The 144,179-nt window shown below is 40.2% G+C and overlaps 1 protein-coding gene across 1 annotated transcript; it reads left to right on the forward strand.

The window, feature by feature from the left end:
• The first annotated feature begins 31,776 nt into the window (after positions 1 to 31,776).
• LOC141796931 (plasmanylethanolamine desaturase 1) lies at positions 31,777 to 84,452 on the forward strand. The gene is made up of 6 exons (XM_074678271.1): positions 31,777 to 32,141; positions 62,250 to 62,369; positions 62,627 to 62,718; positions 68,465 to 68,609; positions 76,836 to 77,048; positions 82,885 to 84,452. Exons 1-6 carry the CDS (start codon positions 31,982 to 31,984, stop codon positions 83,007 to 83,009), a joined length of 855 nt encoding a protein of 284 aa, XP_074534372.1. The 5' UTR covers positions 31,777 to 31,981; the 3' UTR covers positions 83,010 to 84,452.
• Positions 84,453 to 144,179: the final 59,727 nt, after the last annotated feature.

A 144,179-nucleotide genomic window follows, 5' to 3' on the forward strand; every position in this document is an offset into this window, starting at 1 on the left:
CCCTAACCCTAACTGTATTCACAACCCTAAATTAACCCTAACCCTAACCATCACTGTATGCACAACCTTAAATAAACCCTAACCCTAACCCTTACTGTATCCAAAACCCTAATTTAACCCTAACCCTTACTGTATCCACAACCCTAATTTAACCCTAACCCTAACCCTAACTGTATTCACAACCCTAATTTCACCATAACCCTAACTGTATCCACAACCCTAGTCTAACCCTAAACCTAACCCTAACCACAACCCTAACCCTATCCTTAACTGTATCCACAACCCTAAATTAACCCTAACCCTAACCCTACCTGTATCCACAACCCTGATTTAACCCTAACCCTAACTGTATCAACAACCCTAACAGTATCCACAACCCTAAATTAACCCTAACCCTAACCCTGACTGTATCCACAACCCTAATTTAACCCTAACCCAAACCCTAACCACAACCCTAACCCTAACCCTAACAGTATCCACAACCCTAAATTAACCCTAACCCTAACCCTGACTGTATCCACAACCCTAATTTAACCCTAACCCGAACCCTAACCACAACCTTTACCCTAACCCTAACTGTATCCACAACCCTAACCCTAACCCTAACCCTAACCCTTACTGTATCCACAACCCTAATTTAACCCTAACCCTAACCCCAACTGTATCCACAACCCTAATTTAACACTAACCCCAACTGTATCCACAACCCTAATTTTACCCTAACCCTAAATCTAACCACAACCCTAACCCTAACCCTTACTGTATCCACAACCCTAAATTAACCCTAACCCTAACTGTATCAACAACCCTAAATTAACCCTAACCCTAACCCTAACTGTATCCACAATCCTAAATTAACCCTAACCCTAACTGTATCCATAACCCTAAATTAACCCTTACCCTAACCCTGACTGTATCCACATCCCTAAATTAACCCTAGCCCTAACCCTAACTGTATCCACAACCCTAATTTTCCCCTAACCCTAACTGTATCCACAACCCTAATTAAACTGTAACCCTAACCCTAAGTGTATCGACAACCCTTAATTAACCCTTACCCTAACCCTAACTTCATCCACAACCCTAATTTTACCCTAACCCTTACTGTATCCACAACCCTTATCTAACCCTAACCCTGACCCTAAACACAACCCTAACCCTAACCCTCACTGTATCCACAACCCTAAATTAACACTAACCCTAACCCTAACTGTATCCACAACCCTAATTTAACCCTAACCCTAACCTAACTGTATCCACAATCCTAAATTAACCCTAACCCTAACTGTATCCATAACCCTAAATTAACCCTAACTGTATCCACATCCCTAAATTAACCATAACCCTAACCCTAACTGTATCCACAACCCTAATTTTCCCCTAACCCTAACTGTATCGACAACCCTAAATTAACCCTAACCCTTACCCTAACTGTATCCACAACCCTAATTTAACCCTAACCCTAACCCTAACTGTATCCACAACCCTAAATTAACCCTAACCCTAACCATCACTGTATGCACAACCTTAAATAAACCCTAACCCTAACCCTTACTGTATCCACAACCCTAATTTAACCCTAACCCTTACTGTATCCACAACCCTAATTTAACCCTAACCCTAACCCTAACTGTATTCACAACCCTAATTTCACCCTAACCCTATCTGTATCCACAACCCTAGTCTAACCCCAAACCTAACCCTAACCACAACCCTAACCCTAACCTTAACTGTATCCACAACCATAAATTAACCCTAACCCTAACCCTACCTGTATCCACAACCCTAATTTAACCCTAACCCTAACCCTAACTATATACACAACCCTAATTTAACCCTAACCCTAACAGTATCCACAATCCTTATTTAACCTAACCCTAACCCAACTGTATCCACAACCCTAAATTAACCCTTACCCTAACCCTAACTGTATCCACAACCCTATTTTAACCCTAACCCTAACCCTAACCGCAACCCTAACCCTAACCCTAACTGTATCCACAATCCTAAATTATCCCTAACCCTAACTGTATCCACAACCCTTATTTAACCCTAACCCTAACCCCAACTGTATCCACAACCCTAAATTAACCCTAACCATAACCCTAACTGTATCCACAACCCTAATTTAACCCTAACCCTAACCCTAACTGTATTCACATCCCTAAATTAACCCTAACCCTAACCACAACCCTAATTTTACGCTAACCCTAACCCAGCTGTATCCACAACCCTAAATTAACCCTAACCCTAACCCTAACTGTATCCACAACCCTAATTTAACCGTAACCCTTACTGTATCCACATACCTAAATTAAACCTAACCCTAACCCTAACTGTATCCACAACCCTTATTTAACACTAACACTAACCCTTACAACAACCCTAATTTATCCCTAACCCTCACTGTATCCACAACCCTAATTTAACCCTAACCCTAACAGTATCCACAACCCTAACAGTATCCACAACCCGAAATTAACCCTAACCCTAACCCTAACCACAACACTAATTTAACCCTAACCCTAACCCTAACTGTATCCACAACCCTAATTTAACCCTAACCCTAACCCTAACTGTATCCACAACCCTAATTTAACCCTATCCCTAACCCTAACTGTATCCACAATCCTAAATTAACCCTAACCCTAACTGTATCCACAACCCTAAATTAACCCTAACCCTAACCCTAACTGTATCCACAACCCTAAATTAACCCTAACCCTAACCCTAACTGTATCCACAACCCTAATTTAACCCTAACCCTAACCCTAACTGTATCCACAACCCTAAGTTAACCCTAACCCTAACCACAACCCTAACCCTAACCCTAACTGTATCCACAACCCTAAATTTACCCCAACCCTAACCCTAACCGTATCCACATCCCTGAATTAACCCTTACCCTAACTGTATCCACAACCCTAATTAAACTATAACCCTAACCCTAAGTGTATCCACAACACTAATTTAACCCTAACCCTAACCCTAACTGTATCCACAACCCTAATTTAACCCTAACCCTAACCACAACCCTAACCCTAACCCTAACTGTATCCACAACCCTAAATTAACCCCAACCCTAACCCTAACTGTATCCACATCCCTGAATTAACCCTAACCCTAACTGTATCCACAACCCTAATTAAACTATAACCCTAACCCTAAGTGTATCCACAACCCTAATTTAACCCTAACCCTAACCCTAACTGTATCCACAACCCTAATTTAACCCTAACCCTAACCCTAACTGTATCCACATCCCTAAATTAACCCTAACCCTAACCCTAACTGTATCCACAACCCTAAATTAACCCTAACCCTAACTGTATCCACAACCCTAATTTAACCCTAACCCTATCCCTAACTGTATCCACAACCCTAAATTAACCCTAACCCTAACCCTAACTGTATCCACAACCCTAATTTAAACCTAACCCTAACCCTTACTGTATCCACAAACCTAATTTAACCCTAACCCTAACCCTAACTGTATCCACAACCCTAAATGTACCCTAACCACAACCCTTATTTAACCCTAAACCTAACCCTAACTGTATCCACAACCCTAATTTAACCCTAACCCTAACCCTAACTGTATCCACAACCCTGAATTAACCCGAACCCTAACCACAACCCTGAATTAACCCTAACCCTAACCCTAACTGTATCCACATCCCTAAATTAACCCTAACCCAAACCCTAACTGTATCCACAACCCTAATTTAACCCTAACCCTATCCCTAATTGTATCCACAACCCTAATTTAACCCTAACCCTAACTGTATCCACAACCCTAAATTAACCCTAACCCTAACCCTAACTGTATCCACAACCCTAATTTAACCCTAACCCTAACCCTTCCTGTATCCACAAACCTAATTTAACCCTAACCCTAACCCTAACTGTATCCACAACCCTAAATTTACCCTAACCCTAACCCTAACCACAACCCTAATTTAACCCTAACCCTAACTGTATCCACAACCCTAATTCAACCCTAACCCTAACCCCAACTGTATCCACAACCCTAAATTAACCCGAACCCTAACAACAACCCTAATCTAACCCTAACCCTAACTGTATCCACAACCCTAAATTAACCCTAACCCTTACCCTAACTGTATCCACAACCCTAAATTAACCCTAACCCTAACCCTAACTGTATCCACTACCCTAACCCTAACTGTATCCACAACCCTAAATTAACCCGAACCCTAACAACAACCCTAATCTAACCCTAACCCTAACTGTATCCACAACCCTAAATTAACCCTAACCCTAACCCTAACTGTATCCACAACCCTAAATAAACCCTAACCTTAACCCTAACTGTATCCACAACCCTAACAGTATCCACAACCCTAAATTAACCCTAACCCTAACCCTGACTGTATCCACAACCCTAATTTAACCCTAACCACAACCCTAACCCTAACCCTAACTGTATCCACAACCCTAACCCTAACCCTAACCCTAACCCTTACTGTATCCACAACCCTAATTTAACCCTTACCCTAACCCTAACTGTATCCACAACCCTAATTTAACCCTAACCCTAACCCTAACCACAACCCTAACCCTGACCCTAACTGTATCCACAACCCTAATTTAACCCTAACCCTAACCCTGACTGTATCCACAACCCTAAATTTACCCTAACCCTAACTGTATCCACAACCCTAATTAAACTATAACCCTAACCCTAACAGTATCCACAACCCTAATTTAACCCTAACCCTAACTGTATCCACATCCCTGAATTAACCCTTACCCTAACTGTATCCACAACCCTAATTAAACTATAACCCTAACCCTAAGTGTATCCACAACACTAATTTAACCCTAACCCTAACCCTAACTGTATCCACAACCCTAATTTAACCCTAACCCTAACCACAACCCTAACCCTAACCCTAACTGTATCCACAACCCTAAATTAACCCCAACCCTAACCCTAACTGTATCCACATCCCTGAATTAACCCTAACCCTAACTGTATCCACAACCCTAATTAAACTATAACCCTAACCCTAAGTGTATCCACAACCCTAATTTAACCCTAACCCTAACCCTAACTGTATCCACAACCCTAATTTAACCCTAACCCTAACCCTAACTGTATCCACATCCCTAAATTAACCCTAACCCTAACCCTAACTGTATCCACAACCCTAAATTAACCCTGACCCTAACTGTATCCACAACCCTAATTTAACCCTAACCCTAACCCTAACTGTATCCACAACCCTAAATTAACCCTAACCCTAACTGTATCCACAACCCTAATTTAACCCTAACCCTAACCCTAACTGTATCCACAACCCTAATTTAAACCTAACCCTAACCCTTACTGTATCCACAAACCTAATTTAACCCTAACCCTAACCCTAACTGTATCCACAACCCTAAATGTACCCTAACCACAACCCTTATTTAACCCTAAACCTAACCCTAACTGTATCCACAACCCTAATTTAACCCTAACCCTAACCCTAACTGTATCCACAACCCTGAATTAACCCGAACCCTAACCACAACCCTGAATTAACCCTAACCCTAACCCTAACTGTATCCACATCCCTAAATTAACCCTAACCCAAACCCTAACTGTATCCACAACCCTAATTTAACCCTAACCCTATCCCTAACTGTATCCACAACCCTAATTTAACCCTAACCCTAACCCTAACTGTATCCACAACCCTAAATTAACCCTAACCCTAACCCTAACTGTATCCACAACCCTAATTTAAATCTAACCCTAACCCTTCCTGTATCCACAAACCTAATTTAACCCTAACCCTAACCCTAACTGTATCCACAACCCTAAATTTACCCTAACCCTAACCCTAACCACAACCCTAATTTAACCCTAACCCTAACTGTATACACAACCCTAATTCAACCCTAACCCTAACCCCAACTGTATCCACAACCCTAAATTAACCCAAACCCTAACCACAACCCTAATCTAACCCTAACCCTAACTGTATCCACAACCCTAAATTAACCCTAACCCTAACCCTAACTGTATCCACAACCCTAAATTAACCCTAACCCTAACCCTAACTGTATCCACTACCCTAACCCTAACTGTATCCACAACCCTTATTTAAACCTAACTCTAACCCTAACTGTATCCACAACCCTAAATTAACCCTAACCTTAACCCTAACTGTATCCACAACCCTAACAGTATCCACAACCCTAAATTAACCCTAACCCTAACCCTGACTGTATCCACAACCCTTATTTAACCCTAACCCGAACCCTAACCACAACCCTAACCCTAACCCTAACTGTATCCACAACCCTAACCCTAACCCTAACCCTAACCCTTACTGTATCCACAACCCTAATTTAACCCTAACCCTAACCCTAACTGTATCCACAACCCTAATTTAACCCTAACCCTAACCCTAACCACAACCCTAACCCTGACCCTAACTGTATCCACAACCCTAATTTAACCCTAACCCTAACCCTGACTGTATCCACAACCCTAAATTTACCCTAACCCTAACTGTATCCACAACCCTAATTAAACTATAACCCTAACCCTAACAGTATCCACAACCCTAATTTAACCCTAACCCTAACTGTATCCATAACCCTGAATTAACCCTAACCCTAACCCTAACTGTATCCACATCCCTGAATTAACCCTAACCCTAACCCTCACTGTATCCACAACCCTAATTTAACCCTAACCCTAACCACAACCCTAATTTAACCCTAACCCTTACCCTAACTGTATCCACAACCCTAATTTAACCCTAACCCTAACCCGAACTGTAACCACAACCCTAATTTAACCCTAACCCTAACCCTAACTGTATCCACAACCCTAAATTAACCCTAACCCTAACCCTAACTGTATCCACAACCCTGATTTAACCCTAACCCTAACCCTAACTGTATCCACAACCCGAAATTAACCCTAACCCTAACCCTAACCACAACACTAATTTAACCCTAACCCTAACCCTAACTGTATCCACAACCCTAATTTAACCCTAACCCTAACCCTAACTGTATCCACAACCCTAATTAACCCTATCCCTAACCCTAACTGTATCCACAATCCTAAATTAACCCTAACCCTAACTGTATCCACAACCCTAAATTAACCCTAACCCTAACCCTAACTGTATCCACAACCCTAAATTAACCCTAACCCTAACCCTAACTGTATCCACAACCCTAATTTAACCCTAACCCTAACCCTAACTGTATCCACAACCCTAATTTAACCCTAACCCTAACCACAACCCTAACCCTAACCCTAACTGTATCCACAACCCTAAATTAACCCCAATCCTAACCCTAACCGTATCCACATCCCTGAATTAACCCTAACCCTAACTGTATCCACAACCCTAATTAAACTATAACCCTAACCCTAAGTGTATCCACAACCCTAATTAAACTATAACCCTAACCCTAAGTGTATCCACAACACTAATTTAACCCTAACCCTAACCCTAACTGTATCCACAACCCTAATTTAACCCTAACCTTAACCCTAACTGTATCCACAACCCTAACAGTATCCACAACCCTAAATTAACCCTAACCCTAACCCTGACTGTATCCACAACCCTAATTTAACCCTAACCCAAACCCTAACCACAACCCTAACCCTAACCCTAACAGTATCCACAACCCTAAATTAACCCTAACCCTAACCCTGACTGTATCCACAACCCTAATTTAACCCTAACCCGAACCCTAACCACAACCCTAACCCTAACCCTAACTGTATCCACAACCCTAACCCTAACCCTAACCCTAACCCTTACTGTATCCACAACCCTAATTTAACCCTAACCCTAACCCTTACTGTATCCACAACCCTAATTTAACCCAAACCCTAACCCTAACCACAACCCTAACCCTAACCCTAACTGTATCCACAACCCTAATTTAACCCTAAACCTAACCCTGACTGTATCCACAACCCTAAATTTACCCTAACCCTAACTGTATCCAGAACCCTAATTAAACTATAACCCTAACCCTAACAGTATCCACAACCCTAATTTAACCCTAACCCTAACTGTATCCATAACCCTGAATTAACCCTAACCCTAACCCTAACTGTATCCACATCCCTAAATTAACCCTAACCCAAACCCTCACTGTATCCACAACCCTAATTTAACCCTAACCCTAACCACAACCCTAATTTAACCCTAACCCTTACCCTAACTGTATCCACAACCCTAATTTAACCCTAACCCTAACCCTAACTGTAACCACAACCCTAATTTAACCCTAACCCTAACCCTAACTGTATCCACAACCCTAAATTAACCCCACAACCCTAACCCTAACCCTAACTGTATCCACAACCCTGATTTAACCCTAACCCTAACCCTAACTGTATCCATAACCCTGAATTAACCCTAACCCTAACCCTAACTGTATCCACATCCCTAAATTAACCCTAACCCTAACCCTCACTGTATCAACAACCCTAATTTAACCCTAACCCTAACCCTAACTGTGTCCACAACCCTAATTTAACCCTAACCCTAACCCTACCTGTATCCACAACCCTAATTTAACCCTAACCTTAACCCTAACTGTATCCACAACCCTAACAGTATCCACAACCCTAAATTAACCCTAACCCTAACCCTGACTGTATCCACAACCCTAATTTAACCCTAACCCAAACCCTAACCACAACCCTAACCCTAACCCTAACAGTATCCACAACCCTAAATTAACCCTAACCCTAACCCTGACTGTATCCACAACCCTAATTTAACCCTAACCCGAACCCTAACCACAACCTTTACCCTAACCCTAACTGTATCCACAACCCTAACCCTAACCCTAACCCTAACCCTTACTGTATCCACAACCCTAATTTAACCCTAACCCTAACCCTAACTGTATCCACAACCCGAAATTAACCCTAACCCTAACCCTAACCACAACACTAATTTAACCCTAACCCTAACCCTAACTGTATCCACAACCCTAATTTAACCCTAACCCTAACCCTAACTGTATCCACAACCCTAATTTAACCCTATCCCTAACCCTGACTGTATCCACAACCCTAATTTTACCCTAACCCTAACCACAACCCTAACCCTAACCCTAACTGTATCCACAACCCTAAATTAACCCTAACCCTAACTGTATCCACAACCCTAATTAAATTATTACCCTAACCCTAAGTGTATCCACAACCCTAAATTAACCCTTACCCTAACCCGAACTGTATCAACAACCCTAATTTAACCCTAACCCTAACTGTTACCACAACCCTTATCTAATCCTAACCCTATCCCTAACCACAACCCTAACCCTAACCCTAACTGTATCCACAACCCTAAATTAACCCTAACCCTAACCCTAACTGTATCCACAACCCTAAATTAACCCTAACCCTAACCCTTACTGTATCCACAACCCTAATTTAACCCTAACCCTAACCCTAACTGTATCCACAACCCTAAATTAACCCTAACCCTAACCCTAACTGTATCCACAACCCTGATTTAACCCTAACCCTAACCCTAACTGTATCCACAACCCTAATTTAACCATAACCCTAACCCTGACTGTATCCACAACCCTAAATTTACCCTAACCCTAACCCTAACCACAACCCTAATTTAACCCTAACCCTAACTGTATCCACATCCCTAAATTAACCCTAACCCTAACTGTATCCACAACCCTAATTAAGCTATAACCCTAACCCTAAGTGTATCCACAACCCTAAATTAACCCTAACCCTAACCCTAACTGTATCCACAACCCTGAATTAACCCTAACCCTAACCCTAACTGTATCCACAACCCTAAATTAACCCTTACCCTAACCCTTACTGTATCCACAACCCTAAATTTACCCTAACCCTAACCCCAACCACAACCCTAATTTAACCCTAACCCTAACCCTAACTGTATCCACAACCCTAATTTAACCCTAACCCTAACCCTAACTGTATCCAAAACCCTAAATTAACCCGAACCCTAACCACAACCCTAATCTAACCCTAACCCTAACCCTAACTGTATCCACAACCCTAAATTAACCCTAACCCTAACCCTAACTGTATCCACAACCCTAAATTTACCCTAGCCCTAACTGTATCCACAACCCTAATTTAACCCTTACCCTAACCACAACCCTAATTTTACCCTAACCCTAACCCTAACTGTATCCACAACCCTAATTTAACCCTAACCCTAACCCTAACTGTATCCACAACCCTAATTTAACCCTAACCCTAACCCTAACTGTATCCACAACCCTAATTTAACCGTAAGCCTTACTGTATCCAAATCCCTAAATTAACCCTAACCCTACCCCTAACTGTATCCACAACCCTAATTTAACCCTAACCCTAACCACAACCCTAATTTTACCCTATCCCTGACCCTAACTGTATCCACAACCCTAATTTAACCCTAACCCTAACTGTATCCACAACCCTAATTTAACCCTAACCCTAACCCTACCTGTATCCACAACCCTGATTTAACCCTAACCCTAACCCTAACTGTATCCACAACCCTAATTTAACCCTAACCCTAACCCTAACTGTATCCACAACCCTAATTTAACACTTACCCTAACTGTATCCATAACCCTAATTTTACCCTAACCCTAACCCTAACCACAACCCTAACCCTAACCCTAACTGTATCCACAACCCTAATTTAACCCTTACCCTAACTGTATCCACAACCCTAATTAAATTATTACCCTAACCCTTAGTGTATCCACAACCCTAAATTAACCCTTACCCTTACCCGAACTGTATCAACAACCCTAATTTAACCCTAACCCTAACTGTTTCCACAACCCTAATCTAATCCTAACCCTATCCCTAACCACAATCCTAACCCTAACCCTAACTGTATCCACAACCCTAATTTAACCCTAACCCTAACCCTAACTATATACACAACCCTAATTTAACCCTTACCCTAACCCTAACAGAATCCACAACCCTTATTTAACCTAACCCTAACCCAACTGTATCCACAACCCTAAATTAACCCGAACCCTAACCACAACCCTAATCAAACCCGAACCCTAACCCTAACTGTATCGACAACCCTAAATTAACCCTAACCCTAACCCTAACTGTATCCACAACCCTAACCCTAACTGTATCCACAACCCTAACCCTAACTGTTTCCACAACCCTAATTTAAACCTAACCCTAACTGTATCCACAACCCTAATTTAACCCTAACCCTAACCCTAACTGTATCCACAATCCCAATTTAACCCTAACCCTAACTGTATCCACAACCCTAAATAAACCCTAACCCTAACCCTAACCCTAACCCTAAATTAACACTAACCCTAACCCTAACTGTATCCACAACCCTAATTTAACCCTAACCCTAACCTAACTGTATCCACAATCCTAAATTAACCCTAACCCTAACTGTATCCATAACCCTAAATTAACCCTAACTGTATCCACATCCCTAAATTAACCCTAACCCTAACCCTAACTGTATCCACAACCCTAATTTTCCCCTAACCCTAACTGTATCAACAACCCTAAATTAACCCTAACCCTTACCCTAACTGTATCCACAACCCTAATTTAACCCTAACCCTAACCCTAACTGTATTCACAACCCTAAATTAACCCTAACCCTAACCATCACTGTATGCACAACCTTAAATAAACCCTAACCCTAACCCTTACTGTATCCAAAACCCTAATTTAACCCTAACCCTTACTGTATCCACAACCCTAATTTAACCCTAACCCTAACCCTAACTGTATTCACAACCCTAATTTCACCATAACCCTAACTGTATCCACAACCCTAGTCTAACCCTAAACCTAACCCTAACCACAACCCTAACCCTATCCTTAACTGTATCCACAACCCTAAATTAACCCTAACCCTAACCCTACCTGTATCCACAACCCTGATTTAACCCTAACCCTAACTGTATCAACAACCCTAATTTAACCCTAACCCTAACCCCAACTGTATCCACAACCCTAATTTAACACTAACCCCAACTGTATCCACAACCCTAATTTTACCCTAACCCTAAATCTAACCACAACCCTAACCCTAACCCTTACTGTATCCACAACCCTAAATTAACCCTAACCCTAACTGTATCAACAACCCTAAATTAACCCTAACCCTAACCCTAACTGTATCCACAATCCTAAATTAACCCTAACCCTAACTGTATCCATAACCCTAAATTAACCCTTACCCTAACCCTGACTGTATCCACATCCCTAAATTAACCCTAGCCCTAACCCTAACTGTATCCACAACCCTAATTTTCCCCTAACCCTAACTGTATCCACAACCCTAATTAAACTGTAACCCTAACCCTAAGTGTATCGACAACCCTTAATTAACCCTTACCCTAACCCTAACTTCATCCACAACCCTAATTTTACCCTAACCCTTACTGTATCCACAACCCTTATCTAACCCTAACCCTGACCCTAAACACAACCCTAACCCTAACCCTCACTGTATCCACAACCCTAAATTAACACTAACCCTAACCCTAACTGTATCCACAACCCTAATTTAACCCTAACCCTAACCTAACTGTATCCACAATCCTAAATTAACCCTAACCCTAACTGTATCCATAACCCTAAATTAACCCTAACTGTATCCACATCCCTAAATTAACCATAACCCTAACCCTAACTGTATCCACAACCCTAATTTTCCCCTAACCCTAACTGTATCGACAACCCTAAATTAACCCTAACCCTTACCCTAACTGTATCCACAACCCTAATTTAACCCTAACCCTAACCCTAACTGTATCCACAACCCTAAATTAACCCTAACCCTAACCATCACTGTATGCACAACCTTAAATAAACCCTAACCCTAACCCTTACTGTATCCACAACCCTAATTTAACCCTAACCCTTACTGTATCCACAACCCTAATTTAACCCTAACCCTAACCCTAACTGTATTCACAACCCTAATTTCACCCTAACCCTATCTGTATCCACAACCCTAGTCTAACCCCAAACCTAACCCTAACCACAACCCTAACCCTAACCTTAACTGTATCCACAACCATAAATTAACCCTAACCCTAACCCTACCTGTATCCACAACCCTAATTTAACCCTAACCCTAACCCTAACTATATACACAACCCTAATTTAACCCTAACCCTAACAGTATCCACAATCCTTATTTAACCTAACCCTAACCCAACTGTATCCACAACCCTAAATTAACCCTTACCCTAACCCTAACTGTATCCACAACCCTATTTTAACCCTAACCCTAACCCTAACCGCAACCCTAACCCTAACCCTAACTGTATCCACAATCCTAAATTATCCCTAACCCTAACTGTATCCACAACCCTTATTTAACCCTAACCCTAACCCCAACTGTATCCACAACCCTAAATTAACCCTAACCATAACCCTAACTGTATCCACAACCCTAATTTAACCCTAACCCTAACCCTAACTGTATTCACATCCCTAAATTAACCCTAACCCTAACCACAACCCTAATTTTACGCTAACCCTAACCCAGCTGTATCCACAACCCTAAATTAACCCTAACCCTAACCCTAACTGTATCCACAACCCTAATTTAACCGTAACCCTTACTGTATCCACATACCTAAATTAAACCTAACCCTAACCCTAACTGTATCCACAACCCTTATTTAACACTAACACTAACCCTTACAACAACCCTAATTTATCCCTAACCCTCACTGTATCCACAACCCTAATTTAACCCTAACCCTAACAGTATCCACAACCCTAACAGTATCCACAACCCGAAATTAACCCTAACCCTAACCCTAACCACAACACTAATTTAACCCTAACCCTAACCCTAACTGTATCCACAACCCTAATTTAACCCTAACCCTAACCCTAACTGTATCCACAACCCTAATTTAACCCTATCCCTAACCCTAACTGTATCCACAATCCTAAATTAACCCTAACCCTAACTGTATCCACAACCCTAAATTAACCCTAACCCTAACCCTAACTGTATCCACAACCCTAAATTAACCCTAACCCTAACCCTAACTGTATCCACAACCCTAATTTAACCCTAACCCTAACCCTAACTGTATCCACAACCCTAATTTAACCCTAACCCTAACCACAACCCTAACCCTAACCCTAACTGTATCCACAACCCTAAATTTACCCCAACCCTAACCCTAACCGTATCCACATCCCTGAATTAACCCTTACCCTAACTGTATCCACAACCCTAATTAAACTATAACCCTAACCCTAAGTGTATCCACAACACTAATTTAACCCTAACCCTAACCCTAACTGTATCCACAACCCTAATTTAACCCTAACCCTAACCACAACCCTAACCCTAACCCTAACTGTATCCACAACCCTAAATTAACCCCAACCCTAACCCTAACTGTATCCACATCCCTGAATTAACCCTAACCCTAACTGTATCCACAACCCTAATTAAACTATAACCCTAACCCTAAGTGTATCCACAACCCTAATTTAACCCTAACCCTAACCCTAACTGTATCCACAACCCTAATTTAACCCTAACCCTAACCCTAACTGTATCCACATCCCTAAATTAACCCTAACCCTAACCCTAACTGTATCCACAACCCTAAATTAACCCTAACCCTAACTGTATCCACAACCCTAATTTAACCCTAACCCTATCCCTAACTGTATCCACAACCCTAAATTAACCCTAACCCTAACCCTAACTGTATCCACAACCCTAATTTAAACCTAACCCTAACCCTTACTGTATCCACAAACCTAATTTAACCCTAACCCTAACCCTAACTGTATCCACAACCCTAAATGTACCCTAACCACAACCCTTATTTAACCCTAAACCTAACCCTAACCGTATCCACAACCCTAATTTAACCCTAACCCTAACCCTAACTGTATCCACAACCCTGAATTAACCCGAACCCTAACCACAACCCTGAATTAACCCTAACCCTAACCCTAACTGTATCCACATCCCTAAATTAACCCTAACCCAAACCCTAACTGTATCCACAACCCTAATTTAACCCTAACCCTATCCCTAACTGTATCCACAACCCTAATTTAACCCTAACCCTAACTGTATCCACAACCCTAAATTAACCCTAACCCTAACCCTAACTGTATCCACAACCCTAATTTAACCCTAACCCTAACCCTTCCTGTATCCACAAACCTAATTTAACCCTAACCCTAACCCTAACTGTATCCACAACCCTAAATTTACCCTAACCCTAACCCTAACCACAACCCTAATTTAACCCTAACCCTAACTGTATCCACAACCCTAATTCAACCCTAACCCTAACCCCAACTGTATCCACAACCCTAAATTAACCCGAACCCTAACAACAACCCTAATCTAACCCTAACCCTAACTGTATCCACAACCCTAAATTAACCCTAACCCTTACCCTAACTGTATCCACAACCCTAAATTAACCCTAACCCTAACCCTAACTGTATCCACTACCCTAACCCTAACTGTATCCACAACCCTAAATTAACCCGAACCCTAACAACAACCCTAATCTAACCCTAACCCTAACTGTATCCACAACCCTAAATTAACCCTAACCCTAACCCTAACTGTATCCACAACCCTAAATAAACCCTAACCTTAACCCTAACTGTATCCACAACCCTAACAGTATCCACAACCCTAAATTAACCCTAACCCTAACCCTGACTGTATCCACAACCCTAATTTAACCCTAACCACAACCCTAACCCTAACCCTAACTGTATCCACAACCCTAACCCTAACCCTAACCCTAACCCTTACTGTATCCACAACCCTAATTTAACCCTTACCCTAACCCTAACTGTATCCACAACCCTAATTTAACCCTAACCCTAACCCTAACCACAACCCTAACCCTGACCCTAACTGTATCCACAACCCTAATTTAACCCTAACCCTAACCCTGACTGTATCCACAACCCTAAATTTACCCTAACCCTAACTGTATCCACAACCCTAATTAAACTATAACCCTAACCCTAACATTATCCACAACCCTAATTTAACCCTAACCCTAACTGTATCCACATCCCTGAATTAACCCTTACCCTAACTGTATCCACAACCCTAATTAAACTATAACCCTAACCCTAAGTGTATCCACAACACTAATTTAACCCTAACCCTAACCCTAACTGTATCCACAACCCTAACCCTAACCCTAAGTGTATCCACAACCCTAACCCTAACCCTAACTGTATCCACAACCCTAAATTAACCCCAACCCTAACCCTAACTGTATCCACATCCCTGAATTAACCCTAACCCTAACTGTATCCACAACCCTAATTAAACTATAACCCTAACCCTAAGTGTATCCACAACCCTAATTTAACCCTAACCCTAACCCTAACTGTATCCACAACCCTAATTTAACCCTAACCCTAACCCTAACTGTATCCACATCCCTAAATTAACCCTAACCCTAACCCTAACTGTATCCACAACCCTAAATTAACCCTAACCCTAACTGTATCCACAACCCTAATTTAACCCTAACCCTAACCCTAACCACAACCCTAACCCTGACCCTAACTGTATCCACAACCCTAATTTAACCCTAACCCTAACCCTGACTGTATCCACAACCCTAAATTTACCCTAACCCTAACTGTATCCACAACCCTAATTAAACTATAACCCTAACCCTAACATTATCCACAACCCTAATTTAACCCTAACCCTAACTGTATCCACATCCCTGAATTAACCCTTACCCTAACTGTATCCACAACCCTAATTAAACTATAACCCTAACCCTAAGTGTATCCACAACACTAATTTAACCCTAACCCTAACCCTAACTGTATCCACAACCCTAATTTAACCCTAACCCTAACCACAACCCTAACCCTAACCCTAACTGTATCCACAACCCTAAATTAACCCCAACCCTAACCCTAACTGTATCCACATCCCTGAATTAACCCTAACCCTAACTGTATCCACAACCCTAATTAAACTATAACCCTAACCCTAAGTGTATCCACAACCCTAATTTAACCCTAACCCTAACCCTAACTGTATCCACAACCCTAATTTAACCCTAACCCTAACCCTAACTGTATCCACATCCCTAAATTAACCCTAACCCTAACCCTAACTGTATCCACAACCCTAAATTAACCCTAACCCTAACTGTACCCACAACCCTAATTTAACCCTAACCCTAACCCTAACTGTATCCACAACCCTAAATTAACCCTAACCCTAACTGTATCCACAACCCTAATTTAACCCTAACCCTAACCCTAACTGTATCCACAACCCTAATTTAAACCTAACCCTAACCCTTACTGTATCCACAAACCTAATTTAACCCTAACCCTAACCCTAACTGTATCCACAACCCTAAATGTACCCTAACCACAACCCTTATTTAACCCTAAACCTAACCCTAACTGTATCCACAACCCTAATTTAACCCTAACCCTAACCCTAACTGTATCCACAACCCTGAATTAACCCGAACCCTAACCACAACCCTGAATTAACCCTAACCCTAACCCTAACTGTATCCACATCCCTAAATTAACCCTAACCCAAACCCTAACTGTATCCACAACCCTAATTTAACCCTAACCCTATCCCTAACTGTATCCACAACCCTAATTTAACCCTAACCCTAACCCTAACTGTATCCACAACCCTAAATTAACCCTAACCCTAACCCTAACTGTATCCACAACCCTAATTTAAATCTAACCCTAACCCTTCCTGTATCCACAAACCTAATTTAACCCTAACCCTAACCCTAACTGTATCCACAACCCTAAATTTACCCTAACCCTAACCCTAACCACAACCCTAATTTAACCCTAACCCTAACTGTATACACAACCCTAATTCAACCCTAACCCTAACCCCAACTGTATCCACAACCCTAAATTAACCCAAACCCTAACCACAACCCTAATCTAACCCTAACCCTAACTGTATCCACAACCCTAAATTAACCCTAACCCTAACCCTAACTGTATCCACAACCCTAAATTAACCCTAACCCTAACCCTAACTGTATCCACTACCCTAACCCTAACTGTATCCACAACCCTTATTTAAACCTAACTCTAACCCTAACTGTATCCACAACCCTAAATTAACCCTAACCTTAACCCTAACTGTATCCACAACCCTAACAGTATCCACAACCCTAAATTAACCCTAACCCTAACCCTGACTGTATCCACAACCCTAATTTAACCCTAACCCGAACCCTAACCACAACCCTAACCCTAACCCTAACTGTATCCACAACCCTAACCCTAACCCTAACCCTAACCCTTACTGTATCCACAACCCTAATTTAACCCTAACCCTAACCCTAACTGTATCCACAACCCTAATTTAACCCTAACCCTAACCCTAACCACAACCCTAACCCTGACCCTAACTGTATCCACAACCCTAATTTAACCCTAACCCTAACCCTGACTGTATCCACAACCCTAAATTTACCCTAACCCTAACTGTATCCACAACCCTAATTAAACTATAACCCTAACCCTAACAGTATCCACAACCCTAATTTAACCCTAACCCTAACTGTATCCATAACCCTGAATTAACCCTAACCCTAACCCTAACTGTATCCACATCCCTGAATTAACCCTAACCCTAACCCTCACTGTATCCACAACCCTAATTTAACCCTAACCCTAACCACAACCCTAATTTAACCCTAACCCTTACCCTAACTGTATCCACAACCCTAATTTAACCCTAACCCTAACCCTAACTGTAACCACAACCCTAATTTAACCCTAACCCTAACCCTAACTGTATCCACAACCCTAAATTAACCCTAACCCTAACCCTAACTGTATCCACAACCCTGATTTAACCCTAACCCTAACCCTAACTGTATCCACAACCCGAAATTAACCCTAACCCTAACCCTAACCACAACACTAATTTAACCCTAACCCTAACCCTAACTGTATCCACAACCCTAATTTAACCCTAACCCTAACCCTAACTGTATCCACAACCCTAATTAACCCTATCCCTAACCCTAACTGTATCCACAATCCTAAATTAACCCTAACCCTAACTGTATCCACAACCCTAAATTAACCCTAACCCTAACCCTAACTGTATCCACAACCCTAAATTAACCCTAACCCTAACCCTAACTGTATCCACAACCCTAATTTAACCCTAACCCTAACCCTAACTGTATCCACAACCCTAATTTAACCCTAACCCTAACCACAACCCTAACCCTAACCCTAACTGTATCCACAACCCTAAATTAACCCCAACCCTAACCCTAACCGTATCCACATCCCTGAATTAACCCTAACCCTAACTGTATCCACAACCCTAATTAAACTATAACCCTAACCCTAAGTGTATCCACAACACTAATTAAACTATAACCCTAACCCTAAGTGTATCCACAACACTAATTTAACCCTAACCCTAACCCTAACTGTATCCACAACCCTAATTTAACCCTAACCTTAACCCTAACTGTATCCACAACCCTAACAGTATCCACAACCCTAAATTAACCCTAACCCTAACCCTGACTGTATCCACAACCCTAATTTAACCCTAACCCAAACCCTAACCACAACCCTAACCCTAACCCTAACAGTATCCACAACCCTAAATTAACCCTAACCCTAACCCTGACTGTATCCACAACCCTAATTTAACCCTAACCCGAACCCTAACCACAACCCTAACCCTAACCCTAACTGTATCCACAACCCTAACCCTAACCCTAACCCTAACCCTTACTGTATCCACAACCCTAATTTAACCCTAACCCTAACCCTTACTGTATCCACAACCCTAATTTAACCCAAACCCTAACCCTAACCACAACCCTAACCCTAACCCTAACTGTATCCACAACCCTAATTTAACCCTAAACCTAACCCTGACTGTATCCACAACCCTAAATTTACCCTAACCCTAACTGTATCCAGAACCCTAATTAAACTATAACCCTAACCCTAACAGTATCCACAACCCTAATTTAACCCTAACCCTAACTGTATCCATAACCCTGAATTAACCCTAACCCTAACCCTAACTGTATCCACATCCCTAAATTAACCCTAACCCAAACCCTCACTGTATCCACAACCCTAATTTAACCCTAACCCTAACCACAACCCTAATTTAACCCTAACCCTTACCCTAACTGTATCCACAACCCTAATTTAACCCTAACCCTAACCCTAACTGTAACCACAACCCTAATTTAACCCTAACCCTAACCCTAACTGTATCCACAACCCTAAATTAACCCCACAACCCTAACCCTAACCCTAACTGTATCCACAACCCTGATTTAACCCTAACCCTAACCCTAACTGTATCCATAACCCTGAATTAACCCTAACCCTAACCCTAACTGTATCCACATCCCTAAATTAACCCTAACCCTAACCCTCACTGTATCCACAACCCTAATTTAACCCTAACCCTAACCACAACCCTAATTTAACCCTAACCCTTACCCTAACTGTATCCACAACCCTAATTTAACCCTAACCCTAACCCTAACTGTAACCACAACCCTAATTTAACCCTTACCCTAACCCTAACTGTATCCACAACCCTAAATTAACCCTAACCCTAACCCTAACTGTATCCACAACCCTGATTTAACCCTAACCCTAACCCTAACTGTATCCACAACCCGAAATTAACCCTAACCCTAACCCTAACCACAACACTAATTTAACCCTAACCCTAACCCTAACTGTATCCACAACCCTAATTAAACCCTAACCCTAACCCTAACTGTATCCACAACCCTAATTTAACCCTATCCCTAACCCTAACTGTATCCACAATCCTAAATTAACCCTAACCCTAACTGTATCCACAACCCTAAATTAACCCTAACCCTAACCCTAACTGTATCCACAACCCTAAATTAACCCTAACCCTAACCCTAACTGTATCCACAACCCTAATTTAACCCTAACCCTAACCCTAACTGTATCCACAACCCTAATTTAACCCTAACCCTAACCACAACCCTAACCCTAACCCTAACTGTATCCACAACCCTAAATTAACCCCAACCCTAACCCTAACCGTATCCACATCCCTGAATTAACCCTAACCCTAACTGTATCCACAACCCTAATTAAACTATAACCCTAACCCTAAGTGTATCCACAACACTAATTTAACCCTAACCCTAACCCTAACTGTATCCACAACCCTAATTTAACCCTAACCTTAACCCTAACTGTATCCACAACCCTAACAGTATCCACAACCCTAAATTAACCCTAACCCTAACCCTGACTGTATCCACAACCCTAATTTAACCCTAACCCAAACCCTAACCACAACCCTAACCCTAACCCTAACAGTATCCACAACCCTAAATTAACCCTAACCCTAACCCTGACTGTATCCACAACCCTAATTTAACCCTAACCCGAACCCTAACCACAACCCTAACCCTAACCCTAACTGTATCCACAACCCTAACCCTAACCCTAACCCTAACCCTTACTGTATCCACAACCCTAATTTAACCCTAACCCTAACCCTAACTGTATCCACAACCCTAATTTAACCCAAACCCTAACCCTAACCACAACCCTAACCCTAACCCTAACTGTATCCACAACCCTAATTTAACCCTAAACCTAACCCTGACTGTATCCACAACCCTAAATTTACCCTAACCCTAACTGTATCCAGAACCCTAATTAAACTATAACCCTAACCCTAACTGTATCCACAACCCTAAATTAACCCCACAACCCTAACCCTAACCCTAACTGTATCCACAACCCTGATTTAACCCTAACCCTAACCCTAACTGTATCCACAACCCGAAATTAACCCTAACCCTAACCCTAACCACAACACTAATTTAACCCTAACCCTAACCCTAACTGTATCCACAACCCTAATTTAACCCTAACCCTAACCCTAACTGTATCCACAACCCTAATTTAACCCTATCCCTAACCCTGACTGTATCCACAACCCTAATTTTACCCTAACCCTAACCACAACCCTAACCCTAACCCTAACTGTATCCACAACCCTAAATTAACCCTAACCCTAACTGTATCCACAACCCTAATTAAATTATTACCCTAACCCTAAGTGTATCCACAACCCTAAATTAACCCTTACCCTAACCCGAACTGTATCAACAACCCTAATTTAACCCTAACCCTAACTGTTACCACAACCCTTATCTAATCCTAACCCTATCCCTAACCACAACCCTAACCCTAACCCTAACTGTATCCACAACCCTAAATTAACCCTAACCCTAACCCTAACTGTATCCACAACCCTAAATTAACCCTAACCCTAACCCTTACTGTATCCACAACCCTAATTTAACCCTAACCCTAACCCTAACTGTATCCACAACCCTAAATTAACCCTAACCCTAACCCTAACTGTATCCACAACCCTGATTTAACCCTAACCCTAACCCTATCTGTATCCACAACCCTAATTTAACCATAACCCTAACCCTGACTGTATCCACAACCCCTTAATTTACCCTAACCCTAACCCTAACCACAACCCTAATTTAACCCTAACCCTAACTGTATCCACATCCCTAAATTAACCCTAACCCTAACTGTATCCACAACCCTAATTAAGCTATAACCCTAACCCTAAGTGTATCCACAACCCTAAATTAACCCTAACCCTAACCCTAACTGTATCCACAACCCTGAATTAACCCTAACCCTAACCCTAATTGTATCCACAACCCTAAATTAACCCTTACCCTAACCCTTACTGTATCCACAACCCTAAATTTACCCTAACCCTAACCCCAACCACAACCCTAATTTAACCCTAACCCTAACCCTAACTGTATCCACAACCCTAATTTAACCCTAACCCTAACCCTAACTGTATCCAAAACCCTAAATTAACCCGAACCCTAACCACAACCCTAATCTAACCCTAACCCTAACCCTAACTGTATCCACAACCCTAATTTAACCCTAACCCTAACCCTAACTGTATCCACAACCCTAAATTTACCCTAGCCCTAACTGTATCCACAACCCTAATTTAACCCTTACCCTAACCACAACCCTAATTTTACCCTAACCCTAACCCTAACTGTATCCACAACCCTAATTTAACCCTAACCCTAACCCTAACTGTATCCACAACCCTAATTTAACCCTAACCCTAACCCTAACTGTATCCACAACCCTAATTTAACCGTAAGCCTTACTGTATCCAAATCCCTAAATTAACCCTAACCCTACCCCTAACTGTATCCACAACCCTAATTTAACCCTAACCCTAACCACAACCCTAATTTTACCCTATCCCTGACCCTAACTGTATCCACAACCCTAATTTAACCCTAACCCTAACTGTATCCACAACCCTAATTTAACCCTAACCCTAACCCTACCTGTATCCACAACCCTAATTTAACCCTAACCCTAACCCTAACTGTATCCACAACCCTAATTTAACCCTAACCCTAACCCTAACTGTATCCACAACCCTAATTTAACACTAACCCTAACTGTATCCACAACCCTAATTTTACCCTAACCCTAACCCTAACCACAACCCTAACCCTAACCCTAACTGTATCCACAACCCTAATTTAACCCTTACCCTAACTGTATCCACAACCCTAATTAAATTATTACCCTAACCCTTAGTGTATCCACAACCCTAAATTAACCCTTACCCTTACCCGAACTGTATCAACAACCCTAATTTAACCCTAACCCTAACTGTTTCCACAACCCTAATCTAATCCTAACCCTATCCCTAACCACAATCCTAACCCTAACCCTAACTGTATCCACAACCCTAATTTAACCCTAACCCTAACCCTAACTATATACACAACCCTAATTTAACCCTTACCCTAACCCTAACAGAATCCACAACCCTTATTTAACCTAACCCTAACCCAACTGTATCCACAACCCTAAATTAACCCGAACCCTAACCACAACCCTAATCAAACCCAAACCCTAACCCTAACTGTATCGACAACCCTAAATTAACCCTTACCCTAACCCTAACTGTATCCACAACCCTAACCCTAACTGTATCCACAACCCTAACCCTAACTGTATCCACAACCCTAATTTAAACCTAACCCTAACTGTATCCACAACCCTAATTTAACCCTAACCCTAACCCTAACTGTATCCACAATCCCAATTTAACCCTAACCCTAACTGTATCCACAACCCTAAATAAACCCTAACCCTAACCCTAACCCTAACCCTAAATTAACACTAACCCTAACCCTAACTGTATCCACAACCCTAATTTAACCCTAACCCTAACCTAACTGTATCCACAATCCTAAATTAACCCTAACCCTAACTGTATCCATAACCCTAAATTAACCCTAACTGTATCCACATCCCTAAATTAACCCTAACCCTAACCCTAACTGTATCCACAACCCTAATTTTCCCCTAACCCTAACTGTATCAACAACCCTAAATTAACCCTAACCCTTACCCTAACTGTATCCACAACCCTAATTTAACCCTAACCCTAACCCTAACTGTATTCACAACCCTAAATTAACCCTAACCCTAACCATCACTGTATGCACAACCTTAAATAAACCCTAACCCTAACCCTTACTGTATCCAAAACCCTAATTTAACCCTAACCCTTACTGTATCCACAACCCTAATTTAACCCTAACCCTAACCCTAACTGTATTCACAACCCTAATTTCACCATAACCCTAACTGTATCCACAACCCTAGTCTAACCCTAAACCTAACCCTAACCACAACCCTAACCCTATCCTTAACTGTATCCACAACCCTAAATTAACCCTAACCCTAACCCTACCTGTATCCACAACCCTGATTTAACCCTAACCCTAACTGTATCCACAACCCTAATTTAACCCTAACCCTAACCCTAACTGTATCCACAACCCTAATTTAACACTAACCCCAACTGTATCCACAACCCTAATTTTACCCTAACCCTAAATCTAACCACAACCCTAACCCTAACCCTTACTGTATCCACAACCCTAAATTAACCCTAACCCTAACTGTATCAACAACCCTAAATTAACCCTAACCCTAACTGTATCCACAATCCTAAATTAACCCTAACCCTAACTGTATCCATAACCCTAAATTAACCCTTACCCTAACCCTGACTGTATCCACATCCCTAAATTAACCCTAGCCCTAACCCTAACTGTATCCACAACCCTAATTTTCCCCTAACCCTAACTGTATCCACAACCCTAATTAAACTGTAACCCTAACCCTAAGTGTATCGACAACCCTTAATTAACCCTTACCCTAACCCTAACTTCATCCACAACCCTAATTTTACCCTAACCCTTACTGTATCCACAACCCTTATCTAACCCTAACCCTGACCCTAAACACAACCCTAACCCTAACCCTCACTGTATCCACAACCCTAAATTAACACTAACCCTAACCCTAACTGTATCCACAACCCTAATTTAACCCTAACCCTAACCTAACTGTATCCACAATCCTAAATTAACCCTAACCCTAACTGTATCCATAACCCTAAATTAACCCTAACTGTATCCACATCCCTAAATTAACCATAACCCTAACCCTAACTGTATCCACAACCCTAATTTTCCCCTAACCCTAACTGTATCGACAACCCTAAATTAACCCTAACCCTTACCCTAACTGTATCCACAACCCTAATTTAACCCTAACCCTAACCCTAACTGTATCCACAACCCTAAATTAACCCTAACCCTAACCATCACTGTATGCACAACCTTAAATAAACCCAAACCCTAACCCTTACTGTATCCACAACCCTAATTTAACCCTAACCCTTACTGTATCCACAACCCTAATTTAACCCTAACCCTAACCCTAACTGTATTCACAACCCTAATTTCACCCTAACCCTATCTGTATCCACAACCCTAGTCTAACCCCAAACCTAACCCTAACCACAACCCTAACCCTAACCTTAACTGTATCCACAACCATAAATTAACCCTAACCCTAACCCTACCTGTATCCACAACCCTAATTTAACCCTAACCCTAACCCTAACTATATACACAACCCTAATTTAACCCTAACCCTAACAGTATCCACAATCCTTATTTAACCTCACCCTAACCCAACTGTATCCACAACCCTAAATTAACCCTGACCCTAACCCTAACTGTATCCACAACCCTATTTTAACCCTAACCCTAACCCTAACCCTAACCCTAACCCTAACCCTAACTGTATCCACAACCCTATTTAAACTGTAACCCTAACCTTAACTGTATCCACAACCCAAATTCAACCCTAACCCTAACCCTAACTGTATCCACAACCCTAACCCTAACTGTATCCCCAACCCTAAATTAACCCTAACCCTAACCCTAACTGTACCCACAACCCTAATTTAACCCTAACCACAACCCTAATTTAACCCTAACCCAAACCCTTACTGTATCCACAACCCTAATTTAACCATTACCCTAACCCTAACTGTATCCACAACCCTAATTTAACCCTAACCTTAACTGTATCCACAACCCTAATTTAACCCTAACCCTAACCCTAACTGTATCCACAACCCTAATTTAACCCTAACCCTAACTCTAACTGTATCCACAACCCTAATCTAACCCTAACCCTAACCCTAACCACAACCCTAACCCTAACCCTAACTGTAACCACAACCCTACATTAACCCTAACCCTTTCTGTATCCACATCCCTAAATTAACCCTAACCCTAACCCTAACTATATCCACAACACTAATTTAACCCTAACCCTAACCCTAACTGTATCCACAACCCTAAATTAACTCTAACCCTAACCCTTACTGTATCCACAACCCTAATCTAACCCTAACCCTAACCACATCCCTAACCGTATCCAAAACCCTAATCCAACCCTAACCCTAACCCTCACCCTAACCCATACCACAACCCAACCCTAACCCCAACTGTATCCACAACCCAAATCTAACCCTAACCCTATCCCTAACTGTATCCACAACCCTAATTTAACCCTAACCCTAACCCTAACTGTATCCGCAACCCTAATTTAACCCTAACCCTAACTGTATCCACAACCCGAATCTTACCCTAACCATAACCGTAACCACAACCCTAACTATATGCACAACCCTAAATTAACCCTAACCCTTACCCTAACTGTATCCAAAACCCTAATCCAACCCTAACCCTAACCCTAACCTTCACCCTAACACATACCACAACGCAACCCTAACCCTAACTGTATCCAGAACATCAATCTAACCCTAACCCTGTCCCTAACTGTATCCACAACCCTAAATTAACCCTCACCCTAACCCAAACTATATCCACAACCCTAATTAAACTGTAACCCTAACCTTAACTGTATCCACAACCCTAACCCTAACTGTATCCACAACCCTTATTTAACCCTAACCCTAACTGTATCCACAACCCTAATCTAACCCTAACCCTAACCCTTACTTTATCCACAACCCTAATTAAACCCTAACCCTAGCTGTATCCACATCCCTAAATTAACCCTAACCCTAACCCCACTGTATCCACAACCCTAATCTAGCCCTAACCCTAACCCTAACCACAACCCTAATTAAACCCTAACCCTTACTGTATCCACAACCCTAAATTAACCCTAACCCTAACCCTAACTGTATCCACAACCCTAAATTAACCCTAACTCTAACCCTAACTATATCCACAACACTAATTTAACCCTAACCCTAACCTAACCACAACTCTCACAACAAACCTTACCCTAACCCTAACCCTAACCCTAACACTAACCACAACCCTAACCCTAACCACAACCCTAACCACAACCCTAATTTAACCCTAACCCTAACCCTAACCCTAACCCTAACCACAACCCTAATGTAACCCTAACCCTAATAACAACACTTATTTAACCCTAACCATGACCCTAATTTAACCCTAACCCTAACCCTAACCACAACCCTAATTTAACCCTAACCCCAACCACAACCCTAAATAAACCCTCACCCTAACTCTAACCACAACCCTAATTTAACCCTCACCCTAACCACAACCCTAATTTAACCCTTACCCTAACCACAACCCTAATTTAACCCTAACCCTTACCCTAACCACAACCCTAATTAAACCCTAACCCCAACCTTTACCCCAACCATAACCCTAACCCTTACCCAAACCCTAACCCTAACCACAACCCTAATTTCACCCTTACCCTAACCCTAACCCTAACCCTTACCACAACCCTAATTGAACCCTTACCCTAACCACAACCCTAACCCTAACCCCAACCCTAACCACAACCCAAATCTAACCTTCACCTTAACCACAACCCTAACCACAACCCTAACCTTACATTAACCTTAACCACAATCCTAACCACAACCCTAAACTTTCCCTTACCCTTACTAGCAGACAGGTTTGTTTCTGGACGAGAATTACTGAGGCAATCCAAAACAAAAATACTGACCTCCAGGAACAGTTTTTTGGATTTCCCATAACCAATGTGTTAGCCAACAACTGTCCACAACTGCTGAGGTTGATATATCTGTAATTCATGAGCAAAGAGGCAAACAATCCTACAGAATTCATCAGAACGATAACAAAGAAACACAGAGGCTAAAAGCAGCACAGACAAACTCTGGGAACGATTGTCATTTATCCTGGGTGAAATTGTCTGTAGAGTAAGCTGCTCTGTGAGGTAGTAGACTTACTTTGTCACAAGGATTCTTGTTAAGAGTCATGTCAAGAGTAACTAAGTTAGAGTAAGCATATCCAGGAAGACGGCCAACCATGTTCATAACTTAAGCCACGTTTTAACCAAGCAGTCCAATTTAGATCAGTACGGTGTGGTACGCCACGGTTAAGCCTGGACCTGTTTTCTTTTCCACAGCTAATTGTGCCCCCTCATGGTAGGCAGCGTGTAAGCCGCATGTTGATGGCTGCATCTGTTGAATACTAGCGTGATGCCATAGCAGCGCGGCAGTGTACCCTGCTAATAAATCCAATAAAGAAGACTAACCCAACAAAGTAATCAAAGAGCACCTATGGGAGACATCCAGTACTTAGCCTTCTTTGCGAGGGGGTTGTACGGTAAGTGACGATTCTTGCAACCAATCAACGGTCTGCAGTGTTGTAGCTCCACCTTACGGGATCGGATCGGATTATTCTACAGTTGGATAAATCTGAATTGCTTTAGATTTTCTTTGTCCTGCTCCTCTTAAATGGATGCATGTGGTAGCCTACTGTGAAAGCGACCTTGGGTTCTTTGAAAGGCGCTATATAAACTTAAGTTATTATTAGTATTATTATTATTATTATTACATACCACTGGTCCAACTTCTCTGAGTGCAGCACATCCATCTGCACCTATATGAGACACTAAGAAGAACTGATCAGGAGTTAGGTGATTGTATGGACATGTGATGGAGAAAGGCCAAACACTCTTAGACACACCCTGTCTGTACACTTCTGAAAGCGATCTGCTGAAAAAATAGCTTGAGATCTTCACAAGATTTTCACCAGATATTCATGAGACTTGTTGAAATAATGAAGTCATCATCTCCTACTATAGCTTTGCCCCTGATAGGCCTCCAGAGGGCTGCCTGTTCAGAGGGCTGGCTGTTCAGGGGGATGACAGCTAAAACAGATGCTTCCTAAAGTCATTCAAGCCATCTCCAAAGTCAAAGGCAGACTTACCAGAGCTCAATCCAAGTCAAGTTTGAGCCTGACCCTGTCCTTGTTGGATATCGTTATTAATTTATAAAGAGACTCACTGTTTCACAACAAACTCAAACACGGACGGACCATGTGTGACCTTTTGGATGTTTTGAAGACATATTTGTCATCAGTATCAGATGAAACCGTGCATGGGCTCCTGGTTTGGTTCACCTCGTGAAGTGAGCTCTCAAGCAGGTAGGCAATGTTTAAATCTAACCTGTAGCCTCTTTCCCATCGATCAAAACAACACAAGTCCTTATTAATGAATTCATATGAGTACATCTCCCCAGCTTCTAAGTCCCAGTGCAGCCAAAACACAAGTCTGAGTAACAGTCCAAGTCGAGTCACAAGCCCAGAAAATTATGTCCAAATTCTGGACTTGAGTGATACAGCACTGCTGTGAAGTTGGTTTGTATATCCAGCTTACCTCTCACCTGCTTACGCTCTATACTTTGATAAAGTGAACATGTTACCCACACCACGGGATGCATGTTTTTGCATTGAAAAAACAATATCAGTAATGAGATACACACAGATACTGGCCACAGAGGTGATTTCTCTGGATGAAGCCATCATTTTAAATTTGACTGTACTTTCTCTCTTTTGACAACACAGATATGGGGCGGAGCCAAAGTTTTTTTTATTTTTGCAAGGGTGGAGTCATGTATGAGTGCATACAGATTCATAATTCTGTTACAAAGATGACATTATCCTATTAAAAGAAACAAAGCCAGGTGGCAACATTTAGGTCTTTTCTTTTTACATTCAACATGCTGCTAAATAAAATATGTTACATTGAAATACAAAGAAATCTACTAGCAGCCTCAAACCAGCCAACATAGTTTATCTTACTTAAGTACTGTGTTTGACAGGGCAAATTCCAAGTCATTATTTAGGATTTTGAGACAACCAATCAGATTTCAAGGGGGGACATGGCCACCCCTGGCCACCCTTGGAAATGCCCTTGCCATGGAACTCAACAGCTGATCAGTGTGATCAGGTGCACCTTGTGTTCTGATGGTGGAATAACGCGTTGACACATAAATAAAAAAAAAAAAGACTTTTGTGTTCAGTGAAAGCTTTTAAAGCTAGATAAATCAATATGGACCAACCACTGCTGTCTAGAGTGGTGTCACCTTAAAGTTTACCAAAAAAAAAACAAAAGGGGGGGGGGGGGGGACGGGACAGAAAAGCCTGAGGTCGCATTTGTGGCTGAGCTGTGCAGGAAATTCTGGACTAGTTTGGAGCAGCACAGTGTGAAAACCAAACAAAACCAATACATTTATTTGAGTTATCTCTTAGGATTCAAACTATTTTAGTGTTTAGTCCACTGGCTATAGATTTTATGACTTACAAACCAGCTGTCGAGCTTCTGCAGTTGGAGGCCATATCTCTGCAGGGAACTCTGGACCACTTAGATCCTCTCTGCCTGAAGGTTGTTACCTGGGTATTATTGGAGCAATAAAACTCTTTCCCTCCATCTCTTCCTTGTCTTTGAATAAATCCAGTTTTTCCAGGTTTCCTGCGGAGAATACTGCAGTGGGAAACATTCTGCATAACCAGTTCTACTGTAAGTCTTATGGGTCAAAATCTTGGATGTTTTCATGACATTACATGAATTTAATCAAATTTCCTTCATAAGATATTCAAAAATAACCTTTAAATCTGTTTTCCATGTTACACAAGTTTCACATATATTATTAATCCAAACTCACTGTTAAAAAAAAGGAAAAAAAAAATACGCACATTTAATTGTGTTACTTTTTACTACACACTTCTTACTCCACATGGCAAGAACTTTTTTCTACAAGCAGCACTTGAAGGCACCAGGCGGGATAATACCACAAAGTGCATTAAAGTCTCGTCATTGGATTGTTTAATTGAACGAAGTTAAAGTAAATCTGTTGGATAAAAGACATGTCAAAAGCAGCTCCGTGTGTAAACACAGATGCAGCCGTTTTGCCGTCAGAAAGCTAACAGATGTTCCTGACAGAAATAGGTCTGTGTGTCAGCGCAGCTCCGTCCGTGTATTTCCGGGTGTCGGAAGCCTGCTCCGGTTTCTCAGCTAGCATCACTTGGTCCAGCCTCCTTCCTCCATCCAGCCACAGCAACAGCTACCTGAGGCCGGGACACAAACCAAACCACCAGTTATCGACCGAGACAGATCAATAATTGATGTCTTATAGCTGAAAGCCAAAGCGGGGGGCAGCGGGCAGGAGTTATGGCGGCGTCGCTTCTCTCCGAGACCGACATCAGGCACCGGTCCATGGCGGAGGAGGATCCGAATGGAAATGAGCACGGGGCGGCTGCACGCAGCGCTTTGCCTCGCTGGGGACCACAGCATGCCGGGGCCCGACAGCTAGCACGGCTCTACTCTCCCGGTGAGGACGTGTTTGTGCTCCGAGTGTGTGTGTTTTCTGCTGTCACTAGATGTTTCGATAACGGGGCTCAGGATGAGACATGGCAAGAGCAGAGGCCTCAAAGCCACACGCAACATTGGTAGTGATGGGTACAGGGAGGAAGATAGTAAGGATGATGATGATGATGATGATGATGATGATGCTGGAGAGTCCACTGTTCAAGGTCTGCTACCACTGTGTCGATATGCTAATGTAGCATTAATATGTTGTTTATGAATTAATTGTATTCATAACTACTTTGTGGTTGCACTTAGAGCACTGACATCAGGCTACACTAAAAGTGAATGCATTGAACACTGTCCACAACTTTAAGCACCATGTGTTAGTGTACAGCTCACTAGTTCTTTAGCTGTCTTGTCTTTTACTGAACCAAGACATTACTTTTATAATGGTTCATTACAATATTAAAGGACAAATTAACTATCTGGTGAGAAATGTAGAACCTAAAGCAGGCCTGTGGACTAAATTACACACAATGACTTGTACAGTTTAAGTTTGTCTTGGAGTCTTAATTGAACATTACAGCGACTTAGTGTGTTGTGGTGTGTATTTTCTTCCCTCATGACACCTTGATAGATAGATAGATAGATAGATAGATAGATAGAAAGATAGATAGATACTTTATTGCCAGACTTGAAGTCCATAAACACAACAACAAATACAATGAAAAGACATTAATAGACACAAAATAGACATTAATTATAAAAGACATCTGTACCAGTGTCTCCACCAGGGAGACTGGTATCGAATGGAGCTAAACTGGGGATTAGTCAGCAGCCCCAATATAGAGTTCTGGGAGTCTGTCAATCTACACATAAATTTATACATCAGATTTCTCAACAGAGCATTAAAAGAGTAAAGCCCAGCATTACAAAAAAGTTCACTTGCACTAGTCCGCCTTGGCTTCTTCAATAAAATCCTAAGTGCATCATTGTAAGCTACGTTTAGCCTCTGAATGCTAGCCTTTTTATATCTCATCCACAGAGATTAATGTAGCTCATGTTTCTGCATCTCACTTACCTGCTCCTGTCACCTCTGCATTGTGTACTCTCTTACAAACACACAACACAAAACAGCTGATTTTGAAACTGTTTCAGTTAGCAAATACTTACCATGGTACAGAAACATGTCTTCTCATGTCTTGTGCATTAGTTAGGCTCATATATCAAGTTTAAATAAACCAGGCTTTTCCTGGTTTTGTTTTGGATTGTACTGTGAACAAACCTCATTCAGCTGCAGTGGATATTGGTAATTTATTATTAGTTATTGCATGCTGGTAGCGTCTATCAGGCTTCTATTAAGTGGACTACAGGAAATGTTGGTCTGTATTTTTGGAGCTTGATCCAAACAAAGGCCTAGGAGTCACGCTATCCCAGCCTTAGCTGAACCATTTTTGCTGTATCTATTCAAATTCATGCCACTATATGCAATTACAATAACAAAGTGCTCATCTATTTGTGATAGCTTAAGTGTCTGCAGTTAAAGCTCTTTAAAAAGGACTCCCACCTATATGATTTGTAGGTTATTGGTTGTTTTGATGCTCATAGAGTTTTAGCTTCAGCTTTTGAGACGTGCCACAAAATCAATGTCTGTGACAAGGTCCACTGCAGTAATCCTTAAATCTTAGGGTTGTTTGGTGTTTCTGGTTTTCTTTTTCCCTGCTGTTTCAAATTCACCTTGTCTTCAGGTTCAGAAACAAAAACACTGAAATAAAACAAGGAAATAAAGAAGCTCATAGAGATTAAAGTTCAGGTCAGCTGACATAATGTAAAGACTCAAACAAAAGCACCACGTTGGTTATTGATGGTGTAATCATCACGTTGACACGCTGCTTGTTGCTTTTTGCCTCATGACCCTGTGGCCTGTTGAAATGGCCAAAGAGGTTTTGAAGAACAAATTTTGCTACTTTGAATCATTTCTCAAGAAAAAAAATACACAGGAATCTCTTGGCCAGGCTCCCTCACTGATTCATGATAAGAAATGACTAAAAAGCTGACATATTCAGTGCTCATCACCATTGTTTTCAGCGTGATACAGGCTCAGATTTACATAGTTTAACATTTCTAATTCATATGTACACAGGGTTTTTTTTTTCACCTCTTCTTGCTACTCCACTTCATTTTTAACTCTGGCAGATTCGAAGAGTTGTTGGATTTTGAAAGCATGTTTAACCAAGACGGTAGATTGAGCCATTTTATCACTGTGGAAGCTTCGATGGAGGCGCATGTGCTTCAGACCTTAGCAGAGAAAACCTGTCTAACCAGTTGTGCATCAAGCTGGACTGTGCCACTTTTTGCCCGACCATCTGCCCTGCTTCTCACTTCACTGAGCATTTTAATTGCCTCTAGTCGGACCACGTTGGCCACTTGTTTGCACTTCCCAAAATAGGACAGATGATCAGATTAAAGGAAGGTTTGCACTGCTATAACCACTTTATTTTGGAGTTAACATGAGGGCACAAAATGCGTCACCCGGTTAGCACTTAAAACCAGAAGCCCACGCAGCCCTATGTGTTTATGTTCACTAAGTGCTGACCCAGGCTCTGCCCCTTGCCACTTTCTGAGCTGGAAAGGAACTTGACTCTGCTGACTAAAGACCTTTTTAAACCTATTTTGGTTGAACATCTGTGTGCGTGCAGACTGTCACAGCACAAAGCCTTCACTTCTATAAAGGATGGTGACACCAGTAGTCCAATTTTACTGAGTAATACCGTCACAGTGCCATTAATGGAATTGGATCTAGTCTATTGTTCAGTGCCATTAGATTAAAGAGATAACCAGCTCCACTCTGACATTTGCTCTGCTCTGCTGCCAGGCAACGTAAACATTAAACCTGCATGTAAACAGAGAAAAGACAGACCTGCATATTTGCAGGTAGATGCATGCACATGGATGATTATTTAGCTTCATTAAAGCTGGGTGTAGCATGTAAGAGGGACAGAGAAGGGTGTTGGACCAGGAGCAGAACAACTTTTTTTTTTCTTATAATAGAGATAGCCCTTTAGAGTCAATAAAACAGTATTAGTGTGCTATGTTTTCATTTGTAAGGCGGTGGCAGGAAAAAAGGATCAAACTTTTCCAGGAGTTGCATCTCTTGTTTTGTCTGTCGTGTTACCAGGAGAGCCTCCCTCTTTGAGATAAAGCCTTGCCAGGAGTACATGTGGCTGGGGTAGAAAGGGAAGTGAGGCTCCTTAGGCCCAATTTCCACCAAGCGGTTCAGTTTGGTTTGTCTTGGTGTGGCATGTATTTTGTGGCATTTTCACTGACTAATCCCAGGACAGATCCCTGAAAAACTGAGATGTACCTTCCCACTTTTTGGGACCCTTCTATAGGGGTGCTAGACTGAGCCGATCCAACCCAGGTAACGAACTTTACCTGATTGAGATTTTCCCCTTTTTGCATTAAAATTTTAAAAAATCCAACTAAAAGATCTGCTTGAATCATTCAACTGGTGTCATTTTATGCATCAAAGGGTTGGATATAACATTAATATAGTGATTTAGGGGAGAAATCAGAATATTGTGTATCAAGATATAGCCTACAAATATTGAGATATTGGTTTTTGGCCATATCGTGCAGCCATAATGGGAATCACAAAGAAGGGGAATTACTGGATTAGTGGGGTACACTGAGTTGCGCTGCTGTGTCGTCACAGTATTACGCAACTGACAAGGCTATCGAAATCCAACTTACACGCTGCCTACCATGAGGGGGCACAGTTGGCTGTTGAAATGCAAATGGGACCAGGCTTTACCAATCCAAGCTGAACTAAACTGTGCCGATCGTAACCGGACTGCTCGGTGGAAACGGGGCTTTAGTGTTGGAGTGATATTTCACAGACATAATGGGGTGCATGCTGTCAATGATTACCTCCACCAAGGAGGTTATGTTTTTGGGAGAGTTTGCCTGTTTGTTTGTCTGTGAACAACATAACTCAAAAGGTAACGAACAGATCTTGATGATATTTTAAGGGAATGTTCAAAATGGGATAAGGAAGAAGTGTTTAAATTTTGGAGGCGATCCAGATAACCGTCTGGATCCAGGAAGTTTTAAAAGGATAGGGTTGTTTTAACATATATCGCCACGACAAATGGTCGGATTGCTTTGCAAAAGTATACAAGACAAGGTCATGATGATTTTTGACGGATGTACGATCCAGATCCTGGCAATATTCTGGATACTAAGATCCAGAATATGAAATATTTACTGGGTCATCATAATTTTCAACACTGTCAGGTAACAAATTATCAGACAAACCTGCAACTTACACCAAATTGTAGCAGACAGTCTGCCGAAAGGGAGTATAACATTGCGTTGTGTTCCAATCAAAATATGCTTGGTGGAGGTCTCAGCTGTCTGAGTGCTTTTCTAGTTTATATATGTTTCCTTACAGATTAGCATGATGAGCAGCGATGAGAGGCAGCAGTATGAGGAAGTCTGTGGTGTGATAATCAGTACAAATAACCGACCATGCATTTGTTGTTTTACACGTGTTGTCTGACTTAGATGGAAATACTTCCAGCATGACAGCACATCTGTAGCCCTGTCACCGAGTGATATCAGTGTCTGTGAGCAGGAGAGCTGCACGGGCAACACTGTCATCCAAAAAGCAACAGTCTTTCCTGAAATCTTCCATCATACAGGGATCTCTCTGATTCAGAAAGGCACAGAAATAACAAGGGCACTGAGGGTCTTTGTTGCATTGCTGTTTTCAGTATTTGGAGGTATGTGCTTATAAAACGCTTGGCATGTGTTATAAACTGCCCTCTTGCACCTCTTTTAGCACTGAGGTAATTCCTGACCTCTGTGAAACAACACGCACAGGTATTGAAAACAAGCTAACTGAAGCACAGAGCGCGAGTCTTACTGCAGGTTGTTTGGCCTCACAGACAGTGGAGAGTTTCTGTGATGGTTCATCAGTGTTAAATGTTGCTTTTGTCCAGCTGTTTTCTGTCTTAAAATTTAGGGTGGAGGTTTGTCATGGCCTGCAGTAGATAAGCTCTTTGTCCCACCATGTTTGTTAAAGGACCAGCCTGTCATGGTGCCGGATCTTGTTGTCCCCCACCTAAGAGGGAATTAATTTAAAGGTCAGACATGGGATATCTTCAACCACTGAGTTGATGCTGTTTTCCTCAAGCTTAAAGCACATGAACACCCTCCTATGTCCTCAAGACCAAAGAGTGAATTTTTAGCTTTCTGATAACTTTGATTTAGTGTAGTTTCACAGTAGAATACAACATCGTAGCTTTAATGTCTTTAGAGCGTTTATTAAAAAGAATCATAATAAAAAATTTCCTTCCGTTAGATCAACTTGAATGGATGAGCAGGAATCATTCCTACGTTGTGTTCATGGCCAGCCTGTTGTTGAATGTAGCCCTGGTTGATGGTTAAGAGGATCACACACTCATTTGAGGTCCTGACACTTTATCCCCTCTCACTTAACAGCCACACAGCTCAGTAAGCAGACTGACTGTGGGTCAAAATAACCCAGACGAGGCTGTGATATGAGCAGCACTGTGACGTAACCCAGGCTCTGATGATTAACACTCTATTGATGTGTTGCACAATGATGATAAAAATACTACTCGATCATTATATCTGGGTTTTAGCAGAGCTGCAGTTTTTTTGTTGTTGTTGTTGTTTAATTTCTTCATGTTTCCTTCTAATCAGCTTCTGAGAGTTAGCCATGAACTCCTGCTTTTATATAAACAAAAAAGCAGGAGTTGTGCTGACAAGTGTAGAAGCCCATGCCCTTCGATCACAGGATCTTATTTTACTTTTTGTTCCCAGGGTCTGGACTGCAGCGCCCTCTAGCTGCAACAATCTACAGAAACACTTAAAACTTTGTGAGCTGTGCTCACTGGAGGCTTTTAAACAGACCCTTAAGGATTTGGAAACATATTCATCTGTCTGCAAGTGTCTTGTCTGACAGAAAATGTTTTTAATTCCTGGAGGTGTTTGCCAAATTTCTGTGCTGTGTAGTGTATAGTGTGTATTTGTGTCTGTGGTGGAAATTTAACTTTGTTGCTGCTGTCTTGACCAGGGCACCTTTGGAAAAGAGACTTTTAATCTCACTGAGTCTTTTTTTCCTGATTTAATAAATACATAGTTTTCATCTGTTGATGAGGTCATCCTTATGTTATTTGGGAAAAAACCCTATTCTTCTAATATGACCCATTTACTCTTCAGTATTGAAAGGATGAATGATGAATAATGAATGAATGACAACATTTATTTTGAAAATGTAAAAGAAATAAAAGAATCTTCAAACAGAAAGTCAGAACATAAAAAAACTTTGCAGTTTTGCAGACAATCCAAAAAGAAAACAAAAACAAACCAGTAAATCTAGCGTATACTTTTCCAGAACAATTTCAGTGAGGAACCTCTGACTGTCTGCATATTTTTGAAGATGGTGTATCTCTAGGTCATCAGGGCTTATCACAGTGACTTAGTTTTTGCCTGTAAACTACCAAATATTTAGCTCTTTTTGCTCTTCATGGACTGACTTAAGTGAAGGGAATGGATTCATGTAGCTTCATTAATTAGTGCTATTGTTTTATGTAAATAATGTAAAATTTATGAAGTGATGATAATATTACAGAGAAGAAACATTCAAGGTGTATGTAAGTAAAGGCACCTCACCTTGGTCCTTTGTGACTCATTTTGCCTGCATGGTGGACTTAAGGTCAACATTTAAAAAGCAACACTGATCTAACAAATAGGATTTAAACATGTAAGCTTATTGTGGTTAGATTATTGCTAATTAATGTTCCAGTCTTTGTTACGAGATTAAACTGTTAACTGTTTCAAATGTCAGCTTCATTGGAGAGGACAATTACAGAGACATGTCCTCTGTTGAGAGAGATTAGGCCGTAGTTCCTGGTCAGAGGGTTTGTTTTCCAGGTAAAGGTTTAATTACAGCCGCTTCAAGTGACTTTGGTTAAGGTAAGCTATGTTGTTGAAATAGGATGGTGGATCAGACGTTGAAACCATTAATTTAGGTTTAGGAAGGTCAATGGAATAAAACACATTGCATTGGGATCTCGTCAGTATTAAAGCCTTTCACTTTCTGTCCACTGGATTGATCTCTCAGCATTGCTGCCAATTCTGCTTATTATAAGCGACTTTGGGCTTGTTTTTCTGTGAAGTTGCTTACAAATTTTGTTAGTCGCTGTTTAGGGGTTTTGGACTTTGTTTTAGGTGTAGTGGCTTTTTTGGGCATGCTCTCACTCACTTCGCCCATCCCCTTGCTCCACTCAGGGTGTTGCTGCTCTATCACGTCACTCAGCAGCGCACTGTGAGCTCCATGATGGCAGGTAATGGCATCATTGGTGTTATTTTACAGCTACAAACCAAAACACTGCAAGCTGCGATGTTTTAAGAAAAACAGATAAGGTTCTGTGGCAGCACACCACAAACTTATACAAGCGTTGTACAAACACACCAAAAAGAGAACTTCAAACTACGAAGTAAACAGAGGGAGGAGGAGAATACCCAAGCTACAACTAGACCCTAGGCTCGGAGAAAGAAGTCACTAGCAGAGTCCCTTGAGCATGACCTAGAATATGTGCACCAGACTTGGCATGTTAGCACAAGCAAATCATAGGTATTGGACCCATACCTGCTCAGTAGAAAGCTAACTCGCATCACTCTTCTACCAAAAGAATCAAAACATCAACATACAGGTAGAGGAGAGAGTTCTGCACAGACACAGACACTCACACACATTTATGTGGGCCAGAAGTGACGATTGAGCAGGATTATTCCTTTAAAAGTAGACATTTTATTTTTAAGGAAAATCCTGCAGACTCTACCTTCAAGTCTGGTGCATATTGGACTAGTGTGACCACAGGCCGTACTGGCCAGTGGAGAAATGGCTCTGCAGGGGGATAGTTGTGTTTCACTTTGGCACGGTTCGGCTGGCCAGTGTGACTGGGCGTTTAGAGGTACATGTTGCCTGGATTGCAAGTCAGGACCTTGCTCCCTGTATTTCGGGGCCCAGTCACTCCACAGGCTCTTTTACATCTGTGCCCTGTAACCATCAATGTTCCCTGACACTAAAGAACAGCCTCAGATGGAAACCAAGATTTTAGTGCCAACAAGCGGAGAATAAATGACTACTGTGAGGAGTCAACTATTGTCAAACTTGGGTTTTGACCAATCAGAACCAAGTATTCAACGCAGTTGAGTAAGGATGCACCGAATATTCGGTGGCCGAATATTTTCGGACGAATATTGCAAAAAAAACACATTCGGTCTTCGGCGGAGCGAGGTTATATCTAAGCCAAATAGTACTGTGTGAAATCAAATACGTCAATGCGTGTGACGTAATGACGCAACGTGCAGTAACGCAGTGGCAGTGACCTCTAACCTTAGGAGAAAATGTCGGCGGTGTGGAAATATTTTAAAGTGTTGGAGAGCGAGAAAAGAAGTGCAGTTTGCAACGCGTGTTCAGCAAAAATATCTCGAGGGGGTTCCTCTGCAAAGACTTTCGACCATCTCTGAAGCATTCACCAGGATGTTTGATACTTGGCACATTGACCGGACTAAAGTGCATGCAGTAGTGAGTGATAATGCTCGAAACATGACTAAAGCGATGGAGGACAGTGAACTGAAAGGTACGGTGCATGGCCCACACTTTACAGATAGTGGTTAACGAGCGTGTGTTAAGTCAGCGCAGTATTGTGGATATCATAGCGACAGGGAGGAAAATTGTAGGTCACTTTAAGTATTCCCCTCTTGCTTATTCTCGCCCCCAATCTATTCAAGAACAGCTCGGAATGCCACCAAAACGGTTCCAGTAGGATGTAAGCACTAGGTGGAACAGTACTTATTATATGCTAGAGAGCCTTTTGGCGCAAAAACGAGTCCTGGCTGCCCACACAGCAGATTATGACCTGCCCGCTACATACACCTCATACCAGTGGGTGTTAATCGAGAACACACTCTCTCTTCTTGCCCCGTTTGAGCAGGTAACAAAGGAGATAAGTTCATGTAATGCATCTGCAGCAGATGTTATTCCGTTACTTGCAGCACTCACGCGTCTTCTCAAGAAAGAAGCTGAAACAGACCACAGAGTTAAAAGCACTTAAAGTGCACTGTTAGAAGCTGTCAACAGATGTTTTAGTCAGGCAGACTCTGAACCCCTGTTTTGCATCGCTACTTTGCTTGACCCTCGATATAAGGATCACTATATTGATGTGGAGAAAAACAGAGGGTACGGGATATGGTACAAGCTGAGGCTGAGCTCAGGTACCTGGCTGCTCCATGCACAAGCACAGATAGTGAGAGGCTGTTTAGTGCTGCACCCAATGTCCTTGATGAGAGGAGGAACAGACTGACATGTGACAGAGCAGAGATGCTACTGTTCATAAAGAAGAACCTGCCACTGTTTCTGAAGGAGTCGGCAAAGTAGACTTTTGCCAAAAGAACAATAGTTCATTTGTTATGTGCACAAAGGTTTTTTCAGGGCACTTTATTGGGCACTTTGTTGGACTGCCTACAGCAGGGGTCACCGTAGGTTCAGTCATGGGCCAGATTTCTTAACCCTCCTGTTGACCTCATATTCTGTATACACCCTGTGTCCTCCGGGTCACAATGACCCGTCTTCACTAAACTTCCAATGTAAACAGCTTAATTGAATTTTAAACACCAAATTTGATCTTGCTTGAAGAAACAACTTGTCATTCACCACAAAATGTGTGAAAACCTGAGGTTTCCCTCTTCACTTGTATGTCTATATTTAAAGAAAAGAAAAGAAATGTGCAAAAAGGAGTTTCGAACGCATTTCTATTCATCCCAAAGATCTTCTTTTTTCCAGTGAACAATTTAAGACAATATGTCAAAAATGTGAAAAATAACATGACCCATTCAACTAATTAGCACATGTAGGGCATTATGCAAGTGCACAGCCTTTGCAGATATATTTCTCACACCTGCAGCACACAGTATGTGTTTTACAGTCCTTTGGAGGGCAGAACTGACATCTCTTCCTCTTACTTGCCCTAGCTGGGGCAGCGGCTGTGGCAGCTGGATCCTCAGGTTGATCAGGAGTTCCTGCACTCTGAATAGCTTTCACAACTGCTGCAGATGCTTCTGTGCGGGGGACATGCTTCCTTCTTTCAATGAGTGGAGTTACAAGTGCCTGTCTAGCTGCTCCAGGAACACCCTCCTCTTGTTCTGCTTACGAGACATCCAGGTCGGGTTGATCTCTCTCCAAATCACAAAGGCATTGTAGGAGGAAACATCAATGATGTTGTGGAAGATGACCAGGGGCCAGCGGGCAGTCATCCTCCTGCAGCTGTATGTTCCAATCACCTTATCTAGGTTGTCCACACCTCCTTTGTTGCGGTTGTGGTCTAAGATGATGGCTGGCTCCCTGTCCTCACGAGCACTAATGTCACCATCTGTGTGCAGTGTGCTCAGAAGAACTACATTCTTCTTTTTCTTTGGGAGGTAAGAAACTAGAGTGGTGGTGGGTGTGAAGGCAAACTTTGATGAAGTGAAGTGAAGTGAAGTGAAGAAATTGTCACATGTCACTTTGTGACCCTTTAGTCCCTCTGTCACATCAAACCCTCCAGATTTGTTATCTCCAGGATTATTTTTTCTATTGCTGGTGTGATAAACAGGTAGAATGTAGAGACAATGTCATGGGCATGAGAAACAGCATACTTTGTGGGTCCTGGGGTCATCTTTATGATGTTTAGTTCTGCATGCTTGCCGTGTTGGTTATATGCTGCTGAAGACCATGCTATTTTGCCATTTTTTGAAAGTAAAGTCTCTCTTTCAGGTTCAGGGTTTTCTTCTTCTTCTGAAGATGATTCATCATGCTCTGGGTTGTATTCCTCCTCATCTTCTTCCTCTGATACATCCTCCACTTCCTCTTCTGAATCAGAGTTGTCTTGCTGGACATCTGAAAAAATCTGCTCTAGAGCCTCTTCAATGGTATAACTCACACTCGTGGCTTCAGCACAGAGATTTTGGGGTTCTGTCATCTGCAGCACCTTTATAACCTCTGGAGCTCTGCAGTCTGTGAGAATGCCACCTGTCTTTTTTACTTCTGCTACTGTCTTGTTCACATTTACAACTAATTCATCTGAGACTGATCAAAGGCACTGCAGTACACAAAAGACCACCTGTCTTGCCTTGTTTACTTGTGCTACTGATTGATCTGAGACACATCAAACACTTTGTTACATTTTGTTGTGTTTAAATGACCCTGTGACCTTGATTTAAACTTCGGGTCATTGTGACCCGAAGACAACCTTTGTACCTTTTTTGTTCAGCTTACATGGAAATGTGAATAAAAGTCACAGTTCACTTTTTGTACTGTTGGGCCAATTTAGGTAAAGTTAAAAAAATTCAAGTTGAAAGAATATTTTTTTCTGGTTTTTAACACAGTGGCGGGTCATTTTGACTCGAGGACAACAGGAGGGTTAAGCAGTTGGGGCTTGACATACAGGCACACAGTTGTTAAGGTGTTCCCGTCTGTATGCCCTGGGATATGTTGTGTATATGTTTTTGTAAGTGTATGAGGTTACAAGCACACACCTACTGAGATTTACTTGAGCTCTCTGTTAACATTATAAGCCTATCTACTTTGGCTAAACAGACTTTTATGAAAAGGACAATAATTCATTTGTTGCAGGTTTATTATTTTCAGTGCACTTTACCTTTTTGTTTGAATCCATGTTTTGCATGCAAATTGTTTTGTGTGTGTGTGTGTTTTTTTTTTTTTATCAAAGGCGACTGGAATATCTAAAAAATGTCAGAATATCAAATAAATAAGTACTTTATTTTAAAAACATGTCTTGAAATGTATTCTGGGCTATTTATGAAGTACTAAAAAATATAGTGAACTAATATAGTGAACTACTTAGCATCCACATTAGATATTCGGTATTTGGCCAAGCGTTTATATATTATTCGGCTTCGGCTTCGGCTTCGGCCACAAATTTTCATTTCAGTGCATCCCCACAATTGAGTAATGATAAAACTGAATGAATGGATGAAATAAGGGTTTCAGGTTTTTTGGTTAAAAAAAAACAATGCAGTAGTAGGGATGGAACAGTTTACGAAATCCACAGTTCGGTTCGTATCACAGCTTGATGTTCATTGTTTATGGTTCGGTTTGGTGTACCCTAATGATCCACCATTTACAGATTAGTTTTAATCCATTCTGTCATGTATAGTCATGAAAACCTGAAAGAATGAGGCTGTTTCCCATTTCAAACATCATCAAAGCCAATTGCTAGTTTCAACATGCCAGCTCCTCAGTAAGTAAAGTCACTATTGGCTGTCCCAGAAGATGCTAAAAGCCACCAATGGTGCTGTTGTCTAATTTGCATAATAAACCATTTGCATGTAATTGTCATGGACTCTGTAGGAGAGAGAAATGACATGGGAGAGACAGAACTACAAATGAACTTTCTTCTGTCCATTCTTGTTTTTTCATGTATCTAAATATCAACCCTCCTCCTTTATCTGGGCTGGGAACTGGCAGAAGTGACCATAATGAGACACATAATTGCTTGACTTTGTCTGCTGCAAGTGAGGACTGTCTGTGTTTTGGTTAGGGGAGGTGCTCATGACAGCACAGGCTGTCAGGCTACCCATTGAGGAGATCCAAACACATTTTTACGTCAGCTTCTCCAAAACTCCTGAAAAGTTGCAAGAGTTGTTGCCTTTGAATAAAACTCACCAGAGGGGTCTGAAAAATCATTAAATGTAGGGGCAAAGTCTCTAAGTTGGCAACACTCAGTCACAGATTTATCCTCCACTTTCTAACCGCCTTAATCAGAGCTCACATTGAATCTAAAGTGCTCCCAGACGGCAGAGTGACCCAACGCCACAGATACACCCCCCAACTCCGTCTTATCTGCTCATCATGTCAATAGCATACACGCCTCCCCACAACTGTTCAACTCCGCTGTACCCCTGCACCTAGTGTTGCACATACGTATGTCTGGGGCTACATACTCGCTTGACGTCAAACTGAGCTGTAAAACATAGAAAACAAACACTATTCGAACGACCCCCTCTATCTCTATGCAGCAAGGTAGACGCTGAGAGACGAAGTGAAAAAGTTCAGATTCAGTCTGCTGCTCACTTAAAGGTGGAAATATTGACAGAACTTTCTTCATCTCTGTAATAAATTTAGAAACAAGAATCATATCAAAGGATCAGCCAGGGTGACCAGATGGGGCTTTAACACTTGCAACTCAAAAATAGTAAATTCCATGGTATATTTTAAGTCAAAATAGATTAAATGTTTTAGTTTTAAGAGGGTTTAGAAAAGAAAAAAGAACACTCTTAAATCTTTCCTGAAAATGTGGTCTTAATCCAGCTTTTCACAGATTTGAAATAGAAAAACCAACACACATAAAGCTGAATTTGGTGAAGTGAGCTCTAAATGATGAGTGACTCTCAGTGCATCAGTTTGCCTGAGTTTCATGGCGCAAGTTCACTCTATAATTAGAGCCGTCACCTACAACACATGCGCTTGTCTCGTCAGATCAGCTGCTGAAACTCTGTGTGAGAAACGGGGCTTTCTGATTCAGGTTATTGCTCAGTGGTTCTGTATCTGTAATCATAAAGATGGACATTGTTCTGTGTGAATGTTTGTACTTCTACCAGGTAAACCACAGAATGACTTATAAGCTGTCTCTCATTTCAGCCAAAGTGCACAGCAGGCTGCAAGTGGAAGATATGCTCAGTGACGCTAACAATGTTGCAGAGCCATTTTATGAAAACTTAAAAGCAAAAATGTTTCCCACATGCTGACAAGTGTCTGTTAAAGAAAAATAAACAGCCAACATTCAAAATGTCAGAGTGTCCATTTAAGGGAGCACCATGCTGTTATGCGCTTAGTTGTTCGGGTCCGGTTCAGTGCTGGTAGGAGGTAAATCTAAATAGCCGCTCGGCTTGTTAGAGTTGGAGAAGTTAGATGAGGCGTCGGCGATGCTCCGTAGAGCCAAACATGGGCTCATTACAGCAAAGCTTGGATGGACAAACAGCTGGATGCATCTCCCTCTCCCCCTGTTTCTGCGTCTCTTCGTTTCTCTTACCGACTCTCTATTCATCCTCTCGTCTCTCTTCGGTCCTCCCATATGTCTGAAGTGTCACGGTCTGCTGACTTCCTCTCCTCTCCCCTCTTCTCTCTTCTCCTTCTGCTCCCTGTATTTTGCAAGTTGTGTGAATCTGATCATATGAGCTACATGTATGTTTGTTTCTGCCAGAGTTCTCTCGTATCATGCATGCTTTAGGGCTCTAGGGCATGTGTAGTGTGTGTTTGTATGATCTCAAGTTACCCTGAAGGATCTGTTGTTGGAGCTTGGAAGTGATCTAAAAAGTGAAACTGATCTTGAACTTTGTTCAGTTCATCTTGCTTTGATGTCTTGTGTGTAGACGTGCACTCATTAAAGACTCACAATGACACTGCAGCAGGTCCTCGAGAGAGCTCAGGTTTTTATTTCCTTTAAACATTTATACATACTGAACGCATACATTAAAATTTCTTGATCAAAATCACAGGAACTGGAAAACCCTGGAACATGTAGTGTTTAACACATTTATTTGACCGCCTGTCTCAAAAAATTAGAAAACCCTTCATGTTTAATTAAAAACCTTCTTCTCTCTGTAAGTGCCTCACGCTTTATGATTTTGAACAGGAGTGAGACATTTCCAACTGAATTAATGTTTTTACCCCAATTATAACTCAGCACACTGCAATTCTTTGAGAAGTTAGAAATTAATCATTATTAATATACAACCACAAAAACAAATAAAAAAAAAATTAGCCATTTTGACATTATACAGTCAAGACATTTGCGGGACAATGTGGGACATGTTGCTACAATGCTGAACCATGGGCTAAATTTCTAAATTATGTCCATCTAACCCTGAAACATTAATATTTTAATTGACACCAAGCTTATAATTATATGAATAAAACATTTTGATTAGGGCTGCAACTATCGAATATTTTAGTACTCCAGTACTCTACTGAAAATTACATCGAGTACCAAAAATAAAACGCATTTTCGCGTACTTGAACAGCAATTATTTTTTTAAATGGAAATTTGTTTCAAGCAAGTGTAAAATCAAGTCACTTTGGGTGATAAATTTTAAATTCTGACGGCATATGTGGCATTTTAACTAGGAATGAGACATTCATGAAAGATTTTGAGTCTTTACAGTGTTCAGACTAAAATGATTATCCCTGCTGTATTGGAGCACATATAGCTTCATTCCTACTTGATATTTGTACCCTTCTACCCTTGACACCTGCCCAGTTGGCTCTATTATGTTTTTGTTTTTTAATCTTCTTCACTCTTCAGTGCTGTGTTTTGTAGATCATCTACAGCACTAAATCAGTAATCAACTAATTTGCATAACAAGTCATTTGTGTGTAACGGTTGTGGACACTAAAGGAGAGAGGAATAACATCGTGTGAGGGACAGAAAGCGTATAATATCACAACAGTGTTTTTCCTGGGTTAACAGTTTGGGGGGGCAGCCACGTTACGGCAGCGGGTGGTGGGGGGTGCGAGCGCAGGAGAACGAGTGTGGCCTCTTCACGGAGAAAGCATTGGAGATGTTTCTTGTGGTGGTGTGGTTTATTTGTCCTTTATAGGGAATGAGCTTGTCTGTGTGTAAATGCGCGCATGTGTTCTGTCTGTGAACGCGTTGGAGCAGAACTTCACCGTGCGCTAAAGATCACGCGCTCTTTCGCGCACTGTGTAGTTCCGCGAGGAGAAATGTGAAATCAACGATGTAGAAACGACATCCCGTCATGAAAATTAGGTTAGTAACATAAATTTATTTTATCTGTTAGATTAAAAAACAAGGTATGGACCTGATTCATGAGAGAGGGAACTCTAAATCACTTCTGCTATGATCTGGCGCTGTATGGTAAATAAAATTAACTGCACATTCAGGGGGCGGAAAGTAGGGGAAACACTGCAACCTGTTAATGTGTTTACAGCTTCAAATGAACTTTGTTTGGTTGACTCTTTTAGAGATGTTAAAGTATCGATCCTCCTGCACTATTCATTCATACGCAGACTTCTGCGCAGTCACTCTGGCCATCTAAGTCGTGCTATACTCTACGCGCCTGCACAATGGGGCGCAGAGAACACTGCTACAACTTCAGTGACTTTTAGGCTCATATTAAGTCGTTTAGGTGCGACACAGCCCTCTGACACCCCCGCTATTGTTTAAAATGACTGTTGTGCAGTGATCGTATGTCATTGATCATATGGAATATCCGCGTTTGTGAGCGTGTATGAAGTGGACCGCGCTGAAGCTCACCTCTCCTGAGGTGCCAAAGTGAAGTGAGTCACACTGATCAAATAAAATGGACTGTGAAGAGTGTATGAAAACAGTTCAGAAAGCCAGTGTGACCGTGACGAGAGACTGCTGCGAGCGAGACGTACGTCTGTGACGTGTGAGTGATTTTGGGTAGGGGAAGGGCTCAGCGCGTGCGGCTCGTTGACAAGCAGCTGATGCAGCTCAATATATGCTTTCATATCAGTCTCCAAACTCCAGGAAAGAAGCTAGATTTGTTGTCAGTCACTATTTTGAAAAAGAGGTAACTTGAGGGGTATGAAAACTCTCTAATAATAGCATCAGCTTTATTTGAAATACCACCTCTTTTTTTAAAAAATTAATGATTCTTGGAGGCGGAGAAAATCCCTCGAGCATTTTTTGTACTCGAGTACCTCGAGTTATTCGAGGTATTGTTTCAGCTCTAATTTTGATTTGGTTGCACACAGTGTGCACATTTTTTTTTCTCCCTCTAATTGAAATTTTCCAATTCAAAAGACAAGCAAATGCATTTGTCACAGGAAAATAATACTCATAAGAATTATAAAATAATGTACTTGTGAAAAATCAAAAAAACCCCACAAATTTCTCAGGGCTCGTGAAATATTGTGATTGTTTACATTTTGAGTATCTGCTATTTTTTACGTTTATTGTAGGTTCTCAGCTCTAAAAGGTCGACTACTCCGTGCGCACTTAAACAAAAAAGGCACAACATACTAACTTTCTGCGTGAGTCGTTTTTTGAAGGTTTTATGTCGCTTCTCATCATACTCACTTCTATGTGCACAGTGGAGAAACACTGGATGAAGTTCCCAAAACACTGGCTGTGAGTTGCCCTACAAAATAAACACGTTCCCAGCTCCTTTTCCTCCTAAGAGGTGACAGGTTGATGAACTCCTGATGCCATATGCTCGTTTATATTGATTGACAGCGGACACATGTAAAGGTAATAGCCCTCTTTCAGCCATTGGATGAAAGTCATACTTTCAGAAAGGAGCACGTCTCAGTTTGCAGGACATAGGAAAAGTTATTAAAATGCTGTGCAGTCCCGCTCAAAGTGGGAAACCTGGTCACCCTACCCTATAGCTGTACGCATGGCCCTTGCCACTTCTAGTATGGCCACAATAGCTGATTTGCTTCATTTTCTGTTTCAAAAACAGACAAGTGACATCTGATGAGACTACGTCCAGTAATTAAACAGTCTATGGTCACAACCCCCAGCTGCCTCTTAAATCCCCTATCAGTCATTTTATATTATCAGGTCTTACATTCCACTGTTTGAAATGTGATCAAATTTTATAACATTTCCAGGATCAGATTACCAAAATCCCAGTGCATTGTAAAAAGTTGGTATTTTATTTGAGACTGACTCTGGTTAAATGATAAGGACGAGCTGCTATGAGAGCTGCTATGATACACTCACTTTTTACATGTGACAGCTGTCACACACACACACACACACACACACACACACACACACACACACACACACACACACACACACACACACACACACACACACACACACACACACACACACACACACGATCAGGCTCCCTGAACTGCTGAACTCAGAGTTATAAAGGTCAGGGATCAGAAATATGAAAGTGAGCATATGTGTTCAGCTCTGAGAGTTGCAAAGGCTGTTCTTACTTTGATATGTGTGCGTGTATGTGTGAGTGTGTGTGTGTGTTATTTCAAAAATCAGTGTTAGTTAATTTAAGCAGAGTCAGCATTAGCAGTAGATCATACACCCTCACAGAGATAGTTTTAAAACACTCTATTTTACTGTGTGTCTATGTGTACATCACTGTATATGAGCAGGCTGGTTTTGTATGAAGGCAATAAGAAAATAATGTTTGCCGTCTCCTCAGCTGTAAGCTTTGAAAGTTAATTTGATGAGCCTGTTTACAGGTTTACATTTGGTTGGAATTACTTTTGTAGCTCTTTGTAATCAAAAAAACACACATTAAAATGATATTTTTCTGTTTGCCCAAATTTCCTGGAGCCTCTGGTCCAAGAATATGAAGCCTGTGTAGAGGTGCCAAAAACTGCAGTTCACTGAGTGTCCACTAGAGGCTGGCTGCAGAAACACAGGAATTCATAGACACACCATTTCAACGGAGCTAATCTTCATTACAAAACAAAACATGTTTACTGCCTGGTTCAAAAAACAGGTCTGGTCTCAGTAACTCATTTATCTAAGGACACAGTGTACAGAGGACAGCATGGCTGAACTGACAGGTGGGCACACTTAAGCTGTTAGCAAAGAGAGAAAAGGTCTGCCTCTTAACCTCACCCAAACATGAACAAAACTAGGTTGAGCAAGAATTTCTGATTTGCCACCCATTGACGAAAGGCTGAAAAACTCTGTATTGGAAACAAAAAGGTAACATCATGCAGACTATTTCAATAGATTATACAGTCTCTGGTAGGAGACCAAACTGTTAAAAATGAAAATAGGAGTAAAAAGTAAATGTGATTTTATTCAAATAACTGTGAGGGATTATTTCGTTTTGAAAAAAGGATAAAAGGTGTTTGTCTTGTAGTTTTGGGGGAGATTTTTCAAACACCAGCTTGTGTGAGTTCATTGATTAACAGTTGCCTGATGAAAATGTAACGCAAAGCTGCTCAACCAACACACACACCTAAATAATGTGCAAGGACTGAAACAAAGTCGCACACAGGCAGAGCACACTGGCTATGCACACACTTTGCACACACTTTGCACACCTACACCGTGCTTCTATGGCTTTAGGCGAGCCTTCTAGGCAGGATTTTGCTTTTGACCTTGACCAACGCATGAGAGGAGCTGGGGATGCAGTGCTTTTTTAGAGATGAGCTCTGTGCGTTTGTGTGTGTGTGTGAGTGTGTGTTTATGTGTGTGTAATTATCCTTATGAGGGCCGCAGATGAATATGGTGGTAGCAGAAAGCCCAGGAGATGTGAGGATGGCGAACAGCACACACACTCGCACACAAAGGAACACACACATGATGGGATCTGTCCATCCTTTTTTGTCTCCGCAGGGGAGGCATACTGGAGCAGGGCCTACTTACACTGGCTCTCATGTGGGTTAAAATGTGTGTGTGTATTATTGTGTCTAGATATATGCATCTGTTTTTGTGTGTGTATCTGTGCGTGTGTGTTTGGGTGCCATTGTGTCGGTATGCAGTTATTGGATTTCATTTGCCACATTCCTCTCTTTGTTGCTGTTGAATCTACAGGGTAATGGATTTATTAAGTTTGTCTGGCAGGCCTCTGTGTGTGTGTGTGTGTGTGTGTGTGTGTGTGTGTGTGTGTGTGTGTGTGTGTGCACATCCACATAAGGACGTATATTGTGTTTGTGCTTGTGTGCGATAGTTTCTTCTTCTGTGCTATGTGTACTTTGTGGTGATGTTGGTTTTGTGTGTATTTGTGTACCCATTAGTGTGTGTTTGCTTGAGTCCCTGTGTTGTGTTCTGTTATTGTGTGTGTGTGTGTGTGTGTGTGTGTCCCAGGTTCTCTTGTCCACTGAGATCAGATGAAAGGAAAGAGGCCTGTGACTGATCCACTCCTTCTGAACAGGGGAATTCGACCTCCCCTCCCTCCCCCTCCCTCCCCCTCCCTCCCCCTCCCTCCTCCTCTTTGTGTCTCTCTCTGCCTCGCTCCCTCACCCCATCTTTCCCTCTTCCTGTCATTCTCTCTAAGTGTCTCTCTCCCTCATCTCTCTCCGTCTCCCCTTTTCATACTCTCTTTCTCTCTGAGCATGTGACCCACTTTTACCACCCACATCTCCCTCTCTCCCCCTTTCCCTCTCTCCCAAAGTCCCATCTGAAGACAGTCTGTGGAGAGTAAACCAGGGGACACAGAAAGAGAGACGGAGAACAAAAAGAGAAGCAGAGTTGTCTGTATTTTGCTCACACACATACACACTAACACCCTTTACAAACTGGAGTAAGCAGTCTACACATCAGTGTTTGTCGAGGCGGTTAGTCCTCAGCAGTAAACTCTGCGTGTCGGAAATGACTGTTTAAATACTGAAAGGTGTTGTCAGGGGGTTGGACTTAACCTTGAAGGTGCTCACTGACCTTCTGTCCACATGTTCAAACTTTTCTTCTAGGTCTTGTTGGTTGTTTTTTGGCGTGAGTGTTTTCTTGCTTTCACATTACATCCTGCAAAGTTTTTATCAGACAACAGCTGTTGGCTCCAGTGATCTCATTTTGGATGATGTTCTCATCTTTTGGCTCCCTTCACAGATAGTTTTCCTGCAAACAAGACAGCTTTAGTAAAAAAAATAAAAATAAAGAGATTCCAGCACTACTTTGACTTCATTGGTCTAAAAATAGGAAAGTGGTGTCTCTTAACCGCTTCCAGTACAAAAAATCATGATCATTCACAGAGAGTGCTGAAGTAGCTTCAATTTAGAAATCATGGGTAAAAAATGTCAACAAGGAAGACAAGAAAAGTGAGGTACCATTGACTTAAAAACTGTCCTTTAGTATAATGTGAAAATATTGTTTTGTATTATATGGGAGGGATGATAGATTTAAAATCATGTGCCCTTTTTTTTCTTAAGATTTAAAATGTAACCTTTAGAAACAGCTGACAATCACTACACATAAGGAAGGATTTAATTTAGTGGGATGAAAAAAATAATCTCAATGCCTTGTTACATTAGCAAATGATGAAGTCTTTCTTTCCTGGATTATGATAAAAAACAAACAAACAAACAAACAAACAAACAAAAAACGCTGTAGTTCCTTGAGTGTCCACTTAGGGGTTGCAACAGGCAAGGAGACCCTAAATGCTTTATTCTTTTTTATACCCTGGTGTTAAGTAACTTTTTTAACCCATCCATTTAGATCATTTTAAAGATGCTGTGAGTAGGATCTGTTTTTATTGGACTGCCTCACCTCTGGCCCAGAGTCTTTTACACACTGTCATAACAATGTGACTAATAACCAGGCGTGTGTTTGTTTTGGAACAAATTTTCTTTGTTCAAAACAACTTTTTACCAGATACAACGTGACAAGGTAAGGTATTTATCAGTACAGTTACGTAGTGCTGTTGTTTGAAACGTGACAACAATCAAACTGTCAGTTTGTACAGTAGGTTAGTAGCTGTCCATACATAGCACTACTGACAGCTCGATGCTGTAAGACTGTAATGTGTAACGTTAGTGAATCTTGGTCATGTTCTGCTAATAATCTACCAAGCAGAGCTAATGTAACCTCACTCTTCATTTTATTGATAGACTCTCAAGTTTGAACAGACCATTGCAGAATAACTGCTGACTGTGGGTTGGAATGAATGTTTGAATGAACATTATCACGAACAACTTAACTCCTTAATTTGCCTTTAGCTCGGGCTGTATCACTCTCCCGTTTAGCTTTCTTCTGCTCTCCAGTCCTATTTCTATCAACAGTTAGGCTCCTGTGTCCACCATCACTACAAAATTAATCACAGAAATCATCTTAAGCAGAAAAAACACTTCTAACACTTCTTCACTTCTCACTTTTAATCTTTGTCAGCTGGCGTTGTGTTGTCATAGAGAAGTGCTGTAAATCAATCTGGTCCTGCTCAGCCCAGTTAAGAAGCTAAGAAGTAGCATTTCGAAATTGGTGCTAATAATCTCATTTTTCAAATTAATCCACATTTTAGTGTGGATTATAACTAGAAGGGAAACTTTTTCAAGATCACTTAGAAACCCCTCACAACCTCTATAAGGGAGACACTTATAGTCTAACATGGAGCGCAGCTGTACTAAGGTATTGGTGGTTGCCATGCCCGTTTTACAGGATGCCAATAAATGTCTTTAACTTCACCTCTTTCTTGTTGTCTGGGTGGACTGAAGGCTGGGTCCAATCAGCATTTCGAGTAATATGACTGCCATTGAAAGACTACAAAGCATCTCTCAAGAGAATAAGTAGTGAAATCACAGACTTGGTGTTGATGTTCTTTAAAGTTTTAGGTTTAATAGAGATAAATAAAGATAGTGGCAGAGAATAAATCAAAAATGTACAGTTACTTAAAGTTACTCACATCTTCAAAACATTTCCCTGAATGAAGTACACTGTAATGACACGTGACGATTCATGTTTTCGTTAGATTAAAGCACAAAGATGACTGTCACCCCAGTCTCAACACTCTTTAAGGTGCGGAAGCTGCAGAAGAATATCTGCACACTTAGTCAGTTCACCTATCACTTTTTTTAAACCAAAGTGAAATTTTGTGCAGAAATCCTTCTTTCTACATTAGTTTCAAACATAAAAGATACTTTTGCAAATTTTGTTGTGACAAAAATCTCTCAAACTGACCCTCAAAAAATTTTTTTTCATAAAACCTTGCATCTTGTTTACGCATATGTTTTCTGCTTTAACACTAAAATGCCCAAATTGTAGTTCTTAATGTTTTTTTTTCTGACAGGTTTTTAGATAGAAGGAGGAGATAAAAGTAGAGAAGGAAACAGAGAGAATATTTTTTGTTTAAATAATTAGAGTTGAAGTCTGTCAGTTTTACTCATTTGCAGATTTTGTCCAGATATTTTTGTGAAGTCTTTAGAAATGGTATTGATAAAAACACTTAACTGTATCTCTGTCTCCATCTCACAGAGGTTGAGGGTTGATTTATGTGACTCATAAATTGGTCCCATAGTCATGTTGCTCATTTGCATCTATTTGCTCACATTCTGTCACATGAATTTGGGTTTTAATCATCTCTTTGCTCATTGGGTTAGCTCACACTGCTCACATTGTACATATTTGAACATGCTTCACTTCCTCGCCTGGTTTTCTTGTCCCTGAAAAACAGCGGTTTGATGTAAGGGGGTCTTCTTTCCATATCCCCTCTTCATTTGTCCATTAGTATTCAGGATGTGTTTCCTGCCTGCTTGCTGGCCGCCACTCATTCCCCAGACAGCGAATCAGCCGGCGTTGATTAATTTCAGCCTATTAGCACCCCTCGTTCCCCTCCCCCGGCTCCGCCCAGGTTAAATCCCCGTGCATACTGGCGTGCACGCTCGCAGGCGGGGGGTGCTGCTGGGTGAGCGATGGCAGAGAGGTTGCCAGGGAGCCAGTTGTTGTCAGAATGATATTAATGAGTGTGCTGCTCGGGCCCAAAGTGTGTGAAGACGTGTGTGTGTGTGTGTGTGTGTGTGTGTGTGTGTGTGTGTGTGTGTGTGTGTGTGTGTGTTTCTGTATCTAAACATACATTTCAAATTTTGGTCCGAGTGTGCCAACTGAATGTGTGTATGAGTGTGTTTGGATGTGTGTGTTTGTATGTTTGTGTGCAGGAAATGACAGTTCTGTGACGCTGTGAGTGTGTTCATGCATCCTGCTAACATATGTCCGTCCATACATCTGTGTTTGTAGAGGCTGTTTTTGTGTCTTTCTGTAGTTGTGTGTGATATCCAGCAATGCCATGGCCTGAGGGACAAAGGCTTGTGTGTGTGTGTGTGTGTGTGTGTGTAAAAGACAGGGAGAGAGAGAGTGTGTGTGTGCTCTGCGGAGGCCTGTCCTAGTTTCCTTCCCCTCACCAGGGAGCCAGAGGATCCAAGGACTGACGCACATCACCTGACAGCCGCCCCACTGCTCCACGGCCCTGCACCATGTGTGTATGAGTGTGTAAGCATAGGTGTGTGTGTGTGCGTGTGTGTATTTGTGACTGAGATTGAGTGTCTGATTTTGTGCATGTGTCAGAGGATGTGTGTACGTGTAATAGAGAGAGATGTGAGAATGTGTTAGGAAATCCATCAGTTGTATCAGCATTCTGTGTGTGGAGGAGTAGGAAAATGTTGATGTGTGTGACTATGAGTGTGTGTGTGTGTGTGTGTGTGTGTACACAGTGTTTATATTCTGAGTGTGTGTCAGTGCAGATGACATGAGAGTGCAAGAGTGAATTTTGTTGTACTTATCCCTTGTGGTGTGTGTGTGTGTGTGTGTGTGTGTGTGTGTGTGTGTGCGTGTGCGTGTGTGTGTTTGTGTGTGAGCGTGTGTGTGTGTGTGTGTGTGTGTGTACCTTGGGGCAGAGTGGAGGAAATGGTGTCACTTGAAGCTTGGAGACAACAGAGCCAACTGCGCTCTATTTAACCTGAGTGTGGACTGAGGCTGTGTGGACTGAAAACATATTACCTGAACTGTATTGTGTAAACACGTTGAGTTATTCCAGTGGATCTGAGCCTGTTTATAAACGAGCTGCCACAGGAAACACTGCGATGCCTCCTCCTTACCGTTTGTTACCTAAGGACTTGTGGTGTAAATAACGGCTAACTAGACCTGCACTTAAGAAACTTGTAAATTTGACTTAAATCGTTTCTACATGATGATGACAAAGGCAAAGCTTTGTTATAGTGTTTTTATTGTCAGACATTAAAAAATTAAAAAGTCAGAGTAGCTTACAGTAGTGGTTCCCAAAGGTGGGGGTGGGGAAACACTGTTAAGGGAACATGAAATGCCTTCCAAACTTAAACTTCTTGCGTTTACATATTTTGTCCATTATTGTAAAGAAATATAAATAAAACTGGGGTCGTGCAAATCAAAATAATTTGATCTGGGCGAGGAGACCAAGCCAGGGTAACAGTACAGTAGTACCAATGGTGGCAGATTCTTTTAGGAAACACAACTATATGAGCACATCAGTAGTCCAATTTTGAACTGATGAGCTAAATGAAACATTAGTTTTCAATTGGCCAATTAGTGTACCCCCACAGCAGGGGGTCCCTAATCTTCAGGACCTCTATTTTGGGGTCATTGGCTGAGATGCTCTGATGAAGGAGTTTTCAACATCTTTTCAAAGCAGTTTACACTTCATTTTGTAAAAATGCACAAGAGCCAGCATTCTTTACTTCAAACATAAAGATAACATATAAACGTTGGCTGTACTCAAAGAGGCTGTGAGGACTATCTGGAATACCTTTTTTTTAGGATAGAGACTCAGTTTCCCATGAGCACTTGCAACTACCATTGTAAAGACGTGAATCAGCACAACTTCTTACTGTATACAAAGCAGCGAGGTAAGATATTTATTAATAGTTACTGAGGGCTATTGTTTGAAACTTGACAAGGGGCAAACTTTGAAAAGTCACTTTGTACCGTAGCTTATTAAACAGCTATATTTAGCGCTATCAGCAGCTAAGCTTTTTTCTGCTCTTCTAACTTTTTTCTTCTCGACAGTCCAGCTCCAGTGTCCAACATTACAAAACTGAATTAAGAAATCAGCAGAGAAAAATACAGATCCCCCTTCTCTTTGCTAACTTTGCTGGGCTTGGGATATGCTGTAAATAAATCCAGTCTTATCTGACCCTAATAGGAAACTGGAAAATGACATTTAGAAGTAATTTATAGTTGGGCTGATAATCTCCTTCTCGCTCAGAAAGACCTCACAGTCTTTTGAAAATATTTTTATCTTCTCACTTATTTAATAAATGTCACCACTGGACATCTTCTCACCGATTTAGTTTTTGCTGATGTGATGTTGTTTTTTTATGATCTTTTATTGTTCTTTGATGATGGTGATATCTACTTTGAATAATTAGCCATGATTTATGGATTATTGTGCTCCTGCCATCAAAAACTCATCAGTTCCTGTTTCATGTCGATAATTTCTAAGGATCTCCTGATCAGATCATTTGATCAGAAATCATTGCTAATCACATGATCACAAACTGGAATGGAATCGAACACTACATCCCGACCAGGGATTAGATGTTAATATTTATATATCCATTCTCATTATTATTATTTTTTAAATCAGACCTAATATATTTCAAAACAAATGGGAAAAATAAGAGCTTAGTATTTACTACCTTATGTGGTGGTACAGTGTCAGTCTCACCTTTACACAGAAACAACGCAGGGCGTGATATCACTTGCTGCAGTGGCACTTTTGGTTAAATGCTGTGAAGTGGAGCAGAACATGGTAAGACTTCTTAAAAATATCAGCAACTAGGTAGTGTCGGGTATATTTGTACTTTCATCACAGGCTTGAGGAATCAAACCCCTTGTCTGTGATTGTCTCTTAATACTGATGATACAGTATGTTCTTGGTTCTCTGGGCTAAGGTGCTGTTTTATTGTTATTTGTGCTGTTGTATTTAGTATCCAGGTCAGAGCGGTGCACTGACACCAAGACAATCATTGTATACTTAGATTACTTCCTAGTTATCATTCAGTATCAGAAACTAAACTTGTGTCATTTGCAGGAATAACAAATGAAGTTGAGTATAAATAATGGATTATCACAATTTGTTAGCTTATGTTGTGTTAAGAAAAATAGTGAAATTTTCCCTCTTTGTGAAGTTATTAAGCAACCAATGAAAAGACTAAGACATCATCAGGCATGGAAAAAAGACAGGTCTCAACATATTAAGCTGTGCTATGCTTCCCTCTATGGTTTTGTTACAAACTCTTAGCAAAGGGTTAATGAGCAATATACAGTGGGGATACCAAGTGGATTTAAGTAACTTCATATCAAACAAAACAAAGCTTCTGTCACTGTAAGAGAAGAGAGCTGTTAAAATAAGTTATAGAATGATGATACTTGATCATTTCCTCCGGTGTTCACTGCAGAGATTTAAAGAACATCCTTGAGTTTCAAAGTCAAACTCATTCAGAGGCTGAACTTCCATCTCCACTTGAATTAGCCATCTGTCTCTCCATAACTTTGATAGCGTCTATTTTAAGAAGGTGAAGGGTCACATTTGATGATTCGTAAAATATCCATAATCACATATTTTAAATCTCCCGTGACAACTTCAGTCCATACCTTATGAGAGGCTGATAGCATATTCATTGTCACACAGGTCTATAGGCGCACACACTCACACGCCTGTGTGCTTTATTAAAAAAACTGTCATGAATATCTTATAGGCTGCTAATGCTGTGTGATATATCAGGATCTGAAGACATTAAAGTTTAAAAAGCACATTAGACTGGCAAAGAAAGGAGGATTAGGAGAAGAGGGGGAGACAAAGAACAAAAGAGAGGAACTTAAAACACTTCAGTGGTAGTTTATATTTGTACTTTTCAAGAGTTTATTTCTGTAAGTGGGTCAAATTTCCTGCTTTGGCTGACAGGTCAGACCAGGGCAATAAAGAAGAGATGCAAACAAAGTGATGAATTTGAAGGATTATACATTTAAGCCCACACAGTCTTCAGATATCTTGAAGGTATAAGAAAACCCTGCAGTAGAGGAGCTGCAGATCACAACGTGTGTTTTTAATAATTCAGCATCTCTAATCTTTGGGGCTGGGTGGATGAAGGCTTTTAGTTTGACCCTCCTGTTTCTCACCTAATACTGCTGATCTGCCACTTCAGAGGAGGAGGATTTTAAGTTAGCCCTCCTCTCGCTGTCCTTTACTTAATACTGCTGACCTATGAGTTTGGCCTCATCCCTGCAGAGAGCTACCTCCCACCTGAAACAGCCTCTGTGTGTGTGTGTGTGTGTGTGTGTGTGTGTGTGTGTGTGTGTGTGTGTGTGTGTGTGTGTGTGTGTGTGTGTGTGTGAGCAGGGCCTGGTGCTGCGTCAGCGCTGCTGTTTCACATATGAGAGGTCTTGACCCCTCAGCCTGGAGTACACTTGTCTTCATCTGACTGATTACATATTAACAACTTGGACACACACACACACACACACACACACACACACACACACACACACACACACACACACACACACACACACACACACACACACACACACACACACACACACACACACACACACACACACAAGGCCTCAGTGGTTGATGGTCCTTTGACCCTCAATAAGGAGTGAGCTGGTGTCATGGGCCTCACCCACTTCATTAACACAAAACATCACAGCAAAACAAAGTCAACAGCTTCTCTTTTTCACTCTTCAATCATCATCATCTTCACTCTGTAATAATCAATGCCTGCTGCAACACCACCATGTCTTTGTTTTGATGATGCTTAAGGCGGGTGTACTATACAGGATAATCAGGCAAATTTTATCCCGATTTTTGATCAAAGAAAGCACGGCTTGATTTTCGTAAGTTCGCAAATGACATTGTGTATGATTTCCCTGTGATGTGGGGTGTGTCAAGAGTGATTCTGTCAGGTAGGAGCTGCTCAGAAGGCCTCTGATTGAGAGATCGTAGATAATGAACAGAGATAGACCGATATGGATTTTTCCGGGCCGATACCAATACTGATTTTTTGAGGTCAAGGAGTCCGATAACCGATATTTGGAGCTGATATCAATTTGCAGTCAAATTGCAAATGTTGGTGTCAAAATTTTGAACAATACAAACTCCAATACTTAACTTCATTGAAATACTTTCAAGCATGAGTTTATTAAACAGCTCCCAGGCTCAGTGGCATGTTTTATTAAATTAAATGAAAACTTAAAAAAATAAATAGCTAAAGTTTTCTACAGTAAATAAAGTTTTCCAAAATTTCAATGAAACTGCAATAACTGTAAATAACTGCACTGCTGATTGGCTGTTTCCCAAGCCATGGCTCTGCTTGTAACCAATCAGATGGTACTGTAGGTGGGACAGGGCTGGGGACTGAGTAGTGACTGCAGACAGCGAAGCAGCTGCATCAGAGCCGCAACTACACAGTTTTAAATTTGTTTCATATCCGCCGTCGGATTTTAAAAAAAGGCTTATGCCAATATGCCTCAAAATGCCAAATATTGGCCCTGATAATCGGTCTATCCAAAAAAATGAACATGTTTAATGTTTGCGACTCGGGGGCCGTTTACATGGCAATGGTTTAAGGGTGAAAAGCAAAAGATTTGTTATGTCTTGGCTGACCTAAAACGCAAACTTTTAAAAAATGGCCTCCAGAGTGGGATTTTTCTGAAACGCTGCCTACACTTTCGCTGTGTAAACAGTAAGCCTTGTTTTCAGTGGAAACGCTGATGTCACTCTCCGTGCGAGCGCATACATGGGACAACAGTACCTTTGTTAGGATCGTCACGGACTACCATGTGGTGCTTGTGCTGCTGAATCTGCTTACTGTGTTTTAACAAAATGTGCATCCGTTGCTCCACTTTTGCACTTAGTATTCACCAATACACCAGATGATCGGCTCAACTCTACTTTGGTGGAGAGCTACCAAAAGTGGCCTCTGGACAAAACAGTTGTAGCATCGAGTACAGGCCTGGCATGCTTCTACAGCGTTTTCAGTCCCTCAGCGTTCCTGTGTGAATACAGATTTTTTCACCACGTTTTGGTGTTTTTGGATGAAACGTTGTCGTGTGAATGGGGCCTAAAACTCCTGTAGTGTCTAATGTCACGTGTACCACAGCAAAGCCAATCAAGACGCAAGCTTATTCAGCTGATTCACTAAAGAGGAAGTAAGAAATCTCTCTGTAATACTTGTGACAACTTTACTCACCACCAGCTAGCCCTGTTATGCATACAGCTCATATCCCCACCGTCTCCACGGCTTTTTCCATAATCATTCTACCTTTTTGTGTTTTTTTTTTTTTTTGATTAAAGAAGCCGTAAACAAACTTCATTGCTTTTCCACATTTGTCATGTTTGTTCTCACAAAGTCACGTTTTACTACAAGAGATCTGGGATATTGAGCGTGAAGAAGCGGATACTCTGCTGAAGATTCAGTTAGTGTGTGGTTTGCTCTGGAGTGCACAGCACACACTGTAAGATCAGAAGAGAGAGGTCTTGTGTGATCTGTCTTTTGTTATCATCAAATGTGTGAAGGTTTAAGGAATCCTGTAATGTGTGCCAGCGTTTTGATGACTGACACGTTTGTTTCTTGTCACCCTGTTTTTTTTTTCAGGTAAGCGGCTCCAGGAGTGGGTGTGCGTTATTCTGTGCCTCTTTCTTTTCATCATCAACTTCTCCTTCCTTCTTCTGCACTTCTCCACCGTTCACATCTATAAGATCATCCTTGGCATAGGTAAGCAGATAATGTGTATATAACAAAAACAGTGACAAAGCTTCTGCCTGTGAGGGTATCTCTGTAAAACTCCCTTTAACAGTAGACACAAAAGACCATCCTGTATGTAAATGAGTTTGAGTAAATGTCCTAAATAATTGTCCCATCCCACATGAGGCTTGTTATGTAGTGTTTTGGTGTTTGCTCGCACATCTATTTACAACACATGTTTTTCCTTTTTGTCTGCCTGTTTGTCTCTGTCTGTGTTTGTGTGCCAGTCCTGGGTATAGTGACGGCAGACTTTGCTTCGGGGATGGTACACTGGGGGGCAGATACCTGGGGATCTGTGGACATCCCTGTTATTGGCAAGGTGAGTATGTAAATGTATACTGTATATACATGAAGGCACACAGTCGGGCTACTCTAGACAACATATAGAAATAATGTGCTGTTAATTAGTTTCAAAGAGTAAAATAAAGCATCATTTTCCTCATGTTCAACTAAAACCACATTTTAGCTGCAGCCGAATAGGCCAACTGATAACAGCCCCAGAAGAAATGTACACTTAGTGTTGTGTAGGTACTACACTCAGGAGGATTTATTTACTACTGTATTAACTTGATTTATTTATTGTTGACTGTGTGATTTGAGAAAAACATGCTTCTTTATTTGATGTTGCCGTTTAGCCTGTTAGTGTTTAGACCCAAATATCAGGAAGTGGACTGACACTTTTTCACCACATACATCATAGTCTGTGCTTGATTAGACCAACTGTGGTACCTAGGTTAAGCTCCACTGGTACACCTGCACAATGTATTATGAGACATTTCTCCTTTGCAGCTGTAACTTGAAGGATTTACAGTGTAGCAATGGATTTCTGCTTGGTGTCTGAACTTTGATTTTGCCCTCATGAATCCTTCAGACGAGGCTCATTTGCTCCTGTACACTTCAGTAAATGTCTTACTTTATTATGTTAAAGAGTCGTGTTGACTGCCAACTAAATACAAGTATGTGCTGCTCCAGAACATCCAGCCCTAACGTGACAAGTAACACTAAATTAATCATTTATTTGACCCGCAGAATAAAGTGTACCCTGCTGACTGAAGCCCCGTTTCCACCAAGCAGTCCAATTTAGATCAGTACGGTTTGGTACGGTTAAGCTTGAGTTTCCACGGCCAACAGTACCCCCTAGTGGTAGGCAGCGTATAAGCCAGATGCTGATAGCTACATCAGTAACATAGTAGTGTGTCGCCATAGCAGCGCGACACAGTGTACCCTGCTAATAAATCCAATGAAGAAGAAAAAGGCAATACAGTAAACAAAGGGCAACGATGGAAGATATCTAGTAATTCGTTGTCTTTGTGATTTTCATGTGGCTCTTTGTTACAAATCACAATCAAGCTTTCTTTCAGAGAAGACTGTGTGCCGCAAGGAGAAATACAGCCGCAGTTGCGGGGTAGGTGACAATTCTTTCGACCAATCAACGGACTGCAAGGTTGTAGCTCCATCTTCCGGGTCCGGATCATTTTAGTCTGAGACCTCTTTGGAAGGGTCCCAAAAGTGGGACAGCTCGTCTCAGTTATTTGGGGATCTGTCCCGGGTTTAGCCAGTGGAAACACCACAAAATGCGTGCTGCACAGAGACGAACCGAACTGTACCGCTTGGTGGAAACGAGGCTTGTGTCCTGTCTCTCCTAAGGCCTTGTTACCATGACAGCATGGTGGTTGCACCTTTTCCCCCTGAGTCTCAGGACTGCCATAATGACCTGGAAACTAAATGTCACAGACTCACAGAGGGATACCCCTGTACACAGTTATGTCTGTGATCCCTAAAGCACATGCCCACACACACACACACACACACACACACAAAGCTCATGATTGGCCTCACCTTGAACTTACTCAAATTGTCTCACACATCTTTTACATATGTAAATATAATATGTTCTTTTTCACATAAATTTAATTTTGACATTAAACCAAGTTACAGTCATTATTACACACACACACACACACACACACACACACACACACACACACACACACACACACACACACACACACACACACACACACTGGATTGTGCACCATCCTCCACTGACAATTAGAGTTAAGGTTGTCCTCATTTTAGCCAATTAAAATCAGTGTGATCAGGTGCAGCTTGCTGATTGGTTTGTTGAGATGTAACTGTGATTAATGAGTGGAGCGTTCTGTGTATGTGTGTGTGTGTGTGTGTGTGTGAAAGACATAGGGTGTGTATATTTCATAGTTCTATTTTTTAATAAATAATTTATATAGATAATTATTTTGTGTAAATGTAAAGCAAATTTTTCCTTTTTTATTTTTTATTTTACAAATGACGCATTGGTGTTACAATAATTATTGTCCCACTGTTTTACTACTGATTTCTTTGGGGAAAAAAACTTGACACATTTTACCAACAATATAAAACCTCAATTCTTAAGACTTAATTGTAATTTTTTATTTTCTTATATTTTGTGGTTATCTTTTGTTGAAATTAACCTTGATGCTCAAATGATGATGATTTTTTGAATGAAGAAGCAACTTAACCTTTGAGAGCTACATTTCCGATGAGATAATACTTCCTTCCAGAGCCACATCAATGTCTGTTACATTAAAATGTTTACTGTGATGATCTGAAGCTCTGTCTGTCATTTTTCTCTTTTTTGTAAAGGTTTTCTCTCAGGATACCATTCAGTCACAGCCCTGCATTTGTAAACTTGATGTACTTTAAGAGAAGGATGTAGTGTCTGCATCGTGTTTTTCAGACAGTAACATTTTGTGAACATGCGTCGTACCATCAGCAGACTCTGAACAATGCTTTCTGTAGCCCTCTTGTCACTTTTTGTGTTGGCTGAAGGTACTTTGTGGTGTAATGTTTATTTATGATGCGACATTTGTGGGGTTCACAGTAGTTAAAGGCACCAAAGGCACGGCGGCAGCCACATATTTGCATGGTGTGTTGGACACTGTAGGAAACCTCTAATAAAGACTTCAGCTGGAAGAGAAGAATGGACCTTTGTGGAGAACAGAGAGTTGACAATAAGCGGCTTGAATATTTGTGTGTGTGTGCACGTGTGCTTGTGTGTGTGGAGACAAAAAAAAAAACATGGCACACACCTCAGTAGGGTTTTTAAGGCTGTGTGAGTTTTGAGGCTGAGAATAAAGAAGGCCTGTGCTCCCAGTTAGAGTTAGTTTGAATATCAAAGCCCAGCCCGATGGAGAACACCTAAGGCTAATAGCAGTTGCCGTTATGGAGGAATCATTTGAAGGCAGTGTACTTCTTTATTTGTTTGTTCTGTTGTTTGTTTATTGTACTGTCATTGTGGAAATTTGCATGTCCTTGCTTGGTCCCATGCTTCTTTTATTACGAGATTAAATTTAAAGCATGAAAACTACTAAAATTTCAGCACCATGAAGAACCTGCACACAGACCTGTGGTGTGTGCATGCAGACTTCACATCTATAGCTTCACAAAAAGGAGATCCCTCAGAGTCACAGGAGCCTGTTGCTGTAGTATCATAAGTAATATTTCTAGGAGTGAGGGCAACAGAGCGGAAGCAGCTCTCAAATTCATGGCTCAACACAGTCGATGTGATCTGCAGGATTAAAGTAAAATTCAACCGCAAAGGTCACAAAAATAGCTTACGTTTCTTTACGTCTTTAATTTGGTCATTCAAGAATAATCTGACTGGGAGCACATGTGATGAAAAAGTGAGTCAAATCATTTCCAGAAATAAAAAACCTGCAAATAAAAACACATTTTTTGTAAGTGCAACATTATGAAGTGTTGTTATTATTGCATCATTCACTTCTGCATGCAAATCTACCTTACATAACCTCATTGGACCAGAAAGACCAAAAATAAACCACCTCATCCATCCCTGCTTTATCTCCACAAGGTTTTTACTCTAATGTGTGATGACAACCTGCTCTCCATCAGCTCTTTTTGAAGCAGCAGCTAATGCTTCTCCTTTAAGTGTGTAAAACAAAATGCTTTAGGGTGATAAAGAAAATGTTATCTGTATTATTTGTTTTCTCAATAAAACCAGCATGTACTGCAGAGTGTGTTGCTCCACCTCAAAGTTTAAAGTTAAAACTCTCTTGCACCCTGCACTGCTAATGCTCTTTGTTAGAAATTATATAATGAAGCTTTTCTTTGATTTACATTTTTTTTTACTCCCCAGTACTTAACAGCTACACTATCTTTAAGTGCATTACATTCTCCCAGAAGTGTTTAGACGTATTCCTTAGCGAGGCTTTGGGCTGCGCTGCTTTTTGTCGTCATCATGTCGTTGAGCTTTAATTGACTCAACAAGGATTTAGCGGTCCCCTAATGGCACCACTTTGAGGACAAAGTCACGCTCATTAGTTCCCAATGATGCTGGATTCACAATGAAATTTGCCAGATGTGCTTTCAGTTATGGGGGATATTTTAAGATCTGATAGTTTCTCTTCTGCAGCTAATTTAGTACTCCACTCCTTCTGCCTTTCTTTAATTAGGATTATTTCACCTTTAGGTAAACATTACTCCTAATGCTGCTCTCAAAATGGCTCACATCAGGATTGTGACAGAAAATATGACAGAGTCTGGTTAGAAATATTTGGCTGAAAAGAAAGAAAAAAAGAGACAGAAAGTGAGATGAAAATACAGTAGAAAGGTCGGGGTGAGGGGGACAAGAAAAAGGAAAGGGGTGGAGGGGGCGTGTCTGTGCAACCAGTGGGGCAGCGCTGGTTGCTGGGGTGATGGGCGATGTGAGCTGGTGATTAATGGACTTTGTGCGAGGTGGGCCGTTAAACGGTGTGGGATTAGAGGACACACAGCGACCAGTGGCCCACCGTTAACTGGGAGCGCTGATGCCGCCCCGCTCGGCACGACTTCCACGGCTTAGCCGAGCTTTCATCTGGCTGAGGGCTGCGGCGAGGAGAGGGGGGTGACGGGAGGGTAGAGGTGGGAGAGAGGCAGACGAGAAAGGAGATGGGTACATAATTGTGCAGATATCGACAGATAGTTCCTCTGTTTGCTGTGGCACCTACCAACTCTGTTCACTGGCAGGCGTGCGCGTTTGGTTCGAACAGCTATCGCTGCAATAATGAGTTTTCATGCTGATGCCTCCAAAGATACACACACTCACACTCACACACACATACACACACACAGATGCATAGATGCACACCATGGAAATAGAGATGCAAACCTCCTTTTTTGCCTTTTCCACTGAGGGAAATAAATTACCTTTATCCTGTGTGTGCATGTGTGCGCATGCTTCTTTTTGTCCTCTTTTGTGCTTCTGAGATTCAGATTCAGTCTTTCATTTGAGACCCCCATCCTCTCACAGACAGGTGTCTGCCTCTGCACAGTGCAGGTGGGGTTTGTGGGCTAGTCTGTGTGTGTGTGTGTGTGTGTGTGTGTGTGTGTGTGTGTTAGTGTGTGTGTCTGAAGCTCACATTTTTCAGTTTTTGGGGGGCGTCCATGGGTCATTTATGCTTATGAGTGTGTTTGCGCGAGCCAACTGCTGTTCTGTGGTTTATTAGAATGCTGGATATGAGCTTTGGGGTTGCGCATGATGCTCAGCACCGCTGAGTCGTGATGTGTGTGTGTGCGCATTTGATCTGCATTTGTGTAAAAACTGTAAACAATGCTTTTCACTGTCTGTTTTGTGTTCTGATTTATGGTGACTGTGGCTCTCGGAGTATTATTTCCCTTTTTTTGTCGATAAAACTCTAAATTACATCATTTCCATTTATTGAAACACTTGATGTGTGTTACACTGAAGACACAAACAGGCAGGAGCTGTTTGAAAACTGATTTCCCGTCCATTTAACTCATTTCCTTTTGCTTTAACCAATGTATCAAATCTGATTTCAGAGGAATATATGTTTCCAACCAAAATCACTCCATATACAGGCTGTAAGATCAAGCTTATCTTTTCATCAATAAAACTTCAACTAAAAGCTAAAAAGTACAGCTCCATCTAATTTGCTATTTCCTGTAAATTTGAGTGCATTGATGGGCATATAACAGTTTTGTAGCATTTGGATTAAAATAAATTATTATTAATCCATTCTTTCTTTCTGTCTACCTTTTCTCTGCAGGCGTTTATCCGTCCTTTCAGGGAGCACCACATTGATCCAACCGCCATCACTCGCCATGATTTCATTGAAACAAATGGCGACAACTGTATGATCCCCATCCTACCACTGGCCTACATGGCCTACAAGTTCCTCACATACACACCAGGTAACATGCACACTGACATGCACACATACAGTTCAGATCTGTTCCCTGTACCATACAACACTTGAGCACATAGGGATGGGAATCAAAAAGAAATGTTTCAATTCATCCATATCGTTAGCCGTTGTGCTTAACGATTCCCTTATCAATTCTTTACATTGTGCTGGAGCTGCCGGGCCTTACGTTGACTAGTCTGCTGCAGCTATCTTAGCTTAGCAGTTAGATAACGTTTCCCAAGAAAACTCTGATTCAGAATTTTCAGCTTGAAGTTTTACTGAAGAACTGACTTTATAAAGAAATATACATTACTCTCTCTCAGGAGATTCATATTCAGTACATTCGACATGATATAAATCACCTTATTTACCAAAATAACAAAAGAGCGCAAGCTTGATGCTAACGTATATGGGAAACTGCATTGATATGCTAGCAGTTAGCATACATCAGCATAACTTCAGCTTCAGAACAGAATTTCAACTTTCATCACAGAAACATATCACATCAACTCTTTGTAAAAAATACTGAGAATTTCAAATGTCAAAAGCTAACAGGCAATTGAAAGGCTCATGGCTGACTTCATAACCACGGAAAGCTTCCAAACAACTTAAACCATTGCTATAACCACTTTGAGACACTAGATGGCCTACTTTAATTATCAATATATTACAACACAGTACATCAGCATCACACTGTGTGCAATTTTTACCTGTTTCTGTTTAATTATGCCCAGAAATATCCAGACTCAGGGACCAATTACATTTTATTCACTTACAGTATAAACTCTATTAAATGTTGTTGACACAGAAAACCCGTAAAGCTACTTTTTGTACCAAGAAATTCTCAATAGAAATTGATAAGAGAATCGATAAAGAGTCAAATCAATAAGCAGAATCGATAAGGGCATCGGTATTGACAAAATCTTATCAATCCTCATCCCTATGAACACATGCATGTTATTGAAAGACATGGGGCACATGAGGCTTCGGATTAGGAATTGAGTGATATTGGGGTTTTTTTGGCTGATGACTAATACAGATCAGTTCACGAGAATGGTAACCAATAACTGAACCTGATATTCATTTACAGCAAAAATGAAAAACTTTTGTCAAAATTATTTGTTTTTTTCACAAACTGCAACTTAGGACTTTATTTAAATGCCTTTGCAAAACTGAAACCGTTATCAACTTATACAGGAGTTAACACTTAACCAGTTACAGTGATGGTACAAGTATGCCACAAAGTCATGGATCCAACCAGATATTGTTGTGAGACAGAATAGTGACTGAGGGGACACCTGCAGCGGAGTTAAAGTAGCCCACTATGTAAATAATGGACTCAATCAGAGTCTGACCTGTGTAAAATAAAAAAGCTTACACAGATAATTTGCCAAATGTTATATAATTCACAATAAATCAAGGTAAGGAAAAAGAGGAATGATATTTGTTCTTGTGACTGTGTAAATGACAGTTTCAAAGCTCTGATGTTTGTGTTCTCTGTGAAAATTGTTCTCTGCACATTTTAACACCTGTGAGTGAGAGGCTTTGGGGTGTGACACCTGCAGATCTTCATGCTATCCCTTGAGATTCTTCCTCCTCTGCACAGACACCAACAAAGCAGTGGGGATTGATACAGCAGCAACACAAAAGTTTTTCTTCATTGGTTTCTTACGGACAAGCCTACCTCAGTGTTGCGTTTACAGCAGCTGCTGCAGGGAATGTCAGGACTCAAGGAGGTTAACCTCAGAGAGTCTTTCAAACTGTTGCAGTGACTTAGAGCTGAAAGGTATCAGAGGAAGCCCTGACTGGCAGAAGTGTTGTCCACTAGTGATGGAAAGTCATGGGGCAGTGTTGCTGGCAATGTGTGCTGACCTTATGAGTGTGGGGCAGGATGGGAGGGACAGGAGGAGGGGGATCAGCAGGAGAAACAGAGCAACCTGTTATTAAGGCGGTGACATCCCCACCTGTCATGTCTGCACTTTAACTTTAGCTGAGAGGTCACTGATCAGTAAGAAGGAGAGAGCAGGGGGTGTTTACAGCACTTAGACAGGTTAAAGGCTCTGTCAGCTGCACTTACACAGGGTTAGGTATCTTACAAGAATCTGTGTTGTGCTTTGTCAACCACCATGGATATAAAGACCTTACTATGGTGGCTGATAGGTGTCAGGGCAATTTGCAAAAGGAAAAAAAACACCATAAACAAAAAAACACTAAGGCAAACAAATGCGATTTGCGATTAGGTGGACAATATTGCGATTGTGCTTGCGATTTAATAAAAAAAGTTGTGTCATGATGAGTGTACAGACTTGCTTGGTTATTATGGAGAAAAATCTGAATTGCATGTGCTGACATTGCGATTGCGATTGCGATAATCGTGCAGCCCTACAAAAAACACAAATGCAAAAGCCACAACACGATGGAAGTACAGCTACAACGGAAGTTAAAAAAGGTCAACTTTAGCTGTTTTGTAACGGACGGTTTACTAAACTAAACACACAACACAAGCTGTATAAGTGAATAAAAAACTTTTTCTGATTTAACTCTAGCTACGATAGATATACTTCCTATAGGTCTTACTTTGTGATACCCTTTTTGGTACTTATAGAATAGGCCCAGACATATCACAAGGAATATCACAAGGTGAGACCCCTACAAAGCTTTATTTATCATAGCTGAAGTTAAAAAAGAGAACAATGTTTTACTTTCTTTCACAACTCTCCTGTGTCCGTAGGGATAATGGTCTGAAAAAAAAATGCTATAGCTGACCCCTTTTAACTTCTGCTATGGCTTTACATCATTTGTGTTTTGACATTGACCTGTGCTTTTTGTTCAACTGGTTGCTTTTGTTTTTCTTTCTTTTGTGCAAGCATTTTTAATTTGCAATTCATCTGACACTGCTGGACACTGTACCTTCCTTTATTTTTGATTCAAGATCATCATCACTAGTTAACCTTTATAATATATTTTATTCCTCATCCCTGTCTTAGTGTTTTCCTCCTACATTGCCTTCCCCCACATTCCACACTGCTGCACCTTTGTACTCTGCTCACACATCGAATTCTCCTGCCTTTTCCTTTTCAAACTTTTTATCCAAAGTGTGTTTTGTAAGCCTTCAAGAAATTGAAGCCACATTTTCTAAAGAGTGATTTAGCGTAACAGCAGGTGGGCTCACTGTGTTAGTAATGTAAAAGTGTATTAAAATGATCAAAACCAATGGGGAATGACTTTGTCCAAACTGGGTAAACTTTCAGAACTGAATGCATAAGAAGCCTATAGTATTAAATATTAAATCAGTCACTGCTGAGCAGAAACTTGAGCATTTTATCCACATTTATCTGTTAGATTTTAGAAAGTCTATTGACAGACATACCCAAAGACCATCAAAGGTAAAAATCATTAGGGATGCACTGATCACAGTTTTCTGACCGATCACCGTTCACCGATCTTTAAAAAGCCTGACCTGCCGATTCCCATTTGGGCCCATACCAATTTTTATTTATTTTTTTTATAACTGACAGCATATACACTCAGTGTTCCAATCTTAACGTATCATAATGCATCTAAAATCTTCGATATAAGCAGTTTCTGTTACCCATTGGTTAATGATAAATGGATCAGTTTTTCCTCGTACCTACTGTTGCTGACTACTGTTCTTTGTTTGAATAATATCACTTAATCAAGCCTTCTCTAACATGACAGACATACTACAAAATAAGTTATAAAAGTATGCATGTTAAATGCTGATATCGTATCGGATTAATATCGGTATCGGCCAATACTCAATGCTGCAGTATCGGTATCGAATCGGAAGTGAAAATGTAATATCGGGACATCCCTAGTCGGTACCTTTAAAAGTACCTGGTTCGGTACCCATCTGTAATCATGATTACATCAAAGCACCACTGAGCTGCATCATGTAGTCACCAGTATATCTGTGAACCTTTCTTTTAATTTTTTTGAACTTTTTTTATGTAGCTATGCCAAAATTTTGCCTTTTACTGGAGAAGTCAAGCGTTTGAAGATGATCCATTTGATCGAAAAGTGGGGATCCTATAACACTCTGAGGCATGAAAGATGAAAAAAGAACCCAGACTGGAAATTCTGATAGAAGTAAAAATGACTGAGGAGTTTTTACACCAAGAAACTGAGAAGCAAAGGGAAGACTTGCAAAGGTCAGCTGCTCGTCCACAGCAGGGAGCATTTAATGGGGGTGAAGGAGGGAAGATTAGAGGGGAGAGAGCAGGACTAAAGTTCACTCATAGGTGACATCCACACCTGTCATGTCACAAACCGCAGGGAGTCAAGAGGTCACCAGACAGAGACAGAGGGAGATGCAGTGACATCTACACCTGTCATGTCTGCACCATAAGAGGTCACCGCTAAGAGTTTGAGACAGAGGGTGAGAGTGCAAAGAGAAGGAAGGAGGGAGAGCGTGTGGGGGGTGGCGGTGGCTGAGGGGTCATGTAGTGGTAAGATGACATCTAAACCTGTCATGTCAAGCTCCTTGTGGTGTCAAGCGGTCACCAGACAAAGACACAGACAGAGATAGAGACGGAGGGGAGAGCTGAGAGCCGTGAGGTGACATCTCCAGCTGTCATGTCTGCACTTGAACAGGGGTCATGAGATCGCTGTTTTGAGCAAAGAGAAGGAAGGTGGTAGAAGAAGACAGAGAGAGAGGACAGCTGTAAGTCATACCAAGAGAAAGACCGCAGTGTGTAACAAGTCAGCCAATGTTAGACTGTTTTCATGCATGGTAGTGTCAGGAGACTCAACTGCCTGTTTGAATAAACTCTGTCAGAGCCCGATTTGTAACAACAAATGTAATTTTTTACAAAAAAGTAATTAAACTGACAAATGTTTATTACATTTTGGGCTCAGCAACTTGTGACAGATTTGTACAGATCTCTAAAGATGGGGTTTGGATTGAAGGGCTGTCCTCTGGTTGGCATGTTTGACCAAGGGGCAACATTCAGTTCAGAAAAATGAAGCCTATGTGGATGTGCTAAAAGCTGCAGTTCATGGAGTATCCACTTGAGGCTGACTGCAGAAAGACCTTAATCCACATACACACCAAGCCAAAAAACCCAAACTTTTAAGACAATTAAAAATATATATATTTACAGCTTGGTTCCAAGAAAAAAGGCTCAGTTTCTGAATTGCTTACTTTGCTAACAGCACACGCTGTATGGGGCGAGAATTTTTTTTCTACTTAGCCGTTTAAAAGATTTAAAGATCAAAAGTTTGTCTAGTCTAAGGCGCAGTTTATGTGACTTACGGATGCCAAACAGGTGTTACTTAGGAGGCTCAAACTCCACCTCTTGAGTCAGCATTTCCAGTAAGGCCCCTGCCAGTGATTGGCTTCATTACTGTGTATCAGGAACAGACAGGTATTGTAGACTAATCCTTTTTATTATACAGTCTGTGGTTTTGACCAGTCACGCCTTACAGCGGGTAACATTAGTCCCCCCACATACATCTGGAACTCCTGAAATACTTTCTAATTTATCAAAGATGTCATTTAGTGAGGATGACTACACAACTTATCGACTCTTTTTGGACATTTTATACTCACAATTCTGTTTATTTTAATGTGTAACAGAAAAAACAAAACAAAACAAAAACAAAAGAAAGCATGCTTCACTTTTTAAACATCTAAAAGCCAAGATTCCCACATCAAGGCTCTGTAAATGTGGGGCAATCTAGATTTGCATTAATCCTGATAAAACTGTAAAGACCTGCCTGAGAGTGTGCTACTGGTGTGTGCTCACCAGAATGCTGGAATAAAAATTATTTATGACATTGAAGAGAAACATCAAGGTATGTTTCAAGTGAACCAAAAGTACACAAAAGCTTTCAAGATTTTTCATTAAGTCAGAGACAGGGAAGAGAGAATGAGAAACCCAACAGGTCATGAGCTTGAAGACTGTAAAGTTCTAAAGATCGGATACACTATTAACCAATGAGTCAAAGACTATGTTCACACTGCAGTCAAAAGTGACCTGAATTGATTTTTTCGCTTGAAAGTGACCCATATCTGCTTTGTTTCTGACAGTCTGAACAGCAAAGGTCACAATGAATCTGACATTTTCAAATCAGATTCAGGCCACTTTCAAATATGATACCAAATCTGATGCAAATCATTTTTGAATATGACCACAGTCTGAACAGCCAGGTCGCATTTAATGCATCTTTGACGTCATTCTGGAGCAAAAGTATCGCTTAGTTAACACAAACATGGAAGAATGCCAAGCGGCAACCTCCAGTCTAAGAATATAAGACAATGCAGAAGTGCTAAATTCTGCTGTTTCTCGAGTGTTCGCTTGAGGAAAGTAGCAGAAGTCACATAGACACCAAGCCAAAAAAAGCCATTTCCAAAGCAGAAATTAACCTATTTACAGCCTGGTTCAAAAAAACGTCTCCTGTCTGAGTCGCTAGTTTTACTATTGGCACACACTGTACAGGAGTGAATTTTTTTCCAACTCGGTCGTTCAGAGGATATTTAGATCGCGAGCTCGCCCAATCAGAGGCACAGCTCAGGGTCATGTGACCGACAGGCGCCCTGTAGCTAGACATGAAGCCCTTGCCACTACCAATAGGGCCGCGATAGCCGGTGTGCTTCATTCTTCATTTCAAAAGCAAACAGGTGACGTCGTGAGACTACGTCTGTGTTTTATACAGTCTATGATAAAGACAGAGATGGAGATGGGAGGAACGGAGAGAAGTGAAAGTGAAACTTATAAATATGCGTTTGTGTTTCGCGTTGTGGAGAGCTGGAAGAGAAACAGGAGGGGATCAGACAAGCAGCAAAGCATGCCCAAAACAAGCTCCAAATACCTGGGGTCATGATTGTTTCCATTAACACAGTTCTGTGTGTGACGTTAATGTTTAACTGATCATGTGAATAACTTCAGGAACATGAGCAGTTCACATTGCAGTCCACAGACAGGCCACACAAAAAATGTACAAAAATGAACAACCAAACAAAAAGTTGGGTTTGAGCAATAAATCAGAATTTGAGCATTGAGGCCTGCAGTGTGAACACAGCCAAAGTGGCAGCCCTCTGGTCCTGTACCCTTCATTGCCCTCATTTTCCTTTTCCTTTCCCTCTTTTTGATTTCAAAAAAGAAAGTCATACAATGTGATTTACTGCATAAGGGTTGTTTTATAGACTGAAAATGGACTGACCAACTACTTTACTAAATCTGACTTTTCTTCAAAATAAGGTCAAAATTAAAGAGAGACAATTCAGCAGAAGAATTTCATATTTTGTGCTGGTCTTACCTCCAACTATGTTTTGTTTCAGTGTCCCTTTTCTTCCTCCATAGCTTTACAGCTTTTAATGGCCTTTCACGGTGTGAAGTTGTGGCCTGTATCTTTTTCGAAATCCATTACATTAAAATATGATGCTCTCCTGCTGCTGTTATAGTGTGACTTTCTCAGTAAGCCTAACCTTCATCTAAATATCACATCAATACACAGCACACTATATGTCCGCTCCCTGGATGAATTTGTAACAACGCTGCTTTGTTTTTTAAGGACATAACAATTCTTTAAACATTCAAAAGGGAATAGGAAGATGTTTTGGAGTTACTTTGATGATCACTTGTTCAACTAACAACAGAATTTGCAGAAGTCTTTTTCATTTGTGATGACACACAGGTGAAGAGTGTGTCACCCCTGACTGATGGACTTAAATGTTTCTCATGTTGCCTGCAGTGCTGGGGTGTCAGCGCTGTGATGAACAGTGTGAACAATGTGAGAAAAGTCAAATATACTGATGTCAGATTTCTGCTCTCTGCTTGGCCTCTCTTCCTGGTGAACAGTCGGTAATCTTTAAAAAACACTGTGATACATCGTGTCATTTTCACTTTGTGTCACACTGCAGATTATTTTTACCCTCTCTCCTCATCTTCCCACTTGTCTGTCTTTGTCTTCCCCTGCTGCCACTCTTCCCCATCTCTCTGTCTTCTTTCTCTTCTTTCCCCCGTTCCTCTTCCTCCCCCTCTGTCTCTTCATCTCTCCGAGGCTCCTGCCAGCATCCTCGCAGTGGGAGTACTACGCCTTCATGCTGGCCCTGTTCATTACATTAAACAGTTTGATCAATTATTCTATTAACTTTACTCGCTCCCTTTCTTTCTTTCTTTCTTTCTTTCTTTCTTTCTTTCTTTCTTTCTTTCTTTCTTTCTTTCTTTCTTTCTTTCTTTCTTTCTTTCTGTCTTCTGTCACCTTTCAGAGGCCTTGGCGGCGTCCTATCCCTGGGACTGCTACGTCTTTGCCCTGGCCGTTTTCGTAACGTTGACTAATCAGATACACAAGTGGAGCCATTCCTACTTCGGCCTGCCACGCTGGGTCACGCTGCTTCAGGACTGGCATCTGGTGTTGCCACGGAAACATCATCGAATCCACCATGTCTCGCCACATGAGACGTACTACTGTATTACCACAGGTGAGAATTAGAACCATGGCCTGTTGCTAGTGTACCTGCAGGGTTACCATGATCAGAAGGTCTGAGTCTTACACTCCTTTGTCATCAGTACGGTTATTTTAAATTCATCTTAACAACACAGAGGCTCACAAAATACATATATAGCTGAGCTGACCATTGCACCTGATGTGTTTCACAAATATTAAAACTCATTTTTGAGTTCACCCAAGATCTTATGTCACCTTTTATTTCCTTTCCAGTATTTTACTTTCAAATTACAAATCAATGTGCTATCTTGGTGTTGTATCAGTCTGAACAAAGTTGTGTTCTCATGTGATCTCTATTTCAGAGTAAGAGCTCAAAATGTACACTATACTGTAAATCACTCATCAAATGCATAGCATTTAAACTTAAACAGGGACAAAAGTAAGTGTAATAAGGTATAAATCTTTCATGACCAATGTAAGTCTTAGGGTTATTAAACTCTCAATCTGAGCAACACCCATTTTTTTCATGTAATAAAATGCACCTCCTTGGACTAAATCTGCCATTTCTTTTAAACAACCACCAAGATTTGTATTTCAGTGGATATGTGTTGCAATTACACATTAGTACATATTGCAGTGTCATAGCATGCTTTGTATTTTAGTGCAGAACACAGAGTATTTGGACAGTTTGCTTCCAGCTGGGACAACTTCTTCAAACATAAACAAGTTTAATGATTCACAGAAAATGTTTGAACTGGATAAGTTTAGAAAATAGCGATAACCTTTTGGTCAGGACTAATTTTTTGCTCCTGTGGGCAATTTCACAAAAATAACTTGCTTATTTTCACTAAGAATATGGAACTGAAATAAAGTCTGAGACCCAGAGCCACAAAAATTACCGTGGTACTACAAAGAGCCTCATCACACACGTGGTCTTACGAAGCACTTCCTCTTAAACATAAACAAAATGACATAAAAAGAAAATCAATACATTTCCATCTATCTATCTATCTATCTATCTATCTATCTATCTATCTATCTATCTATCTATCTATCTATCTATCTATCTATCTATCTATCTATCTATCTATCTATCTATCTATCTATCTATCTATTGAGATAGCTATGAGCAAATGTGATTGAGGAAAGCACATGTAGAGAAGAGAAACTGAAACTTAAGTATAAATCTCATCAGCCATGTATTGATCAGTACTGATCCCAACATAGGCATCAATATATCAATATTTTAGATTGATCATCACACCAATACTCACAACTATATATAGATCTATATATATTTTTTTAGGAATGGATCAAAGAGCTGCACACTGAAAGGCAAAGGGCCACAGGTTGGCCAAACTAGCATCATCTGACTTCTTTACTTGCGTGGCAGAAAAAGTTGTAAAGTAAAATCACCATCCTCTCCAAGAACTACTCCAGCGATGATGGCTTTTGTAGTCTTTGTCAATGATAAAGTGAACGTATTGAAGAAGACAGCTTCAGTCTCTCTGGCTCTGTTGCCTCTATCCACAGCGCTGAGGAACACACAGTTCAAAGCCTGTGCTGCACCCATCGGCTGCTGCTTTTTGACTTGTTCCTGACTGAATTGTTCGGCAAAATGCTCTGAAAGTGCTTCCATATGTACTCACATAATTATCTATTGATGTTTTCTTACCTCTAAGTCCAACATAATCAGCTTAGTGGAACAGAGGATTTGCAGAAGTACCTGTTGGGTGACCTTGGCTTTCCAGGTCAAGTCTACCAAAGTTTGTGTGCATGTTTGTCGTGTCATTTGGTGGGAGGTTGCGTACTGCCATCGCTGACCACATCAGAGAGCTAAGGTGAAGGCAAAGAAATGAAGTGTATTTGATCAGATAAAATCATTTAGGGACTGTCCCACCTGAAATGAACCTGTGTTTGGTTTTCGCTTTGTTCTATCACAGCATCAGGACACATAAGGACAGGTTGACTTCTGAGGTTTTTCATTGTGTATCAAGTGGGCGGCCATTTTAGATCTCCATAATTGCAGCTGATGACTCCAGAATAATTTCGCTTACAATCCTCAGTAGATTGGGACAAAATGGCGGTTGTGTCTGTCTTTCTGTTGGTTCCTTATAAATAACTAAAAGACAATGTTCTGTTTGCGTGCGTGTGTGTCTTCAGAGACTCGAGGCCTCCGTAACAGATACACATTCAGTATTCTGCATGCATCTGGGTGAGAGGGAGAGAGGGAGGGAGAGGAAAGAGGGAGGATACACAAGGGGGACAGGGTTTGTACGTCACCCTGCGCCCCTGCGGACGACAGATGTGTGTGAGTAAGTTGAAGGGGGGTGGCGCCGGGAAAGTGAGTGCTTATACACGCGCACCCTCACTTACATCTGCATACTGGAGCATCTGTGTGTTTACTAGTCTTTTTGACCTCCCCTTGGTCTCTAACCTGTGTGTGTGTGTGTGTGGCAGGAGGTGGGTTGGTGGCAGTAGGAGACCCACAGGGGACAGCGATGGCCCCCACTCCCCCAGCCTGCCTGCCTGGGCCAGGCTTGGATTCCACTGGGGCCCGCCTAGCTGCCTTTGTGTTCGCCACCGGCTGACAATCCCCATGTATATTTAATGCTAACCTGCTGTCTGTTCTAACAAATAGGACTTCACAGGCAGAGGGGTGGAGGACAGGGGGTGGGGGGGAGGCAACGAGAGGATGGAGAGGAAGCAGGGATTTCGAGTAAAAATGAGGAGAGTGTGGTAAAAGAAGGACAATCAGGAGAGAAAAAGGGAAAGAAAGTGAAATTAAACAAAACCTCGGGCTGCTTTACCAACTTTCACCTGGAAGAGGGTCACTGGAGGGACACACACACACATACACAACCCTGCAGGTAAAGCATGCACCCTAAGCAAACACATCATGGGTAGAAGCGTATGAGCATCAGACAGGAGTAGCCTAAGTCCACACGGCCCATGTGGATGTCGCTATTAGCTTCTCGTCAGTGTGTGTATGTGTGTGTGTGGTGTCATTGACCGTGTGGGCTTAAAAAGTTCAACAACGATTCAGAGAGTGCTCCTCTCTCCATACAATAGCACAGATGGTGTGTTTGTGTGTCTGGATAATAGTTAAAAGGATTTTCATCTCTAATGTCAGGGGACTGCTTGGCTGCATCTTGAACATGTGTGTGTAATGTGCTCAGCATAGGTGTGTGTATGTCAGAGCAGTGTGTGTGTGTGTGTACTGAGACTATTGTACAGTCATGCATGTATGCATCTGAACATGTAAATGTACTTTGGCCTGCAGCCATACATACATTTATGTATTTATCTTAAACATACAGTCGATGGAGTGCTGTAAGAGGTTTGGAGACCATAGAGAATGAAGACTGAGAAGTGTATGTGAGTGAGTGTGTTTCTGCAGTTGTGTGTTTCTTGGTGTTAGTTGAGGCTAAAAAGGTCCCTTGGGAGGATCCCACATCCCCTCACTCCTCTGAAATCCAGTCTGTCTATGATGACGAGAGTGAGACCCAGGGTTATATTTGTGGATAGTAGAAGAGAGGATGAGGATGCAGATGGGAATAACGTAAAGAAAGAAAGACAAGGATAAAGTGGAGAGAAAGTTAAGGACCCTGCGGGACACAGACATAAAATACTGTCATACAGCAACAAGCACAATATGGGGCCCATGATGGACTGGTCTGTCTCAAACACTCAGGTTTATACTTCAGTGTCAAATCCAGATCATTGCATACCTGCTGACTGAGCTGCTCATTGTTTGACGGCACAGCAAACAGCCTGGCAGGACAGGCCCTTGGGTGTTCAGTGAATTCAAATTCACAGCAGGACTATGACCAGGTAACACACCTTTACTTCACCTGACAGTGTTTAAAGATGACTAAAGATAAGAAAGACAAGTCATGACATTTGTAAAAGTAACAAAACTGGAGTGGGGCGTCCCTGTTAGCTTGCACGTTTCCCGGGCTAACAGGGAAGTTTGAATAATTTCACCCAGAGTAACATTTTTAAACCCTGGCTTTACATCAGTATTTTTAAAATGTATTTTTGTGGAATAAAAATAGTTTTCTTGGATGAATGAATGTCAGTTCAGAGCAGCTTTAATCAGACTAAAATCCAAAGATGTGAGTGTCCGTCCTGAAAAAAAATTAAATGTAACAAAACATTTATGAGTCATTTTTAGTAAAATTGATCTTACTAGAATTAATATGAGCTCACCTGAAAAGTCCAGAAAAACATCCAATACAAGATACTAAAATATGACAATGATGCGTGAATTGAAAAAAAAAAAAAAAAAAAAAATATATATATATATATATATATATATATATATATATGCAAATCCGTGTAGAATGAAAAAAGAATGCTTGTCATGTTTTATGAAACTAGAATAATGCCTTAGTAAAAGAAAATAAACTATATTTTTCCTACCACACTTGAAGATTTTTTTTTTACTCTTTACAAGAAACTCAGGTGTCTTTTTTCACTCAGTACCTTGAAATGAGACATTTTTTCTGTACTTGTCAGGTGAATGTGAGTCACATAGAATCTTTAAAAGCATTTAAAAAAAAAGACATAACTAATGGCTCAGATTTCAGTTCTTGCAATGCATCAAAAACTTAAGTCACACTTTTTATTTCAGTCTTTGAGACAAATATGAAGCATGTCACATTTATTGATGGGGACATAATCAGTATATTCCATACATCATCAAAGACATTTTATGAATTACTTGCCTTTAACTGGTGTAGATTCAAAACACTCATTTATGCTAAAAAAATGACAGTGACGGAAAAAAATTAAAGCAGAATGACAAATTGGACATGGGGGGAAGTGCTAACGATACTCGACAGCAGCCTGATGAGGCATCTAAAGACAGTTTGTTTATACTTCAGAATTTGCCTCTGGAGCCATCAGCCCATGTCAGTTATTTAAAAGTGATTTTAATCTGCACAATTAATCAGCCGATTAGTCGATCAGTTTATCTGTTCTCACACACTTTCAATTCTTCAACAGAAGAGATTTATATGAATGTGAGTGAAACACTCAGGTACACCAAGTTTATTTGGCAACAAGGCAGGTGCAAATATTTCATCTTAAAATCTAAAAGAAAGAAAAACAAACTACTTGTTCTTTACACCTGCAGTACTCAAGAGCCTACAGGGGGCTGCTGTCCTCAAAATTGCTGTTTTAAAAGCTTAATGATTCCCCAACTGTCGAGCGTTGCCACAACACAAAGTGAAAATATATTAACATGTCAGTTACTTGACTTTGTTACCAAACTGCAGCATCCTGTCAGCCTCAATCATTTTGTATTTAAGGTGTATTAGAAGATGTAAGGTTGTTGATGAAGTTGTTAAAGGAAAACAAAAAGGTGAACGTCACCAGCCGAGCATCGAGGTTTGAAAATGCAGCTGTCATAGCATCACTGACCCTGATATAGACATAAAGGTAGACCTGGTGCAGATTCAGAGCAGATCCATGTGGGATAACGTGAAAATAGTTTCATATTCATTGTGGAATGACATTAAATAACCCCTCAACTACTATCAAACAACAGCTAATGTAAGAATTCAAACTAAACTGGAATTCTCTCTGAACTTTCACACCTGACACATTATTACACGGCTCTATGTTATCCTAGCTGACAGTGCTTTCTTAGCTAACAGGGAGATTGTGAAACAGTTAAACTGAAATGATATCTGCCTGATCCCAGCTTTTGGGTCTTCAGATGTATAACCTGAAGTAGACAATTTTCCCCCTCATTGAGTTTTTCACAGCCCTGGTGACTGTTAAGACCATGTATTGACAGTTCATTCTACCACTTCCTGAATCTCTTCTGACTGACGTGTCCTTTTCTGTCCCTCCTTGTCCAGGCTGGTGTAACTATCCACTGGACCAGCTGGGCTTTTGGAGGCGGATGGAGCAGCTGATCCAACGACTCACAGGGCAGAAACCACGCTCAGATGACCTGGCGTGGGCCAAGAAGACTGACAGATAAACACACCTAAGGACAGAGGGGCACACCTGCTTGCGGATGCAAACTTAAAAAAAAGATTAATATTGAAAACACACATTCACCTACATGTTACCTACGTCTTTATGCTTCCTGCTTTTTGCTAGAGGGCGTACATTCAAAGAAACTGTTTTTGCAAAAAAAAAAAAGAAAAAATCAAATAAGGTTTAAGTGATTATTTTTTCGTGCTTCAGTCTGTTCTTTCACAAGCTTTGAAAGCAAAAAACAAAAACACTCTGCTGTAACAGCTGGTCAGCTTGTAGTCCTGTTAACCAATGATGTGTGGTGATGTGGTGGTGTGTAGGTGTAGGAGGTTTCTGGAGGTTGGGCTCTCCAGGAGTGACACCACGCTGCCTGCTGCAGGCAGCTTCTTACACCACACACAATACACACACACACACACACACACACACACACACACACACACACACACACACACACACATACACACACACACACACACACACACACACACACACACACACACACACACACACACACACACACACACACACACACAAAGTAGTCTGACAGTCAAATATTTACCTACGTCTGCTCTGATTTCATGGTGTCTTTTCTTTTTTGAATAGCATTCGATTTCAAGGCAGCATCTTGAAATGTTTTCACACAAAAAGGAGTCAGATGATTGTGTGCTTAGATTAAAGGATAGAGAAAGCTGTATCATTCCTCTTTTGTAACTGTGAAATTTATTTACAAGCTAAACCAGGCAACAAAAAGTAGGTACAATAAATAAAACTGGCTTCTTTAATCTTTACAAACAGCATTATTCTTCACTAACGTCAGCTTGTGAGCTGCAGATGCACTCGCTTACCTGCTGCTCTTTTCAAGTGAAATCATTCTTCATAAGAAAAACATTTTAAAACCATGTTATCCACTTTAAACTTAATGTGAAACTTTTTTTCATTAATGACTTTTCATCCATTTTGAGATTTTAGGTTTGCTGCTTCATTTCATTTAAACACAGGGGAGTTTGAATTAAAGCACTTATGATAAGTTATTTGAAGCATAGAAACATTTAATCTTTTGCACTCTGTGATTATAAGATAGGCAGCTAGACTTGTATGTTTCCAGACTACAGCTAGATTTAATGATGTAGACAGAAAATGGAAAGATAATTGTCGTCTGATTCCAATATTTCTTTTCCAGACAGCAGCTGAGTTTATGAATGCGGTATGAGAGGAAATGAAGACACCAACAATTCAGTGCTAACATCTTTGAAAGTGTTCACACCTCTTTGCTGAGTGTTAGTTAAAAGATCAATATCATCTCATATCAGGATGAATAATTGAAGGATCACACACTTTGTTTAGGCAGGAAACGGGCAGGGAGCCTGACTTGCAAACAAAGTCACACCACATCTTGACAGTTCACCATTTATCATATCTGTTTGTTCAATTTGTGCAAAAATATTTAACTTTAAATGGGCCAGTCTCGCTTTGTCTTCCTCTTTTCTGTTCAAAGTGTGAGATACTGATGTAGCTTCATACTTGGCACAAAGATATTAGCATATCAATCTTCTGACCCAGCTCTCAGCAGAAAGAGGAAAAGCATCTTTTAAAACATGCCTGGCAGGTTTTGTAGTTCAACATAAGTCATAAACGCAGAATTCAAGATGAAATGGAGAAAGTCTGGCATGAAGTTTGGATGGGAAGCGGATGTTTCTACATGAACCTGAGTCTTTTTTCTCTGTTAAACAAAGTGGCACAGACAGACAGCAGCTCAACCTTTTACCATGTGTGTTTCCTCCTCTCTGTACCTGTGCCATGCCTGCAGACAGAAATCTTTTCAGCTCTAGCTCTTTTTCTTGGAGGATGCTTTTGGCTGCCCCAAAGGCCAAAAAATAAGTACTACATGTTTTATCATTTGCTTTTCACTACCACACTGGAAACCTCGGGGCAGGATAACTTTGCTGGTTAATGCCTCCTAGTCCTGCCTTCTTTACACATTTTGCATCACAAGAAATCCAGCGTTCAGAACAGACAACCTGTAGCCCATCCAGATCACTAAAAGACTACTTCTGCCAATTTATGAAAAGTGGATCTTGTCTTTTACCCTTATAAAGTACTCTGTCATGAGCGGATGCAGTCATACCAGCTTTGATCTATCCCTCTGTTCAAAATCCTCCTGCTGAAAATACATAGAAGTCTCATCTCTTTATCCAGCTTGAAGACAAAGACCTGACAAACTCTAAAACTAAAACAAGAAAGAAAGAAAGATCTATTTCAAAAATCTTGCCTAGATTCACACATTATTTTCCCAGCTGACAAGAAAATGAAGATTCGTGGAGTGGCTTTAACAAAGAGAGATTTTTTCAGCAAAAAACTTGCCATCAAGTCGCACAGAGCAAAAATAAAAAGAAGTTAAATAAAAAATGTAAAAAAAATATGTGTCTAGCATCTGAATTAATTAGCTGTCTCTTCACATGCACTTTAGCTAGCTGTTACTAACTCTTTCTGAGTCTGGCTGCTTGAATACGTTTATTTCTAGGCTGTAAATCACTTCAGCCACAGGTAAATAACAATAACTGCACTTTATTATTTTACTGAGTGAATATCTTTAAATGTGTCCTGCAGGCACTCATGATCACACTCACTCACACAAACATACAGATTAAATCAAACATCTCAGTTGCATGCACACACACGCACAAACACACTGTCACACAAACAGCTTGAATGCAGTCATACACAAACACACATATGCTCTTTCTCACTTTGTGTTTTGTGTTCTCTGGCTTTATAATTTTCTAGTTTTTTATTAATGGATCAAGCCTTGTATAGTTAAATTTTGACGTTCCATTCTGCAGCTCAACGCTCGCTGCTCGTCTTGCCTTAATGTTTTTATCTGCTCTTTGATTTAAATAAAGGTTGATTAACTTCACCTCTTTGCATTCTGTTGTCATTGTTAACGTTGATCTCTTTATTTTTTTAATCATTTGCATTATTTGCAGGGTGTGATCTCCTTCACACAGCGTGAAAAGAGAGATCATTTCTATACTGCTTAAAGACTTCCATGGTTGTCTTTACCTTTAGTGGGAGGCCTCAGACTAAATGTAGACAAAATGAGATCACCAAATGAGGACACACTGATGAGGATGTGCACTTTTCATTAATCATAAAGCACGCTCTTGTGTCAGGGTTAATGTCATGCTCTGCTCAAAAGTTACACAGAAAGAAGCGCAACACACTCAAAGGCCACCAGCACCCTCTAGTGCAAAAGTTTATAACTACTGGATGGGATCTTTATGGATCTTTATGTTTCAGTCCAGGGGTGGCCAGCCAGTCACAGACCAAGAGCCACAAAAATAACCGTCTATCTATCTATCTATCTATCTATCTATCTATCTATCTATCTATCTATCTATCTATCTATCTATCTATCTATCTATCTATCTATCTATCTATCTATCTATCTATCTATCTATCTATCTATCTATCTATCTAGATAGCTATGAGCACATGTGATTGATGGGAGCACATGAAGAAAAGAAGAACTGACACTTAAGTACAAATCTTATCACCCAAGTATTGATCAATACTGCTTCCAACGTTGGCATCAATATTTCAATAACTTAGATTGATCAGTACACCACTACTTATAACAATATACACATGTATATTTATGAATGGATTGAAGAGCTGCATACCGAAAGGCAAAGAGCCACATGCTGCTCACAAGCCGAATGTTGGCCACCTCTGTTTTAGTCCTCAGCAGAGGTCAGACCGGCACTTTATTCTGCTTTACTCTTCTGAGTTCTTTTAATAAATTAATGTTTCTTTTAATGTGGTTGGAACAGGAAAAAAAAATAGAATTTAAGCTCACTCTACCAAAAGTGCAAAAATGTACATCTTAAAAAAAAACAATCCACCCCAGTTACTGTTAAAGTGATGCTTTGAGTTCTCCTTAAGCCTAATTACCATACTTAAACTGAGGATGCTGTAAGACGATATTACATGTGTAATATGTATTGCAATCATGTACCAAATTATATTATTCAGTGTTTGTGAACCAAGTATTATTAAACATCTTTTGACCTTGGTAACATTACTCATGTAATTTTTTTCATTAGCTAATTTTTGTCCCTTTTGATTCTATTGACATGTAAAAGCTGCACAAAATTGCATATTTTTATTATCTCTACTCTATTCTACCATCGACTCAGAAGGTGGACTACCCCCTCCAAGATATCTGCCACATAGATGAATCTCAGAAGCTCCAAAACTGCATCTACATGTATTTCTGTGGAAGTTATCAATGAAATAAACTAGCACAGTGTAGAGTCATTTTAATCATATGTGGCCATAACCAAATTATTGAGCCTAATTAAACAGTGACATGGGAATTTAATAGAAAACACCAAAGGGATTTCTTTAAGGGGTTATATATTTGTGAGTATGAACCTGAAAGAAAAAGTGTCACTCTGAGAAACACAGAAGTGAAGTTTAAATAAGTAAGTGTAAGTATCTAAGTGAGTAAGTGACATGTTTCCATCCTGTACAACTTTTAAAGTACATTCACTATTCAAACACAGTGGAACTTCTGATACATTGTTAGATCAAAATATGTTTTTGGTGCCCAAAGTGACACCTGATTGAAACCTGTCACTGCACCAAATTGTGCTAATTTTATTTGGCAGCAATCAGAACTTGCAATAATACTTATTTTTTTATTAGAAACACTTCTATCAGGCAGATATCAAAAGTGAGCTTTGGTAATACGACAAGTAATTTTGGAGTTTTGAAATTTTTGGTGTCTGAAAGTAACAGTAGATCAGGAGATCACACTTTCTTTGTACCTCGAGACAGCGTGCGTAGTACCTGAGTGTGAACATGGGCATACACACACACACTCACACACACCAGGGGATGTGACATGTTGCAGAACTCTTGCTGATCTCACACATCTTCATATAGCTCACAGTAAGAGCTCCTTTGTCATTCCCACATTACCGCCATCACTTCCACTGTTGCACCCAGCACTAACGAGACACACATGCAGCTAGCTTCCCTCTGTGTGTGTGTCTCTCTCTCTCTCTCTCTCACACACACACACACACACACACACACACACACACACACACACACACACACACACACACACACACACACACACACACACACACACACACCCTTACTCTCTGCATGGTGGTGACATATTGGATCTCACTATGCTGATGTGCTTGGCTGATCAGTGTCTCACGCTGGTAGCTATTAAAGTTTCTATCAGACACACTGAGAGAAAGGGCTTGATGGCAACACTTGAAACCGTTAGATGCAGGGACATGGATTTGCAGCTTCAAGTTAATACTTCTGAGTATTACAAAAGTTACACATTAAGCCAAGCAATGGTTTAATGTTGCAATACCATTATGCACTTTTAAAAACTATCTCACTGTTATTAATGTTTGTAATTTGAACTGAAATTACTTTTTAATACATTTATAAAGGCTCTTTACATTTGGTTTATACTGAACTAGATCTACACAGAAAAAAATGTTTAAAAATACATGAGGTGATATTGCTTTCAGTAAAAAATTTCAGAAAGCTTTTGAAGATAAATGATAATGATAAACTTCATACAACTGGAATCTGGCGTCAGTGTTCAGCATAATAGGCTTTTAAAGCTGTCATTAACCATTTCTATTATAGGTATGTTTACAACAAGCTCTAATGTTACAGACTGAAATGTTTTCTCAAGTCTGCTTTTTTAAAATGTATTTGATAGTTCAAAGTGTTTAAATTTGGAAAAAAGAATCACATCTTTTCAACTATTAGTATTTAACCCTATTGCCTAGTGTCAAAGACCTCCAGTCATCAACATGATAGTTTCCCTAAAAAATTTTAATTAAAAAAAAAAAAACTATATTTATTTATTTATTTTTAAGTACTTTACTCCCTTCAGGACTGTCATTCCACTTACAGGCAGCTAAAGTTGTATTTTTGCCTTTCTTTCTTTCTTTCTTATTTATTTATTTTTTTTAAACCGCTGCTCTCATGAAATCATCCACACACTTTTTTTTCCAGGACTTTAATGCTAACAGAGGTTCTTTTTAATAAGTTCTTTTTTTAAAAATTATTATTATTATTATTTTATTTTATTTTATTTTTATAAGTCTGGATTGAAAGAATGCATTTACTAAAAAACATACTCAAAAAGTTGCTAAAACCACCAAATGTATCTGATGTGATACCAAAAATTATATCATTAACAAAATGATATAGCAGTATTCTTGTTGATTTTGTGGAAAGGGTTAATAAACATCTCAGTTCAAAAACAAAAAACAAGGAAAAAATAATTTTCAGTCTAGATGTCTCTGTTTTGAGAGAGGCTTTACATGGTTAAAATAAGATTTTTTTTCCTTTTAGTCAAAATTATTCAAAACCTGTCGGGGCCTGATTTAAAAAAATCTAAATGCTGGTTGTGGAACACTGAATTTCTATGACTGTGCTATGTGTGTGCTATGTCAATTAGCATAAAGGCCCTGAATTGGTATAAAAGGCCCAGAGCCGGATATATATATTTTTCCTATACATGCAAAAATTTGCAGTACAAGACAAGACGGGGTAGGGATTAGTGAAGGTGGTTTTTGTGATTAATGCTTCTCAGTGGTTCAGTTTGGTATGCTTGGAGCAGTACTTTTGAGCAATGCTGTAGTCCTTAGTGCAGCAGCCAATGGTTTGACTCCCAGAGACAAAACTAGCTTAAAAAGAGGAAAGAAAACAAGACCATCATTTCCCACAAAGCTTTTGTTCCCAGAGGCCATAAGTATATTAGAAAGAACACACACAAACAGAACGTAAAACATACAACAAAAAAAAGATGTTGGTAAACACTTGGATTTGCAGATTTTCAGACATGATCATGGTTTTCCGTATATTCTCAGGCAGAAACCAACTACCTCAGACTCTCAGAATTCTGAGATTAAAGTCAGAAGTCTGACTTTTTTCTCAGAATATGCCTCATGCACAAGCAAGCCACGTAAAAAATCAGGTTGTCTGTGAACTTCTGTCAAAACATCCAAAAACACCAGTGTTGTGTGGTGTAGGAGAGATATAACACGTGGAATGGATTGAAAATTAATTGCTTGAGTGGAACTTGTGTACATTTGCTTGGGTGTTCAATGATGAAAGTTGGTATTCTGGGCAAACAAAGTTTTATTGGTGTATGCTAACCGCTAGTATATCAATGCAATTTCTAATGTCAGTTAGTGTTAAGCAAACCCCAAATGCTCTATGTTAAAGCTAAATAACATGTTGACTGGATAAAAAACTAATCTCTTGAGAGAAAATGTTGCACTTGTTTGTGTGTTCAGTGATTTGTACGCCAACCGCTACCATATCAGTGCCGCTCCCCTTTGTACATTAGCATTGCACTAGGTTTTTTATATCAGAGCTCCTTGTGTACCAAAAACGATATAAAACCTAGATCTAGACATATAAGATGTTGAATACATGGGCTCACAGGGAGCCCTCTTGTAGCTTTGTTTTTACTTTATGCTTTTATAAAATTACAAACACATGAAGTGAGAGGTATACACACATGACAAAACTTACTTTAAAGTATGATTGATGAAGCTCTTGACTTTAAACACGAAAGCAAGTCCTCCAGCTCAGACTAGCAAAATAACCTTTAAAGCTCCAATGAAATGAAGAAACGTACATTTTAAAGCCTTTGTATGATTTGCTACATGGTGTGGTACTAGATACCAGGAGGATTCTCTGTATATCATTGACAGACACTTTAGGCAACTCCAGCAGACACCTTATTTATTAAGTCTCTGCCATCATCGCATAATCTTTTGTCACTTTCTAGTGTTTCTTTGGGTAACTTGATATGCCCAAGCCACTTCACTCCAATGCGGGAGTGATCTGTGCATAGAGAAAAAAGTCAGAATTCTTATTTTAATCGCAGAATTCTGAGAAAAAAAGTCAGAATTCTGAGATCGCCTGGAAGACACGGCTTGGTTACTTCAATGGGACATGAGAATTTAAAGTGTGTGATGTTCAAAAGAGGACAGAGGGAAAGACGGGCGCTCAATGTGATCACAACAAAGAGCTGGCTAAAGCCTGCTTCAGTCTGAACTACAGGCTTCATGAAAAAAGGAAAGTTTAAAGAACTCTCCAAAAAGAGGAGAAAATAAAGTCCACTGATAAAAACAAAAAACAAAAAAAACTTCCTCTAAATTTAAGTTAACAACCAATATTTCTAGATCTGATTTCAAAGGTGCTCACAAAAAAAAATCTCCCTGTTCACAGTACATCCGTACAGTAAACATCAACACCCATCCAACAGCGCCTCCTCTCTGCTGCTAGCAGCTTTGCATCTCATGGACAAAGTTGTAAATTTTCTCAAGTGTACGTTAACTGTATGTTCATGACTTTTCTGTGAACTTAGTGAGGCTGTGTGAATCAGTGTTTTTTTTTTTTTGCTTGACTGATCCCAAAAAATCATTTCATGCCTGTGTGAACCAGAGGTGAGCTGTCAGGACTTTCTAGGCCCACAGGGAGGAACCAAGTATTTTAAGGAGTAGCCTATTATTGAAATGCCTCATCTTGTTTTATTGATTCATTTATTTATTTATTCATAATTTGAAAAAGTTAATTAAAAGTTCTATTAACACAAGAAACGCCAGTAAACCTGCCTTTTCATTTTGTTTTAAATCAAATTATCAACTTTCGATTGGGGGAGAAGTGACAAAAAAATAACATAAAAGGCTTGATCAAGGCACTGTGAACAGAAAGAGCTTATTTTGAATCCATGATGCAGTTTTTCTCAGTCTCTTTGGTACATTTCTCAAATTTCCATTGAAACAAGCCAGTCTCTTGCTCAGAATCCTTAGTTCATCCCACAAAAATAAACACCTGTGTGAGGGATTCACATGAGCTCATCAGTAATGAGCCTAAGATAACATACAAATAACTATTTAGTTCCTTCGGCTTTCACTCACGAAAAAAATTTGACTGCAATAATGATTATACATTCATCATGACTAGGGATATGAACTGATATCATTTTTTTGATAACTTCTTTTACAAAAAATCACCCAGCACTTCACGACTCATACCGACTTGATGCATTCATGTATCTATTATTTTCTGTTCTTCCAAAATCAAATTAAGTTATCCAAGTCTCTTTGTTTCCTCCAGCTCAACTTGAGAATCAGTGTTGAAGGTTTTAATGACTAAAGCAACAGGGAAACTTGACTCCTCTCTAATGACAACAGTGGTGTGACTGCAGGTGACATGTGTACCACAAGGTGAGAAAAAGCTGAGATGATTCTCATACCCATAGGTGTGTTCCCGACCCGGCAGTGGCTTGCTGCTTGTGTGTGCACACCTAAACAACCCGACAATGTTTTTGTCTTGTTGCAATTACACCATGATGTGAAAATGAAGACATGCATCTGGGTTTGTGAAGTATGTGTGCACGCCAAACCAGCAGGTGCAGGAAAAGTGAGGAAGCCAGACAGGAAACCTGACCTGACAGACTGACTGACTGATCAGGTTGGACAGACAGAGGGTTTGACATGTAGGGATAAACACAAACTGTGAGCGTTTACTGCACTGTCTGTAGCTCCTACCTTAGTTTCTCCTGAAGTTTTTCAACTTCAAGGCTCAGTCATTCAGATCATTGAGGGGATGTTTTGGCAGATTTTCAAGTTTTCAACTGTAAATAATAAAGTACTAATTTTTTGTGTTGTGTTATATTAATTCTCACAGTAGTTCTCAACATTTTGTAGCAAGAATAGAGATTCCTTAATCAAAGCCCTTACATGTGCACTTTTCTTTTATTAATTAATAATCACTATGATTGTAACAATGAGTCTTTGAAAGTCACAATAAGACAACAAAAATTGTTGTGTTAGTAGTCTGGACAGTAACACTATACTCCTGTCTCAACAAACAAAGACCAGACTCAGAGAAGAGGGTGCCGTGTGATTGGTTGTTTTTTGTAAACTAACCCAAACATATTGTGTTGTGATGCCACCTATTGGTTGTTCAAACAACAAACACCACAGAAGTTTTTCAGCTAACAGAAAATATGTAGAAGACACGGGAGCTTTATGAGCAAAGGCTGGGCTAGGTTTTTTTTTTTATTATTATTTTACCCCATGGCTTCAAGCTACATGCTGTGCTACACTAATGATATGCAGTTTGGATTTTATGTGGTGGATTTGAGTAGTTTTAATTTTCTCATCTTACCTCTAGCATAAAACAGGAATACATTCTATACACTGTAAAACTACATCCCAAGGCTTTCATTGTGTAAGTCTGTAAGTCCCCAGAAAGGTGGGCGGAGAACAGAGAGAAAGTCTTTCTTTCCTTCCTTCCTTCCTTCTTTCTTTCTTTCTTTCTTTCTTTCTTTCTTTCTTTCTTTCTTTCTTTCTTTCTTTCTTTCTTTCTTTCTTTCTTTCTTTCCTCACATTTTTTTCATGCTTCAACACCTTCATTTAGAGAGAATGAGACAGTGAAAAGAACAGGAAATTGTGAGGATGCAGGCAGCAGCTTGGTGCACCACGAAAGTCAGAACCACCATCATCACTGTTGTTTATGAAATGAACTAAAACTATCATTTCACAAGAATGTTGTGAGAAGTTTAAATTGCTCCCACAGTCTCACCACGTATCCATTAGTTCATATGTGAACAAGCAAACAGTCTCTTGTGGAGCTTAGCAGTGCAGAGAGTGAGTGTGACGGGGTGGGGGTGACAGGGCTGAGGTGATGGGTGAGGTAGGAGAGAGGAGAGGAGAGAGGAGGAGTGTGATTGTGTGGCGCGGGTGGGAAATAAGGCGTTGCTCATGTCATGGGACTTATGATGAATAGCTGACACAGGACTGCAGGGACCTGAGCACTGTCAAACTGTCATACCACTCACACACACACACACACACACACACACACACACACACACACACACACACACACACACACACACAGACACACACACACACACACACACACACACACACACACACACACACACACGTTGGGAATGCTAATTAGACATGTGCATTGTGTGTGATTTGTGTGTGTTTGGTGTGAGTGACTCTAGTGCACCCAAGAGTTCAAACTTTACAGGTGCATTAAGGAACAAGAAACATCACCAGGATGTAAATCCTTTCAAAAAATAAATAAATGAAAAAAGTAAAACAAACAAAAAAAAAACAAACCAACAAAATCTTGGAAAAACCTCTGGGCTATAAATGAACTGCTGGGGCTGAAAGAAATGCTTGGTTTACTGAAATCACACCCAATTATGAACTAAATGGTTTTTCATTCAAAAAAGACGACAACAAAAATAACATCAAAAAATAAAAAGACAACACATATTTTTTATATTTAGATCAACTTTATTATTGTCAGTGTAGTCTGTTCACTCTGATGCTCCAAAGGGACTTAAACTTGAACATTATGAGCCTTTAGGGCACAATAACTTATTTCTACCAAATCACATTTTACTTAAATAGTTTATTCAGAGCTTATCAGTGTGCACCTGCCTGAATTCATGATTTTTATTTTGAAAGTATTACTATGTTATGTGGTTATCACAGCACAATACCAAGTGAAATAATGCAAAATAAATTATATATATATATATATATATATATATATATATATATATATATATATATATATATATATATATATATATATATATATATATATATATATATATATATATATATATATATATATATATATATATGCTAACAATGGTTCCAGCCCATGCTGTATTATTTTTGGGCAATGGGCTACTCTTCATACATCACTATATTGTTTTTATTTTGTAGTTCTTTTATTTTGGCATTTCCTCTCACATTGATGGGGCAGCTGAAGAAAGACAGGAAATGTAGGGAACAGAGGGTTTGGTTTGTGACCAGGACTACAGTTTCTTAATATGAGGTGCATGCTTAGGCCAACAGTCTTTAAAAGAAGCCTTTTAGAAGTCATCTAACCTTTTAAACTTCAAATTATATATATATATATATATATATATATATATATATATATATATATATATATATATATATATATATATATATATATAAAACACAGTTTACTGATAGTAGTTTGGATTACAGAGAATAATTTCTGAAAAGAAATCAGGCTTGGCTATCACAGTTCACCCCTCATCTTATTTTCCCATTAAAAAAAAGCTGCAGAAATTGAGACAGAGCAGACCTGCGCTCAGTTTCCTGTTCTTAGCTAACAGGAGGGTCACCTGGTGTGGTCTTCTACTGCTGTAGCCAATCTGCCTCAAGGTTGGACGTGTTGTGCGTTCAGAGATGCTCTTCTGCAGACTTTGGTTGTAACAAGTGGTCAATTGAGTTACTGTTGCCTTTCTATCAGCTCCAACCAGTTTGTTCATTCTCCTCTGACCTCTGGCATCAACAAGGCATTTTGTCCCAGAGAGCTGCCGCTCACTGGATATTTTCTCTTTTTGGGACCATTCTCTGTAAACCTACAAGTTTGTCTAATACTCAGACCAACAACCATGCCACGTTCAAATCACCTTCTCCTTTCTTATGCTCAGTTTGAACTTCAGTAGACTGTCTCAATGCACCGAGTTGCTGCCATGTGATTGGCTGATTAGAAATTTGCCTTGAAGAACGTTTGAATGGGTGTACCCAAGAAAGTGGTGGTTCAGTGTGTATGAGTAGCTGGATAGAGAGGCAAAGTCTTCACCCATTTATGTTGTAGTTGATTAACAATATAAATGTCATCATTGTAAAAGTCAGTTTACATTTTTCTTTCTGGAGCTCATGCAGTTAAAAAACAAAGTGGTAGCATCAGAAAGCTGTTCTCTTTTTATTGTAATTAAATAAAACATTTTAAAAACTGTGGAAAAGTATCAGTGCCAGCTGCTGGTAAAATGGTCACAGCACAGTGACATTCAGAATGGGATGATTCATGGAGACCTCTGAGCAGCTAAAGAGTTCTGGGGGGACCTTCAACATAAACTAACAAGGTAACACTTTGCTGAGCAAAACTAGAATATATTTATTCATATCTTTATGTATATATTTTCTAACAAGCCATCCACTTCGTATGTTCAATAAGTGGATCTCTGTCTTCTTATGTCTGGCAATGCAGACAGGAGTCTTTCTGAATGGGACATAGTTGGCAGAGTCTATAATATTATTGCTTTGCCTAGATCCTAGTACAGATGGTTAATCTTAAATTATTCAAGGGTTGAATTCAGGTTTTGACCACCAGAATTTAGGAGAAGCAACATTTATAGATATTTTAGTGCAGTTACCCCCAACCACCAACAGATGGTGCAAATTTTACTCTTCACAACACCAAGATTTTATCCTCTCCATTTCAGTAGGGAAGGGCCTGTTTGGCTCCAAGTTAATGCATAATGGATCATTTAGATTTATGTTAAAAAAACAAAAACAAAAAAAAAAACACACTGACATACTGAGGTGTTTGCTCTGTAGAGCCATTTGTGGAGCAAATTACCCTTTGAGCAAGCTTTTGTGGAGGCGACAACCGGACAATAGCTACTCGTTTAGAATAGACCCCGAGGAGCATGGACACATGCTAATGTAGACTGTACCAAGATGTGTGAGGAAATTTACCACACACACACACACACACACACACACACACACACACACACACACACACACACACACACACACACACACACACACACACACACACACACGATGGTTTGAAAGAGATGGTCCATTCAACATGATATCATAAATATGCGCACACTCTAATTCCTAACTTTACACACTCATGCAGAAAGGACAGTGGGTGGGTGCTCACACCTAAAGTAACACCCACACCCTCTGCACAGAGAACTAATAACAAGACTGTAACAGCCATGTAGCTTTTCTACAGAGCTTAGCTCACTCTTCATCTTCTTTTCTTTCTCCAGCTTAGCTGATGATACTTTTGGGACTCACTAGGGAGCCCGTAAAAAAAGGACTGAGGCTTCACCAAACAGAAACTCAGAGTAAGGCTGAAGCTCCTCATAAATTCCTTAAAATTGATTTGTTGACAGACAACCATGGTTTTCATGAATGAATTGGGACCTTTGTAAAAGTCATATGCTAAAATATAGATGAGTGTTTACAGATATCTTCAAATAAAGAAAAACATCTGAGAAAAATAGGAGCTCTTTTTACTTTACATTTCTCTGCTTGTGGAACTCTTGACTGATAACTGATTTCTTAGGAGCACCTCAGTTCCCTCTGGTGAGTTCATTCCTGTTGGAGCCTTTCCTGGGCCAGTGAATGTTGTTTCATATACCTGCTGGGGCTCAAACTGGGGAAAGATCCAAGAGGGGCACCCTGATGACATATCTCCAGACAGCTTGGACACGGGAACCCATCAGGCAGAAGTGTGCCAGAAATTACTACACTCATGCCAGGATTTCTCTTTTGATGTTTCTAAAAACTTTTCACTATTTACCTGCAGCCAATTAAATTGCTTTACGTATTGTAAACTCAACAGTTGAATAGAGCATTTTGTATCTTTTGCCTTAAATGTGTCTCTTTGGTGTCTAAAATTCGCACAAAAAGTAAGGAAATTTGTGCTGAGTAGATTATTTCTAGTTATAACAATGCTTCTTGGTGCCAAATCATATACCATTGGACAGCCTGTTTGTTAAACTTTTTAATGGTGCTTCATTTGAAAGAAACATAAATTTATAGGGTGAGCGGCAGATGAGAGCTTCGGACTCAGGTGCTCATTGCTGTCACTTGTTTGCTGCAGTGCTAGTATAAAATCATTGAATATAACTTTCTCATGTATGGCTGCAAGATGTGAAAAAAAAACACAATCTTGGTATTTTTAAGCTATATCACAATACATGAAATACACTTCCATATTCTGATTCCTCCTCTAAACCATTATATAAATGTCAAATCAAGCCCTTTGATGCATAAAATTTCACCGGACCATAACAGACCCTTCATCTGGATTTTCAGAATTTGTGGATTAGGGCCACTGAAAAAATTAAAATTAAAAAAAAAAAAGTGCATTTTTTTAATTGATATTTTTTTCTGAGTTTAAAGTCAGAATTTTTACTCAGAATTCTGACTTTTGTCTCAGAAAAAAAACTGTTAAAAAAGACTTTATTCTTATTATTCTTATTCTTATTATTCTTATTATTCTTATTCTTATTATTATTATTCTTCTTATTATTAATTAATTTATATTTTATTTTATTTTATTTTTTGTGTGTGGCCCTTATCCTCTTTTAAATATGACTGACAAGACATTCAACTTTTTCTCTCCTCTCCAAACACTAAACACACATGCACAGGAGAGTTTTCTGGGTGGGCTGGGGAGTGAGCTTCTAGCAGTGACAGGAGCACCAGCAGAAAGTGAAGGAAGTGAATCTTGAAAGAAAATTTTGTCCTGACGTCTTAAAACATTTGTGTGACAATTTGTATTCAATGTTTACGATATGGTCATTTCATACACCTCGCATGTGACAACCCGCAATATATTGAATGTATTTGATATATCCTCCCCCTCTATTCTCGTGTAAATTTAACCACAACATTTCTGAAAAGGAGTGAGGTGTTTCATTAGAACAAAAAGACAACTGTTGTATTTGTACCTGGCTCACCTGCTGAATTGGTCTTCAGACTCGAAGAGAAAAAAAACACCAAAAAACAAAAAACACAATTAGTTTTAACTACGATTTTCTTTAAGTATCAGTGTTTCCATCCCACACATATGAAAATAAACTTTATTTATAAAAGGAGTTTCCATATGAGCTTGTTGACTCTGTGCCGGTTTTCATCTCAGTCAGTCAAAACAGAACTGATTCTCACTGCTGCAGAGTCTGTACAGTCACTGTTATTGATTTGCCTTTACACAATTGTGAGACAAACTGGAAAACCCTTTTTTTTTTTTTTTTTCATTTTTGGCCACAAACACTGAGCTTAAAGAAGAGTATAGAAGTGTTGATGGTGTTAGGTACCTGGATGCCACATATACAGAGGCTGTAGTCTCCTTCACAATGGTTGTTAGGTCAATTCCTGCAAATGATAAAATTTGATGTTAATAAAGGCAAAAAAGCCCCAAAATACATCTTTGGGAAAACAAACAAAAACAGTTTTTAGTTTAATCTATTTATGGATGCAGTGGAGGAAGCTCCTGCATCTTTAGATGTTTTACATAAATAATATTGGTTGTTTAATTGGATAAAATAGAAAAAAACAGTATAGAAATTGGAAAAATAAGGTTGTCAAATCCCTCGTTCTTAAAACTGTTATTGAACTTGCAGTGATCTGCTGGATCACACACCAGTTTGTGAGTAAATAAAAAGGTTGCAGTACTTTCTGAAGATCAGACTTTAACAGCTATTACTGTTCTGATCCTGATACATTCACACAGTCTTCCACAGTCTGATCAGTTTTTTTTTTTTTCACAAGACTAACAGGTTTATTTCAGATTGAACAGTTGGATGCAACACATTCATCTATATAAAGGGACAACATCCACAATGTGTCAGATCTACACCTTTGATTTCACCACCTGCTCAGTTCCTAAGAAGGAAATAATTATAAAAGGAATTAACCCTCCGTAAATACAATCGAACCTTTGCAAAGTAACTGAGTTTATCTCACAGTCATTTGTAACTGCTCCTGTTGTTCCTCGGTGATGAGCTCCGAGGATGTCATTTAGGACGACCAAATAAACAATTTGCTGAAAGCCCAGCAGATGGCAGCATTGTTCCTTAAACTGCTGAATCCAGGCTTCTCAGCAGCGGGACATGACTGAGATACTGGTACACAAACATCACAGCTGAGTGATTGAGTTGCTGTTTAATTCAGAAGCTCTTTGACCACTCTGAAGATTTAAAAAAAAACGTTTGCTACTCAGTTAAATCATAGTTTCTCTTGTTTCAACTACATCTGTTCAGCACCATTTCTGGCCTCGTCCATCCCTTCTTGTTGTCGTCCATCTGCCGTTGCTCGTCTTTTTTCATTCATCATTCATCAGGCCAGATATTCAGTTTCCTCCCCCTGGTGTTATAAAGCCATCATGCTCCACAGTTTCATGTCTGTGTAACCATGGGTCCTGCTTTCTGCTGGGAGTCCCTTTAAAAACATAGTGCTACACAACAGATTGAATAATCTTCAACCAGGGGGAGATGGACAAAAGGTTAAAAGACAGGGAACAAACATGCTCGATCATCAGCAACATCTAGTTTTATTTAAATCTAACAGTACAGTAATGTTATTGTGCTAATAGAATGAAAAACTACATGAAAGAATTATAAACGTAAACATTTCCAGATGATTACTGGATATGTTCAAAGGAGCTTAATTTAGTTTGACTTTTAAACACAAAGGCCGATTTTGAATTCTGTTTAAAGGTAGAGGTTTATGTTTTTATCATTACACACAGATTCAGATGTAAAATGAAATGTGTATAAGCGATAAGTAAAGGTAATGTATGTTTTTTTTTTTTTTTTAATTGTTTGTTGATTCTCTTTGTTTTGCCTCACATAATTTTGGTCACAAATGAAAAAAATAGCGTGACTGTTCAGGAGCAAAAAGGTATAAAGACTTGCTGAAAAGTAGAAAACGTGAAGCAAACAGAGAAATGGGAGAGAGTGAATACAAAATAAGGAATAACAAAGAGGAAACAAAAGGGGGAGAGAAGAGGAGAGGAGAGAAAAGGAAAGAGCTGTCTGTGGGTTGAAAAGACGTGGGTTGTTATTTTATTTCCTCTGTGGCTACACAACAACAGCGCTGTCTGTCTGCGGTGCTGACACAGCAGAAACACGGGGAGACGGTTTACACACACACCCAAATGAATACATGCACACACCCCAAACATATTCACACACACACACACAGCCAGGAGATCACATACAGTATGCATGCAAACATCAGTACACAAAGGAGAAATCCATGTTTCACACGTTCAACTTCGACGATTGAAGCTTCACATGTGAGGCTGTGGGATCGTGAGGCCGCAGTGCTGCTTTAAAGGTGTGTGTCGCAGAGGGTTGATGTCCGTTCAAGAGTCAGGGTCATCAGAAAACCTGTGCTTAGAATTTTCCAGTGACAGTGGTATGTGTGTGTGTGTGTGTGTGTGTGTGTGTGTGTGTGTGTGTGTGTGTGTGTGTGTGTGTGTGTCCCAGGAGCCTTGCAGTGATCTGGGTTTAATTTGACCAGTCAGCCGGTCGAAGCCAGGGCCTCAGCAAATATATGTGTGTGTGTGTGTGTGTGTGTGTGTGTGTGTGTGTGTGTGTGTGTGTGTGTGTGTGTGTGTGTGTGTGTGTGTGTGTGTGTGTGTGTGGGCTGACCTTATTGTCGAGGTGTGGCAGAGATCAATGCCGAAGCAAACAGAAAGGTTGAGACAAAACCCACCATCCTTCCTGCTTCTCACTCCATCGTTTCGCTATGGCTCTCCTCTTTATCGCTCTCCATCCTCCTTTCAAGCTCATGCCCAACAATCCTCTCCTTGTGCTGATATTAAGCGGGTGTTTGTGTGTGTGTGTGTGTGCGTGTGTGAAGAGGATCAGTAGAGAGGAGAGCTTGATTGATCGAAAGCTAATAACCACAGTTAAGTCTCTCCTCACCCTCCATCCCCCCCATGCTCTCTGGGACACACACACACACACACACACACACACACACACACACACACACACACACACACACACACACGAACACAGAACAACAGGCATCTCAATGAAAATAAAGTCAGGTTAGCCGTCCATCTCAAGCAACAGTCTCTTTCTTGATCCTATGTACCTCTTAACCGCAGTGGTTTGGGAAAGTAACGAAAACCTGTTGCAGTGTTTGTGTGTGTGTGTGAGTGCGTGTGTGAGTACACTTGTGTGCATGTTAATATGTGTGTGTAATAGATAGAAAGATAGAGAGAAAGTTAGATTTGTCTGGTTGCATCTTCTTTGATGGGCCCGGCATTACTAACGCGATCGGTATGGCTCGTTTTGTTCTCTCATCTGTGTGTGGATGTACAAGACTGCAGTGAATACGTAAGGTGTACGCACAGGAAAGTGTTTGTGTGTGTGTGAGACACAGCAGCGGTGATGTTTCTCAGTCTCTTTATGTGCGTAGGAACAGAACGTGGCAGTCCTTTGTGTTTGGTTCAAGGCTAAATGTCAGAGCTTCTGTCAATAGCAAATGATCTGCGCTCAACGCTGCTTTTGTGGACTTTCACTCAGAGCACTTTACACTTTTTTACCACAATCAGCCTCTCACACTGACGCTCTAATTTGCCCATTAGGATCTCATCTTAGCACACACATGTCACATCTTCAGGAGCACCTCTGGGTTCTGTGTTTCGCCCAAGGACATCGTGCCATGTGGGCTGCTGATGGCCTTGGGCTGAACCATTGGTCCTCTGATTGTTAGACACGGACTGCACAGCTGATCCACAAGCACCCCTGAAACATGTGTGTGTATGTGTGCTAGGAAACACACGCACACACACACACCCACAGACACCCACACCTACAGCACACCCTCTGATCATGTGTCTTTAGCTGTCATGGTTATTGTCAGGAAGAGCAGTGATTGATCAAAGGGTCTCATGGCAGAAGGGTGGAGAGGAAACACACTCTTTAATCTTTCACACACACACACACACACACACACACACACACACACACACACACACACACACACACACACACACACACACACACACACACACATACACACACACACACGCGCGCATTGAGAATAATAGAGGGTAACAAGGAAAGCTTCCAAAAACAGTCACATTGATTCACCTGTTTGTATTTAGCAGATGGATGTTTCTTTAGTCCTGTTGGTTTTTCAGTCATTGTGTCAGTGTGGCTCGGTGGGTGCTTTCCATCTGGATCCTTCTGCAGGTCAGCGATATCACTGTCTGAAATATCTCAGCATCTACCAGACACATGGACACCGTTTTTTGGGAGGAATTCATGGTACCATGACAAGAATCCCATGACAGCCATCTTTCCTGAAGTGATGTTAATTAGTGGAAGGTGAGAGTTTGAGGGCTTAAAAAGGACCAACCAAACTATAAATGTACTAAAAATTAAGGTTCCTGACTATTTCTTTGGAAAAAAAGTTTCTCAAAAAAAAAAAAACAAAAAAAAAAAAACTTGGTTATGTCCTTGTTCTCTAACATCTGGTAAAAACAAAACAAAACCTGGAGCAAAATTATCAAACTGTCAACGTGAGTATCACAATATATTTATAACAGCCCAGGATAAAACAATCCAACTTTTCAAGTCCTGATCCATTAACATTGGTATCAGTTTTTACAAATACTGATTTCATGCCAGTATTGATTTAATGGTCTTTAGTCCCTGACACAAGAATAAGACCTGAGTTGAATAAATTGCTGCGTTTCCACTAAGCAGTCCGGTTCGGTTCAGTACGGTTTGGCTAGGTTTTGTAGAGTTAAGCCTGATCCCGTTCGCATTTCCACAGCAAACTGTGCCCTCTTGTGGTAGGCATCATGTAAGCCAGATGCTGAAAGCCACATCTGTTGAATAGTTGATTGGTTGTAAGAATCGTCACTTAACAACAGCCCGTCCATCACTCTCCAGCCCAGCCAGTCTCCACCTCCACAGGGTCCAGGACTGAGCCTCCCCAGAAGTCTGTTCAGTCTCTGTCTCCTGGATCCTGTCTGCTCACAGCAGGCGAAGCTCCTCCAATGTGGCGCCGGCGTCCGATGTCAGCCATGTCCGGTAACATCACGATGCCACTCTGCCTTCTGGCAGCCCCTCTGCCGCGGGGCTTGCACAGCTAGCACAGCTAGCTCGTCCATTCCACCTTGGATAGATCCCACGTTCCCAACAATGATGGATGGAAGGACAGGTCCACGTCGTCACCTCCCAGCTCACACCCGAGAACCAGCACGTCATCCTCACCTCCTCCTCCTCACCTTGAGGGAAATCATCAAGCCCTACACTAGTTAGCACTGACATGCTACAAGCTGCTAACAGCTAATTTCACATGTTAACAATGCAGCCATGGTTACACGTAGGATCTCCAGACAAGCACAGGAGAAAAAGTAGTAAAAATATCGCTGAAGACAAAAAGTTTGGTGTCCGTGACCAACAATGAACCATACAAAGTGATGATCCACTCCAAATACAAAGATTATGAAAAAGAGACAAAAAAAAAATTACAAGAAACGGACAAAGAAGAGAGAGCTACTGCAACAGGCAGCTACTTGGGCAGCACCTAGCAATGGAAAAAAGAATGTCTGAACTGCTTCCTCCAACATTTCCTTAAGTCTTTTGCAAATTCTAGAGAAGAAAAAGTAATCTAAGCACAAAAAGGGGTTTTACTTTTGAAATCATGTTTTTGACAATAACCCAAAATTGTTTAAACAATTTCTGGTGGTTTGTGTAAAATAAATGATTTTCTTAAATGAGCCATGCTTACAAAGAAAATGAGCACAGAAATCAAACCTACAATATTTCTCCCTCAGACTAATTCATCCAGGATGAATATTATTCACGTTAATTTTTTTTGGATTAATTAAAGAAACTCTCCTGTCATATTAGAGAAATGATGAGACAGAGATGTGTTTCCTGCTGTCAGCCATCCCAGAGTCCTCTCTGAAAATGTTTTTCATACCTAGAAACAGATGACGAAACTCTGTAAAGAATTCAAAACAAAGAAAACTAAACCAGTTAAATAGCTGTCCTAATGGGTTCATCTTCATGACAAAGATAATGTTTCATCCATTCGACCAGCCTGCTGAATTGGATATGAGTCACAGCTGATTTGTGAATTACAGTTACATTTATTTCCTACAGTGTTTGAACACATAGAGTGGACACCTCTGCCCCACTCACGAATGACCTTTGATTCAGAGTTTTTGACAAGAAATTGGACATTCATGCGGCTGAAAGGCACTGATCAAAAGATGAAAGGTTGTGGGTATGTGTGTGTCATCGCTGTGTTTGAATACATCTTTATTCCAAAAGTGACTCAGTTTCATGTTTGTTGGCCGGTCTAATCATAGCATTCAAGGATGATAGGAAAGTAGAGAATGTGTATGTCCATGGACAGCCCATCGTCCACATCAATGTATTTATGTTCAAACATTAACTTTTCAAAGAGGTTTGAAAGGTTTTCATTAGCTCTCGAGTACGGAAAAAAAAGGGAAGTGACATCATGATTGGCATCTCTATTGTCTGGCTCTTACCCTGTTCAGATCAGCTGTGCAGAGAGGGAGAAACCAATAAAACATAATGAAACACTGACAAAAGAGTAATTTAATGCGTTTCAAGTGTCACCAGACTTTACATGGACAGAAGAATCTGTTCCGCTGTAAACAACACTGACATGAGGGGTTTTCCATGTGGATTGATAAGTTTGTTTTGAGGCAGTAATTTACTTCTCAATAAATGCCAAAAGTGGAAGAAGGCAGAAGTGCTTGTTGCTGCCAATAACAGTGTGATAGAATGGAATAGAAGAATAGAATATTCTTTATTGATCTCCCTTGGGAGAATTATTTTTGTCACAGCAGCTCACAAAAAAGTGCAACAATGCAATAACAATGAAAATAGAATAATGGTAATGGAATATAAACTTAGAAATTTAAAGAACTTTAAAGAAATGTAGAAAAGTAGAAAAGTATTACTATTTACATATTTATATAGGAGCAAGATATATACAAAGATTGGCTCTTGAAAATGAAAAGCACTTGACAATGAAAATATACAGTTAGTACTGGAATGATGTGCAAAAAGGCATGTATTCATCACAGTGAGAGTTCAGGTTTGTGATGACGTGTTGTGAAGTCTTATTGCAGTTAGGAGGAATGACCTGCGGTAGTGCTCCGTCTTGCATGGTGGGAGTCTGAGTCTGCTTCTGAAGGAGCTGCTCAAGTCCCGCACAGTCCCATGCAGTAGGTGAGAGGGATTGTCCATAATGGCTGCAAGCTTTGCCAGCATCCTCCTCTCACCCACCTCTTCCAGGGACAGAACTGGCCTTCCTGACCATTCTGTTCAGTCTTTTCCTGTCCCTTTCCGTGCTCCCCAGCAGACCGCTGCATAGAAAAGTGCAGAAGCCACCACAGACTCATAGAAAGTCCTGAGCAGAGTCCTGAACACTCCAAAGGATCTCATTCTCCTCAGCAGGTGGAGACGACTTTGGCCCTACTTGTACAGGACGTCTGTGTTGTTTGTCCAGTCCAGTTTATTGTTGAGGTGTAAACCCAGGAATCTGTAGGTCTCCACCATCTCAATGTCCACACCCTGGATGTTCACATGTGCAGTCTGGGGTAAACTCCTCCTGCAGAAATCCATGACCATCTCCTTCGTCTTATTGGCGTTAAGCTGGAGGTGATTTCCGGAGGTGATTTGCAAGCGTATAAAAAAAAAGAAAGTGATAACTTTGCCGTGTTAAACTTGCATCCACACTGTTCGGGAAAAATGTATCTCAATTTTTTCCCTAGGAGCGTAAAAAAAAGAGAAGTTTTTCTTGTGTACTTATTTTCTAATGAACAGAAGCCGTCATATTTATAGTAATCTGTAGAGCATTTTATATTCCTTTACTTGAACTTGCAAATATAATTATAGATGGGGACAGACATCTGTGATTTGACAATGGGTTGAAGTAGTGGTCATACAAATTTTGAGCCTCCTGGTTTAGATCCAGTTACGTTGGTAAAGTATTGACAGAGGACTGCTCTATGATTCCACACAGCAAATCATACAAATAAATACTTTCTCTTGGGGTTTCACTGAAATCATGATAATTTGAAGGCTAGTAGTCCAATACTGTTGAGTGCTTCTGTGCGATAATGGACATCTAGATAGTTCGTTGCAAGAAATGATGCAGTGTTTTCATCAGAAACTAAACATAACAGAGCACACCTGACATAAAATCCCACAACTGCTAGAGAGCAACAGCATGATGACATAGGTGTTACTTTTAGATAATATAATAAAATGTCTTTTCATTGCTCATTTAGGTCTCCACCGCTGACGGTGGCCACAGCAGACTCTTTCCTTGACTCGAGGCGTTACAACCTAAATTTTACTCTGATGTGGTCAAACTTGTTTACAGATGAAGTTGTGTGACCTGCTGTCTTGCTCGGTGGCAATGAGTGTGACGTTATAGTTAAATATGATTAAATCAAGCTGTCAGCCAAAAAGAGCAAAGTGACGATGTGGTCAGGTGCTTCTGCAGTCATGGTACTTTTTGGCACGTTCCTACATCACCATGTAGAAAGAATGAACACAAGTGAGAAACATCAACACAGGAAATGTGCCGACCTCTTCACATTGGTTTAGTTAACTGGAAGTATTTCAATCAGGAGAGACTTATACACCAGAAACAGTTATAAACAGACTTGATGAATACATGCAAAGAAAGTTTGGCAGTTAGACCCTATCAAGAGTTGAGCAAAATAATCAATGTAGGGGGTACAATGGCGTTATGAATTATGAATATCCCCCGATGGAGTCTAGACACTGGTGGTGGTGGTGAGAGTTTTGAGAAGGCTGGATCTGGAAGATTCGGTGAGGACTGCAGGGCTGAGAAGCAGAACTGACGAGAGCCTGAAAGACAGCTGACAAGCAGAAGAGATGGCATTTAAACTTTGACAGCTAAGAAATGATTGGCTCACAATTGAAGCAGAGTTACTGTGATTGGTTAGAGAGAAAAGTTTGCATGACTTGGTCAGCTGATAGAGGAGTGGGAAAGAGTGAGCGAGGGAACAGAAGAGTGTGAGCACCCAGTCTTCCTGACTGAACTTTTGCTAAGACTCATTAGAATAGACGTTCATGTGCCCCCAATGAGTGAAAAAGACTCCTATCAGAAGTGTTTTCACTTGGATGTGTTCAGCATTTGAACTTTTTTGGACATGCTCTTAGTTTAAGAACTGTTCATAGTAATATTAATATTTCCAACCAATGTGCTGTTATAATTAAACACTCTGTTTCGATACCTCTTTGTATCGAATGAAACATTCAGAAATACTTCCCAGATCCTGGTTTAAAATAAGATTTAGCTACATTCTGTGAAACCAGAGTGGCTAAAACTAGGTTGGCTATAAGATTCTGAGTATTATTAAAAGAGACATAATCAATGTGATGAAAATCAAATAAATCTGACTGGATCGTCATGAAGGAATAGGTCCCCTTTCCCTTTATGTCTTTATGTGCAGTGTGGGATTTGCTAACCACAGTATCTAGTGACTATCAATATTTTATTTTTGAAATTCCACAGTGGTTTAATGTTTTAACGCCAGAGCTTTGAAAATCTCATTCTGCTGCTGTCATTGAAAATTGATTTCATGGAAATATAAATGTGAGCACTTCCTGTCTATGTGCTGCTGCCTTTTTGGACATCATCTGGTGGCAGCCATAACAGGCAATTACAGACACTTATTGGAATGATTTGTCTCGTCTCCATTGGGTTTGTTTGTTTTTGCAGCTCATATAGTATTAATCTCAGTCTGTTTTATAAACGGCAAAAAGCTCCTCACAAGAGATTATAAAAGTGGGTCACAACTTTTAGAATCTGTCTTAAAACCACATCTAGCTGCCAGCATTTTTTATTTAAGAAAAATGAGTTTTTCTTGCTGTGATAAAGTGTGGTATTGATACAGGACTCTAAGAGATAACTTCATGACTGACTCTGAATAGAAGTGAAATAATCCCAAGTTATTTGAAGTAATTTCATACCTGATGTAGATTTTGCACTCAAGTTTCATGTGAATAAATGAAAAATTAACTGGAAGAGTACAACCTTATAGTGCTGCCCTTAAACAGTGGTAATTCTTACTGACGTGTGGTGAATGTAAGTGGTAAGTATCTCCCAAACCTTGAGCGGGACTGTAAAGTTTTCTAAACATGCTCAGGCATCAGTTCTTTCTAGCACTATTTTTTTGTCTCTGGTTTCCATTTACGGAGCGGCTGCCATGGGACCAGGACAAATGATAAATAACCTCTTAAGGATCTGTGATGTTGCTGTTGTACTCTTTTATGTGCTCTTGCTCCACCTACCTGCCTTGGGGAATGTGTTTTTATAGATTCTGCAAGGTGAGACTAAAATACCTGAGAGTTGTGAGACTCCATCCGTTGCTAGATCCATCATGATTTCCACTCACACTGCTCACACCTTTTTTTTTTTTTTATCAGCATCATGAGTCATTTAGGCATCCTTTTCACGTTGGCCATCAACGCTAAATGATTTAAGATATTTATCAGCAGAAACATGTCAGATTTAGAGTAATAAATACAAATAGATTGCAGATGAAAAAAAAGACAGAGCATGGCAGACAGCAGCAGATGGACTGCAAATTCTTAAGTAGACTAGAACAGAAAGACAAAATTAACAAAAGACATGCAAAATAAAAACGTTTCATATGGAGACATGACAAACAAAATATATAAAGGGGTTGTAAGCACTTTCTAAGTGATCTTGAAAAAGTCTCCCTTCTAGATTTATGCCTGATCGTCCACACTTTAAAATGAGATTATTGTCTCGTCTCCACTGAGTTTAAGATTAATTTTGTGGTGATGGTGGACACAGAAGCCAAACTGTCAGACAGAAAAAGGACAGGAAAGTAGAAGAAAGCTAAACAGGAGAGTGAAAGAGTACAGGCTAAAAGCTAAAACATGAGCTAATCTGTTTGTAATAATGTTCATACCAACCCACAGTCAGCAGTTATTCAGCAGTGGTCTGTTCAAACTAGAGAGTCTATCAATAAAATGAAGAGTGAGATTAAGTTAGCTCTGCTTATCAGATGACTGGCAGCACATAGCTAACCAGGATTTGCTAACATTACATGTTATGGGCTTAGAGCACCGGGCTACTAGTAGGGTTACAAATATTCAACTATAAGCTATGGTACAAACTTATATTTGCTTTTTACGTATCACACAACATTACGTAAATGTTCTGATAAATACCTTACCTCATTGTGTTGTATCCTGGGAAAAATCTGTCTTAAACAAAGAAAATTTGTTCCAAAACAAAAACACGCCTGGTTATAAGTCATGTCTTCAAGACAGTGTGCATGAGACTCCAGGCCAAAAGGTGGTACTGCAGTCCAATTAAAACAGATCCTCCTTGCAGCATCTTTAAGCTAATCATAGTCATTGAGCAAGAACCTTGTAAACGTACCAGATCTGTTATCCATCCTGTACGCTACTAGAAACACTACACTGAGGAGAACAGAATGGCTGACTCTTTGTCCTCTTAAATCTCTTTTAAAGACACATTTTTATTGATGTGTTTTTACTGGAGACTCTAGCTAAGTGTTTTTTAATCGTTGAAATACTGAGTTTATTCTACTTTATTTCACCTTTGACTTTTTTCTTTCACGGTACATGGGCAGAATCTAAAATTCTTATCATTTGTAGTTTTAATCTGTTTTAATGTATTTATTTATTTATTTATTTATTTATTTATTTATTTTCCTATCTTCCTTTCCTTTATTTGGTGGTGGCTTTGAGCCTTTTATATATAAGATATATATGTTTTCTTTAGTTCCTCACATTTCACTTTTACTCCTCTTTCATTTCTTCTCTTTTTTCCTTTTTATTGTTTGTTTCATTTTGTTCACCACTTTGTAACATTGCTTTTGAAAAGTGCTTTATAAATAAAGTGTTTTATTATTTTCACTATCACTATCAGAACACTGTCTAACTTGGCACACTTAGCAGTGTTGTAGTACTTGAGTTCAGGACTTGGGCTCGAGTCTGACTTGAGTCCGGATATGTCGGACTTGTGACTTGACTCGGACTCTTGGGACAATCAGATCAGCTGCATGATGTGATGCAGTGTAACTAAATGTTTCACCCTGATAATGTTCATGTCAGTTGTTTCTCCCTTCATTATTCCCTGTAGACCAACACGTTGCTTCTCTTGTTCTCTTCTCCTTTGTTTCTTTTTGCTGCTGTCTTGTTCTTGTTTTGCACTGAGTTTGTAGTTAATGTGTGTATCCTTGGTGTGTTTGCATGCCTGCGTGATACCTCTTGAGTCTTTGGGATGATGAGAGGAGGAATACAGTGTCACTTGAGTCAGTGCCTCTCATCTGTCTCCCACCTTTTGCAAGTGCATTCATCCTGAAAACACACACACACACACACACACACACACACACACACACACACACACACTCACACACACACACACACACACACACACACACACACACACACACATGCATGCTTTGACAAACACATACACACACCTGGGCTAGCAAGACCTCTGCGACATCCTCTTTTAATCGTTATTTCCCTTCCTCCCTGACATTTTTCCTCCTCTTTTCTACTCTCCTGAGCTTACTGGCCTTTCTTATTGTCTTTCTTTCTCTCTTTTATCTTTCTCATACTCTCCACAACAACCTTTTCTTCCTTGCTGCATCACTCCTCTCCTCATATTTCTTTGTTGCTCCTCCTCTTCATTCATACATCCTGGTTTAGCCTTCTCGTTCATATTTCCTGGTTTAAGACATGTCACCTTGTTCTCTGCTCTCTGGCTCCTGCGTGTCCCTGGGGAGCCATTTGTGGGACACAGCTCGCCTGTGTCCCTGCTAAAACATCCCTGGTAGTAAAAGAAATTAAGTTAAATGGAAGCAGTGAGAAGAGGGGGGCTCAGCGTGGAGCCTGCAGACAGGTGAAACCTCTGCTGTATCATACACACAGCTAGTATCAAGCCTATTTTGTAAGGGTTTTCTGGATGAAAGCTCCAAGTGCATCTCAGTAAAAATGCCACAAACACTGGTCCAGGTACAGGTTTTAAACCTCGGATCCTTTCGACCGGCTTTCAGGATCCTCCGTCTTGTAAGACTTAGACATTGACATTTTACCCTTCACAAGAGAAATGTAGGAGTAAGAGGCTTGTCAGGTTGAATTAGTCAGCTAATATAGTGATCAGTGAAATGATCTCTATCTCAAAGATCAAGTCATGTTGACCCAATGTCCTGATGGTTTCCTTTGGATTTTTAACATCTCTTAGCTCTCATGTGGTGAACTGTAGAACCAGGACCTTTCACACCTGACTTCTGATGTTCTCTCAGTAAAATGTAAAAGAGTTGTAATAAGAAGAGCAAAAAAAGAGAAGATATTTGCCATTTTTCTGTCTTGTAATCAGTAGCTGTGACTGAAGTGTGTGTTCAAATGATAAGCATACAACCAAATGTTGGCCATTTGAGCACAGTGAAGATATAAAATAAACTTTACCTTTCTTAGTTTTTTTTCCCTTCTTAAAATCTGAACATTTCTCTATGACAAAATTATACTTTTTTTTTCTCATCTCAGAACCACTTTATATTGCTATTCTTGAATAGCAAAAGACAAATATTTAATTAATACATAAAATAAAATAAAAAAATAGAATAAAATAAAGTAAAATAAAATAAAATAAAATAGAATAAATAACTGACCCCCAACAAATCTTTCCTTTTGAATAAAATCAATTTTGTTCGTCTGTGAAATCATAAAAAAATAAATAAATAATAAAGCTACACACATATCACTCTGGTTGTAAAACCAAGCGGATTTGCCTTCTCCTGCGGGTGGATGACTAGGTGATGTACCATAAGGAAACAAGCAATCAAGCAAGGGACAAAGGTGTGAAAAAAGGATTAAACTCTCTTCAAAGTTCAGTAAGTTAACACAAAATTACATAAACTAAATATAAGACAAAAAGTGCAAAAACATGGCCCAAATTCAAAACTACTGCTCTGAGTTAGCAGTAAAACAGTGGTAATTTCTTTGACAAAGACTAGGATGACAAATATTAGTCGAACGAAATCTAAATAAAGTCTAAATAAAAAGTCAGACATGATGACAGAGACTGTGGTGAATAATAACTGACACTTAAGTCAACGATAACGACAAATAAAAACGAGACTATGATGTTAAGGAGGGATGGGGTTGAAATATTTCATAGAAGCTGTCCCTGGGTCATCTGCACCCACAGCCGTTTTTTTTTTTTTTTTCTCACAGGCAGCTGGTTGTTACCATGACAGCATGTCCATGCAAGCACATGCGCAGCAGTACTTGTCAAAAGAACATGAGAACGAGTACAAGTCCTTAATATAACACAGGCAAAACACAGGAAAATGGACAGTAAAAACAGGGGTGGTGCTGAAAAGGTGAAAGGAAAGCATCAAAGTCCGGTGCAACCACATGTGCCAAACTTTTAAAATTTTTCATCAAGACAAGCTGCAGGATGGAAAAGAAACTTAGAATGAAAAGGATGAAATGGGTAAGGCAAGAAGTAAAAGAAAACACAACGCACATAACTTAATCGGTAAACATCTTTGTCTATAGCCCCTCAGCACACTGTAAACCTGGATAAGCTGAGTTTACTTGATAAAATGCTTGTAAACCGGTTACTTTAAAAAACAAAAAACAAAAAACGAAGGAATGAAATAAGTTAATTTAACTCAACATCTTAAGTAGTTATAATTATTATGGAAAATCATTCTACTGAATGTCTTTAATCAAATAAACCTGATGCTTATATGTTACAAATTGAAATACTAAATGATGATGATGATATGTTAAAAAATGTCATATATCACTGTAAAACATTAAAGGTGACCTTACTCAAAACTGAAAGATGTGATATCAATAAAGTTGCCTTATGAATCAAGTAAATGTAATAATAAAAAATTGAAGCAGATCTGAACAACTTAATTAAATAACATTTTAAAGTACGGCTAAGTCTCATATCCACAGTGTTCCCTCCTCACTCACGGTTACAAACACAACAAAAACCAGTGTGTAAGTGTAAAAAGATGTATTTATTTATTTTTTTGACACAGTCAGTCCACACCGCTTAGAGAATGGACAGCTGATCGATGCCACAAGGAGCACAGACAACTGGTCCATGCTGTGACACACAGACAAACAGTCTGTATAATGTGCAGCACAGACAGCCTGTGCTACAGCTGCATGCCCAGAAGTACAGCAGGGTCTCATATCGACTGCATCTCCTCCTCACTCATGGTGACAAAACACAGTCAAACTAATGATTTGATGTTGTGCTTACTTAAATAGTAACACCAGTTAAATCTACTCTAAAACCACAATTTTCTAAATACTAAAAACTCATAATTTGAGTAAACTGAATTTACCAACAAATTCTAAATTTTCATAGCTTAATCCAGTGAAGTAATTTGAACTTTGGGGTTTACAGTGCAGCAGCAGCAGCAGTTACACAGAAGAACCAAGAAAAGTTTGCAGAACTTCACACAGTTTGCAGGATTTTTTCACAACAGTTAGTTTGTTTACATTATATTTAACTAAAATTTACTCATAGTTGGTCAACTAAAACAAGACTAAGACTAAAAGAATTTCTAACAAGACTAGACTAAAACTAAAACTCTAATGGTATTCAGTCGCCCAAAACTAGACGAAAACTAAAAGGTTTTTAAAATATGACTTAAACGAAATGGTTTGTTATTCAGGAGACGAAGACTAAGTAAGAAATCCTGGCAAAATGAATACTGCAGTAAACCTTTAATTACACAGTCTTACAGTTTGTACATAGAAGTCATAGTGGGTGGTTTGGAAAACAGCTTTAGCTTCTCCTTCTATGACCCACATGTTGTCTCCTACTTTTTGTAGACAGGTCTTCAAAAGACACGTTTTACTGGTAGGCAGGCCTTTTATGGGGGTTGCTCGAATAATTGGAAAAGTGTATCACTGCTTTGTAATAATTATAATAAGAATAATTACTTTGAAATAAAACCACATGCATACAAACTAAACTATCAAACACTGAATAAGACGATGTGACCAACTCAACTGAAGTGTGCGCAATGAATCTGAGGTGGTTTTGTCAGATGATCATCACATGATTCAGCTGCCACAGAAAGTGATAATATACCAGTTTTGTGTTTGCAGCTTATTCTGCTACACATATCTGATTAAGACCTCTTTAGTTAATGTAATCACCCAAATTGTCTTGAGTGTATAGTTCTTCTGCAACTGTCTTGCTTTCTTTCCCTCCAGGGTCTAGGTGAGACATACCTGGACAGATAAAGATTAAAATGTCAGTCTGTCTGATTGTCCAGCCATCCAGCCATCCATCCAGGCAGCAAGCCCCTTCATCTTTCTCTTCCATTCATTCATCATCGAACTGTCCAGTTATTTAGCTAAACCCTCCTCATTCCTTCAACCCATCAGTCATCCATCTCCCTCATCCTTTATGTCTGTTTCTGCACACAATCCTCCCTCCATCGCCTGTCTGTCTCTGTGTTTTCCTCTGTGCGCTGTTGGCAGCATTGCTAAAAGGCTGTCAGCTTTGACCTTTAACTGCACCCTCCCACCAGCCCAAAACCCATCTCCAGCAACAACACACCGCAAACACACAAACAATCTGAAGAGAAGGGGGAGATAATCTCACCTTCCTACTGTATGGAGTACTAAAAAACTAATAAAAAAGCCAAAATCACAGGAGGGAAGGTAATGAGGAATTGGTATAAAAAAGGAAGCTTTGGAAAGTGTATTAGACATCAGCAACAGCTGCTTGAGACCAAAAGACATTTTGAGATGTGAAAATTTCAGTTCTCACTGTGTCATTTCAAAGTTTACATATTTCAAAGCTGCAATGAGGAGTTTGAAATTCATCATTATTTAGAGCGGAATTAACAGATGTCTCTGTATGACATTCAAAAGCAAAAAAGATCATCAGCAAGAAGACTGATTATTCTGTTATCTTTGTAAACGCCAGGCTTGTACGAAATTACAGACACTGAAGTGTTGCATTAATGGTTCTTTGAAAATCTGTATTGATATTTTTGGTTGCCACATGGATCAGATATGGGACACACACTCCTGTAATCACTGGTGTGTGTATTCGTTTTAGTGAGAAGGAGAGAGATCCAGAAAAAAGTGTTCTCCGAGAATAAATACTTTTCATGCTCCTTACTTGTTTACAAAAACTGATCTGAAATGGGCCTACAGATATCCTGAACACTTGTTTTCAGCTGAGCTGCCGACGTCCAGTATAGTGACGTGATATAGCGGTGTCCCTGTGTGTGTTTGTGTGTATTTATATAAATGAATGTGTCAGTCTGTCGTTGTGAAGCACACAGTTCAGGAGCAGGGCAGAGAGAAGCTGCAGCTTAACGTGGTAATAAACCCTGCACAGTTATTTTTTAATTAGGTAACTATTTTGGGACAAGCATTTTCCCTGATTTTCACAAACACACCTCTGAAATGGCTTTGCCATTTGCCAAACAGAAACTCTAAGCGCGATTGGCACTTGTGGGATGTTAATTCACAATCAAAACAACACAGTCAGTACTAAATTTGGAAAGATCTGTGCCATGTTAGTGTTGTGGGGGATGACACTGGAGCATCGATACACCATACCTTCCCCACAAGACAACACTAACAATACTTTGCCCAAGTTGTACACAGATGTAGAAGCGAAGCTGCTGCACTCTTTTCAGCTCATTCTATTCAATTCTATGCATTTGTTGTAGAAATAGGCTACTTTAAAAATATATTGCCTGCTTATTGAATTCAGGTAAATCACAATATAGCAGCGCCCTCCCTGGGATGGGATGTATATCATTTTACGAAACTTTACACAGCTCAAGTACACAACTGCTTGGCTGGTTTCAGGACATGAAACTGACAGCACCTTTCAAATTTTCCACAGCAAAGATTTTTGGCCAGCAATTTGATTTATTGTCTATAGAAACAGGATAAGACTTTTTATTTTGTCAAAAAACAAACAAAACCCATCACGACTAAACCATATATGAAAATAAATTTAGCAGTGACTGTAAGTGCAGCTCATTCACGGGAGTTGAAACAAACCCAAAAATCAACATAGGGAGGCTCAAAGAGAGGGTATCATGTCTTACCATATCTTTGAATGAATATTAAGTTATGCTTACAACAACAATTTCCAGACTTTATGTGTGCAAACTTTCAAAAAACCATTCAAATGTAGAAATCCCTGAGTTTGTCAGTAAACTAGTCAAAAATAGTTAGTTCTACAAAAAGTTTGAGTTCCTCATGAGACTTGCTGAAATGATGAGGTAATGGCATCAGGCTCTCTTGGTTCATGTCGTGTTAAAGAGTGGGCCTCAAACACCGAAATCTGCCCATCAGGCCTCCAGTGGGCTGGGGATTTGTTGAGTGAGGAGTTTTTAAAAAGATAGTAGCTAAAACAAAGCATTTCAAACATAGGCTGAAAAAAGGTTTTCTAAAACACTTGCGTTAGATTGAAAGGTTTTTATGTTTTATTTATTTATTTTCTAGCTGTAAATCATGTAAAGCTACTAGTATCAGACAGATGATATAAAGCCCAGACAAAGAGCAAAATACCCCCTCTTTTAACAAAGCTCTCTCCACAAATTGATTTTTATAGTAAGATAAATAATTATCAATCAAGTATTTAGAAATGTTTACAATGTTTTCGAAATGCATCTAACACTGACAAAGGTGAACTAGTGCCTTGCTCTGTTCTCTAAACACTACAATTTGTTAAAAATAGACAGGTGACGAGAGAGTAAAAATATGATCTGCTGTGTAAGGGACACCTCTAAGGACTGTTGCTGTTTTACAAACACCATGTGGATGTAGAGTGCAGGACTTTTACAGCGAGCGCTGCTGTTTATTTTCCAGGAATAATTGGACTTGTAATGTGAGTGGACAGGTGCAAGTGTGTGTTGCTTTACACAGCTGTCAGCCCTCGAGGCGCATCAGATGGGTGATTTTTCACAGAGAAGAGGAAGGGGAGGCTGTGACCGGGATGCTGCAGTGACTCACCCTGCTAATGGACTGCCTCTGAACCATTTTGGTAAAACACGACAATCCTGATGGTTGCCCAGCTGCAACGTTATGATTAAATCTTCTTACATCAGGGTGTTTCTTTTCTCCCCACACTGATTGTGATGGGTTTGTGAGGATAAGCTGGGACAACCATTTATTGGTCCCCCTTTGTTAGCTTGCTAATTTGGAGGGCTTAATCACAACGTGTTTTGAAGAGTAACTTAACCCCTTGCACCAATATTTTTTAGCTGAAAATTTATTTATACAGTTTTGATATTGTTGATCAATTCAGTGTAAAATTCTGCCAAGTGTATTTGGTTTGTGCTTTTGTCGACAAACCCCGTACAAGCATGTCACCAGGCTCATTTTACTGTGAGAAGTCAGGTGGCTTTCTCTGTTAGCAAAGATTGTTTTAGTGTATTTCTTGCAGCCAAAAAACACCAGATGCATCTCTGGTCTGGCTCTGACACTAAATCCACTCCATTGCGGTCTGGCTGCTTCCCTGCTCCAGCAGATCGCAGCAGATACCCAAGACATCTAATTTTGCTGGATGCTGTAGCTGTGATGTGTCAGTTTAACAAAAAGTGGTTTGAGCAGGACAGGAAGTCGGGATTGGAAACCACCTAACTTCTAAAATAAAAGAAACTGTCAAAATCAGAAAACATTTGACTTGATTATAACAACAAATCGGCATAATGAGTAGATCCAGGTCAGGAGGCAACAGGTTTGAGCCAAACATGAACATGCAAAGACTCATTATTGGGGTGGGGATTGAAGGAACCCCCCTGCTTAGTGACCCTGTACCAAACCAGACTGATCACTCAGTTGGTGTAAGTGGATGTATGCAGACAACACACACTGGAGCAGAGCCATACGGGAGATGAAGCTGATGTGTTTCCAGCGTTTGGGTTGGGAGTTTGCAGAATCAGAGAGTTAAGTAATGGTTTCTTGCAGGGCTTTGGTTGTTAAAGGGGCTGTGAGGAGTTTGAAAGTCTCCCTTCGAGATGTATGCCCAATTGTAATCCATGCTTTAAATGAGATATCAGCGCACAGAAAGCCCCTTCGTAGCTTTCTGATTGAGTTGAGTAGGACTGGAGTGATTTACGGCATGTCGAGGTCTCTATGACAACACCCAACAGCTGATGAAGTTTGGGAGTGAGAAGAGAAATCTAGTTTTTCCTTGCTTGAAAATGATTTCTTGGATTAGTTTTGTAGTGATGGTGGACACAGGAGCCTAATTATTGGACAAAAAAAGGCAGAAGAGCAGAAGAAAGCTTAAAGAGTGGTACAGCGTGAGCTAAAGGCTAACTCAGGAGCTAAACTGTTTGTGATAATGTCGATTTCAACCCACATGCAGGAGTTAATCTGCAGTGGTCTGTTCAAACTTGAGACTCTATCAATAAAAGGTTACGTTAGCTCTGATTGGTAGATGACTGGCAGGACATAGCTAACTTCAGCTAACTGTCAGGATTTACTGACATTACACATTACAGATGTGACTCACAGGATTGGGCTTTCAGAGCTAGATTTTGACTGTTACTAAACTACTGTACCAACTGACAATTTGCTTCTTTTCACGTTAGCTTACAGATACGTACTAGCTACCAACGTATGGTAACAACTTTGCTTGTCACGCTTCATACAACAATGCTAAAAACCTGCACTGATACCTTACCTTGTTGCTATATATCCAGTAAAAAGTTGTCTTGAACAAAGTAGATTTGTTCCAAAACAAACACACACCTGGTTAAAAGTCACATGTTTATGACAGTGTGCGTGAGACTCTGGGCCAGAAGGTGGCGAGGCAGTCCAATAAAATATTAAAGTATAATATTGCAACATTTTTATGTCCAATGCATGTCACAAAAGTTGACCATCTTACTACATTGGCCTCTTGTCAATGCCTCAAATCCCCACACCTTCTAGGTATTTTCTCTCAATAAAATGTTTAAAATCAACTGTAAACGGGAATGGAGTAAGATTCAGAACATGGTGATAGTGTTTTTGTATAGCTCAAAAAGTGGGAAGAAGAATTTAAATCTTTCGTTCAACACTTTTTGTTTCTGTTTTTTTTAGTCAAGAAAGAAAACCCATTCACCAAAACAACACCTCCTAACCTGTCCCATTTACTCCTGTGTCAGTGACTTCCTGCATCTCCGGGACAAAATGTTCAACACAGGAGACTCAAAGTTCCTGCACACAGCCATGTGTTGTACGTGGGTGGAGTGAGAGATCTGTCAGTTTTGATAGCAGTGTAAGTGTTTTTCCTGGACAGTGAAAAAAAAAACAAGCAAAAACATCTTTTAAGGAGTGTAATGACCTAAATGCAGTCTGTTAAAAGAAGAAACAGATGTTTCTATCTCTGCTATGGTTGATTAGGGTTTCTGTGATTGCTCAACCTCAGTAACTCGATTTGATCATTTGACAATGAGGTTCTTGAACCTTGGTGACTAAATATCACCTTATAACTTGAAAATGACTGTCTGACCGTCTTCATTTGTGATGCAAAAACAAATCAGCACTCAGAGAAAAGCAGATTTTAACAGAAGAGGTTGATTTATTCTGTTATACAAAAGAAGTGGATGGAAGAATTGTTGGTGTTGCCGTGTGAGCTTAAAAAAAAAAAAAAAACTCTTGCCGTGTTTCTTTGTATTCTCTCTGCTTCCATGCAGACCAACATGTTCCTGATATCTCTACACAGAGCAACACATCCAAATCACTTTGCTGTTGAAACAGGACACACCGGGTTTGAGTAGGCCCTGTGCTCCCTTATCTGTTAACACCCCCTGGCTGTGTTGTCAGGACGCAGCGAGGACCAGGATCACAAGACTGCTGGAGTAATGTGGCTGAGGATTTCCAGCGTGTACCTCCCTATTGTTGAGTCTCTCCTTGTTCCTAGGCCTCGCTCTTCTCAATATTATGGTTTGTTGTCGTAGTTCAGCGAAATACAATATGGCGTCACCATGGAAAGTTTTATTCTGAAAATCAACCTGGTGCAATAATGTTGTTCCTATGTTTGATTTCTGTATCTGCTCTGTAAAAATCAACGGTTTATGCTATGCTATTCAGTAACATTAGAAGTCTTGCCTATAAGGTGAGGAGGACCCCATCCTGCTGGACCTGAAATGCAGCCAGAACATAACAGAGTGAAGCTAGAGAAAGTTAAACCATTGACTAGATTTGGAACCTAAGAGCTCAAGTGCTGCGACAGAATGGAGACAGTTATTATGGATCTGGTGGTGTTTAACTGTTAAAATGAAAACTTGCTCCAAAGATGTACTTCTATTAATCTCCCCTGGTAAATCTGTAAAAACTGAAGAAAACAGCAGCATTATGTGAGGTAGCCAGACTTTGGGTGGTGACCCATGCAGACTGAAGTGGTATATGAGCCAGTAAGTTGCATGTCATCATCAGTTTCAACATTTTGTTCGATGGTTGCATTATTACCATTTTGAGCAGTGGCAGTTGGTGGAGTTTTATCCAGGGGGGGCTATGACTCCAAAACAGACATACACGAATAAGCAAGCAAATGTGCTAGGGTATCACACCTCTGTATTTACATAAATGAAAACAAAAAAAAGCATGTTATACTGTTAAGGTCCGCGCTCTTTCACATTCACCATCTCCTGATACATTCTCCTCTCAAAAGGTAATGCTATGAGCGACTTTACTGTGTTATCTATGTTTTCTCTCTCCATTTTACGTCTCCATCTGATCGTCTCCTAGTCCCGCGGCTCGACCCGTCATTCAAACGCACTTTATAACAGACGGCTGTGACGTCGGCTCCATAGCAGGAAGGTGGTGATATGCAAATCCAGCTGCATTCAGCCCTTTGGCGCAAGAAAGGTGCGCCCTGACATGGTCGTAACTCTTGTATTGAAGAGGAGCCACTGCGCATGTACAATTTTTAACTAGGGTCTATGGCAGGCATGGGCAAACTACGGCCCGGGGGCCACATGCGGCCCATTAAACATTTTAATCCGGCCCGCCGAACTTGAAAACATTAAATGAATAAAATTTGTTAATGCTTTATTTTCCCTGGAATTCTGATGTTTTCTATATAGAATTCACATTTAATATCAAAATATCACACAAAATAATTTTGACATAATCTTTTATTATTTTTTGTTTTTTTCATTTTTAGAACCAGGACAAAACAACCCACGTTTTTCTGTTTTTCTGTTATTCCGTTTTTCCATTTCCGTTTTTCCATTTTGGTTTTAAAACAGGAAAAAAAAAAGTCTGTTTTTTCGTTTTTTTTAGATTTTGTTTTGAACCAGAATAACGAAAGAACAAACCACACACGGATTAAAAATCTCGTTATAATTCCATTCTCTCATATTTTAATTTCAATTTCAAAACAAATTAAAAACAGCGAAAAATAGACCGTTAAGTGTTTTCTGATTTTTGATTTGAAAACGAAGAATTGAATAACAAGTCGTTATCTGTTTTCCCATTTTGGATTCTAAAACAGATATGGAATGAACAAATGATACCCTGATAGTTACCAAAGCACTCCATCCATCTGCTCCTGGTAAATTCCAAAACAAACACAAACCTAGCACAAAGTCATTGCGACAGTGTGCATGAGACTCTTGGCCGGAAGGTGGTGAGGCAGTCCAATTAAACAGGTTCTCTTCATGGCATCTTTAAAATTGACTCTGTCTATGGTGGTTGATAGGTGAGAAATGCTGGTTCTGTAGCTAATCTGTCAAGGAAGCTGAGCTGACTAAGATTTAATGTGGGTAAAATACTGTTGACAAGTACCACGTTCATCCCTACTGCAATTGATAGACTTCTCTCCCTAGAATTATAGTTGTGATAAAAGAAATATAATCAAGATCTGTTCACATTTTATGCAGCCTTCACACAGAATCGAACTTTAGCGTGTCAATACCAGAATCTGCAGTTATCTGACTTTTTGGAAGCCACCTCTACATTCTTGAACACCTGACCCATTTCTACCTACAGTCGGTCCATCACTGCATCCATCACTCCATCTTTTCCATTAACAGCATGTGACTCTTGAGGTAAGTGCTGGTTGAGCTGGTCCTTCCTCTCTTCACTGTGATTTAAATAGAGCTGCTTTGTGCTGCCCTCTGTCTGCTGAGCTCCTCTGAGCTCTTAGCTACCGTCCCCATCATTTCCTCACGTTCTGTCTCCCAGCATCCCTCTGCCGTCTTTTCCTCCCCCTCAAGTGATTTGTAAAGTGTGTATTTATCATGGCAGCTCAGTGGTTACTATCTGTGGTGCAGGTTTTATCCTTAGTCCCCAGTTTGTTTGTGTGTATTAAGCATGTTTGCAGTGTGGTTGTATGAGCTTCTTTCAGATTGTACCAACATATGAAGGAGCTGGACTGGAAACGCTGAGATTCCTGCAGATGAGTGTGTGTTTATCCATGTGTTATTGTGAGTTATCACTGCGATGACTGTGTGACCTTTCTGAATCATTTTCTATTTTTTTTCATCCCACTTTATTTTAGGATGCATCCAGTCATCCAAACAGAAACGCTTTCTCTCCTCCTGTGCTCTTCTTTTAGCTGCTTCTTGTGACCAAAGAGAGGTGGAATTAAAAAAGTAGTGCTGAGCAACATTAACCCCCTACAACATTAACCAAAGCCCACTGAGGAGCAGTTAAAAGCCTCCCACAAACAATATGAGGATGAAGTTCAGAGGTATTTACTCAGAGACTGAATTGAGGTGTCACCAAGGAGAGTGAAATCATCTTATTTTTAAATGGAGTACAAGTCACCAGCTGAGGCAACAATAAAGATGCACAAAAACCTTTCTAAACAATAGCTTAAAAATACCCCTGTCAACTGGATGAAAAATTAAAACATTTGATTTTCTGGCAGCTGAAAACTCCTTACAGGAGCTTTATTGTAAGCATGGCTATGAAGATTCAAGTTGTAAGGTAGTCAGCGGTATTGAAAGGTGTGAGACAGTCAGAGGTTTGACCGTGATGCTTTCCTGTGTGAAAATAATCCAAGACAACCAGCAGCCTGTTGTGTTTTCCAGTAAACGCTGTATTAGGACTGGAACCTGCGATATTTACTGATACTTCACATGTTAAACAGCAAGTCAGGGCCAGATTTTGCCAGGACAGCTGGTAGGGAAACACCCTGGTACAAGCTCAGTATCATTCTATTTCTGATTTATCAATGGATTAATCTCTATTTCTGGAAGTCTGGATTTAGGAAAATCCTCCACTGGTGTCTATTTGTAGCACATTTTTTGTCCAAGCGTGACAAACCGATCAGGCATCAGCAGGTTTTGGTGTATTCAGAAAAAAAAACAGACCGTTTGGAGAGCAAAATCCACACTGCTTTAATGACATTTAAGCTTCCTTCACTGATTATCTGCTGGCGGGTTTATTCATCTCTTAAACAGAAGACTGCCAGCATCCAGGAGTCCCCTCCAAGTGCAGCTCAACAGTCTGTCAGACTGTCACGTGTAATTTAGTTGGTCAGAAATAAACCGATTACACATTTTTTAATCAATTAGAAAAAGATTCTGATAGAGTGAAATATCACGGAAAAGATTAGATTCCTCTTTTAGGTCTTATGATGAGTCACAATGCTTATAATCTTTTATTCTTAAATTTAATCTTTTACTGCTTTTTAAAGTCTCCCATTGGTATTGATGATTGATAAAATAAACTCTCCACTCTGAACAATTGGTAAAACATAACAATAAAGCTCCAGTCATTCTGACCTAAGCAGCAACCCCAGTTGGCTTTGTTTAAACTGTAACTTGCGATCAAAACAGTTGGATGGCATGAGCAGCGCTGTAACTTTGAATAAAGCAAAATGTAAACAAAATGACACAACAGGAGCAGTGGAAACCAGTGGGGAATAAAGTCCATTTATGACCTCAAATAAACTGTACTCCTTGAAAAGACAGGATCTTGCACATCAGACAGCAGATCTGAATAAGCTGAACACGCTGAGCCCTGTGCTACAGAATAGGTTCAAATCTACTCTTAAAGTCAATGTAAATACTTCCAGAAGGATTTGTATCAAAATCAACCTAAAGTGGTTCGTCCAGCTCCAGTTGGAGGAAGTAACTGACACAGGAGTTTCCTTCAGTTTTTTTTTATTTTTATTTTTATTTTTATTTTTATTTATTTATTTATTTTTTTAGGATGAGAGCTACTTTAAAACAATGAAACAAGTTGATAGCTACTTCTAGTCCCCTTATTGATTTTTTTTTTTTTTTACCAGGTACATAAACATAGGCTGGACCCAGATAAGCATCCTGCTTCTGCATTTGCCTTTTTAGTCAATACTTAATACAAGAAGGTTTTTTTTTTTTTTTTTTTTTTTTTTTTTTTTAAATTTTTGGTTTGTTTAAAACGTCTTTCCTGTGAGAAATAGTGTATTATGTATAAAGACTGAATAAATCTTACTTCTACAACTACTACTACAACTCCTCCCCCTCCTCCTACTACAACTTCTACAACTACTAAAACTAATACTTCTACTACTACCACAACTACTAAAACTACTACTACAACAACTACATATTTATCACCTTATTAAAAACATGCTTTGATATCATGTTTGACACTGCATGCTGTCTACCAGGGCCTTGTAATTTGTAGATTTTTTTTTTTTTCCCAAATGGATATGGTTGATTCATTGTTTATCCACAGTTCTGCAGTTTCATTCAGCAGATGCTTTTGTCCAAAGCGACATGCAACACAAGCAAGAATTTTGACAGAAGAAAAACCTTGTTAGTGCGACAATAGTGCTACAAGTTATTTGGCTGCAGGTGCTGCCATCAGGTGCAGGGTCTTTTTTAATTATTTATTTTTATCTATTTATTTTTATTTTATTGTATTTTTTACTTTCCAGATTGTAACAATTAACAAATTTGGAACAATAATTCTTTTAACACTTGGTTCCAAAACAATAGTTACCTGCTACTGCGTCAAAACACTAGCTACTGTGCACGAGGAGAGGTAATGGAGCCATAAATAGGAACATGATTGGCATGATTGGCTTTGTGGGGTAGGGGAGGGGAGGTTGGATAGACACAGAGTTGTAGTAAATGGATAAGAGTTAGATTTTTTGTATTTTCTGCCTTATTCTTTTATTATTATGTACATTCTTCACTTATTGAAGGGGCTACTTATCAAGGGCCTGTAAGCTACCTGTTGTAGACCTTTGACCTAGGTGTCACCTACCTCTCTCCTAAGAGGAGACTGTCAGAGAGAGAAATCATTAGATTCAGATGGTCTTAAGACTCTGTACTGTATGTGTGACAGGATAACACTGGACAAGACCAGACTTCATACTTGAGACATGTCTGGCCATTTGTGTGTGAATTCATTGCTATTTTTCTTCACGCTCTCTCTTTCAGTCTTCATCTTCACACCTGCATCACTTCCTCACAGTCCCTTTGCCACATCCACGTCCACATCCAGCCCTCTCTGAATGTGTGGATGGAGTGAATGGGCCAGCCGGGCTCTCCTCTCTGCATACATTTAAATTAATTGGGGGCATGAGATGCAAACTCAAGTTTTCATCTTCACAATCCAATCAAGTAAATTTAACACACTAACGGACTAAAATACACAGACACACTCATATACACGCACGCTCACATGCACACAGGAAGTGCTAATTAGTGTGCTAAGCCCCTATGTGCACATCTTCCAGAACTAACTGCAATAGGAGAGTTTAAGATGAAACATCTAATGCTGAATTTATAGACTTAAAATACTGGCACCTACCTTCACATAATAAAATCTGCAAAACTTTGAAAGAAAGCAGAAATAATTATCCCTATTTTTGTGTTGGTTTGCTCTAATAATTGCTTTCTAAAAACAAGTCATCATTTTTTGCAGAAAGACCTGGAACACTTTTAATTTTGAGAGTTATAAAAAAAGGTTTTTTTTTTCTTTTAATTAAAACTTTGAAGATGAATATGCACTGGCTCTGCATGTGTGTTTTTACTTCTTTAGAAAGTAGCCATTAGAAATAAATCTGAGTATAGTGACCATATCTATTCATTTTTACTCTCATTTGCAGAGGCAGAACCTGGTCTTTTAAGAACTCACTATTTTTACAGTCACACTGTCTTTCTCTGCATGTCCTTTGCTGCAAGGCAGGGAGTGTGCAGAGGGTTTAAAACATTTTTACTGACACTGCTGGATTCCTATGACAAAAGTGACACTGCAAAAGTCAACCAAGACAGTGATGTTGTGATCTACTGAACGAAACATTAAGCCTAGAGCGGATGAACCTCAGGGGGGCTGCAAAGTCAAGTGCTTCACACAGTGCGACTTATTTAATAACAAACGCAACAACTTTTGAAATGGAATACATCGTCAAACTTGATTGTCAGTTAAAAAAACCTCAAGAGATTATAGTTATTCAGGTTGAAATAGTGTTTGTAGATTTTGATCAGAGAGATGTGACATCAACAGAAAACAGAAGGAGAGAGAAGTACAATTTTAAGTCAGACATGCAGCGAATGATCCAGGTCAGAAGTACAGCAGTGCCCTCACCAAGTATATTTCTAGCTACGAAGCTATATTTGCCTACTTTTTTTTTTTTTTTTACATTTTCCTTTGTTTGTCCTCATGAGATTGCCATCTGTGAGATGTGACCACCTCTTATTGCTCTCTGCCACTCGCATCTGATAACCTGCGCTCAGCTGCTGTTCCAAATAAAAGATGCTCCTCTGGTTATCATGGGCACTGCACAGAGGCTGTGCTCTGTGTGTGTGTTGCTTCTACCTCACTTATGTCACTGTGGAATAACATTCACCTCAGCTTACAGTTATTCCACAATCCACAGCCCCAGTGTGATGACTTTATCTGATACTTGAACTACTCAGTGGATGAATATGATTTAATTCAAATGTTGAAAACATATGAAGAGACTCAGATATTACATGCAAGCTTCTTGAATATTTACTTAAGGCTTTACCCTAACTTCTCAAAGTTTTGGTGTCCTACCTATTCCTGTACCAATGGTTTGTTTGTCAGTGTGGGTGGTGACGCACCAAAGTAACTTCGATAAGCAAGTCTAAGTTGTTTTTGAACACAAACTAAAATAAGTTGTATTTAAACTGCTATAAAATACTCAGTGACAGAATTAAAAGATGACATATTTCAATAATTTATATGTTTCATAAATCAAGCCCTTGGCTTTACCTTTCACATCTCAGGTACAGGTGCATTCAGTAGGAAACAGTGATTTTTGATGAATACACCAGTTTGCATTACTTTTACTTAGATACCCTATTCCTGTGACCCTAAACTTATCTTATGTTTCAAAGTGAATTGTACGAAGCGCTAGGGATGGGAATTAAAAAGATTTTGTCAATACCGATGCCCTTATCGATTCTGCTTATCGATCTGATTCTGTATTCATTACCTCATCAATTCCTGTTGTGTATTTTCTTGGTTCAAAAAGTAGTTTTAAAGGTTTTCTGTGTCAACAACATTTAATTGAGTTTATACTGTAAGTAAATAAGTCTGGATATTTCTGGGCATAATTATACAGAAACAGGTAAAAATTGCACACAATGTGATGCTGATGTACTGTGCTGTAATATATTAATAATCCAAGTAGGCCCTCTAGTGTCTCAAAGTGGTTATAGCAATGGTTTAAGTTGTTTGGAAGCTTTCTGTAGTTATGAAGTCAGCCATGAGCCTTTCACCTGCCTGTTAGCTTTTGACATTTGAAATTCTCAGTATTTTTTACAAAGAGTTGATGCGATATGTTTCTGTGATGAAAGTTGAAATTCTATTCTGAAGCTGAAGTTATACTGATGTATGCTAACTGCTAGCATATCAATGCAGTTTCCCATCTACGTTAGCATCAGGCTTGTGCTATTTTATTTTGGTAAATAAGATGATTTAAACCATTTCAAATGTACTTAATATGAATCTCCTGAGAGAGAGTAATGTACATTTCTTTATGAAGTCAGTTCTTCAGTAAAACTTCAAGCTGAAAATCCTGAATCAGTTTTCTTGGGAAATGTTATCTAACTGCTAAGCTAAGATAGCTGCAGCAGACTAGTCGACGTAAGGCCGGTGGCTCCGGCACAATGTAACTGATTGATAAGGGAATCGTTAAGCACAAAGGCTAACGATATCTATGGATTGAAACATTTCTGAATCGATTCTCAAAAGGAACTGGTTTTCGATTCCTATCCCTACAAAATACTGGACAGTAAAGTAAACGATTTAGTTTCTTGACAGGGATTTGTACTGACTAGGAAACTAGGAGTGACTCCTTTCCTTCTTGCTTCAACAGAGATTGGCATTCTGACCAACCAACTCGAGTAAAGATAAGAAAACAGTAAAAATGAAGCATCCTTTATTCAGCATGGCTAAACATGCAATCCCAGTTTGTTGATAAACAGTGTTAAACTGGTCCTTATTTAACATCCTTGTGTCTGTGCTGGTGGTGCATGGCTCATATTGTTTGGTTAATTTATCTCCTTTTTCTTGATCTATATAAAGATTAACCTTGTTAACCTTGTTTATATCTGGGGTGACAAGCAATTAGTTTACTAGACTACCTATTTCAGTGATGATAAGTGAGGGTCGACTGGTTGTGCAGTCATGGTTTGAACACATTATAAAGAAGGTTTCATGATATGAAACAAGAGCAAACATCCATCAAGCAAAATGCAAAGCTTTATAAGAGCTGTTTTTGTCAAGAGCTTTTTCATCATTGCTGCGGCACTTAGTCTCATTAATTGCTCGACTCTTGTTTCACTGAAAACTGTTTGAATAAAACTTTTTTGACCCCCAGGTCCATCATATCTGTTGAGCCAACCTGGATAATTAACTGATGATTTGAAACCACGTCAGTGACAAAGAAACATTCAAACCTTGCTGTTATATGCTTGAGGAGTTTCAAGTTTTTGTCCTTGACTTTCACTTAATGTGAAAGGACACGCAGGATAAAAGACTCCACACACTCTGGGATAGAAAAGATGTTCACAGAAATCAGGAGTGAGTGGCTCATCTGTATGTCGTCTCCTATGAGATGAAAGCTTTGGTTATCTTGTCCTGTAGGTCTACACCATGCTTTATATATATATATATATATATTTTTTTTTTTTCTAAGGCACCCACGCAAACACACACTCTCTCACACACATTACACAGGCATAGTGTGCCAGTGTTATTACAGTAGAAGATTGGCCTTTTCTTCTTCCTGAGAGATCAACCATTGATCTTCAGAGTCAACACAACACCTCACGCCTCTCTGATATTTGCACACAAGGTGCAAACAAACGTTAAATCAGGCGCGCGCAAACACACAGACACAGACACACAGACACACACACACACACACACAGACACAGACACACAGACACACACACACACACACACACACACACACACACACACACACACACACACACACACACACACACACACACACACACACACACACACACACACACACACACACTTTGACCTGAAAAGATTTTCATTTAGATAAACAGAGATGCAAAACAGTCTTGTGTCCTGCTCACCTTGTTAGCATAGAAGACATAACCTGCTGTCTTCAGGGCAGATTCACACTCATCTGAGAAAAAAAAGAGCATCCACTTCTCGGTGTTGGCCACAGTGGCATGTTTTTCATCAGGGTGTGCAGCATACCAAATGTTCTCCAACATGTCTGGCTTCCTCTGGTGAGCACAAGAGTGTTTTCACCGCCTGCCCACTTTACACCTCCCATTCAGCTCTATTTAAATCGCTCTTTTCAGCTGCTTATGGCAAAGGAGCCCGGCTATTTTTGTTAGAGCTGTTTTTTCGGCGCCTGCCCACTTCACGTCTTCTGGGATGAGTAGAAAATTCACATGATGAAGAACAACAATGAGAGTGAACAAGAGCTCTTTCTAAAGACAAAGACTGTGTATGTTTCAGGGGTGTCTATGTTATGTTTAGGGATAGGTATCAAAACCAGTTCCTAATAGGAATCAATAAGAAATGGTTCAGTCGATGGACATTGTTAGCCTTTATGCTTGAAGATTTCTTTATCAATTCTTTACATCATGCCAGACCTTACATCAAGTGTTCACTCCAGCTATCTTAAGTTGCGTTTCCACCAAGCAGTTCAGTACGGTTTGGCACGGTTTGGTACAGTTAAGCTTGATCCCGTTCATGTGAAGGCAAACTCGTGGTAGATGGCCCGTAAGCCGGATGCCGAAAGCCTCATCTGTTAAATAATAGTGTGACGCCAGAGCAATGCGACACAGTTTACCCCACTATTAAATCCAACGAAGAAGAAGAACGTGACACAGTAAACAAAGAGCAGCGATGGAAGACATGCAACAATCTGTCCTCTCTGTGATTAGCATGTAGCTTTTTGATACAAAGTGCAATCAAGCTTTGTTTCAGTGAAGACTGTGTGCCGCCAGGAGAAATACAGCTGCCGTCGCTCAGTGAGTGACGAGTCTTTCAACCAATCATTGGTCTGCAGTGTTGGAGCTCCACCTTTCGAGATTAGATCGGTTTAGTCTGGCACCCATACTGAAGGGTGCCAAAAAGTGGGACGGCTCGTCTCTGTAATTTGGGGACCTGTCCTGGGGTTAGTCAGTGGAAATACCGTAAAATGCGTGGCTTAAGTTTAACTGATGGATAACAGTTTCCCAAGAAAAGTATGGTTCAGGATTTTTTGTTTGGAGTTTTACTTAAAAACAATGAAAACACAAAAAATGTACATTACTCTCACGTGAGATTCCTATTGAATACATTCCACATGTTTTACTTCTGCTTTACTAAAAACGATGTAGATAAAATAGTCCTAGCTTGATGCAAACGTATACTGTATGGGAAATTGTTAGTGGTTAGCATATGTGGGTATGACTTTGGTTTAACAACAGAATTTTAACGTCATCAAAGAGAAAACAATATTGAAAACTGTAAACATCAATGTATTAACAGGAAGATAGAAGAAAATATAAAAGATAAGGTTCCAAACAGCTCATTACTATAACCACTTCGAGACACTAGATGGCCTACAACAGTACATCACTGTCATGTGATGTGCCACTTTGACTTATTTTCTATTTATATACATCCAGCGATATCCAGATCCAGTAACTAATTACATATTTATTCACTTATAAACTCAATAAAATGTTGTTGACACAGAAAACCTGTAAAGGTTACTCTTTGTACCAAGAATATTCACTGGAGAAACTGATAAGCAGAATTGACAGGGGCATTGGTATTAATAAAATATTATCAATATTCACCCCTATTTATGCTGCTTTACTTTTAACCCAAGCTGTGAGTGTGTATATCCTTGAAAATAGGGGGCAGTATTGAGCCTTTCACTCAGGTTCAGTTACCTGTCTCTCCGCTGCTCCCCTGGCGTGTTTCTGCAGGCCTCTCCTCTTCAGTACCACCAGCCAGTGCAGCAGTGCAGTTTTCTGTTTCAGTGGAAGTTTTGTGGGCTGTTTTGCCCTCGGTCTGTACTCTGTAAAACTTACACCCAGGAGTAACACAGTAGTGGTCCCACTTTTTTCTGCTCATCTCCTTTGGCTCACTAGTCTCCATCATTACCTCCGTTGTCTCTCAGTATTATGTGCCACTGTGATGCTGACCAGGTGAATCTCATCAGGTCTGCGAAGCCAACCAATCCCATTGCATCAGAGCTTATAGATGAAACGGTGCTCTGTTTTTCTTTTATATGTTGACATTTGTCCCATTGTATAATTTTTTGATAAGAGTAGGACTCAGTCTAGTAAATTGTGTTCATTTGGTTGACAGTTTTATTTCCACTTTTAGAAAGCCAACTTTCTCTTTGCATATGAGAAAGGTGTAACTCCCCTTGGACTGGACAGAAATAATCAGGCTCCTACTTCTCTTGAAACACTGTGCCTGACATCAACCTTTCTTTGGACTTTGAAAGACACATTTGCTTTAATGTGTTGAGAACACTGGCAGCATTTTCTTCTCCCTCTTGGGTTCACATGGTGATTATAATGTGTTCAGGGGCAACTCAGAAATTGGATATTTCCACCATTCCAACAGCAGACTGACCATAATATGGTGTGCAGTATGAAGTGGTTCCGGGCTGTGAGTTTGGGACCCCTTATATTAAAATATCTCAAAAGATCTCTGGTAATGATATTTATGACAACATTTTTCCATCAAAGCATTATTTTTTTGTCCACCTGCCACTGTAGCCTCTGCATTACATAACCCAGCAGCAACTTATGATTCAGCAGTTAATCTGAAAACCATCCAGGTGTCTATTCACTATTGGGACCATGAAACAATCTCCTCCGCTGATCACTCTTATTTAAAGCTACACCTGCTCACTGCTAAACACATACTGTATAAATCTCTGAGAGTTTCTCACCTCTCCTACATTTTTCTTTCAATTTGCCGCCCTCGCGCCTGCTCTCACACTCGTCTCACAAAACTCATCTTCCCTCTGCCTCAAACTGTCGCACTCACAGATGCGCAGTCTTCAATGCTTTAACCCTCTCACCTTTTATCATTACCCATCATCCTTTGTGTGTTGGTCCTTTTCTTTTGCACATGCATAGATTTTCAGAGTTGCTCTCGAAACTCTGTCCTTCAGAAAACTGGCTTTGAAAGATTTTGAAATAAAGTGAGAGAAAAGAGCCACAAGTGGAAGGTAAGTATGTCGTTTTTTTGATTGCCACAAAAAGCTCTTTGGTTTATTAATGTTAAACAAGGCTATGCAGGAATAAGTTTTTAGCCATAAAGCAAGGTTTTAGATTAGTTCTCAATGTTAGTGATAATTTCTTCCCTTTGTTTTAGCTTTTGAAACTTACAATAATGGAAGGCAAAAGGCCAAAAGCAAAAGTCCACATGTGAAGTGTCTTCAGGCTAGACAGTGAAGTTCAAACTGCTCCCATGGCACAGACAGGGGGTGGAAATGGGTTGAAATTGGATAAACAGCCTACTGATGGTCACTTCTGGTCACATCATTTGCCATCAGTGTTTGAACTTGGTGTAAAAGAGTGACTGTGATGAAGTTCTGAGTTTTCTTGGAAAGTCAAGAGAAGTGCTCCGCAGGTTCAGTTTAAGTACGACTCATAAACAACAGACCGCAGAGAGAGGGGACAGGAAAAGAGGGAAGGGAGCAAATGCCCACTCAACTAAACTCTTACTGTCATTCATCCTCATATGAGGTATACAGCTGAACAAAAAGAGGCTGACTGATGTGAGCACTCTGTCATATGAAAAAAAAATCATTGAGGGCCCTGTAAACACATAAACAATGCAGTAACACCCGTACGTAATGATGAATGGTGGATGAACTGGCACAGCTGGAGGACTGAGTGCTGCAGCAACATGGTGTCGTTGCTCATTTTTATTTTATTTGTGAACCTCCTGCTGTGACAAACAAACAATATGTGCTCTCAAAGCCCCACTTCATTCACAAGCTCTTGAGCTCTTCCAAAAAACTTTATGCAGTCAATTTTTCTTTATGTTGTGATTCATGTCAAACTTTGATCTACCAGCTCATTTGTGTGCATCTTAACTCAAGACGTGCTTTGCTTTTACCATTAATGGATGCACCTGGGTGCAAGGAGGGCAGATTGTGAAGCTGATGAATGTGGGCATTACCAAAGGTGGCCTGCAATTGATAATAAAAACATTACATCCAACTGTGCTTGCTCATGGTTTTATAAATCTGATTTGAACTGCCGGCACCCTTTCTGTCCCCAGAGGGAGACACAAATAACAAAATGATTCAGAGAAAATACACATTTGAAACTTCTTTGTTTTCTGAAATTGTTGGAGCATGTAGGGTTGAATGAAAGAAACTTTTTTTTTTTGTCGTATCAGGATTTACCATCTCTGCTCTTTGAGGACACTGCTATGCTTCCACTTTTGTGATTTGTGGTCAATCAAAAGTTTATGGAGGGTGTTGTAACACCTTTAAGGGCATGAGTTTATTAGTTTAAGACAAGACCAGCCAAAGTTAAAGCTCACCAAACACAATCTAGTATGTAATTCAAAGAAACGAAAAGCTCCTTCAAACCTTCACACATTTAGAGTTAACACAATTGATGATAACAAAAGACAGATTGCACAAGATCTCTCAAGATCAGCGTCTTCATGCTAAATATTTTAGATCTCCAGTACCAAAACATGACTTTGGTGTAAACAAACATGATGGATGAACAGGCAGGAGCACTGATGGTTGTTTCAGCCTCTAAAATTTTAAGAAAAAAAAAACAATTATGGAAAAGTAAGAGAAGAATGTCGGCTCTATGTATTATAGTGCGAGTACCCTCAGTACCTACCCACAGTTTCGGTACCTTTGATAATCAGGCCTGTTGTGACATGTTTGTTTCAAGTTGTCATAATAAAGACACTGACAGGTTACTTTGTCTTGGTCAATGTCAAGTTGTTAAAGACACCACAAACAGTGTCAACTTTGCATTGCAGGGGACACAGTTGGCTGGATGACACTTAATGAAAACATTCATAAGCATGTATGAAGTCTCCTTCATCTTAATGACAGATGTTATGTCATGGTGATGACAGTGTCATGTCATTCTTATGTAGACCCCTGCAAATATAGTGCTACCAAGAACTCTTTACACCCTTGGCATTTTGATACATTTCAATCAGGAACGCAAGTAGATGTGTTTTTGAATAGAATAGAATAGAATAGAATAGAATAGAATAGAATAGAATAGAATAGAATAGAATAGAATATATAGTAATTGTGGCTGCATAATGTACAACAAAATTGGAGTGCATATAATTTGTCAGTGCAGGTAAAAGAAAAAAAAAAGAGAGAGAAAAAAACATGGACAAATAAGTAAAAACACAATACAACAATTATGTAAAATGTAGAACATACCCACAGCATTCAGACTGCATGTTCCCTACTTATGTAAACATTGTTTTGCATTGGGTGTAGTTATAGCTTGGTGTTAAAAGGTGCTTTTCAATGACAGGTCCCTGGGGATACTGTGGGCCATTTTCAGGCACCATGAGTTATAAAGAGTTGTCTGAGGAGGGGGCAGAGGGCAGCTGATGATCCTTTGGGCAGTGTTGATGACCCTCTGAAATGCCTATCTATCTGCTGCTGGCGTACCACACAGACATACAGTACAACAGCACTCAGTGGAGCAGTGGTGGAAAGAGGCAAGCAGTTTTTGTTACAGGTTGTTCTTAAAGTAAAGTCTCTGCTGTGGCTTCTTGACTATTAGCTGCTTGGTGGTACTCCAGGTTAGGTTCCCCTTAATCTTGATGCCAAGGAACCAGAAGTCAGAGGCCCTCTCCACACAGTCCCAGTTGATGAGCAGGGCATGGACATTTGTCCTTTTTCTCCAGAAGTCAATGATCAGCTCCTTCATCTTGGAGGTGTTATGGACCAGGTTATCGTCCCCTGCACCACTCAGACAGCTGCTCCAGCCTATCCATGTCAGCTGACTCATCCCATCATAGTTGAGACCCACCACTGTGGTGTCATTTTCAAACTTGATAGAATACAATAGAATAGAAATGGAATAGAATAGAAATAGAATAGAAAATACTTTATTTATCCCTGAGGGGAAATTCAGGAGTCACAGCAGCAATCAAGAAATCAAAAGTAAGAAAGTGTATAGAAAGTGAAAAAAGGTCCATAAGAAGATAGATGCTGACAGCTTGTCCATCATTGTCCAGTCAGCCAGCCTCCACCTCCACAGGGTCCAGGACTGAGCTTCTTCAGCAGTCTGTTCAGTCTCTGTCTTTGGGATCCTGTCTGCTCACAGCAGGTGAAGCTCTTCCGATGTGGCGCCGGCATCCAATGTCAGCTCCGTCAGCCACGTCCGTGAACAGCACGATGCCACTCTGTCCTCCGGCAGCCCCTCTGTTGCTGGGCTAGCATGGCTAGCTCGTCCATCCCATCGGAGATAGATCCCACGTTCCCAACAACAATGGATGGAAGGACAGGTCCACATTGTCACCTCCCAGCTCACACCTGAGAACCAGCACGTCGTCCTCACCTCCTCCCCCTCACCTCGAGGGAAATCATTAAGCCTTACACTAGTTAGCATTGACATGCTACAGGCTGCTAACAGCTGATTTCACATGTAAACAATGCAGCCATGGTTACATGTAGGATCTCCAGACAAACACAGGAGAAAAAGTAGTAAAAATATCCCTGAAGCCACAAAAAGTTTGGTGTCCGTGACCAACAAATGAGCCATACAAAGTAATGACCCACTCCAAAAACAAAGATGATGAAAAAGAGACAAAAAAAAAACAAAAACAAGAAACGGGCAAAGAAGAGAGAGCTACTGCAACAGGCAGCTACTTGGGCAGCGCCTAGCAACTGATGCTGGTGTTGTTGGAGGGGGCATGGGTACACTCATGGGTGTAGAGGGTGAACTATAGCGGGCTCAGTACACACCCCTGTGGGGAGTCAGTACTGATGGTTGAGGAGACGTGGGGGCCTCCTCTCCTGTCCAGAAGTCCAGAATCTGGCAGTGGATGAAGGAAAACGGACCCAGCTCTACCAATTTGTGCATCAGTCTGTGGGAAAGGTTGGTAGCCTTGTGTAGCTCCCTTGCTGCTCTAGATGGTTCAGTAGAGCATGGAGAGCTGTGGCGATGGCGTCCTCTGTGGAACTGATGGCCCTGTAGGCAAACTAGTGGGTCCAAAGCAGGTGGCAGACTTGCGATGATATGCCCCCAAACCAGTGTCTCAAAACACTTCATAGCAATTAGCACTAGAAAAGCACTCAGAGAGCACAGACCTCTGCCAAGCATATTGTGATTGTGACACAACTCTTAAGTCCTACTTTAATGTTATACTCCCTTTCAGCAGACTGTCTGCTACAATTTGGTGTTAGCTACAGGTTTGTACAATAATTTGTTACCTGACAGTGTTGAAAATTATGATGACCCGGTACATATTTCATATTCCTGATCTTAGTATCCAGAATATTGCCAGGATCTGGATCATTCTTTCACATCTGTCAGAAATTATGGTGACCTTGTCTTGTATTGTTTTGCAAAGAAATCTGACCATTTATCGTGGAGTTATATACACATATGGTGAAAACAGCCCTATCTCACAATGACAAAGAATCCTTTAAAAATGTTTGGAGCCAGACGGTGATCCGGATCACCTCCAAAATCACTTCTTCCTTATCCCATTTTGAGCATTTCCTAAAAATTTAATCAAGATCTCTGTGTTAATTTTGAGTTATGTTGTTCACAAACAAACAAACAAAAAAACTCTCCCAAAAACTTGACCTCCTTGGCAGAGGTAGTAAATGCCACTGGATGGTAGTCATTCAGACTGCTTATGGTAGTCTTCTTAGGCAGAGGGACAGCAAACTGGGACATAATAATCATGGTAAGGACACCAGCCAGCTGCTTTGCATAGGTCTTTAGTTTGTGTTCAGACTCCCCAACTGGTCCGGCAGCTCTTCTCAGGCTCACTGCCCTCAGTGTGTGCCACATCTGATGCTCTTCCAGGATGGCCATGTCTGATGCTTTGAGTGCTAAAGTTCAGATTTTCTGTCTGAAACTCCAAACTTTTCTCATATGTCCTCTTTTGATCTTATGTGCTTTAAAATATGTTAAAACAGTCAGAGCAGTCTTAACATGGTCTGACAGCTTGACTTTGGTGTGGTCTTGCTTTTCATCCTTAAAAAGTCTTCGTATGCAAAAGCAAATTACTTTCAGACATAAGTAAGAAAGAGAGAACTAGCTCTGAGCCGGTCAGTTTAAGATTTCCAAGCAGGAGAAAGAGCGGTAATGCACCAAAGGTGAGAGGGAGGACAGTGGATGAGAGAAGGAGAGAAGTGATGACAGGTTATTTTTCACCTTTCCTCTCCTGGCGGCTGATGTTATTTCCCATCCTCCTCGGACACACAGCAGATCCAATCTAAGGCTTCTCTGGACGCCCCTTCCACAGCCCGTAACCAAATGAAAACCTTTATTACATACACCTTACACAGACCAGACAAACGCATCTACACCATCAGACGCAGACATGCACACAGAAATTATAGATGCAGATTTCACAGGTTGTAGACTTTATACACACACACTCAAACTGAAAGAAGAAATACCCTCCTGATGTATGTAATGCATCACATTTGGCTCAGCATCATGTTTTTAAGCTTCTTATGTAAAAGTAATTTAGAAAGCACTCTTGTAGAGGCGGCAGAACACAAATAGTTTTTCATATAGTTGCAAAGCATGCATGTTTCCAATCTTCAGTTGGACCTTTTGTGTAGGCGGAGAGCTTGATGTACCGGGCCTGAACAGGCATTTATGTTTGCGGTGTGTGTGGGTTAATAGTGAAGGCCATGGGGTGAAGGTTTAATCCTTGGCTGTTAGTTTACGGAGGTTTATTATTGTTCACAAGGCAGAGTGAGTACACTTGAGACATATACAGTATATGCACACAAAAACCATGCACGCACACGCAGGCACTCACTAGAGAGCCATGTGCGGAGGGCCATAAAAGTAAAAGCCCCACTGCAGCCCTCCACTGTGAGTACTGGTAAATAATTATTCTACTCCTTCCAGCCTCCCTCCACACTTGGTTTCTTGGTTTTGGTTCATTTTCTTCCTCGTCTTTCCCTCTATAATCACCCTAATATCTCATGTATGTCTGATCTCCAGACTGTGCTAACACTGTATTTACTTTCATTCTTGGACAGAGAATGGGACTTTGGAAAGAGATGTGAAAAGTAGGACAGCTACAAAGAGATTTGGTAAAATCTAAAAGATAGGGAGAGCAAGATTAGGAGTTGAAGCCAGCATTTGGTAGAGAATCAGGGTCATAAAAAGAGAGACAGAACTCACAGAGGCTGGGGGAGAAAAAGGGAGTGAGAAAGAGATAAAGATATAGAGAGGAGGTGATGACAGCTAATCAGATAGGTGTGAGAGAGGAGAGTCAAGGTGAGCGTTTCTCTAAATGCACCACTACTACTATCAGGTTATATCAGTCTATTAAAGTGACACAGAGAGAGATCGTGCCCTGGGAACTGTGGGAAATTGAGTTTTTGTATGCACTGGGGGTATGAGTGTGAATGAGAGAATTAGGTAAAGGTCAGAATCAGACTTCCTCCTCTGGCATTTCTTCACCGCCAATCCAATGATCCAGCTGTTACCACTTATGTGTTTCTTAATTCCCCACGTTATTCACGCCTTTATAATTACACCGACGTCTTTTGATTGTATGAATTTTGATTGTTATCCTATTACTCAGCTTTCTTAGTAATCAGCCAGCTGTGATCAACACTTGATTTCTGATTGGTCACAACCCCTTAACAACTGTAATTAACTTGAACAAATCAGAACAAATCAGGCCATCCAGATCAAACATGTTACACATGTGTGAACAAGTCATGTTGGGAGTTATAGCACACCTGGTGCACGCTCTTTTGATTTTACCTTTTTCTGTAGACAGCCATTAGAAAAAAAGATGCTCTCTTCATGGTAGAAAATATGGAGGATGTTTCAGGATGTTAGAGTTTATTTGGAGAGAAAATAGGCAATAAGTGGTGAACCAGTCACCATCTGAGAAAAGAAGACAACAGACAGCAGATTTACTTGAAACTATTGAGAACAAAACAACAAAAACAATAACAAAAAAAAAAAAAAAAAAAATGACAAAAAGAAACTTAAATTAGATCTACAAAATGTAAGACCTAAATGCCTTTAAAAGTCTACTTTTTATTTGTAACTAGTCTTAATCTTTTTAATATCTTTTGGATAAATGCTTGTGCTCCATGTAATAAGCTTAACATTTTCTAGTGAATATCAATGCAGCTATCCCGTGTCAAGCCAATGCATTAAAAACCCTGTTTAAACTAATGGGCAACATCTGGTTTAAAAAACGAAGCCTATGTGGACGTAAAAGCCACGTTAAAGCCACAGTTCATTAAGTGTCCACTTGAGGCTTGCAGCAGAAAGAGTGAGAATTTCATTAACACAAAGCCAAATAAAGTAAACAGACTATAACAGTATTAAGAAACATTTTAATGGCCTGCTTCAAAAAACATCTAGGGTCTGAATAGTTCATTTTTTCCACACGTTGAACGTGGGTCATTTTTTTCCCAACTCAGCGGGTTTATAAAATATTGGGACCATGAGTTTGCCCAGTTGGAGGCATAGGTCATGTGACAGGTCTGGCACCCTGTCAAGTAGCGCTATTCTATTAAAAATCTGGTTGGGACAGATTTTCAGACTAAGGACATGAGCTGCTGCTGTGGCTCTCTCCTGAGCTATGTAAGTTTGCTTTGTTGTAGTACAGCTGTGGTTGTAAGGCGCAGTCAAACTCTGAATCTTAGCGGCCCCCTCATTAGATCCCTCTGGAAAGTTTGACCAAAATATTTTTCAGTGTGGTGTTTTCAGAAATTATAATCTTTCAGCACTGCAACTCACACATTGCAGAGCCAACACATTGGTTTGGATTTTGGACTTGGTGGTAAAATAAATAAATACTTTCCAGTCCAGGCAGGATTAAACTGACAATTTTCCTCACTGATTTTTCGTTTTAGAGTAGAAAGAAACATGCCACTTTCACCTCTGTAGGACTGCTAATGTTGCCTTTTCAGGCGCACCTGTTTAATGACACAATGCATTGTGGGTTAGTAGCTAGGTTACGATAGGTATTGCAGTCAGTATCTGTAATAATGTTGGAATTTTTGTAACAACTTGTCAGCTTTAGTAAAAGATGCTTTTTTATATTTTTTTATTTTTTTGGGACCAAGTCCAAATCACTCAGCAGCTGCATTTGGCCACTCAAGGGTTGCTTTCAGGCTGCGGATTGAATAGAGCTGCTATCGAGGTTGGAAAGGAGGCTCAAAGCCCAACTCTTGAGTCAACATTTCCAATATGGCTTCTGCAGACGGGCGGCTTCACTACTTTGTTCAGGAACAGATGGCTGATGTCACAGACACTATGAACATGTTGAAGACTATGGTTTAAACCAAGATGCAACCTTTTAGCAGATTGAAGCTGATGCCGAAGTGCTAAAAACTGCAATTCATCCTGACAGTAGGATTTTTTTTTCTACACAATACTCCACATCAGGATCAACTGGCTGAGCAGAGGTACTCTGATGAACTGGTTTTGTAAAAAAAAAGGCTGTTGCAAATTGTTATAATACTGAAGATGTCAGGGTTGCAAAAATACAGTTAACCCATGGTTCAGTACTTAGATCTTTTTTTTTTCTTGATCATGGCTCTGCCTAAATTTTCTGTGTATTGTTTTCCACTTTTGGTTTTATTTTGCAGTGATGTCCTTACACACATCCTGATATTTGCACAAAGCACTCAGATAATGCACGAGTCCTCCCTCTGTCCAAGAACTTCAGACTTAACTATTCAAAGCATTGTATTATTTGATTTCATGAACTTATTGTAGTTTAACAAAGAATTAGATCTGACTCATCAGTTATTCTCTGCGATGGGTTATTTCCCCACTCAGTCTAATCACTTAAATATACATGACTCAGTAATCTACCCACTTACTAATCAGAAGATCAGCAGAGTAAAGTAGAAATATTATTTTTCACTCCACTCTCTTATTCTACTCTGTTCAGCTTTGTAAGAGGGTCCCCCTGGGTCAAAACTGCACCTTGCTGCCACCCAGGGGTTGTGAAACCACCAGCTTTGAATGGGCAGGAAATACAGCTGGCTGTTTGTACAACACATGTTTGCTCAGTTACATCTATCCGTCTTCCTTACTGCATTTTACTATGTGTATGACTGCCTGCCTGCCTGCCTGACTTTGAAACTTAGATACCTTACCACTCTGTAAGGCAGGTTAATATCCTTATTCTGTGACACGTTTTTAAAGATGATGTGAGGAGGATTTGTTTTAGTTAAACTGCATCGCCACCTTCTGGCCCGTAGTCTCACGCACACTGTCATAAAGATGTGACTTTTGGGAAGGTGTGTTTTTTTTTTATTTTTGGAAAGAAATAGACATCGGACGGCTGCTAACTTCGAAGCAGAAAGGGGGGGGGGGGGGGGGGGGGGGGGGGTAAGAGACTGTGGCCCTTCTAATAGTAGAGTGGGTTATGTATTAGTTATAGTTTCGTTTTGTAGTTCAAAAGAACATCAATAGTATGAGTTATCAATATTGTAGTGAACTTTTTCATGCTGTAATGAAATGTCTGTATGATATATTAAGTAAATCACAATTAAAGCTTGAAAATAATTCATGCCTTTTTATAATCTCATACTGTTGATTTATAGTTGCTAGGATTAACTTTTCCAAATTAATCATTAGTTATTAGTAGGATTACTGTATCTGTAGATGCTTCAGGTATGAAGAGTTGTGAGACTGAGTCATTTGGTATTTGTTTGTCCTGATGTTGCGGTAATACTGATTTCCAGCAACATGCTGTTGCATATCTGACCGCCATGCACCACAGAAAAGCACGCGACGAAAGTTTTTGCATTGTCCTTTGAATTTATTTCTCTGACACTGTCAAGCCAGTCATCTGAATTTCCCCTCTCACGTCTGTGTTTTTGCATCTTTTTGATTTTCAGTGGCGCGGAATGCCAGGTGCAGCCACAGGCACAGACATGTTTACTTCAGATTTCCTACCACTTTCTCCCACCCAATTAATTATGAGCACTTATTCCATGCTTAAACTCAACCAACCAAATGCCATTATTTATAGGGTGAAGCAAGCTCATGTTGAATGTGAGCAGAATGGTGCTGGGTTCAAGGCAAACTGGAAATACGGGACCAACCGCACCACCTGTATTGATCCGTAACAGGGAAACAACATTTAAGTTTGAAATACTGGACGATTCCATATTCTACAGGATGGGTGGCAACCTTAGATCTGATCAAACACATTTTCAGTGTTCGAGACAACTTATAGTAGCTGTCTATATTTGGTGCAGCTGGCAGCTCAATGCCCTAAGACATGTCCATAATGTGTAATGTTGGTAAATCCTGGTTAGCTATGTCCTACCAGCACTCATCTACCAAGCAGAGCTAATGTAACCTCACTCTTCATTTTATTGATAGACTCTCAAGTTTGAACAAACCACTGCAGGATAACTGCCGACTGTGGGTTGAAATAAACATATTACAAACAGTTTAGCCCGTGTTTTAGCCTTCAGCCCATGCTCTATCACTGTTATGACAAGCTTTCTTCTGCTCTTCTGTCCTTTTTCTGTCTGTCTGACAGTTAGGCGTCCACCACCACAACAAAATGAATCACAGTTTTCAGCCGATTAAAAACAAAGAAGTCTCTTCTCACAACTAAACTTCATCCGGCAGTGTGGTGTTGTCACAGAGACTTGGCCGTGCTTTAAATCAATCAGGTCCTAAGAAGTAGCAAGCTAGGAAGTAGCATTTTTATATAATCTAAATAGGCGCTGAAAATCTCATTTTAAAATGTGGATTAGAATCAGGGATAAATCTAGAAGGGAGACCTTCCAAGATCACATAG

This window comes from Halichoeres trimaculatus, unplaced genomic scaffold, assembly GCF_033239565.1.
Source record: "Halichoeres trimaculatus isolate MK-OKI-2021-1 unplaced genomic scaffold, fHalTri1.1 fHalTri1_scaffold_10, whole genome shotgun sequence".
NCBI lineage: Eukaryota > Metazoa > Chordata > Actinopteri > Labriformes > Labridae > Halichoeres > Halichoeres trimaculatus.

Excerpts from the sequence above, each read along its gene's own strand:
- LOC141796931 (XM_074678271.1), top strand. The coding sequence starts at position 31,982 with ATGGCGGCGTCGCTTCTCTCCGAGACCGACATCAGGCACCGGTCCATG. Across the intron at positions 32,142-62,249 it reads AGCACGGCTCTACTCTCCCG|GTAAGCGGCTCCAGGAGTGG; the intron begins GTGAGGACGTGT and ends TTTTTTTTTCAG. Across the intron at positions 68,610-76,835 it reads GTTCCTCACATACACACCAG|AGGCCTTGGCGGCGTCCTAT; the intron begins GTAACATGCACA and ends GTCACCTTTCAG.